Source organism: Momordica charantia, assembly GCF_013281855.1.
Source record: "Momordica charantia cultivar OHB3-1 chromosome 1 unlocalized genomic scaffold, Mcharantia_2.0 BLBB01000001.1, whole genome shotgun sequence".
NCBI lineage: Eukaryota > Viridiplantae > Streptophyta > Magnoliopsida > Cucurbitales > Cucurbitaceae > Momordica > Momordica charantia.
In genome coordinates, this window is record NW_028275157.1 from 17,326,242 (window position 1) to 17,465,742 (window position 139,501).

General features: G+C 33.8%; 15 protein-coding genes and 1 pseudogene across 18 annotated transcripts; 10 read left to right on the plus strand and 6 right to left on the minus strand.

Annotated features, from left to right (window-relative positions):
• Nucleotides 1-238: 238 nt before the first annotated feature.
• LOC111005748 (uncharacterized) lies at nucleotides 239-1,922 on the minus strand. Its single transcript, XM_022277369.2, has 3 exons — nucleotides 1,511-1,922; nucleotides 1,208-1,435; nucleotides 239-677 (listed from the first exon to the last, which is right to left on the minus strand). The coding sequence occupies exons 1-3, from the start codon at nucleotides 1,768-1,770 to the stop codon at nucleotides 494-496; spliced, it is 672 nt and encodes a 223-aa protein (XP_022133061.1). The 5' UTR covers nucleotides 1,771-1,922; the 3' UTR covers nucleotides 239-493.
• Nucleotides 1,923-12,752: 10,830 nt separating this feature from the next.
• LOC111005443 (spatacsin carboxy-terminus protein) lies at nucleotides 12,753-36,084 on the plus strand (the record flags this gene model as incomplete). Its single annotated transcript, XM_088124035.1, is given in 30 exon segments — nucleotides 12,753-12,792; nucleotides 12,795-12,827; nucleotides 12,830-13,128; nucleotides 13,130-13,243; nucleotides 13,245-13,400; nucleotides 13,402-13,547; nucleotides 13,549-13,707; nucleotides 13,709-13,928; nucleotides 13,930-14,145; nucleotides 14,147-14,209; nucleotides 14,211-14,268; nucleotides 15,006-15,039; nucleotides 16,301-16,516; nucleotides 16,518-16,593; nucleotides 17,895-18,294; nucleotides 18,707-18,834; nucleotides 19,350-19,517; nucleotides 20,417-20,614; nucleotides 21,907-22,467; nucleotides 22,567-22,626; nucleotides 22,722-23,050; nucleotides 23,283-23,718; nucleotides 23,952-24,419; nucleotides 29,103-29,219; nucleotides 29,328-29,449; nucleotides 29,536-30,268; nucleotides 30,447-30,701; nucleotides 30,938-31,120; nucleotides 33,970-34,311; nucleotides 34,850-36,084. Coding segments are annotated over 30 exon segments (7,080 nt in total), but the record flags the coding sequence as incomplete, so codon positions are not given.
• A 2,353-nt stretch (nucleotides 36,085-38,437) lies between these two features.
• Nucleotides 38,438-40,346, plus strand: LOC111005798 (glucan endo-1,3-beta-glucosidase 8). Its single transcript, XM_022277433.2, has one exon. The coding sequence runs from the start codon at nucleotides 38,539-38,541 to the stop codon at nucleotides 40,084-40,086; it is 1,548 nt and encodes a 515-aa protein (XP_022133125.2). The 5' UTR covers nucleotides 38,438-38,538; the 3' UTR covers nucleotides 40,087-40,346.
• Nucleotides 40,347-42,372: 2,026 nt separating this feature from the next.
• LOC111005499 (glucan endo-1,3-beta-glucosidase 8 pseudogene) lies at nucleotides 42,373-44,225 on the plus strand (annotated as a pseudogene).
• A 1,778-nt stretch (nucleotides 44,226-46,003) lies between these two features.
• LOC111005372 (glucan endo-1,3-beta-glucosidase 5-like) lies at nucleotides 46,004-47,527 on the plus strand. Its single transcript, XM_022276847.2, has 2 exons — nucleotides 46,004-47,293; nucleotides 47,370-47,527. The coding sequence occupies exons 1-2, from the start codon at nucleotides 46,071-46,073 to the stop codon at nucleotides 47,416-47,418; spliced, it is 1,272 nt and encodes a 423-aa protein (XP_022132539.1). The 5' UTR covers nucleotides 46,004-46,070; the 3' UTR covers nucleotides 47,419-47,527.
• A 1,236-nt stretch (nucleotides 47,528-48,763) lies between these two features.
• LOC111005370 (tRNA(His) guanylyltransferase 1) lies at nucleotides 48,764-56,926 on the plus strand. Of its 2 annotated transcripts, none has more exons than XM_022276843.2 (14): nucleotides 48,764-49,010; nucleotides 49,115-49,321; nucleotides 49,986-50,117; nucleotides 50,228-50,272; nucleotides 51,314-51,483; nucleotides 51,631-51,716; nucleotides 52,438-52,545; nucleotides 53,277-53,533; nucleotides 54,223-54,354; nucleotides 54,434-54,478; nucleotides 55,311-55,480; nucleotides 55,661-55,746; nucleotides 56,304-56,411; nucleotides 56,686-56,926. In XM_022276843.2, the coding sequence occupies exons 2-14, from the start codon at nucleotides 49,218-49,220 to the stop codon at nucleotides 56,812-56,814; spliced, it is 1,572 nt and encodes a 523-aa protein (XP_022132535.1). In that variant the 5' UTR covers nucleotides 48,764-49,010; nucleotides 49,115-49,217; the 3' UTR covers nucleotides 56,815-56,926. The 2 variants fall into 2 exon arrangements, with proteins under 2 accessions (XP_022132535.1, XP_022132536.1); XM_022276844.2 differs by having other exon boundaries at nucleotides 49,166-49,321.
• Nucleotides 56,927-58,278: 1,352 nt separating this feature from the next.
• On the minus strand, nucleotides 58,279-61,681 carry LOC111005371 (Tetratricopeptide repeat (TPR)-like superfamily protein). Its single transcript, XM_022276845.2, has 4 exons — nucleotides 60,993-61,681; nucleotides 60,223-60,369; nucleotides 59,633-59,713; nucleotides 58,279-59,073 (listed from the first exon to the last, which is right to left on the minus strand). The coding sequence occupies exons 1-4, from the start codon at nucleotides 61,677-61,679 to the stop codon at nucleotides 58,888-58,890; spliced, it is 1,101 nt and encodes a 366-aa protein (XP_022132537.2). The 5' UTR covers nucleotides 61,680-61,681; the 3' UTR covers nucleotides 58,279-58,887.
• Nucleotides 61,682-62,064: 383 nt separating this feature from the next.
• On the plus strand, nucleotides 62,065-74,514 carry LOC111005369 (RNA cytidine acetyltransferase 2). Its single transcript, XM_088122779.1, has 26 exons — nucleotides 62,065-62,342; nucleotides 62,540-62,631; nucleotides 63,272-63,443; nucleotides 63,581-63,703; nucleotides 64,396-64,569; nucleotides 65,670-65,780; nucleotides 65,876-66,009; nucleotides 66,099-66,192; nucleotides 66,497-66,595; nucleotides 66,806-66,942; nucleotides 67,303-67,400; nucleotides 68,184-68,307; nucleotides 68,442-68,529; nucleotides 68,646-68,745; nucleotides 68,821-68,873; nucleotides 69,571-69,747; nucleotides 69,827-69,864; nucleotides 71,042-71,132; nucleotides 71,677-71,856; nucleotides 71,947-72,055; nucleotides 72,130-72,199; nucleotides 72,271-72,418; nucleotides 72,902-73,030; nucleotides 73,240-73,365; nucleotides 73,516-73,581; nucleotides 73,965-74,514. Exons 1-26 carry the CDS (start codon nucleotides 62,238-62,240, stop codon nucleotides 74,217-74,219), a joined length of 3,093 nt encoding a protein of 1,030 aa, XP_087978905.1. The 5' UTR covers nucleotides 62,065-62,237; the 3' UTR covers nucleotides 74,220-74,514.
• Nucleotides 74,515-75,528: 1,014 nt separating this feature from the next.
• MGP1 (MALE GAMETOPHYTE DEFECTIVE 1) lies at nucleotides 75,529-79,756 on the minus strand. The gene is made up of 7 exons (XM_022276840.2): nucleotides 79,588-79,756; nucleotides 78,995-79,088; nucleotides 78,600-78,744; nucleotides 77,622-77,732; nucleotides 76,737-76,883; nucleotides 76,015-76,137; nucleotides 75,529-75,840 (listed from the first exon to the last, which is right to left on the minus strand). The coding sequence occupies exons 1-7, from the start codon at nucleotides 79,624-79,626 to the stop codon at nucleotides 75,777-75,779; spliced, it is 723 nt and encodes a 240-aa protein (XP_022132532.1). The 5' UTR covers nucleotides 79,627-79,756; the 3' UTR covers nucleotides 75,529-75,776.
• An 871-nt stretch (nucleotides 79,757-80,627) lies between these two features.
• Nucleotides 80,628-82,892, minus strand: CPISCA (chloroplast-localized ISCA-like protein). 2 transcript variants are annotated; one of them, XM_022276716.2, is made up of 3 exons: nucleotides 82,565-82,892; nucleotides 81,666-81,881; nucleotides 80,628-80,899 (listed from the first exon to the last, which is right to left on the minus strand). In XM_022276716.2, exons 1-3 carry the CDS (start codon nucleotides 82,719-82,721, stop codon nucleotides 80,757-80,759), a joined length of 516 nt encoding a protein of 171 aa, XP_022132408.1. In that variant the 5' UTR covers nucleotides 82,722-82,892; the 3' UTR covers nucleotides 80,628-80,756. The 2 variants fall into 2 exon arrangements, with proteins under 2 accessions (XP_022132408.1, XP_022132407.1); XM_022276715.2 differs by having other exon boundaries at nucleotides 81,666-81,884; nucleotides 82,565-82,890.
• Nucleotides 82,893-103,384: 20,492 nt separating this feature from the next.
• LOC111005535 (uncharacterized) lies at nucleotides 103,385-107,413 on the plus strand. Of its 2 annotated transcripts, none has more exons than XM_022277052.2 (10): nucleotides 103,385-103,939; nucleotides 104,062-104,105; nucleotides 104,231-104,352; nucleotides 104,429-104,544; nucleotides 104,618-105,427; nucleotides 105,553-105,801; nucleotides 105,889-106,049; nucleotides 106,179-106,418; nucleotides 106,506-106,655; nucleotides 106,890-107,413. In XM_022277052.2, the coding sequence occupies exons 1-10, from the start codon at nucleotides 103,663-103,665 to the stop codon at nucleotides 107,154-107,156; spliced, it is 2,436 nt and encodes an 811-aa protein (XP_022132744.1). In that variant the 5' UTR covers nucleotides 103,385-103,662; the 3' UTR covers nucleotides 107,157-107,413. The 2 variants fall into 2 exon arrangements, with proteins under 2 accessions (XP_022132744.1, XP_022132745.1); XM_022277053.2 differs by having other exon boundaries at nucleotides 103,395-103,939; nucleotides 106,194-106,418.
• A 315-nt stretch (nucleotides 107,414-107,728) lies between these two features.
• On the plus strand, nucleotides 107,729-109,258 carry LOC111005537 (thionin-like protein). The gene is made up of 2 exons (XM_022277054.2): nucleotides 107,729-107,888; nucleotides 108,719-109,258. The coding sequence occupies exon 2, from the start codon at nucleotides 108,745-108,747 to the stop codon at nucleotides 109,123-109,125; it is 381 nt and encodes a 126-aa protein (XP_022132746.1). The 5' UTR covers nucleotides 107,729-107,888; nucleotides 108,719-108,744; the 3' UTR covers nucleotides 109,126-109,258.
• A 670-nt stretch (nucleotides 109,259-109,928) lies between these two features.
• LOC111005870 (uncharacterized) lies at nucleotides 109,929-110,850 on the minus strand. Its single transcript, XM_022277528.2, has 2 exons — nucleotides 110,551-110,850; nucleotides 109,929-110,315 (listed from the first exon to the last, which is right to left on the minus strand). Exons 1-2 carry the CDS (start codon nucleotides 110,826-110,828, stop codon nucleotides 110,123-110,125), a joined length of 471 nt encoding a protein of 156 aa, XP_022133220.1. The 5' UTR covers nucleotides 110,829-110,850; the 3' UTR covers nucleotides 109,929-110,122.
• Nucleotides 110,851-113,496: 2,646 nt separating this feature from the next.
• On the plus strand, nucleotides 113,497-116,013 carry LOC111005888 (alkane hydroxylase MAH1-like). The gene is made up of 2 exons (XM_022277555.2): nucleotides 113,497-114,399; nucleotides 115,097-116,013. Exons 1-2 carry the CDS (start codon nucleotides 113,531-113,533, stop codon nucleotides 115,776-115,778), a joined length of 1,551 nt encoding a protein of 516 aa, XP_022133247.1. The 5' UTR covers nucleotides 113,497-113,530; the 3' UTR covers nucleotides 115,779-116,013.
• A 10,257-nt stretch (nucleotides 116,014-126,270) lies between these two features.
• Nucleotides 126,271-128,121, minus strand: LOC111005984 (alkane hydroxylase MAH1). The gene has a single exon (XM_022277715.2). The coding sequence runs from the start codon at nucleotides 127,934-127,936 to the stop codon at nucleotides 126,410-126,412; it is 1,527 nt and encodes a 508-aa protein (XP_022133407.2). The 5' UTR covers nucleotides 127,937-128,121; the 3' UTR covers nucleotides 126,271-126,409.
• An 8,289-nt stretch (nucleotides 128,122-136,410) lies between these two features.
• Nucleotides 136,411-138,247, plus strand: LOC111005299 (alkane hydroxylase MAH1). The gene has a single exon (XM_022276750.2). It carries the CDS (start codon nucleotides 136,462-136,464, stop codon nucleotides 137,995-137,997), a length of 1,536 nt encoding a protein of 511 aa, XP_022132442.1. The 5' UTR covers nucleotides 136,411-136,461; the 3' UTR covers nucleotides 137,998-138,247.
• The last annotated feature ends 1,254 nt before the right edge of the window (nucleotides 138,248-139,501 follow it).

The following is a 139,501-nucleotide window of genomic DNA, read 5'->3' on the forward strand; positions in this document are numbered from 1 at the left end:
CATTTCCAAGACTTATGACAAAGAAAAGGTCACATGAGAGTATCTAACACGTACCTTTAACTTTATTTGCAGTGGAAATTTTGTTGTTAGAGCGGTGCATTATATCCAATAGATCAAATGATAAACTTTATCAAATTTTGTGAGAAATTTGATGGTTTGGTTAGCAATGAACTTGAAAACGTGAGAGAGCATTCACCAAAACTTGCCATAAATTAGAGACCAAAATTTCAAAACAAAGTAGACCTAATTGTGCATGTAATAAACACCCTAATCTTAATTTTTTCAGTTGAACTTGGAGAAAAGGAGAAGTCACACAGATGATGCAGAGGCCCCACGCAACTCATTCCCAAACACGCCTACCCTTATTATCATAATTCCATTCCTTAACCCCAATAAACCTTCTTCATTAAAAAGCTTTACAAACCCAAATTATAAACTTCAAAACATAATATTACTAAGCTATATTATGTAAAACAATCAAGCATTATTAACTCTACCAGAAGATATTGCTGAGGTGGCCCGATGGTAGCTGCCCCATCGTCTCTTCCAAATTATCACGTGATGGTGAATGGGCATGTCGTCCTTCGTAGGTCGTTATCACCATTCTCGGATCTTCCGCTAATCTCTCGACCCTCTTCTTCACCCTACACTTATCTTCTGTGCACCGGTAGTAGCTCCTGCACATGCAAAAATTATTCAACCAGGTCACCACAATCCGACCATGAGTTTATTACAATAATACGTCATCGATGTATTCAAAACTCTATTAAAAATCAATAGATGGGATATCTACTTATATCTATTAAATATGATATTAAATAAATAACCAAATTGTGATTTGTAGGTAGCTTAGGTTTGAAGGGGAAAAAAAGCCCTAGAATTAAGGCTAGAGATGTGGACAATACACACAAACAAACCCTATTTGAATAGTGATCAAGAATAAACCCACAACTTATATAAATGTAATGCCATATTTATATGATGAAATTACAAACGTTTTTCTTTTTCTGGAAATGAAAAAAGAAAAAGAAACAGTACAGTAGTGTAGAAGAGGTAGCAAAGGAATATGCAATAATTATGTAGTGGTGTAGATATAATCTTTGAGAAAATAAAACAAGATCTGTGAGTTATTAAAAATCCCCCTCCATCCAATTAATAATGATCCATGCAATTAATTAAATTATATGAGTGAAAGAAAGAATGAAACCTGGGATGGAGGGTGTTCTTGACAACTTTCTGGCCGTACTTTCTCCATTTGTAACCGTCGTCAAGAACGTCGACGTCGCTCATGGTTTTGAAGCAGAATCTGGGCTCTCTCACTTTCTTCCTCCCTTTTATCCGCTTCATCTTCATCGCTCTGCAGCCGCCGCCGCCATCTCCACCGCCATTATTTTTCCCTCTCCCCACATCCACATCCACATCCCTATCCCTATCCCTGTCAAATTAAAACTAATTAATTAAATTAAGAGGAGGAGGAGGAGGAGGAGGTGGGGTTTGAGTTTGAGTTTACCAGAGAGAGGAGGGAGATGATGGGAGCGTGGTTGTGGAGGTGGCGGCGCCGGCGAAGGCAGAAGCTAAGTAATGGAGATGGTGTTGCTGGCGGGGGTTGAGAGAGAAGAGATCGAGGCCGGCTTCTTCAGCGGCGGCGGCGGAGTTTTGGGGGAGAGAGAAGAAACCCATTTGTGTAAGAGTAAGATCAGATGATTGATGTTGTTGGGGTTGGAATAGGCTCAGCAACTGATTCGCCATCTCCTCCGAAGCCGATCCCATTCATCACACCAACCAAAACCAAAACTCAATTGGAATTTGGATACCACTACCACGATGATCTCTCTCTCTCTAACTTTCAACTTTCCAGAGAATTTTGTGCAATCTCAACACCTAATAAATATACATTTATATACATATAACCCACCCCCACTCCACTCCATTTTTAATTGTCAAATTTTGAACGGTGATATATATTACGAAAACAATATTTGATTTAGGTAGATATATAGATATACTTAAATATATAATATTTTTAAGTTTTATGTGATTTGACCCAATACTTTATAGAATCTTTGAAATTCCAAGCCATTAGAGACTATTTTGACTTTTATTTATTTCTTTATTGTAGATAATTATTTCAAATATTAAGGACTATTTTATATATTTAATCTTTTTTCAATCTAAAATTAGGAGTTGAATTAGTTGAAACCCCATATGATAGTTTTTTTTTTCTTCAATGTGAGTAATTTTAGTTTATATGATGTCTACCGTCTTGGTTAAATGTATTTTAAAGATTTGATATTTTTTTAACTTTTTTTTTCTTTTTTCCTTAAAAAAACGTTTTTCTCTTAATTTTATATAGTTCTGAATGTTAGTCCAGCTTTCACACGTGATTGCTAAATATAAATCAATTAAATGAGTTTATATGAATCAATTAAATGACTATTTAGCCTCGAGGAACAGCAAGCATCCTTTTGATTAATTAAATAATCAATTAAATAATTTTTTTTCCTTGATTCCATTTCGAGAGAGTTTAATAACCACATCCGTTTGAGAGTTGTTGTAGAAATTAACCATTTTTCTTTTTAATAATGAATGAATGGTAGAAGACTAGACGTAAAAACATTATTATCGTCGAAACACAGAAAGTTAAAGTTAATTTTTGAGATAAAAAGCAGCAACTTTTTATCTACTATTTTGAAAATGACCATATATTTTCAAAATCATAACTGCATCTCAACCAATTTTACTTTCCCTTGTTTTTACCTTTTACCCCTATTATCTGTTACTGATCACACATATATACATGTATCATGTAGATTCTAATAGTTATTAGTCAGTTTAAGTTTATAACTAAGTTAGTTTTGTTCTTGTTTCAATAATTATTGACAATTTGAATTTTTATTTTTCCATTTCTTATAATTTATTTTCAAATTTTTTGTTTACACAACTTTTACTTTATAATTTTCAACTTTACAAGCTTACACAAACTTAAACTTCTAAATCTTAAATTTCACAAACCTAAATAGTTCATCTTTTAGAAAAGACAAGAAAGAGCCCTATAAGCCAAAATATGAAAAATGAGTACACAATAATAAATAATGGGAAAGAAAGAAAAAAAGTGGCAATGTGTTGGTACAAAAACCTATGATAAGGATGGGTATGGGGGTAATGAGATACATTGTATTATTTTTTTAGAAAATAAAAATTAAAAAGAATTAAAAAGAGATCAGAAGGCAATGATGGATGAATCTTATATGCAAATCTGTCTTCTCACTCTGTATCGGCGGTGAAGAAAAATGATTGTGGTTCATACAGAAAACACCACTCTATTTTCACCTTTTTGCCAGAGATAAATAAATAAATATATGTGTGTGGAATATTTCTTTTTTCTCTTATTATTGTTATTATTTTATAAGAAATTAATTCAGATGAATGAAATTATGAAAAGTGTGTGAACTTTTATTTTATTTTTAAAAATTTCTTTGGAAATTGGTTTTGATGATTTGCTTTGTCTGCTTCCAACCAACCCCACATCCAACCAGACCACCCAACTTCTAAATTGTTATTTCATATTTTCCAAACTCCCAACTTATAATTTTGCTATCATGTTCATCCCCTTTCTTCTCAGCATCATAATTATTCCAGTCCTTTATTTATGAAATAAAATTTTAAATATTGTTTTTTAGGTTAAAGAATAACCCTTTTAATCTTTGAAATGGTTTCATAAAAGCATCATTAACAAAAATCTAATATAAGTGTGTTTTTAATTAATTTTTTTATAACGTATGGGGTGGGATCGAAATCACAACCTCCTCTTTGTTATAGAAAGATATCAATTACCGTTGAGCTATGCTCACTTTGGCAAGTATGTCTTTAATTAGTTTACCCGTGGGTAAACTAAAAATTTTATGATAAAGAACAAAATAAATTTATATATCAAATTGGTAAGCTAAAACCTGAAAAACTAAATTATATAGTATATGAAAGTTGTAGATGATCGAGTAGATAAAAAAATAACCCGATATATACTGGTAGAAGTATTTTATAAAAAAAAGTTTACATACATGACGATGAGAGAAACTATAAAAAAAATATGGTAGGTATAGTAAGAGTTGAAAATGTCACAAACTATATAGGGCTAAATATCCTATGTAATATAGATGAATCTATAAATCTTACGGTTTATTAATTTTTTATGAATATATTAAAAGGTATACGAACGTAACAATTAACAAAAATTTGTCAAAAACATACAAAAATAAAATTAGTAATGGAATCTAATTTGTATACCAAGGTCCAATCCAATTCTAAAATTTTGTGATTTAAATCTATAAATATTCATAATTCTTAAGAAAATTTAACAATAAATCAAGATAAAATTTAAAATTACAAAGGAAATAAAATTTTATATTCCTGCTAAAGCCAATATAATTTGGCGGTGATTGACATATATCTCCAATCAAGGGGCTGTAAGTTTGAACTCCACCGCATGTTGTATTAAAAAATAATAAAAAAATCTATATTCCTTCATTGGTTGTCCCTTAATTGAAAGGATCTAACTTTTTATTACATATATTTTATGAAGTAATAATGTATACTACAACTACGACAACATATTTATGTTGAAAACTATAATATTCTATATTAATTATATGGTAATTATACTTTCATGCATTTTGGTAACAAATTTCATCTAAGCTCAGTTGGAGAATGATTCATTTATATTTATTATAATATTCACATTTCGTCATCTATACCTCATATGCCACTCATGGATGATCATATACCTAATTACATATAATGTTAGTTCAAGCATCAAATTTAAAAAGAGTGTGATTAATCAATTGATGGTAGGGAAACCATATGATAAATTTAAATCATTGAGAGATTAATAACAAAGTTTATTGAAAACATGCATAAAAATAACAACAACAACAATAATTTCACTTTTTTTACAAAAATTAACAAAGCTATAGAGAAAAGTCCATGGGAACAAATCATAGTTGAAGTTTGGGGCCACACTCTAATCGTAGAAAATTCAACTCTAGGTTAAAAGGCTTTTATGAAAATATTTTTTTTTCCAAGAAAATTATGTAAAAAAAAAAATTTATAGTAGTTATATCTTATTTTGACAATGTAGACCTTTATTCCATAGTTATGATATATTAGTTTTTACATTAATAATTTATTTTCCGTGTGTGATGATTTTTTACGTCTATTTACATGTTGTTTGCCTAATATAATATAATTTCCTTAAAATAATTATTTAATTTAATTTTAATATCCTTTTTTAGAAGGGGACTTGAGGAATGGGGGCAAAAATAGATAGGGTTTGTCCACCAAGAAAGAAGACGTTGATGGTGGGTAGTGAAAAAAGAAAAAAGAGTAATGATTAAGAGATAAACAGGGAGAAATATAATAATGCAAATTTTATTTTTTAGCTTAAAAAATTGTAATCTTAAATTGTAATATGTGTGAAAACTAAATATTATAATGGTGCTCACCTCCTTTCCTTTTTTATAAATAATTTGGCTCATCAAAAACTTTATATAACTTCAACCTCAATGGAGAATATTGTGTAGTACAACGCACCTATACATATATATTTTTTTACAACACATGGTAAGGAAATTCGAACTTGGTCATAGGACAGTTGCTAATTACTGCTGAGTGGCATGAGCTAAGTTTGTATCACGATTTTTGTTATTAAATTTTGAATGTTTTTTTACCTCCTTTATTTACTGCTATTATTTTAACACCTTTTTTTACCAGAATGCAATCCACTTTTTCCAATTTTCTCACTCATTTTCCCACATTCTTTACCTTTTGCACTTTTTAAGATACGATATTTTCTTTTCTTCTGAAAAAGATAAAAACACAAAACACTAATTAATATGAATTAGGGTTTCAGTAGCTCATTATTGCTTGCGTCATGCCGACGTATCTATGGCGTCATAATAACAACCCACTTTTATGATCTAATTTCCAAAATAATATTTTAATATAAATTCAAATAAGTTTTTGAAATTACAAAATTGGTCTCTCTTTTTCTGGGCCCTGGTCCAGTGGCCAGAATCCTCAGAAGCAGATGGCTAGGGCATGGTGGGGTGGCAAACACACATCATTTCATTTTTGTCTCTGTGCATAGGTTGCCATAATGCCCACCTCTATTTTCCAATATATATCTTTTCTAATATATTTTTTTTCATTTATTATTATTTTTACAGTTTTCATTATTTTTTTAATAACTTAATTCAACGATTAAGACATCTTACTCGTTCTGGAAAGGTCGGAGATTTATTGTACCAAAACAAATGTTGTGTTCTTTAGATTTAAATTTAAATCGATTTTCTTTAATTTAATAACTTATTTTGATGATAAGTTTTGTAACATTTAAATTTATTTGCTAATTAAGAATTCTCATGTCTTTATAAATATTTATGAAATCCTAGCCAAATTCGAACACGCTTGATAAGTCGTGTCTAAATTTGTTGTTTTTTGTCTTCCTAATAAAAGAAACATATGATATGAACTTATTTTTCAACTTCAACTTATTTTTTGAGATGAAATGTTACATGATTCTATTTTGAACATAATATAGTAAAAAAAAAAGGAGATGTCATTTCGAAAAAGATTTTTGTTTTTCTAAAAATAAGTTGATTTTGAATAAATTGCAAAAATAACAAAAAAGAATATCTATTTTTTATGTATGGGTTAACTTCAAAATTTTATAAAGATATAAATTGAGACCAATCAAAAATCATTCTGCCGATATTTAAAAAAAAAAATAAAAAGTAATGATATTTTTATAAATACATATTTATTTCATGTCGTTTAATATAAATCTTCTTGGTCTTTTTAAGTCCAATTTTGAAAACAAAAAGATAGTTTTTTAATTATTTTAAATATTTTTAAAACTATATAACAAAACATAAAAAAAACTTCTTTGAAAATTTAAAAGTGAAAAGGAAAGTTTTATCAAACAAATTTTGAAAGAATTACTTTACATTTAAAAAAAAAAAGAACATAAAATTTTCGGATATAAATTTAAGATGATTTTTCTTCCTGGACGTTTAGAAGAGCAATTTTCATATTTCAAGAACCATGAATTGGTAAAGAATCTGACATATGAAAGAAATATTGTAAGGAAATGAGTTCGAATTTATAAACATCTCTCTCGAAGGTAAAATTCCATAAATTTTTTAATTTTAATCTTTTATAATATAATAGTTTAGTGCCTTTAATTTAAAATTTGTGACGATTTAGTCTCCATCATAAAAAATTATTATTATGATTAAATAAAGTTTCTTATTTATATAAATCAATAATAAGAGATGAAATATGTTCATAAACTAAAAAACTAAATCTTTATTCAATGAAAAAGAACACATAATTAACACATAATTTGATATAAAGATTTCTTAACCGAAACCAACTTATTACAAATTTTAAATTATATAGTATTACATTATTATGCAGTGTATAGTTCAGACTAAATCGTCACGAAATTATTTTTTTTATTACATGTTTGGACAAAGCTAGTGTTGAACATTATACCCACCATCAAATAACGCCAAAAGAAAGGGAAAAAAAAAGAGTAATATTCATCTTCCAATGAGAAAACCAGAAGAGAGTTGCGAGTTGAGAGTTTGCAGAAGCATGCTATAACGGTGGGAATTTAAAATGTGGAAGGAAGGTGTGATGCCGATTAGATGGGGCTGGGCTTGCAGGGAATCACTCATTTCCTATGACTGAAATTCTATCATTACTCTCACGCTCACTCTCCTCTCTCTCTCTCTCTTCACGGAATATATATCCATATATCACTATGAGGCATCATTATTCAAATATATATATTACATTAGGATAAGTTATGGGTTAAGTTTTTGTGTTGTTTAGGCAGTTTTAAGAGTTTTAATTTAGTTATTATTTATTAACTTTTTATATTCGTGAGTGTTCGGATTAGCTTTTTTAACACTCGTGGTGTTTGAATATGTTTTCTCTACAAAATTTTATTTGTCTTGGCTCGTTTGGATCAATGAACCAATTTATGGTGATTTTTTTGTTATTATTATAATTTAGTTAAATCGTTTGTGTGTGTCATTAGATGTTGTTGTAGTGTCAATTTAAGGATTCAAGAATAACTTAGTGTATTAAGACAATTTTAATTATCATCTCATGAAGTTGGTGTTTCGATTTCGTACCTTTGCAAGAGTTGAACACGGCAAAAAAAGGACTTGCCATAGTGAAATGCATTACATGTTTTCTATTAGGACGTTTAATATTTGGTACGAAATAGAAGAATCTTGCAAATTTTCCAAATACGTACAAAATGGATAATGGGCCATTTTGTAAAGTAATTTTAATTGAAAAAAATATATTGAAACTTTTAGAATCCTAAAGATTATAAATTGGAATTAAGGCTATGATAATTATAGCACGAAGTTTAAGCTTGAAATTTGAAACAAATATATAATTTAACCCTAAGTTTAATGGGTAAGTCATCACTAATAATTTATTTTTCAACAAGTTATAAATATTTTTAGTCTAATAAATGGAGATCATAGTGAAAATTTTAACATAAATGTCTTTAATTGTTAAACAATTTTCATGTTAGCAATTATATAATGAGTCCATTCACCAATTAAGAGTTGATACCAAGTATTATTCTAATGTTCACTCAAGCTCTTTTTAGAAAAATTGATCCAAATTAATAATTCTAGTAAACATTTTTAAGGATTTTCCAACTTTTGTCCCCAGTTGAAAAATAATTTATTGACTAATTGAATTATTATGTTCATGTCAGTCAGTAATAAAAACCGTTGAAGATGTGGGGAGGGAAAGTATTATCCATCGTATAAATGCCATGTTTGAGGACAAAATTTAAGTTTAAACCAAAAGTTTCAAAAAACGATGTAAAAAATATTAATGTTAATTATATATATGATCAGAATATCATTATCTATACTATATACTGTATAAAGTGATTATAAGGATAAATTTTCTCTTCTTATTTTGTCCTTTTAATTTCAACATTTCCATTATTCTTTTTATGGTAATTTGGTCGTTTAAATCTTTCTTTCCTCCCTTCAAACAAATTACTCTTTCTCCCTCCCTCTCTATAATCGCTTCTCCCTATGCTTGCACGCTCATGATTTTTCATCTTTCATCTTACTCTTCAATTTTGTGTTTGCTTTCTATGATAATTTTTATTCTTCTTTTATTGCCATAATATTTTTTTACAAATAATTTATTACCACAATATTATATATTGAATTCGTACTATTATTTGTAATTATATTATATTATACATTAAAAAGTATAGGTTATTATTTAATTCTCTTTAGAGTTAAAAGAAATAAGCCACTTTATTTCTATTGAATGATAATATTGTAAACTTTAAAAACGCTATTTATTTTACTTTAAATTATAACTACAAGATTTCACGTGCATAGCACGTATTTTTTATTATTATTCTTAAAAATTCCAATTTATCAAGATAATGAATACAACAATCGTCCCTCTCAAATAAAAATTTATCTAAAAACCATCTATTTAAAAGGTAATTTAGTCTAAATTTTAAATTATTTATCTATTATATTTATGATACACGTGTTTTAAACTACCTTGTAATTTATATACGTGGATGACCTCATTTGGCCATGGGTCCAATAATCGCCATCATGTATAGTAACTTTTGAAAAAGAAAAAAATTTCACTCTTACATTTTCATTGCCTAATTATTAGTTCACATGCCAAAGTTCTTCATTAACTAATTAAATATATTATATATAACTTTACTAATTACTTTCATTTATATATTTTGCTATATGAATATGTCTATCTATATCAACCTTTCTAAATTTGGTAAATAATTTGTAGATTTTGACATCAACCACCTTAGAAATTGTAACCGATTCAAGTAGGATATTGTTAGATTTTAGTATTTATTTGTTTTTTATTATTTTTATTTTTTTGAAAATAGTATTTATTTTTTTAGTACAACTGATATTTAGTATTTTATTAATTATCGTATAAAAAATGTATAAAAAATGGCCTAAGTTGATATTGAAGTGTGGTCATACGAGAGATCTATAAAATCTACTTTATGAACTCAACTATAGAACTAAATTTAACTTTTTAAGTTAGTGGATCTCCATAATCGAGACTCGAGATTTGGACTGAACAACATTGACCCGTAAGAAATTCAAACTGAAAGTTTCAAAGATAGATGGTACTTCAAAGTTTCGAGCATTTGTTATTGCCTCTCATAGAACGAAAGCTTTATATGAATATAATTTTACAAATTGAGATGCTATTTATTTTAGGATTTCACGTCGAAAAAGAAATTAGTACAAAATATGGAGTGGGATTCGAATTTGGGCATAAAAATAGTTGTCGGTTATTTGATCGGAAGTGTTGACTTTGTAAAATGGGAGATTTTTGGCTTTTTGGCACCAATCAGGATTAAAAGGGTTATATGAAAATAATGAAGATGAAGATTTGTTTATATGTGCATAAAAAATGCCCACATAATATGAAGTTTAAAGTCTCTGTCATTATTACTAATGTCTGCCATTACAAGTTATAATTATTCAGTTTAAAATTTTCTAACAAGGTAATGATTATAATTAAAATATAATGATTTGTTTGGGCATCTGGAAAAACATGCTACACCTTGTTTTCCTGTGAGTCTGTGACAAAGTTCCCCATCCAACTATTTTTGGATGCTTTTTGTATTAATTATTATGCTGCAACACTTGATTAAGCATTATTATATCAAATTATAAATCTTTTTATCGGCTAGACTATCATACTATTCTCTGATTGTTATCTAAAATTTTGGAGGTTGGATTTTAAACATTAAGTTTAATTATTTGTAGATAATTTGTTAGAGATCCAATGCAACGTATTATTTTGTTTGTTTAATTGATTAGAGGTTTGTATTGGTAAATATTTAATTAAAGCTATAACTAGTAAGTAAAGTTTGATCTCAAGTTTTAAAATGAGTTTAAATTTTAAGTTGAGAGGGTAAAATAAAATATTTCCAATTTTAGATATCGAAATAAAATAAGTAGCATCAAAGTTTATGAATCAAAATAAATTTTAAATAACTTGCTAAATAAAAATGCAAGTTATAGAAATTAAATTTTATAAGATTTGAGTTATAATAGAGAGTAAAGCTAATTAAGAATATGAAAATTTTGAATCTTTTAAAATATTACGTTATAAGTATGAATGTGATAATTCAAATCTACCTGCTCTAAAAATATATCTTTTGAGTTTATCCACCGGATATATACCATTTGAGTTCAAGGAGTACTTGTGCGATTTTCGAAAATCATATGTAACAAGATATTTTGTTCTTAGTTTGTTTTTAAAAATGTATTATTATTAATTTGAAAATACATACACATGAAGCAAATTATATAAAAAAAAATATTGAAATATATATAGAACAATTAAGTCGTTGTATACAAATAGGTTAAAAAAAATTTTAATAATCTATAAATAATTACTTGTTTCAAAAAAATATACGAGTTATACTTGATTGAAATAAGAGGTTTTTTTTAATACAACAATACGTGAAGTTTCTTTAATTTGATTTTGCTTTTGTTTTATGTTTTGTGTTCCAGTTGTAAAAGAAAACGTGAAGGTAAGAATTCGAATACATAATTTTTTAGTTAAAAATATATAACTTAATCAATTCAACTATGATTTAAGTGAACCATATGATTTAAGTTAGCCATATAAAAGGTTCTTTTAAACCTAGCTTCTACAAATTTTAGTAAAGTTGCTATATATGTTTGCGTTTATCAAGTACATTTTCTTTAGAAAAAGAAAAGTTATATTTACAAATTATATTGTAACTATTTTATTTTATTGGGCCCAATAAGTGGTTAATTAAGCAAGGCCCAAAGACTTCCAAACGGGCCTGGACTTAATGGGAGAAGTCACTAGACCATTTCTTTTTCTTTTCCCCCTCTCCTTCCTTCCTTCTTGTTCTTCAAAATGAATGTGTAAAAATTTGGACCCACCCATGTTAAGAGTAATGACAACTTTACTAGAATTATAGCTCTAAATCCCGATATAATATTTATTGAGTAAAAAAATATTTTGAAAGAAATCCAGATCTAACTTTCTCAAATCTATTGGTGAAAAATCATGAAACTATAAAAAAAGATAAATATAGAGGAAAAATAAAGTTATTGTATAGATAATAGTGATATGGCTAAAATCTAGAGTCTAAAAGAATGATATCCTTCTACTTCATTCAAAAGTATTGCACTTTTTTATTATGTTTATGCCTCGTTTTTCTTGTTTTATAAAACCAAAGTGTTATTGCCTGTTACAATATTCAACCGTGAATATTATATATTTTGAGATATAAATTTATAAACGAAAATGTATGATATGTCTTACTAACAAATATATATATATAATTGTCAATTCAATAACAATATCTTATAAATAAAAGTTGGTTACATAAAGTGGATATTGATTCTAGTAGGTAATTAATTACATATGTTTATTTTATGCAGTAAACATTGTCCTTCTCATGATTATAGATAATTAAGTTTTTCATAGGATAAAACTGCGATATAAATATCAATTATTAACTATACTATATTTCATATAATTACCCCGATATAAATATCAAAACAAGTATATTTCAATAATATTAAGTATTCAATATTTGTCCGGTGTTCAAATTCCACCCTTCGCAGCCTCAACTTAACCTCCCAGAGTAATCAATATTTGATCATAACGATTCTCCTACTGGAAACAAATCTTCAAGGATAGCTGTAACGACTTCCTTGGTGATGTAACCTCACTTGGGGGCTTTGTCGAGACACCTATAAGAAGCACAAAGATTCTTCTTTTAAGGAAACTTTATTTGTATCCGGAGATCATGGTGTTACTGCTCAGGCTTTTTGCCAACCCAACAAAATTGATTCAGAGGCTAAAAATATGTTGCAACCTGAGTTTTGGAAAGGAGGGTGGGTGGAATGTGGACCTTATTCAACGTTAGTTCAAAATATGGAGGTCCTAGAACGTTCTGGTTCTTGTGAAACCTCTGAAAATGTTGACAGCAACCGGACAAATCAGAATGGAGAAATGTTGCGTAGTTCTTGCTAATGAGTGTGAGGATGATGCACTGTTGTTGGGCAAAAGTGCACCTAAGAGATATGTACAATCTTTTCTTGCTAAAGTTAAGACTATTGAATGTGAAGACGACATTTGGACTATTGTACCCAGAAATAAAATCAGTTCCTTACTTTAAAAAGGTGGTTTCAATTAACATATTTAATTATAATCTGCCGCCACCAAAATCCTTTGATTATTCTTATGTTGAACAAAGCTGGCATGAAATTATCCTTGGAACACCCAGTGATAAAAAGTCCTACTTCATCAGATACACATTTTCCATCTGATATTTTATCCAATGTACTTGGCATTGGCAGGAATAAATCATACAAATGTTTCAAAATGTTTTCTAGCAACTCGCATGTTTTAATTGGATTTCTTTTGAAGATAGTGGATTCAATATCTGGATACTTTAATTCTTGTTTCTAGTGTTGGCAATTTAGGAATTAATTGGGTTTCTTCTGTAAAATTTGATAAAAGTCATATTTCACCAGGAATGGAGTGGGCTGATTTCTGCTTTTCGAATGATTTTATTGTTTGTTTAAGTGACTCTGGTTTTATCTCGTAGACAGTGTAGTTTTTATGACAGAAGAAAGTTTAAAAGGTTGTTATCTGATTCTCATTCCTCACATTTTGCTGTGATTGATGCATCTGGTGTAACGTATATTGTTTCTGCGGTTGATCATGTGTTAGAGCACTGTCATGAATCTAAAAATCTTCTTCCACATTCTCACAATTTTGAACTTGGGAGGTCTCCAGTTAATTGGGAGGTTGGTGGTTATGACGTACATAGGTTGCCAGAGGAACTATTCAGAGTCATTGAGGGCTCATTCATGTAGGGTTTTTTCCATGAAAGATGAAGGTGTTTCACCTTGGGGTAATACTAGATCTAATGTGCTTCAGAATATTCAGGAATCAAAGGTTTGTACGAGGAATAGTTATAAGTGCTCTTGTTTAACTGCTTCTGCTTAGATTTTACAAGAGAAGTCCCAGGTTGGTGAAATTACAGTCTTCCACCATGCGAAAGATATTTCTTTCCACTAGGAAAATTAAGGAAGAGGATTGCTTTCTGTTTCTCTCCTATGGGACTTACAAGAAATAAGAACGTTACCAAACGAGTCATAAGTATCCATGGTCACCCTGATAAAAGTTGAAGCTTTGGATAGGGTTCGGCAGATCACTTGTGTCCTAAGAATGGTTAGAATAATGAAGAAATACACTCTTTACCTCGTAACAATATTTCATTTCATTGAATGAGAATGCTCTTCTTGATTTTCTTTGCACTCCTATCTGATGACGCTGTTTTTATTTTCCTGAAATGTCATTGTATTAACATCCATTAGCATAACCCTAATGGTCGTGAATCTAACAATATTTCTGAAAATGATTATAAGATACTGCATCATGCTCAGAATGTTTTCCACCCATCAGTTAGAAATGTAAAACCTCAACCTTAAGTTCTCTGGGCTTTGGGGCAAATTGCCCTTATGAAAGTAGAATATGATTAGATGTCGCAGGTTAAAATTTTAAGTCAAAATGTTCTACTATTATTAAAGTGCCCATATGAAAGATACCTCGAGACTGAAACTAATAGTTTTAAATGGAGGAGGCTGACATCCTATTATTTCAGTTTGTACGTGGATTAATGTGCACAAGCATGTGGTTGGTCCTTTTGGGTGGTCCGTTAGGTTTAGGAAGTCAAGTTGGCTTTTATTGAAGTATAACTTAGGTACTTAGCTACACTAGTCCTAAGGGACAACCCAGTTGGTAAAGGTTTATGGTCTCTTGGTCATATTGGTTTAAAGGTCTCAAGTTCGTACTTTTTTGTGAGTTTAATACCAAAAACCCTTGTTATTTTCCAGAACCGGACCTTAGAGTAGGCGCTGGTGCCTCTGGGTATAGGGACTCCTAGTTGTTGATAACTCTACAAAAGAAAGTTATTTGTATTTAAATTTCATATAAGATAGCCAAATATAGTCTCATATGCACCCCATATTCGTTGAGTTTGTGCTTAAAATAACATAGAAAGCAGATTCTTCCTTTATAATACTACAAGTGTAAATGATTTAATATTGAGCATTTTGCTGCAACTTTGATGATGCTACAACGTCGAGTCCAAAAAGAGGCAGAAAACGACAAGCTGACAGTGAAAAAGACTTCTCAACGGGAATTACCACAGTAACTAGAGGTTTCACCTAGAAGTGAGAGCTGGGTCCCACGGGGTTTGTTTTATTGCTCTAAAAACATTAGGAGGTATAAATGCCAACAAGAAAGAGAAGCTTCCACACACACAACACCGTTCACTTGTAATCACTCAACCCTTACTTCAAGAAAACCTCTTCAATTATTCGAAGAAGTCAAGAGGAGAAGAAGACTCAGAAACCCGTTGCTGAACAGAGACCAAGAACACTTGTTGGGAGCCGACCTTCAGGTCCTTCTCTTCATCTTTAACACTCTTTGTATTATTTTCATTCTTATATTTCTTTGACTCCCCTTATGGTATTGGTATTGCGTAGCTAACCACCTTGTGTAAGGGGAAGATGTAGTGAACTCCTTTCGAAGACTGTAACTTTGTTGTTCTTTATTAATGGTAGTGAATATTGATTTGAAGTTGTTTTATTAATCCATTTTCAATATGCATGATCACCATGTTGGAATAGCTCATTGTTAACTTCTGGGAAATTGTAATAGGGAGCGAAAAAACTTAATTTCAGGCTAGATTCTACTTGAGATAGAGTGTGACTACTTAAGGATAAGAACCACCTAGCACGGTTATAAACTGTCCGCATATGCTGTTAATGTTTGTCTAAGAATCCTAATAGCAGAAAATCTGGGAAGCCTGGAAAAGTTTCTTATGTGTTTGACCACTACTTCACTTCATTAATGCTATAGTATTGTTAGAGTGCGCCAGAAAGAGTTACGAAGCATCTTCCCCCTTGCACCCGTTTTAAGGATAAGTTATTTGTTTGTCCATGTTTAGTATTGTGGTGATTACTGAGTTTTGTTTACACGTTCTTTTCAATTTTTACATTGGCTTCTTTTATGTATTGGTTGGTTAAAAACTGTTTAGTTTAGTACATTGATTTCTTGGGTAATTATTTATTGTTGGTACTTAATCTCTGTGGATTCGAACTTTTATTACTTGCTGCGACGATAGTGTACACTTGCACACCAACAAAAGCACAATGGAGCTAGTACCTCTTCTTGCCCGTTTTGGCTTTATTACAAATAGACTTGTTGCTCCTGTGGATGATCACATCAGCAGTTCAGTTGGTCAAAGATCCTTAAACAAGAGTGGAGCATTATATGTTGATTCTATGCAAGCATTGTATATGATGTTGATTCTATGCAAGCATTGTATAAAGTTTTCATACATCACTGTACCTTTATCTGGACCATTATAAATTGGTTGTTGATAATAATTCAGTTCGTTCACCACTGGAAGCTGCGGTAAGTACCAACACATGCACTCAGTGCGACTTATTATTTCTATTTATCTTGATTATATTAAATAATAATCAGCCATCTTTCTTAATGTTGTTTCTTACGTATCTTAAGAAGCTTATATTAGTGAGTGAGTGTGTCGGTTTAAGGGGTCTTCTTCGGAATTATAAGTAGGGGAGGACCAGATAGACAAACGGGATTTATATTGATCTTGGCTCAAGCTAGGCAAGTTCAATATTACTTTATTGTATTTTTCATCTACTTCATTTTATATTTTTCCAAAAAGTTACTCACTGGGAAACACGATCACACATTTTTGGGCGAAGTATCTGTGTCCGACATGGATACACTCGAACACGCAAATCGGACACGGATGCGCTCGGATGTATCGGACAAGTATTTTGGCGTGTCTGATTTTATTTATTTTATTTTATTTTTTAAAATCAGATACGGGCTGGACGCAGCCTGGACATGAGAATGACAATTTTGTGGGTTTTCTGGGCCAAATAAAAAGGGCCCAATGCCCATTAGTAATTTAAAAAGAAAAACAAATAAATGACAAGAAATCTAACACCCACCCACGAAAACAAAACACGACACCCACTCCACGAGGCCGACGCCGCTGCACGCCTTCTTTGCCGCCGACGCCGACGCCGCCACCGACGCTCGCCCTTGCCGCCGACGCCGTCGCTCGCCCCTGCTGCCGCCGCCGATGCCGCCCCTGCCTCTGTTTTTATTTTTTTGCTTCTTAGGTAAACCCTAATAACCTAACCTTTTTTTTTTTCTTCTAACCCTCTCATATATTCAAAACAATTCTCTTTCACGTCCCTTGCTTCTTTTTTTCAACCCCAATTTTGAGTAAAATGATATATTTTTTTGTTCGTGCGTTGTGTTTCTGTCCACTCAGTCTTTGTTTATTTTCTTTTTCTTATTTTATAAATTTAATTATACATAATTGAAATAGTATAAATCTAGTATTGTGTTAAATTTACCTATATCCTAAAAAAATATATAAAAAAAATAAATGCATCTCCTAATTTTATCCGTGTCCGTGCTTCTTAGTTGATATCTGCTCACACAAAACTGGAATGTTGGCATTTGAACCGTTTTGGTGGGACAATCAGTTGTCTTATATTCTTGTACAACTTCTACACGCTATGTAATTTTTCCACAAAGCATTGAATTTATTTTACATTTATAGTTAGTTATGGATGGTGAGTATGTCTTTGATATTTCGTATTCATGCACTTCAAAAATTAGTTTATATGCTCATCTTTGCTCCCTGTTCTTGGGCTGTGTTGGTGTAGGGAGATTGTCAATGGGCAAGATGGTTACTTCTGTCCAGGATCAGGGGCTGTGAATATGATGCATCATTTTCTAATGCTCGCTCGGTAATGTCACTGAATTCTGTTCATGATCCTAACCTCAGTGTTCGGGATATTGATGGGATTATTTGTACTGTTGGTGACATTGCTGAAGGAGGAGGAGAAATGGCAGCCCTAGCAACTCTGATGTATGCACCTTCCCCAATACAAGATTGTTTGAGTAGCAGTGGTGTAAACCGACATAGTAGCTCATCAACCCAATGTACTCTCGAAAACCTCAGGCCACTCCTGCAACGATTCCCTACATTGTGTCGTGCCCTAGTTACGTCGGGGTTCCAGCAAGATACAACTTCCAATTTTTTGGGTCCAAAATTGAAGAATGGTTAGTTCTCTTTTACAAGTTATAGTATTAACGATCTTGTATCAAATTGGACGGTTTTTTTGTAATTATATTTTGGTGATTCATCTTTTTGTAATTTCATTCATCAATGAAATCATCATCTCTTAAGGGAAAAAAAAAAGAATGGTTAATTCCTCCTTTCTTTTAAACTTCTTATGCTGAAACTTTGTAATAAATTTTGGACTCTTCTCTCTCTCTCTCTCTACACACACAGACGATAAAAAATGTATATAAGAATTAGGGGGAATACTTTTCCAGGGATATGAGTAGGTTTTTTTTTTTTTTTTTTTTTTTTAAAGAAGTGTTCTTTGGAATTCCATTCTCTCATCACTCATCAGAATTTGTGGTGTAATTGCTTTTAATCAGTTTACAATTCATCGTTTCTGTATTGCAGCTTTATCAGAATATCTACATTGGCGTAATGGCATCTTTTTTTCTGCTGGACGTGATACTTCTCTTCTACATATGCTACCATGCTGGTTTCCCAAAGCAGTTAGGAGATTGATTCAGCTCTATGTCCAGGTGTCCTTTGTATCCTTCTTTCAACCCATGCATTTTGTTATCGTCCTGAATTAGATATTCATTGAATTAACTGACAGTAGAGTAGAAATGGATCCCTTTTTTAAATTATTACTGGAGACATGGAACAGGTGTACGTGGTGTAGGACCCGTTTTAATATTCTTATGTTGGTTGAAAACTCCTTTCTATCCAAACCATTCCTTTCTATCAACATTACCCACCCAAGTGAACCATAGAATATTCTTTTATTCAAAAATTAATCATTAGCCGTTTTTCATAGGGCTAGCTCCTCTCTTTATACACATAGGACTCGATACTCTTTGGAGAAACACAAACAGCTCAGTTAATATAACTGATCAACTAAATGGAAAATGTGGTTATAACAGATACGAGTAGAATTACAGTTTGGCTAGCATCCCACATCAGGGTTACCCTGAAAGTTTTAGGGATGTTACTTTTAAAAGTCAAGTGTTCGTATTTTTGTATATGCTTTATGTTTGTGCAAATTATATTGCAGGGTCCTCTTGGATGGCAATCATTCTCAGGTTTGCCAACGGGGCAGACATTATGGGAGAGGGATGTTTATTTTTCAATGAATGATGAACATTCCGAAATCAGTCCAATCTCTTGGGAAGCAACCGTACAGAAGCATATTGAAGATGAGCTGTATGATTCTTCTCTTAAGGTGTGTCCAGCTTTAGATGAGCTATATGATGCAAAGAGAAAAGGGGTCTTATTGAAGGAAACATGGATAATACCTTATGAAAGTGTTTCATTATCACCCCTAGCTATAGGATAAATTTTGAAATATATTGCGAAGCAAGTAGAATTCTAATTCACAACTGCACTGCATATTATGGTCGCCTTATCATATAGCCAGGGGAGATAAGGGAACACTTTAATAAGGGATTGTTTCCCGCTAACTATTTAAATTAGATGATTATCATTGGCTGTTTGTATACCATATATGTTCTGTTATCTGGCAGTTGGAAATTTTATCTGCTAAATGTATCGCATTAATGTGGTGTATTTACTATTTATCTATGTAAATGTATACATTACTAGTGATTGTAAAAGCTAAAGAGAGTCTGAGGGTAAAACATCTTCCTCAAATATTCCAAACATTTAACTATTATCAACAAACGATGAAACAGATCCAGATGCTTGATTTTCCATGTTTACACAAAGCATCTGTCTCTCTGATAGAGACACTCAAGTCTTTAAATTTGTGGATCATTATTAGTTATTAAAAAGCAATTGATGATATTAATAGATGCCAATCTCTTGATAAAACATTATATATTGCAGGTGCCGTGATGCTTTTACATTGTCCAAAGAAATAAAACTGCCTAGCTCAGGCGTCAAAATCATACTAAATGTCTTAGTTATCTTGACAGATCCTCAAGCTTGCTAATCTTGTTTATTGCTATTATCTTTTTTCTTTTACGTTTTACTATCACTAGTAATATATGTTGCTACATTGTCATGAAGAGTCTGTCACTATTTTATTTCTGTCATTATTGGTTGAAACATGTGTGCTTCTGTAAGCCGTACTCTCAGCTCAGCATTTCAATTGTCTTTTAGGAAACTGGACTTGGGCTTGAGCATAATTTGCATCGTGGACGTGCATTATCATCTTTTAATCATCTTCTTGCTGCTAGAGTTCAGAAACTAAAATCAGATATTCAGCCAGGTTCAGCAACTCGACAATCAAATATACAGTTGGATCTACAGACTCTTTTTGCTCCTCTAACACCAATGGAACAGTCACTTCTTTCTTCTGTAAGGATTTCTTTATTTATTATCATTTTCTTTATAGGTAATTAACATGGTAACAAAGGACTAAGAGGATAAATTAAATGTCAAAACTACAAAAAAAAAAAAAACATCGTGGAGGACATAAAGTAAACTGCAAAAGAAATGTCAAAATATAGAAATATAAAATTGTTGGATCAGAAAATAAGTGAAATATATTTAATGCTTTTCTAAGCGACTTGGACATCATCAAATTTTCCCTCGAGTATTTTCACATAACCTAACATATGAAAATTACACATTCCGAGAAAATTCTTCTCTTTCTAGGCATCCTTCCATTAAAAAGTATTCCAACTCAATTATTGGTAAAATTTATAAGACGTTACACACTAAAATGATAGTTTAAGCTGATATTTGTTAAAAGGAAACGAATGGTCACTGGTTCTCCACTCATTGAGAGGGAAGAGAGAACTAATTGGATTTTCTCTCTGTTCTGAAAGGCACTTCTACTCTACTCGAGTATTTTGGCTGTAGGAGGACTCTTCTGCAATTTGAGCACCCTGCGGACCAAGCCTTACTGAGGTCCATCATCATTGTTTTTAATAACGATCCAACATCACTTTTCTTATAAAATCATCTTTCTCTAATTTATTTGCTTGTCTTTTGCTTTTTTTTTTTTTTTTTTTTTTTTTTTGCCTTTCAATAACTGGCTGTATCCATGATTTATTTTTCTATTTTCTTTTGTTTTTTGGTAGCCCTCCCAAAAGTTCCCGTATTTCCAGAGTTATTCTAAAATGAAGGAAACATTTTCCCTGGGATAAAGGAAAGATCATAACTCATTCAATGTCCATAGAATTTTTTTGCTTGCTTTTGGTCTGTAGATGAACACTATCAAAACGTATGCTGGTTGAAATCATTGCTCCTAGGAGAGCAGAAGGATTTAACCAGCAGATTTTCAATCTCCTTGGGAAGTTGGCCTTAAATTATTGGGGCTTTCTCTAGGGGGTAGCCCTGGATCTATTCATTTTTGGACATTGATGGTTGCCAAAAATGCCAACAAGCTTACCCACCGCTGACAACTTCAGGATCCTTCTGTTAATCTAAAATTCCAATTTTCTTGTAATTATACTATTAATTATTTTCCTGAGAAAAGGTCGTTTTTAATTATTTAATTAGTTTCAAATCAGTATTATTATTTAGTCCATGCATTGTGCAATCTTGGATGAGTTTTTCTGGTTAACTTGTATTCTTCAATTAGTTATGAACAGTTTAACTTTTTTACTTGAGCGTGTAAAAATTTCTCCCAACTTGATTTTCAGATTATTCCACTTGCCATTACGCATTTTGAGAACTCTGTGTTAGTTGCTTCATGTGCTTTTCTCCTGGAGCTTTGTGGATTATCTGCCAGTATGCTCCGTGTAGATGTAGCAGCTTTAAGACGAATATATAGCTTTTACAATTCTGGGCAATCCTTTGAGAATTTCAGGCAACTTTCACCCAAGGGTTCTGCTTTTCATCCAGTACCCCTAGAATCTGATAAAATAGGGACTCTTGCTCAAGCTCTGGCCGATGAGTATCTACACCAGGAAAGTTCAAGTGTTACTAAGCCAAAGGGTTCTTCTAATTCAGCACCTCCTAAACGTTGTCCACAGGTGCTTTTGTTCGTCTTACAGAATTTGGAAGAGGTTAGCCTTTCCCAAGTGGTCAATGGAAATTCATGTGGATCATGGCTATTAAGTGGTAAAGGCGATGGGACTGAGCTGAGAAATAAACAAAAAGCTGCAAGCCATCACTGGAATTTTGTTACGGTCTTTTGTCGGATGCATAGACTTCCTCTAAGTTCAAAGTATCTTGCTTTGTTAGCAAGAGATAATGACTGGGTATTCCCCTTCGGTCTATTTTAATACTGAACTAATTTTCTCAACTGCAATGATTCACTTTCTGATTTTTTACCTCTTGGTGCTATTATTGTTTGAAAGGTTGGATTTTTAACTGAGGCTCACGTTGGCGGGTACCCTTTTGACACAGTTATCCAAGTAGTAAGTCCTGTACATTAATTAATTTGAGCAGTTACTTACCTAAATCTCTTATCCTTCTGTTACATATTTTCTTCCTTTTTTATTTGCTACTTTAGGCATCAAAAGAGTTCAGTGATCCACGTCTCAAAATCCATATATTAACTGTATTGAAGGCTGTACAGTCAAGGAAAAACCCTGGGTCTTCATCATACTCTGATACTGAAGAGAAAAAAGGTCAAACTTCCCTTTTAGATGGAAATATGTATACTCCAGTTGAACTTTTTACAATTTTAGCCGAATGTGAGAAGAAGAAAAACCCTGGAAAAGCTCTCTTGATAAAGGCAGAAGAGTTATCCTGGTCAATTTTGGCAATAATTGCTTCTTGCTTCCCAGACGTGTCTCCATTATCCTGTCTTACTGTTTGGCTAGAAATTACTGCAGCAAGGTGACATCAATTATTCCTTTTGAAAATGAAATGTATAGATAGTTATCTTCATACTTGGAAGTTGGAAGTAGACCTTTAATTCTAAGTATTTATTTCATTGATTTTATGCAAGTTTTATATTTATATCTATTCAGTTTTTCTTATCCTTCTCTCTTTATTGATTTTATCCATACAAAGTAGGATATTTGCAAATACCAAACCGAAGATCTGTCTGATTCTGTGTTATATACAGGGAAACTACATCCATTAAGGTAAATGATATTGCTTCCCAGATTGCAGAAAATGTTGGGGCAGCTGTAGAAGCTACCAATACCCTGTCAGCTGGGTGTAGATCACCTGCAATTCATTACTGCCGGAAAAATACCAAACGAAGGCGAACTGTGGATTCCATTTCTGAAGATCAATCAGTCAGAGTGATGTCTGATAATTTCAGTGCTTCAACAGGTCCATCGACTAATGTTTCAGGTGGCTTTATTGTTAAGGAAGAAGGAAAGATAGTTAAGGATCGCCAACGTATTTCTGTTTCATATGATTCAGATGAAGCACCATCAACTCTGTCCAAGATGGTTTCTGTGCTTTGTGAACAGCAATTATTCTTGCCTCTATTAAGGGCTTTTGAAATGTTCCTTCCTTCATGTTCCCTGCTACCGTTCATCCGTGCTCTTCAGGTTTTTGAGCTTATCCATAATCCAAGCTTTTCATCTCATATATCCCCACTCCTTTCTCTACTTGCTAAAGTTTTTAATTGGTTTCACTATTCCTTGGCCAATGTAGGTAAAATTTAAGAAATTGTTTAATCCTAATAGCAATGTGATTGATTGAATGTTTTTAATTTCAGTGGGATGGCTTTGAATTTACTTTTACCGAATTTTCTTCTGATGTAAAGTTCATTGTTCATTAGGCGTTTTCACAAATGCGTTTATCTGAAGCTTCAGCGCATTTAGGTTCTTTTTCTGTACGAGTTAAGGATGAAGCAAGCTACTCTCATTCAAATGTTGAAGGAGAAGAGAATACTGGGACATCGTGGACTGGATCTACTGCTGTTAAGGCTGCTAATGCGGTACTGTCTGTTTGTCCATCTCCATATGAAAGAAGATGCCTACTGAAACTTTTAGCTGCAACTGATTTTGGTGATGGAGGATTTGCTGCCACATATTACCGACGACTTTTTTGGAAAATAAATTTAGCAGAGCCTTCATTACGTATAGATGATGGCCTGCACCTTGGAAATCAGGCTCTAGATGATGCATCACTTTTAACTGCACTAGAAAATAATGGACATTGGGAGCAAGCACGCAATTGGGCAGAGCAACTGGAAGCTAGTGGGGGTTCTTGGAAATCTGCTAGCCATCATGTCACGGAAACTCAGGTATTTTTGCATAAAGTTCCTGGTTGACTTTTTGGCTTCTTAGTTGCAACTTATTCTTCTAACAGGTACTTTGTAAACAGATTATTTATAATTTCTATATATTTTGAATTTTTTTTTTAACAAGGTACGGACTTTTCATTGATGAAATGAAAAGGAACAAGAAATTGTTCAAAGATACAAACTTTCGAAAGAGTGAAAAAAGAATAAAAACAGCAAAATACAAATAAATAGCAAGAACTATGAAAAATAACAAATACAAAGGACTACGGTGGCCTAATAAAAACACCCCAATTATCGAAGATAGGGTAATAGTGAGAAAAAGAATTGGCAAGAGAAACCCAGTGAGAGGCCTTAACCTTAGCCGAAATGAGGCAATCAAACCAAGAGTGATGCTTTCACTCAATGATTCTCATATTCCTTTCACACCACAAATCTGAAAGAAAACCTTTGACGGCATTGACCCACAACAGCTGGGCCAAGTGAGTAAGAAATCCCACGAAGCAGTTGAATTAAGTTGTTTTCAGCCTTGAGATCGAGAACCCAATCAACATGGAATTGGCTGAAAAGATAAGACCATCCCTGAGTGGCGAAAGAGCAATGAAAAAATAAGTTATGTAAGTCATCCCCACTTGCTCTACATAAAATTCAAATAGAAGGCAGAAACGCAGCTGAAGGGAGCTTCTTTTGAAGAAGATCAGCTGTGTTAGGCTTCCCAAGCATAAGAATCCAAGAAAACACATTTACTTTCCTTGGACTCTTTGATTTCCATAAGGCCCAGGTGGTTCTAGGGACCAAAATCTGCAATCTGGCTTCATCCTAAAGCTGGACTATGAAAAAAGGCCTATGACAAGGTGGATTGGCTTTACCTTGACGCTATCCTTGAGCAGAAAGGGCTTCGGGCAAAAATGGAGGAGCTGGATCAAAGGATGTTTGACAACTGCCAATTTCTCAATTATGATCAACGGGCGGCCTCATGGAAAGATTCTTGTTAAGAGAGGCCTAAGACAAGGTGAACCTTTGTCCCCTTTCCTCTTCACTTTGATTGGCGATTCGTTTAGTAGAATGGTCCATTTTTGCTGTCAAAGGAAGTTCATCAAGGGGTTTGAGGTAGGCAGTAGAGAAGTGGAGATTTCCCACTTGCAATATGCAGAATCATCTTCTGCCCGAACCAAGAAGGTATGCTTTCAACTTGTTGGATGGTTATAAATATTTTCCTGCTTGGTTCCGGTCTTTCCCTAAACTTGAAGAAAACAGCCCTTATTGGCATAAATGTGGAGGAGGAGAGTTTAAGATCTGCTGCAACTGTTTATGGGTTCAAAGTGGAAGAGTTTCCTTCTTCCTATTTAGGCATCCCTTTGGGGGGCAATCACAAAAGACTCTTATTTTGGGAGACCGTGGTGGACAAGGTGAGAAAGAAGATAGAGAAATGGAGGAATCGAACCCTATCCAAGGGTGGTCATCTTACTTTGGCTCAATGATCACTAGTATTCCACTTTACTATTTTCCTATTCTTAAAGCTCCGGCGGGTGTTGTTAGGGATATAGAAAAGATTACAAGAAATTTCCTATGGAATGGTAATAGACAGAAGGGCACTTACAATCACTTGGTTAATTGGGGGAAAACGTCCCTCCCTATATAGTACGGGGGTCTTGGAATTGGAGGACTTCAACAAAAAAACAATAGTCTTCTTCTAAAGTGGTTGTGGAGGTTTTCATAGGAGACAAATGCTCTATGGAGGAGGGCGCCGGCATCTATGGTGAGTCCGCTCACGGGTGGTCTACTATTCCACCAAAAGGGAAAGCTCAAGGGAGACCGTGGTTTGATATTGCAAAAAACAGCACATTCTTTCACAGGTTTTTGAATTTCAAAGCTAAAAACGGGGAAAGAATTAGTTTTTGGAATGACAAATGGTTAGACGACAGCACCCTTCGAGATTCTTTCCCGCTCATTTTTATCCATGAAAAATAAGGCCTCAATTGCTGATTGTTGGAGGGAGGAGGAGCGAGATTGGGACTTAGGTCTCTGCAGAGGGCTCTTTGATTGGGAGATTGATAGCTGGTTGGACCTTATCCAAAGGTTGGAAGCCGTTCAGATAGGAGAAAGGGAAGATAAGGCTCTTTGGATGCTGGAAAAAAGCAAAATTTTACCACCAGATCAGCCTTTTTGAAATTAACAGAGTGCACTCCCTTGCTGAAGGTCTCCCTCACTGCTTCCATCTGGAAGTTCGAAATTCCAAAGAAAATTAAGGTTTTTCTTTGGTCAATGGCTTATAGAAGCTTAAATACTCACTAGATTATCCAAAAGAAAAACACAAGCTGGGCACTCTCCCCTTCGGTGTGTAGTTTTTGCCTTTGTGGGGAGGAGACCATTGACCACCTTTTCATTCATTGTACCATTGCAACAAGATGTTGGTCTTTTATTTTGGATTCTTTTGGCATTTCTCTATGCTTTCCTCAGCAGATTGATGGGTGGCTTCATGAATTGCTAATGGGCTGGTTTCTTCCCAAAAAAGCAAGGGTTATATGGAATTGCGCTACAAGGGCTCTTCTTTGGCATTTATGGGGAGAATGAAATCGTCATATTTTTTAAGACAAGAGGTCTACTTTTGAATTTTTTTGTAGATGTGTTCAGCACACTACTTCTCGGTGGTGCCTTAGCTATAGCAAATTTGTTTGTAATTACAATCTTTCCACTTTCTTACACAATTGGAAAGCTTTTGTATAGCTTCTCTGGGTTGGGTTGACTCTACCCCAGCCCTTAGGCTGTTCCTCTTTTGAGTTGTTCTAATATAAGGTTTCTTATCCAAAAAAAAAATCTGCAATCATCCATGGTAGAAATAGAAACTGAAGCTAATAATGACATAAGAGAAGCATACGCTTCTAGCTCCACATCTTTTAGGGACTGACGAATCTGTACATGCCACGAACCCATATTTTGATCCCAAAATTGAGAAACTGTACCGAGAGAGGAAGGGGAGATCTTGAAAATATTGGGAAAGCTAACCTTTAATGGACAATTGTTTATCCAGGTGGAGTGCCAAAAAGAAATCTTGCTGCCACAACCAAGCTTAAAAGAGGCATAGGACTCAACTTTCCTCCGACGCTTAGAAATGCTGCTCCATGGGACCCATTTACTAGAAACCAGCCTTGGGGAAGTAAACCAACTCAGAGAATCAGAGCCATGAATACTTTTCAAATTCCACCACAGACATCCAAAGAGAATGAGTTTCACAACCAGAACGCCATCCCCATTTAGCTAATAAATCACTGTTTCGACTTGAGAGACCACCAATACCTAGCCCACCATCTTCAAGAGACAGAGAAGTGGTTTTCACCAAATGTTTCAAAAGCCCTTTGGAATTTCCTTCCCAAAATAAATCCCGCATAGCTTTCTCAATCTGTTTTCAAACATCTACTGGCATTTGGAATAAGGACATGTAGTAGGTTGGGAGATTAGCCAAAACAGAATTGCATAAAGTCAAGTGACTGCCCCGGGAAAGATGAAAACGTTTCGATCGATCCAATTTTTTATATACCTTCTCTACAACCGGGTGCCAAAAATCATTGTGCAAAGGATTACACCTAAGGGCAAACCTAAGTACAAAATAGGGAAGGAATCCACCTTGCATTTCAATGTAGAAGCTATCTGCTAAACCCTAGAAATCAGAATATTAACTCCATACAATGCCGATTTGTCCCAATTCACGGCTAAACCTGAGAGCCATTCAAACGCTTCGATAGTTCGAATCAAGTTTAAGAGTATCACATCGTTATCCTTATTGAAGATTGGTGTATCATCGGCAAATTGAAGGTGAGAAAGATGAAGAGACTTTCTACCTACCAAGAACCCTTTAAAGGAACCACTAATATGAATGATGTCCAACAAACAGCTAAAAACATCACTAACTAGAAGAAAAAGAAAAGTCTCTTAATTTCTATATATTTTGATTAGAACACTATATATATGTAATCAGCCTACATGGAATTAATTGGGGTACCATTTTGTTTAAGTATTCCTAAGACTTTTTTTTAATTAACTAGAAACAACTTTTCATTGATATATGTGAAGGAAAAATATTCAAGAAACAAACCTTCAAATGGGTGAAAAAAGAAGAGATAGAACAAAAGTAACGTAGAATAAGCTCAACAAGAACAATACAAGCACAGAAAAGATAAAGAACGTTAAAACCCAAGAGGTAACACTGAAGAACTTTGAAAACTACATAGTACAAAGCTTGGAGAACCATAAGAACTTCAAAACCTACTTTATAGTGGGATTGGAAGAAGAAGACTCCACGAACTCTGCCTTGAACTTATCTAAAAGCTCTTTAAACAAAATTAACTGTTTAAGTTATTTTAAGCTGGAGAACTTCTTTGCAAAAACTGACAAGCTTCCTACCAAAAAGGCTCCAAGTGGGGAGGAGATGGTCATTACTTGAAGAATGCTTGAAGGATAAAACCGAATTCTTCTTTAGAAATTCTTGGAGGATACTCCATAAAGAACCAAGCAAAATAATAGAAACAGGCACTCTTGGAAGAATCTGCAAAAAGCCTCAGAGAAACTAAACCACAACTAGCCGAAGTATGAATAACATGGATTATCCTAAAAGGGGGTGAGGAAAAGGAAATAAAGATTTTGAGGTATTCAGATTACTGTTGAGTTAATGGTTCTCTCCTTGTTCAGGCCGAATCTATGGTAGCAGAATGGAAGGAATTTTTATGGGATGTTCAAGAAGAGAGAGTTGCATTGTGGGGTCACTGCCAGGCACTCTTCATCAGATATTCCTTTCCTGCTTTACAGGTAAGTTAAAGTTACAATGATATTTGATGTGGAACTGCTGCCTAATATTTGGATGAAAGAATTTTACCTGTGAATAATCTACTCATAATTGCTGTCTTATGTTTGTAGGCTGGATTATTTTTCCTTAAACATGCAGAAGCTGTGGAGAAAGATCTTCCAGCCAAGGAGCTTCATGAACTATTGTTACTTTCCTTACAATGGTTAAGTGGGATGTTTACCATGTCCAACCCGTAAGAGATGTATCTTAAATTTTACCTTGTGCCTCTTATTTTGCATTTAATATCATTGTCACTGACATGAGTGATCCAATCTTTAGAGTTTATCCATTGCATCTTCTACGAGAAATTGAGACCAAGGTTTGGCTGCTGGCAGTAGAGTCAGAAGCTGAGATGAAGAATGAACGGGACCTGAACATTAACAGTTCCAGCCGGGAATGTATATCTAGGAATAGCTCAAGTATTATTGACTCGACTGCAAGTATGATATCAAAAATGGATCAACATATTAGTACAATGAAGAATAAAAATATGGATAAACATGAGGTGAGAGAAAACAGCCAGACTCATCATAAAAGTCAAGTATTAGATGCTGGCTTTTCAACTGCAGAAGGGGGGAATTCGAAGGCGAAAATGAGAACCAAAGGTTCTGTGCTACTACGACGACCATTAGTGGACTTTGCAGACATGAACACTAACCCTGAAGATGGATGTATTCCTTCCACTTTTAAGAATGACTTGCAGTTGCAAGATGAGAACTTAAAAATGGACACTTCATTTTCCGGGTGGGAAGAAAGGGTTGGACCTGCAGAGGTGGATAGAGCTGTTCTTTCATTGCTAGAGTTTGGTCAAATTACGGCTGCCAAGCAGCTCCAACAAAAGCTGTCTCCCGGGCAAGTACTGTCAGAATTCCTTCTTGTGGATGCTGCTTTTAAGCTTGCAGCTATATCAACCCCTAATCGGGAAGTTTCCATGTCTTTGGTTGATGGGGATTTATGTTCAGTTATTCTTTCATATGGTATTCCAGTTGATCAATATCTTAATCCATTGCAGGTCTCTGTCAATCCTCTCTCCCCTTCTTTTTTATGTTAAGCTTAGTGGTGATTGTTAAAAGGAGAATGTCCTCCCCTTTTAACTATGTTCTTTCAGTTTTATGAATTTGTTACCATCCAATGGTAACTCATGTTTCTACTTTGCTTGATGTGTATGATCCGTGTCTTCACCTGCATAGGTTTTGGAGATTTTAGCAACAATTTTTGCTGAAGGTGGTGGACGTGGACTTTGTAGAAGAGTAATTGCAGTTGTAAAGGCTGCAAATGTCTTAGGACTTCCATTTTCAGAGGCATATAACAAACAGCCTATTGAACTATTACAGCTACTTTCTCTTAAAGCACAAGAATCATTTGAGGAAGCAAATTTCCTTGTGCAGACTCACTCTATGCCTGCTTCTAGTATTGCTCAAATTCTTGCAGATTCCTTTCTAAAGGTTATTTTCTATCGAGTGCCTAGATCTCTGGAACTGTGAATTTAGATTTCTCATTTCAGTTAAACTATCTCCGAAGTTTAATTATTGGACTTGTTTTGGATTCAGTCTCTATTTGACGGCTTGAATTTAAACATATTTTGTACGAATCTGGATAATTTTCCTTAGTTTGAATGAATCTGTGTGATAAGTATTACTACTTAATCTAAACTGACCTCTTATTATTTTGACAAAATCAGGGCTTGTTGGCTGCACATCGTGGAGGTTATATGGATTCCCAGAAAGATGAAGGACCTGCGCCTCTACTATGGAGATTCTCTGACTTCTTGAAGTGGTCAGAACTTTGTCCTTCTGAACCAGAGATTGGGCATGCATTGATGCGTTTAGTTATTACTGGACAAGAGATACCGCATGCCTGTGAGGTACTACTGTGTATGATATATTTTGTGCTACTATGTGGCCTAGGGTGCACATCATGGAAGAGAATAGGTCCTCTTAGTGCAAACAGAAAAAGGAAGAAAATATTGAAAATTATTTTTGGATAAATGGTATTGTTAGTTATTAGTATTGTTTGGGTAGACTTGTGAATTACAATCATTGATCTATTATTCTTTCCTTTCTAAAAAGAAACAATTTTTTTATTAATAAATAAAAAGAGAGCAAATTCTAAGGATACTAGCTCCCATGGGGAGCGAAGAAGAAAGAACCTGAAAAGATACAAAAGAAAAAACAAATATGGATACAACATCTGAAAACTTGATAAAAAACACTCCAATAAAGATTAAATCACTTTATTCAAAACAAAACTAACTTTAGAGGTTGTTCATCATACTCACTTCTGAGAGCAAAGCTTTGTATATATTTTTCATAATTGACTTGAATCTTCAATTTTCTTCTATTGAATTCTTCTAAACAGGCCACCCATTCTTTTTTAAGCATTTCCACCTCCAAACCCAAAAAAGCTAACCAATCATTGAGGACAATAATGTCATGAGAAATTTCAGATGGTGCATCGATCTTGAAATCATGAGTTGGAGATGAGGCTCCAATGGAATTTGCTGAGAAAGAGGGCTGGGTTGAGAGATCCCTTTAAATAACTAAGCAGGGAAGAACAACAGTCATCCAACCTCTTTTTTCAATGAGAATCCTCGGCTTCAACATGCTCCTTACATAAAGAAGATAATGAAAGAAAGACCACTTAATGCTTCCACCCATTGTTCTATTATTCTATTAGTGTATAGAATGTGCTATTGGTGATAAAAGATTTGGTCTTCTTAGTGTGATTCTGGTAATGTCGTTAAAGGAATAAACCTGTGGAAGTGATGGAAACTGGAATATTATTTGCTTTTTTTTTATGTCTTTAAACACAAAAGGAATGGTACAAATTTTAGTCAGTTCAGTGCGATATGGAAGTGTTATTCTTCCTCATTCCATCTCTAGCAAAATGTCCAGACGTTTCCATGTTTATCAAGATGGTTTAGGGATTGATGTTATGTGAGAGTCCTATTAGGGGTAGAGGGAATATTAGTTTGTTAGTATGAATGGGTAGTATGGTAATTAGTTTGCGTGAGTTGTTATAATTAAGGGTAGTAGGGAGAGGAGAAGGATATCTTGGAGAATAGTATTTTGGTGAAGGACTTGAAAGAGTTCCTGGGAGAGAGATAGCCCTCTCGAAAGGCTATCGATATTGTAATTACTCTTTTCAATTGCAATATAGTTGTGTTGTTAGGTTCTTGTATTTGGGATCCTAACAAATTGGTATTAGAGCAAGTTCGTCCTGGCCATGGATCTTTCATTCGAGACAGTTACGAGGATACAAAGAATATGAAGAAGCTAAGGAGGAGAGGAAGAAGGCAACATTGACCAGAGATGTTCGGAAAGGGGGATGAAGTAGAAATTAAAGACCGAAGAAATTCAAAGACCGGGCAAAGTGAATTGATGAATGTTGAGACGAAGGTCGAAATTCCGAAGAGAGGTCGACCATTGATGATTCCGTGGAAAAAATTGAAAGCTCGGCGGTGGAAGGAGTTCCAGTTCGAGAAGAGGGACGAAGGAGAAATTGGTGGGCAGAAAAGAAATATCAAGAGGATGGAGAGCACGAGGTCAAAGTCGCAGGGTGGCTGGCTGGTGAAAAAGCAGCCGATGAAGAAACGTGGAACGAAGAAGCGGTAGTGGAAAGGGTGGTGACGGAGAGGAGGACTACATGAGGGAGGAGACAAGACTATGGCGAATACAGGGTCAAAGTTTCAAGGCGGCTGGCGAGGGAAGCAGTGGCGGACGAAGAAGTGGCCGAAGGGGTGGAGGCTGCGACGGAAAGGTGAAGTGCAGGGGAGAGGAGAGTTCATGAGGATGAAATTAGGGTTACCGTACAAGGAAGATTTTGGAAGAAAGAATCTATGTGGGCTGGAGCCAGGACTAAACAGATTAAAAAAGGGCCCAATCAACTGGAAAGGGGCAGCAGACTATTATGGATGATTGGGCCATGGGCTTGGGCAAAGGGAGTGCTGGTGTATTTTTTGGTTTGTAATGAGAATGGAAGAGCTGCTGTATTGGGCTGAGGATGTTGGTAGACCTTTCCTTGCTAGTGGAAATGGACGAGCTGCAGTATTGGGCAGGGGTTATTTTTTTTCTCTTTTGTTATTTTCGGTGTTTTTGGATGGGTAGTTAAAAAAAAAAGGTTAAATTTGTTTTTGTGTATGCACACCTTAGGGACAAGGTGTCTTTGAAGCGCGGAGTAATGTGAGAGTCCTATTAGGGGTATAGGGAATATTAGTTTGTTAGTATGAATGGATAGTATGATAATTAATATGGTAATTAGTTAGGATGAGTTGTTATAAATAAGAGTAGCAGGGAGAGGAGAAGGATATCTTGGAGAATAGTATTTTGGTGAAGAACTTGAGAGAGTTCCTGGGAGAGAGATAGCCCTCTCGAAAGGCTCTTATGAATTGCAATATAGTTGTCTTGTTAGGTTTTTGTATTTGGGATCCTAACATATTATTCTATTTAATGAGTTATCCAAGGAACAAAATGTGGAATTGAATTCTACCGATCTCTACCAGGATTTATTACTCATTTTTTCACGTAGTTGTTTTATTTTCTAATTATTTCTTTAATTAGATAAAAGAAAATACTAAATAATAGTACTATCTTATCCCATTTAGAAGGATGTCATCTTATAATTATCTACAACTCTTTCTGTTTCTATCACGACCTTCTTAAAAAATTTGTGCCTCAACCTTTTTTAACGTTTCATATAATGTTCTGTTTTTAGGTTGAGCTTTTAATTTTATCTCACCACTTCTACAAATCTTCGGCTTGCCTTGATGGGGTGGATGTTCTCGTGGCTCTTGCTGCCACAAGAGTTGAGGCTTATGTAGCTGAGGGTGATTTTCCATGTTTAGCTCGACTAATAACTGGAGTTGGAAACTTCCATGCCCTTAGCTATATTCTTGGCATTCTTATAGAGAATGGTCAACTAGAACTTCTTCTTCAAAAGTTCTCGGCTGCTGTAGATACAAGTTCAGGGAGTGCTGAGGCTGTCAGGGGATTTCGCATGGCTGTTCTTACATCCCTCAAGCATTTTAACTCCAATGATCTTGATGCATTGGCTAAGGTTTGTAGAAATGTTCATAATGTCCAATGTGTCATATTCCTGACAATATGATAAATTGATATCATGTCATTTTGATGAGATATTTCCTCATTTATTTTCGTCTCACTAGGCCAATCTGAGCCTTTTTTTGTTGTCCTCTTCATGTTTTATATTATGAAATTTCTAATCTATATTCCAATCACAAGTCTACTGGCATATTTTTATTAACTCCGGATGCTATATTTTTGTTTTATATCCCTTCTTCTGGATCTTAGTTATCTTTGTAATTTATTTGGATAGTTATCAGAAGTATCTCAAAATATTGGCATTTTTAAGATTTGGTGATGTCTTACAGATTAATATTTTAGATTAAATGACCATTCTTTTCTTTTTATCCTCCATTCTCTTCTAAGATAGATTTGACCACTATACTAATTTTATTCTCACCAAATGTTAGGCCGTGGAAATTTTCTGGTGTGCTTGGCGGATGTATACTTAGATGTAGGTCAGCCTATGATGTTGCTAGTGTTTAATTTGGTGGTTTACATCTTCTTTACAGGTCTACAGCCATTTTGACATGAAACATGAAACGGCTGCTCTTTTGGAGTCGCAGGCAGAGCAGTCTTGTGAGATGTGGTTCCGCCGTTATGATAAGGACCAGAATGAAGACCTTTTAGATGCAATGCATTACTACATTAAAGCTGCTGAAGTTCATTCTTCCATTGATGCTGGAAACAAAACCCGCAGATCCTGTGCTCAGGCTTCTCTAGTGTCCCTTCAAATTAGGATGCCCGACTTTAAGTGGCTCTTGCAGACGGAAACTAATGCCAGAAGAGCCCTTGTCGAGCAATCAAGATTCCAAGAGGCACTAATTGTTGCTGAAGCTTATGATCTCGACCAGCCGAGCGAGTGGGCTCTAGTCATTTGGAATCAGATGTTTAAACCAGAGATTCTAGAAGAATTTGTGGCTGAATTTGTTTGTGTTTTTCCACTCCATCCTTCAATGTTAAACGACATTGCAAGATTTTATAGGTCCAAAGTCGCTGCCCGTGGGGACCAGTCCCAATTCTCCGTCTGGCTAACTGGGGGAGGGTTGCCTGCAGAGTGGGCAAAATATTTGGGAAGATCATTTAGATGCTTGTTGAAAAGGACTCGGGATTTGAGGCTCTGTTTGCAACTAGCTCAAGTTGCCACTGGTTTCATGGATGTTATTAATGCTTGCACAAAAGCGCTTGATAAGGTACCCGAGAATGCCGGGCCTCTTGTGCTCAGAAAAGGGCATGGAGGTACATATCTTCCGCTGATGTGAACCGAAAGATCGTCGCAACATCGTGTTCAGTTTTGTTGATGCCTGGAGAGGACACTAATGGTGTCGATGACAATGGCGATAACATTGTATTCTGTGAATAATTACGCCATGGAACTTCACTGCCCTGTCCTACCCTGGTTCATTTGTTGATGGGAGTGGGTGAAGAGATGGCAGAAGGATGTGCAGATGGTAAAAAATGCAAACCAGTTCATTTATTATAAGATTTCTGTTACCTTTTTTGTAGCTTCACTTCACATCTCACAAGCCAGGTCTTTTGAAGCAACAATCATATTAAGTGCAGGGTTGGATGCTAGAAGAAGCCTATTGTATATCAGTTTTGTGAGATCTTTTTTCCATTTTGGTTATTGATTTCTTTTTTCTTTTTTTTCCTTTCACATTACCTTGATTTGTATAATATTTATATACTATTGCAAATTGATTTTTTACAATGGGAATGTATATGTCTGATCGGTATCTTTTAAAAATGCTCGGTTTCTCTAAATATTATGCCATCACCCAAGGGGTTTGAAAGTCCTCTTGCGGTTATATATTTATATATATATATATTTTTTTTAGTTCAACAAACTGATATCAAGGAGGCAAGGGATGCTTGTTATTGCAAAGCCCCAATTTCTGCTTTTCATTTCAAACATGATTATTAACATGCGGTAGCGTAATCCATTCAATTTCAGTTTTAAGTTTGGAAACTATACTTACCGAATGGATAGAATATATAACTGTCAAGCCAACATAATTAGCGGTAGTTGTGAGTTCAAAACTCCTCTCCACAGATTGTATTAAAAAAAAAAATATATATATATATATATATATATATACTTAAAAATAAAAGGTATAGAATTAATTTATATCTTTGTATTTTTATATTTTTTGATGTTTTCAGCTTTTGAATTTGAAACTTTAAATAAATAAGGTAGAATTATATTAAAATATATAATATAATTTTAAAAAATATATTATTTCATATTATAAATTCATTTCATTTTTGTTAAAATTAAAACAGATAAAATATAATATATTATAAATTATAAAACATTATAAAATAATAATTACTGGTGTATTCAGTTGAGATTGACCGCTTAAAGCTTCTTCTCAAGATCTTTGTAAGCTTCTCAAGTTTTTCCTTGGCCTTGAATTAGCACGATCTTCTACTAGTATTACTATTTCCTAGCGACATTATACATTACACTGCTTGAGGATGTTGGTCTTTTAGCATTCAAACCGACCTTGTTCCTATGGACCCAATGTTGAAACTTCAACTTTCTAATACAAATTTGCTTACTGATGCCACTGTTTACAAAAGGTTAATTGGCAAGCTTCTTTATTTGACTATTTCCTAGCCCGACATCACCTTTGTGGTCCACAAACTCAGTTAGTTTGTTTCCAAACCTTCTAAAGGTTCATTTGGCTGTTGCTTATCATTTGTTGTACGCTATCTAAAAAATGAGCCGGGTCAAGGAATTTTTCTTCCTGCTTCTTCTACTTTTCAGTTGCGTGCCTTTGTGGACTCTAACTGGGCATCTCGTCTTGATTTAAGAAAGTCTACCACTGGTTTCTATGTATTTTTAGGTGATACTTTAGTTTCGCGGAAAATCAAAAAGCAGTAAACTATTGCTAGATCATCAGTTGAGGCAAAGTATCGTGCATTGGCAATGGCTTCTTGTGAGTTAGTTTGGCTTTCTCACCTCTTATCATATTTACAGATTGTTTTTTCTACATCAGCTCTTTTGTTTTGCGATAATGAAGTTGTTGTTCACATTGCCTCCAATCCCATTTTTCATGAACGAACTAAGCATATAGAATTGAAATGTCATTTTGCTCGTGACAAGATTTTGGAGGGTTTTATTAAGCTCTTGCCTATACGTTCCCAACTACAGTTGACAGATTTCTTCACCAAAAGCACTCCCTGTTACAATGTTTTTCTCTTTACTATCCAAAATGGGAGTTTTAGACATTTACTACTCATCTTGAGGGGAGTATTAAACTAATTATGTATTAGTTGGAGAGTTAAAGTTAGTTTGATAACAAACTGTAATAAAATATTTGAGAGATCAATACATCATCATAATATTTTTACTCTCGATTACTTGTGATATATAAATCAAAAAAATCATTAAAAAAACATTTAATGGGTAAATAAAAATTTTACACATTTTAGGTAAGTTGAAGAAAATTTTATTATTAATATTATGTTTAAATCAGTAATATTTTATTAATATTTTAAATTATAGTCCAATGAAATATCGGTCCATATTCCTAATTATGTTAAATGTAGAACAAAATTACTTAATTATACTTAGCCTCATTTTATCAAATAGTGATTGAACTATTGATTTTTAAGATGATAATAAATATTGCATATTGAATAAAAGCGCTATGTTTGAATTTGACAAGATTATCTCTCATTCTCATTTATTATCACTTCACTCATGCAACGTCTTTTCAACATCGCAACCAATAATCGAACCAAATTAAAGATTTGAATACATCCTCACAACTAAAAAAAATAAAAAACAAGAAACAAAACACCCCACACCCACGTGTGCACAAAGAATATTTCCAAAAAATCACTAAACTTGGCATTGCAAGAGCTGAGCTAGACAAATATAGATATAGAAGAAGCTCCAAAAGACAAGTTCTTTTGAATGCTGAGAGAGAGAGATGACTAAACTTAGTTAAACAAGAACGAAGTTCGAGTTCTTCTTTTCCCCTAAAACAAAGGGAACACTGAGCTGTTGAATGACCCTTTCAACATTTCCACTGCAAAAATCTCAATCCCATCCACATTTATTTCACACCTTACGCCTATATATACAATCACCAATTCATCAACTAATTCATCACACCCCAACCCAATACTTCTCTGATCTCTCTCTCTCTCTTCTACACCCACAAAACTTATACCATAATAAAACTTGCCTATGGCCGGAGGCATGTTTGTCCCCGCCGCGTGGGCCGCCGTGATCACCGTCGCCGCGGTGGCCGCTGGCGTTTCTGCGGGAGGCACACTCGGAGTGAACTGGGGAACGCAAGCGTCGCACCCATTGGACGCGAACACCGTGGTGAAGATGTTGAAGGATAATGGAATAAAAAGAGTGAAGCTTTTCGATTTGGATTCCGTGGCTAATCTATCTGCCTTGGCCGGTACCGGAATTAAGACCATCGTCGGCGTCCCGAATTATCTCCTTCAGACATTTGCAACCGACTACAACCTTGTCAAAGATTGGGTTAAGCAAAATATTTCTGCTTACATGGGTGACGGCGGCGTTGATATCATATACATCGCCGTCGGAAACGAACCATTCTTGGGTGCTTACAAAGGAATGTACACCAACACCACATTCCCGGCCATGCAGAACGTACAGAAAGCTCTGGAAGCCGCCGGCCATAGCGACAAAATCAAAGTCACAACACCCTTAAACGGCGACGTTTACCAATCCTTTTCCAACCTCCCTTCCGACGGCAGGTTCCGAACCGACATCTACGACCCCATGAAGCAAATAGTCCAATTCCTCGACAAAAACAAATCCCCATTCATGATCAACATCTACCCTTTCATCAACCTCTATCAAAACCCCGGCTTTCCATTCAATTATGCCTTCTTCGACAACGACGGAAAGGTCAAAGACAGCGTCATCGACGACAAGGGCACCATTTACTACAACGTCTTGGACGCGCATTACGACACGCTGACGTATTCGCTGAAGGAAATGGGCGTTAACGACATGAAAATCATCATCGGAGAAGTGGGGTGGCCGACGGACGGGAACATATTTGCGAACGTGACGTTGGCGAAAAGATTCTACAACGGGCTGTTCAAGAGAATGGCGTCCAACAAAGGGACTCCAATGAGGCCGAAGGAGAATTACGAGGTGTATATGTTCAGCCTTTTGGACGAGAACATCAAGAGCATTGACCCGGGGAATTTCGAGCGCCATTGGGGGATTTTCCGATACGACGGGACCCCCAAGTTCGCGATGGACTTTTCCGGGAACGGGGCGGATAAGATGCCGGTGGGGGCGAAGGGGGTGGAGTATATGAAGAATCAGTGGTGTGTGATTGCGGATAATGTGACTGAATTGGGTGCGAGCATACAAAAAGATGTGTCGTGGGCGTGCGAGCATTCGGAATGCACCAGCTTGGGGTACGGGTGCTCGTGCAACAACTTGGGCGTGCGAGGGAATGTTTCGTATGTTTTCAATATGTATTATCAGATGCAGGATCAGAATCCGGCGGCGTGCGGCTTCGGAGGGGCGGCCAAGATTGTGACCAAGAATGCAACCGTAGGGGACTGCTTGTTTCCGATACAGATTACGGGGTCCAGCGGCAGCACCACCGCAAGTTCCAGCCCGGGCGGGAGCCCAAGCGGGAGCCCGGGCGGCTCCGGCAAGAGCGCCGGGGAGAGCTTGAGGATGAGGGCGGCGGTGGCGCTGGTCGGGCTTGTGGTGTTCAGCCTGTTTGCATTTTAGTGTGAACAATAATGGGGGTTTACACTTATTTATTTATTTTTTGCATGTGTTTTGTTTTGTTTTCGTGTTTCAGATCAGTTGAGATTTGGTTTAGGACAATTTTGAAGGAGGTATTTGCCTCTTGATTTTTTTTTTCTTTCTTTTTTCTTTTTGGTATTTGTCAGGAAAGACAAAATTTTTGTAGCTTTAACTTCACAGTTCTATTGAAAGAGGAATAAATTTCTTTTCAGTATGCAACAAACAATTCTATTGATGAAAGTTCGAGTTGAAGGAAATTGAAATTAGAGACCAAATTCATAATTTTCGTACTTGAAACGATGTTCCACTACATGTTGATCGATAATTCAAAGAAATTATTTCTCAAAAGATTTTTTTGGAGCCGGAATAAATTATTTCTCAAAATCTAGTAAATAAGTTTTTGATCCGAGAAGCTTTTTTTTAGTAAAAGAAGAGAAGCATGTCTTAATTTCCGGGTAGAAGAGGAAGAGATAGATATCTTAATTCTTAATTTGTTGAGTTAGTGGGCGCCATTGGTCGGAAGAGATAGATATCTTAATTCTTAATTTGTTGAGTTATATATGCTCAAGTTGGCAATACAAATCAATCTAATCGAATTAAACTTATTTACACTTTTAGGTATTCTTAGTTTGAAAAATCAATGAATGAGAATCAAAATTTTCATTTCATTATATTTGATATTGTTTACTAAATAGTAAGAATAAAAACAATTCATGAGACGACTCACCTCGAACTTTGTAATCACTATGCTCAAAATGATGTAAAATCTCATTGATCTCTCCAACCTCATAAATCTCATTTTCATTATTCCTTATCACGTAATCCTCCACCTTTATAATTTTTACTTTTTCTCTCTTATCTATTAGTGACACCATTACTTTTAAATTAATTGTTTTATATTTTTATTATTTTTTATTTATACTAATAATATTTTATTCTGATAATAAAACATTTTATTAGTTGATTGTGATTTATTATACAATATTATAAATTTTTATTTAATTTTTAATTAGTTAATTTTACTTTTGTTATTGTTAATTAATAGTAATACATTTTTTTTAAATGAAATTCATTATTATTAAATATTATAACAATAAAGTTTAATAATATTTTTATTTTAAATGATGGTTGTTCTAATAAAGAGATTGTATTGTTTGATGTTGTTTTATTTTATTTTAATTATTTATTATTTGTTAATATTAAATAAAACTGTTATAATAAAAAATATTTAAATAGTAATAAAATAAAATAAAATTTTATTATTAATTAAATTAGAAAAAGATGATCACAATAATATATTTGCAATTAGCTATAAATAAGAAAGAGGTATACTAGTAATATTGTAATATGTTTGATTCCTATTTCGACTATCTAGACAATTTTAGTAAACAACATCAAAAAATTTCTAATTCAAATTCTAGAAAATTTATAATAAACAATATAAAAAAGAAATAATATTCATTCTAATTCCTCGTCATTTCGATCATTACAACTAGTGAGTGGGACGTTAGTTGGCAAATGGCCCTTCTGGCGCCCAATTGGCAACCAGCCTTAGTATCATCGACAAATCTCTCTCGTTTCTCTTATCTTAATTTATTGAAATGTACAATTGGTTGACAAGTCTTTTAAGTAAATTACATCTTCATCCATCAAGATATATATAATGTATTGTTAGAGATATCTAATATTAATAATTAAATATATCATAATTGGTTAGCTTAAGCTTTTGGATTCAGGGGTGGTTTATTCATATTTAAGATGATATAAAATTATACTAAGAAAAGATGGTACAAGTAGTAGGAGATCATGTATTATTTACTCCTCATTTATTTATATATATATATATATATATATATATATATGACTTAATTTACCATAATAATGCATAAGCTATAATTGATTTTTGAGAAATTTCACTTCAAAGCACAAAAAAAGTTAAAAGGAAAGAATCAAAGAGTAGTTCAATACTTTGCTTTCCAAAAATGGTTAGCGTGGTAATTGGACGAATAGGACAAATATAGAAATAGAAAAGCTCCGAAATACAAGTTCTCTTTTGCATATGCATGGCTAAAGAGAAAGAGAGATGGCTAATTTTTTATTATTTTTATTTTTGGTTAAACAACAACCAAGTTCATGTTCTTGGTTTTCCCCTAAAACAAAGGGGGAATTGAGTTTGCTTGACCCTTTGCAGCTTAATTCCAGTAGGAAATCTGAATCTCTCAACCTAAATCCATAGCTGGGCCTATATATATACACACACATATAATCACTGATTAATAAATTGTAATCCAATACCGTACCTAAAAGAGGCTCTCTTTACAATTTTTATATTAATTAACCAACCGATTTAAAATGTAACCAGCTCATGGCCGGAGGCATGTTCTTCCATGCCGTGTGGGCCGTCGCGATCGCCGTGGCAGCGGTGGCAGCCGGCGTTTCTGCGGAAGGCACACTCGGAGTGAACTGGGGAACGGTAGCGACGAACCCATTGGACGGGAGCATCGTGGTGCAGTTGCTGAAGGATAATGGAATAAAAAGAGTGAAGCTTTTCGATTTGGATTCCGCGGCTAATCTATCTGTCTTGGCTGGTACCGGAATTAAGACCATCGTCGGCATCCGTAATGAGCTCCTTGAGACATTTGCAACCGATTACAACCTTGTCAAAGATTGGGTTAAGCAAAATATTTCCACTTACATGGGTGAAGGGGGTGTTGATATAATATACATCGCCGTAGGAAACGAACCATTCTTGGGGAATTACCAAGGGAAGTACGTCAATACCACATTCCCGGCCATGCAAAATGTACAAAAGGCTCTGGAAGCTGCCGGACATAGCGACAAAATCAAAGTCACAACGCCATTGAACGGCGACATTTACGAAACCCCAACTAACCTCCCTTCCGACGGCAGGTTCCGAAGCAACATTTACGAGCCCGTGAAGCAAATAGTCCAATTCCTCGACCAACACAAATCTCCATTCATGGTCAACATCTACCCTTTCATCAACCTCTATCAAAACCCTGGCTTTCCATTCAATTACGCCTTCTTCGACAACGACGGCAAGCTCGACAAGAACAGCTTCGTCAACGACAAGGGCACCATTTACTACAACATGTTGGACGCACATTACGACACGCTGACGTGGTCGCTCAAGGACGTGGGCGTAACCGACATGAAAATCATCATCGGAGAAGTGGGGTGGCCGACGGACGGGAACATATATGCGAACACGACGGTAGCGAAGAGATTCTACAGCGGGCTGTTAAAGAGAATGGCGTCCAACAAAGGGACTCCAATGAGGCCGAATGAGGATTATGAGGTGTATATGTTTGGCCTTTTGGACGAGAACAACAAGAGCGTTGACCCGGGGAATTTCGAGCGCCATTGGGGGATTTTCCGGTACGACGGGACCCCCAAGTTCGCGATGGACCTTTCCTTGCAGGGGGTGGAGAAGATGCCGGTGGCGGCGAAAGGGGTTCGGTATATGAAGGATCAGTGGTGTGTTATTGCGGATAATGTGACTGATTTGGGAGCGAGTAATATACAAAAAGATGTGTCGTGGGCGTGCCAGAATTCGGATTGCACGAGCATGGGTTATGGGTGCTCCTGCAACAACTTGGGTGCGCGAGGGAATGTTTCGTATGTTTTCAACATGTATTATCAGACGCAGAATCAGAATCCGGAGGCGTGCGATTTTGGAGGGGCGGCCAAGATTGTGACCAAGAATGCAACAGTAGGGGACTGCTTGTTTCAGATACAGATTATGAGGGCTGCGAGTGAGAGCCCGAGCCCGAGTAGAAAGGCTGGCGGAAGCCCGAGCGACAGCGCTGGAGAAAGGTTGAGGATCGGGGCGGCGTCCGCGGTGGTTGGGCTTATCTTCACCCTATTTGCATGTCTGTGGGGACACGATTTGCACTTTTTTGTTTAATTTATTTATTTTTGTGTCGCATTTCAGATTTGGTTTAGGACAATTTTGAAGGAATAATACTTACCCGGATTCTTTCGGTGGATCATTAATAAAAAAAATTTGATATATTTTTAGTTTTATAAAAGTTGTAATAAACGTCTTCTTTTCTATTTTTCTTTTTGAGAGTTATCTACAAGATTATAAATTATTTGATATTTTTTATTTTTTTCCCTCTCTATGTATATAGTGTATATTTCTTTCTAATTGAGAAGAATTCTTTATTATTCGAGTATTTTATAAAAGTCTACACATGGATAAACTTTTATACTATACTAATCAAATTTACAAAAATAAGTTTGATCTGTATACTTAAATAATTAATTTATAATTCGATACAAATATTGTATAAATTATAAACAATTATTATTAAATAATTTTATGTTTTCTTTTTATAGAATATATATATATACATAACATGATTTTCTATTTTTGAGAATCGTTGCAACTATAAAAATTGTTTTAATATTTGTTTTATTGCAACTTGGTTTTAAACTTTTAGAAGAACAAAACAATCCAAGATAAAAAAAAAAAGCGTATAATAATAATAATAATAATAAAATCTTGCATTTTAACTTTTTAGTTTTTATTTTTTTCAAAATCGAATATTTGCCCAATTGTAAACTATTTATGTAAAGGGGCTACGAGAGGAGAGATTTTCTCCCCATTGCACCTTTTTTTTTTCATTCACTTTCTTTAATTGTTTTTCTTAAATATTTTATATCTAAATAAATATCTCTATTTTAAAAATATTTAAAACTATAGAGTGTAGATTTATTTTATTTTATTTTTACTAAAATTTGTTTATATGGCTCCCTTTTGTATTTTAATTTTCTAAAATTGAAAAATTATTTTTCTCTTAAGCCATTTGTTACGGACTTCTTTCCAATTATAACTAAAATATTGCATTCAAATAAATGTAAGTATCTACTACAACTTTTTTTTACTTTTTATTTTGTAATGAGTTGAATAAGCCTTTTATTAAAAAAAAAAAAGTCATCGTCAATTGTAACGGAGTAAATAAATTATAATTTCCAATTTCCAATCAAATCATTTATAAACATTTTTCTTGTAGGAACAAAAAATTTAATTATTGTAACAAAAAAATGCGTTAAAAAATATAATTGAATTTGTATAGCTTTAACTATATATTAGTAGAACAATATTTTATCAATATGAACATAGCTCGACAATAACTAAGATGTTCTTTTCCCCTCTAGGTCGAAGGTTCAATCTCCTATATTCCCAAATTATTGTACTAAGAAAACAATAATTTCGATCAAAATATCTACCTTTTACTGACCACTATTGGGGAGAGTCACGCACACATGGATAAAATTATACTAGGCAATTTCAACAATATAATATTTAGGCATCAACTTTCTATTACTCGTCTTCCTAAAAACTTTTCATTAACTACCCTTCAAAATTTGATAGCTATTGATTTAAAAAAGAACAATAAAAAATATCTCTTCTCTCCCCTTTTATTCATTTATCTCTATAAAAAAACATAATCATGATTAGTAGCAGATACTTCGGAATCGGGCACATAAATATTACTGTTTTCTAAAAATGACTATAATAACATATGACAAATACTTTTCTTTTAAGATTTTTTTAAGTATAAGGTGTGTGCGAATGAGAATTTGAACCAACCACTTTTGATTTAGATATATGACTTACCTGTTTAATTTCATGGTAATTTGATTTGTTTTCTTCCGTAAAGAACAGACAAATATATCTCATTCTACGCTCCAACCAATTAAGTTCAACTTCTTCCCCGAAACAAAGAGGAACCGACCAAATTTCTTGAACCTTCAACTCCGACCAGAAATCTGAATCCATCAAAACTAAACACATAACTAATTCTCTCTCAACCATCCACTAATTAACCAACTCGATTCAGCACAGAGCCTATATAAACCATGCTTCCATCTATTGAGCCCCGCAGCTGCATTGATCTAAAACGTAAACCTCAATTGCCTTACACACACATCTCACCATGGTTGGAGCCATGTTCCTCCCCGCCATGTGGGCCGCCGTGATCGCCGCCGCAACGCTGCTCGCCTGCGTCGGCGCAGAAGGCGAAATCGGCGTGAACTGGGGAACAATTGCATCGCACCCATTGGAGGCAAGCGTGGTGGTCAAAATGCTGAAGGATAACGGAATAAAGAAAGTGAAGCTCTTCGATTTGGACTCGGTGGCTCATCTATCAGCCTTGTCTGGCACCGGCATCGAGACCATCGTCGGCGTCCCTAATTATCGCCTTCAGAAATTTGCAACTAACTACGACTACGTCAAAGATTGGGTTAAACAAAATATTTCTGCTTACTTGCATGAAGGGGGTGTTGATATCAAATACATCGCCGTCGGAAACGAGCCATTCTTGGCGGCTTACAAAGGAGATTACGTCAACATCACATTCCCGGCCATGCAAAACGTGCAGAAAGCCTTGGATGCGGCTGGCCATGGCGACAAAGTCAAAGTCACTACACCGCTAAACGGCGACGTTTACCAATCCTTCTCCAACCTACCTTCCGACGGCAAGTTCCGCGCCGACATTTACGATTCCATGAAGCAAATAGTTAAATTTCTCGACGAACACAAATCGCCTTTCATGGTCAACATCTACCCTTTCATCAATCTCTATCAAAATCCCGGCTTTCCGTTCAATTACGCCTTCCTTGACAACGACGGCAAGGTCAAAGACAGCGTCGTCGACGACAAGGGCACCATTTACTACAACGTCTTGGACGCACATTACGACACGCTGACGTGGTCGCTGAAGGACATGGGCGTAAACGACATGAAAATCATCATCGGAGAAGTCGGGTGGCCAACGGACGGGAATATATACGCGAACGTGACGTTGGCGAAGAGATTCTACAACGGGCTGTTCAAGAGAGTGGCGTCCAACAAAGGGACACCAATGAGACCGAATGAGAAATACGAAATTTACCTATTTAGTTTTCTGGACGAGGACGTCAAAAGTGTTGACCCGGGGAATTTTGAGCGGCATTGGGGGATTTTCCGATATGACGGGACCCCCAAGTTCGCGATGGACTTTTCCGGAGAGGGTGTGGAGAAGATGCCGGTGGCGGCGAAGGGGGTGGAGTATATGGAGCGTAAGTGGTGCGTTGTTGCAGATAATGTGACTGATTTGGGTGGAGATATACAAAAAGATGTGTCGTGGGCGTGCGAGCATTCGGATTGCACGAGCTTGGGGTATGGGTGTTCATGCAACAAATTGGATGCGCGAGGGAACGTTTCGTATGTTTTTAATATGTATTATCAAATGCAGAGCCAGAACCCGGAGGCGTGTGGTTTCGGAGGTGCAGCGGAGATTGTGACGACGAATACAACGGTTGGGGACTGCTTGTTTCCGATAATGATTAAGAGCGAGGGCGACGCCAGTGCGGGCCCAAGCGGGAGCCCCGGCGCGAGCCCGAGCGACACGAGCAAGAGTGCTAGCGAGAGGTTGAGGATCGCTGTAGCGGCAGCGCTGGTTGGGCTCGTGCTGTCGAGCCTACTTGCATTCTAGTGTCAACAATCTTGTTTATTTATTTATACACATTATCGTCGTATTTATGGATAATTTTCTGACTAATACGCTAAATTACTAATCAAAATGTAGAGGTTGACCTATTGGAAAATTGAAAGAAAAAAAAAAGATGAAATCTATAATTACGTTTATGAATTGATTTTTATTTTTTTTAGTACAACATGTGGGAATGAAATTTCGGACTCACAATCTATTAATTGGATATATTTACACATTACGCTGAGCTATACTCATTTTGGCACGAATTAGTTATTTCTTATATATTGGTTGTTTGAAAATAAAAATGGAATAAAAACGATAAAAAGATACGGTGCAAAATAAAAAATGAAAAATAAAAATAAAAAATAAAAATTTAGAGAACTATAATAAATGATTTTTTTTAGTATAATGGGTGAGAATAGATAATTCAAACTTATGATTTCTTTCAATCTTATATACAGTTGCTACTGTTGAGTTCATGTTGGCATAACAAATGAATTAAAAGATAAAATAAGTAGTCAAATGAGATAAAGTTTTTTTCTCTATAGTCTTATAGTGTGTGTAATATATATTATTTATTATTTTTAGATATATATATTATACTTGTGATTACCCAAAGTATGAAAGCAACTTGGGTATCCCTCAAATTAATTAAGCATAAATTTACCTCGTTCATCTCCAATAAATAAATGAAATAAAATAAAAGTATTGAATTTCTATAGCTTTTTCTAGTTGCCTCTAAGTCGCTCATTCGTGCTGCATCGTTTCCATAGCCACGGTCACGACCACAACCGTCACCACCACCATGTGGCCACACGAGAGAAGGGCGTCAAGAGATATTTTGGCTCGTGGAAAATACTCGGGAGTTCCATTTTCCACTATCACCAAGCATTAAATATTTGACAACTTATCATTTTATTAAAATATTTTTGACTTTTTATTAAAATACTTTTTTTTTATATTTTTCATTATTAAATGTGAGATATTTAATTGCGGCAAAAACATGATTCATTAAGGGAGTTAAACCATTTTCCTTTGGCTCGTCTTTCGACTTTCCGAATCGAAAGAACCGTTCGGTTCGATTGATTAAGAAAATCGAACCGAATCCAATGGATTTGTCCCCGTAGTTGTCGAATTTCCCTTTGGCGCTCAATTGGAAATCATCCATAAGTACCGCGCAATTCTATTATCCCTTCGTTCTTTCATTCAAATCTGTAGTTGGTTCACAATCATTTGTTTCCTTCTCAGAACCTCCATTCCCACAATAAATTATCTTCTGTTTTCACGGTGATCCTCTGTCGGTGAATATGTATGAAGATAACTTCGTGCACGTTTGAATCTGCGGGAAACCTAAATTTACTACCTCCTCAAATCTACGGAGCGTGGTTGTCGTGGATATTGGTTTGATTCTCACTCTCTTTCACTGATTGTCTCTGAAAATTTAATGTGTTGAAGTTTTCAGAAGTCTAGTTCCCTCATTTCTTCTGCTTCTTCTTTTTACTCAGCTAGTTTTGTTGGAACCTGTCTGCCAACAACTTTTTGATTGTTTGGTTCAGAAAAAACAAAGTATTCATTCTGTGCTCAAGCTCTGGTTTTGGTGGTGTTCAAATGGCAAATAGTAAATATGAGTACGTAAAGCTGTTCGAAGTTGATGATGAGGTGATGCTGCCCAATCTGATCGTCGTTCGAGTTTATGGTCTTGATTTTCGAAGGTTTTCTCACCTAGTAACTTTATATTGCATAATTAAACATTTAAGATATTATACTAGTGATTGAAGTATGAGAGCATTGAATTTGTATGGTTTTAGTTGGGTGAGAGATTCATGTGGAGGTAAGTAATCCTTTGACCAGTTGAGCTAATACTCATGTCAGCTTTTGAGGCTTCTCTTAGTCACCTAAGTCGTTCATGATAGCATTTTCTTTGTGTCTGCATCAACCTTATCCTTGAAAGGGTTGACAACTTCACCGTAAGATGATAAGCTTCTTGATTGCCTCGGGTGAGAGGCACATAAATTACATCTAGTGAAGTAAGGCACATAAATCATAATGCAGAAAAACATAATATATTTTAAAATAGAATAGAAGATAGGTATACGGGATTACAGATGATGAAATATATGATTGGGCATTAACATGTTGGCATCTGATAAAATTACTTTAATGGCATATATTTTCAAGAAAAAAATGAATGAAAAAGGAACATATCGATTAGAATTTAGCTTTGATTAGCAGTAGGGGATAAACTGTCCTGTAAACATCCCAAGAGACTGCCATAACCTTAAGTTAATGGATTCCTATGCATATATAAATGATTAGTGCCTTTATGTTTATTGTCTATTGCAATATTGCTCATAATCGTTTTCCCTTCATTCCCAGGTTCTCTGAAGTTCATGGGTTTGTGAAGCCAAATGACGAAAATGCTGTGAAGCTGATGAATCATTGTGCAATGGCCATAATGGAAATGTTTTCAGATGTAGTATTTGCATATGGGTTTAATGATGAGTACAGGTGATCCGTTAGTCATTTATTATGTCATCTCCACTCTTTTAGCTATTTATCAGAAAATTTATTGTTTCTTTTGACATTATACCAATCATTGATGTATTCATGTGTAACAGTTTTATCTTTAAGAGGACAACCAAGTTCTATCAAAGGCGTGCCAGGTTTCTCCACTGATTTATGGTCTTCTGTTTTGATTTTTGATTTTTCCTTTTTTTTTTCTTTTACAACCTTCATTTTGAACTCAACGTACATGTGATGTAAAGAAAAATCCTGTTATCCTCCATTGTTGGGCATCGTGGATTCGTGCACGAGGATTGATTTTTGCATGCAATTATAATGGGTGTTTTTTTTATCCTTTACTTTCTTTTTTGGGTCTGATCCCATACTTTTGATTGTTCTAAGATTTGAGAATTAGATTTGTTTCTAATTAAGCTCTAGGAATCTGGGACAATGAAGATTTTTCTTATGAGGAGTTGAATGATAGAATGTTATATGGTAATAAATATATAGCATTGAGATTCTTTCTCTCGGGGTATTAAGACCATTGGTAAAAGAGTTATCAAGAGAAACAATTTGGTAGTCACTCCTTCCAAGAGTATTATAATTGAGCATCTTATCAAAGAACAACCCTAAAATTTCTTACAAAAAAGTCCCCCAACAAGAACCGATTGCAATGAAAAATAATTTCTAAATAACATAACAAGAAGCTGCATGACGTCTTACAATCTTTAATCTTTCTTCCTAATGAGCTTCTTATCCTACAAAAATAAGTTGATTCCTTTATGTCTTTGGACCCCAAAAAATACCCTAAACCCTAAACCACAATAATCCACAATAATTTTGCATTCATTTTCATCCCATGACCACAAAGCATCATAAAGACATTGTTCTTTGCTACCAAGGAAAAGAACGTAGCTATTATTGGATGATATTTATTTACTTGTTATTTCACACTGGTATCAGTTTTAATTTATGAGCTGTCATTGCTTTCTCAAATCAAAGCTTGGAAATATGAGTTTCCGTTCCATATTCTAAATTTTGGTAAGAAAATTGTTTTATTTTTCTAAATTGAAAAAAAAATGTTTCTTATCATTTACCAAAATAATTTCGGTTCCTTATAATAACTATATTCCTTTTCATTTATTAATTTTCTTATTTTGTCAAAATTTATGTTGATATCCTTATAAATTGGCCTCATGCAGCAAATTATATTCGCTCATTGTATCTTCCTTCACCTCTGTATATATAACAAAATGGCAAGAATTCTTTCCTCAGAAGAACTTGAGATACCCACCATCATTTCGTGCACATGTAGTATGTTGTGCTACTACGGTAGTTCTTCAAGCATATCTTGCATGGAGACAACAATTCTGTAAGTGGTTGCATTTTGGTGTGAAACACACAATATTCCTTCTTAAAGATGCAGGACCTATTGTAAGATCTTCAAATGGATTCCTCTTTGTTTGGGTTGGCAAGTAAAATGTGCATATTTAAACCTTGCAAATTCACATTTTTTTAGGTCATACTAATAACTTGGACAATACATGCTTTTGGAAGCTGGTTGAATGTGGGAAGACAGACAAGGAAGCTTATGATTTTCTAAAGGTGCTAAATTGTAGTTCTTGTATTTGTGTGCATTTGTTCATTTTTTAATGTTTGGTTTTCTAGTATGAAAAATTGTCCCTCCCCCACCCCCACTCTCTCTCTCTCTCGTATAAGCATTAAAACAAGAATGGTTCGTTTCTCCCCCTCCCCATTTCTCTCTCCTAAAAAACCTTGCATGGAACTTCGAAGGAACTGTTGGCTTTTAATTATTCTTACAAGAATGGTTTTTGACTTGAAAGGAACCAATCACAGCAAGACAAAGTTAAGGATGACGAGTTCAAAGTAGAAGTTAATGGAAAATATAGAGTAGTAGAGCTAGGATAAATGGACTTTACTTTGGTAGAGATATTCCTTCATTTCATTGGAAATCAGAATGTGACTTTGAATTAAGTGAATAATTGCTTCAAATATTTGATCGACAGGAATAGATTGTACTTTCCCTTATTGACAAATTTTTGGTTTCTCAGATGTTTGGCTGAGTAAATTACTTTGGACCATTTACCTATACATTTAGAAGCTTTATGTCCTGTATTTCTAAATGTTATGGATTGGTTCTAGATTCAATATTGAGCACCCTCTTCGTCTCCCTTCTAGTTTGATGTCTCTCCGGCATTTTGTGCACAGTTATCTGAATTGTTTCCGAGTCAAGTATGCCAAGATTTATTTCCTTCCTGAAAGATTCGACTTACCCAGACTTACTGTTTATTTGCAAATTTTGCAGGTTACAGAGAAGAAAGAGAAGCATGAGCTGCTTTTTCAAAAGTTCAATATCAACTATGCAAATCTTAATGTAATGTTTCGTCAAGGATCCTGCATTTTCAAGACAAAGGTTCTGCTCTAGAAGAAAATGTTGATTGATTATTAAATTGATTTTTATTTTACTTGCCTATAGATTTTGCTTTATTGGAGATTGAAGTTCTAGACAAACAACATCAAACTATTTCGTTAGTTGTATGAAAGGAATTGAGAAGATTACTGAATATGCACTTGTATTTCTTCTTCTTCTTCTTTTTTTTTTCTTTTCGAGAATCTGTTTGCACCCTCATAATACGTCTAGAACTAGGATCATAAATGGTCATTGAGAAAATCACTGGGCATATGTGTTTCAGTATTTTTCCCAAAGAATCTGTTACCACCCTCATGGTGTGTACTGCGTTACTAGAAGTGGGATCATAAAATGAGTGAAATAAGGATTGTGCCGGCATTATCTTTGGCAATAACAGATATTCAGGAAAAAAAATGTAGGATAAGAAGCAATAAAATATATTTAATAACATAAACCTCTAATATATCTAATGTTATGCAATAGCTTGAACAATTTGGACACATACTTTATAGAATTGCAAGTTCATTCTACACTGTCTTTTTATTTTTTATTTTTAACATGCAATGTCATTTTAAAATTTTTATTTGAAAATTGAACATAATTTTCCAAGTTATTTTTAGCTAGAGAGTTGCTTGGTGGGCTGTGATTCTGCGAAGAGAATTATTTTCTTCTCATTGTCATGTTACAGGGTTCTCCTAACCGGTCTTTCTAAGAAGAAATTCTACTTTATTTAGGTTGAAGAGATAGTGAAGTACGATGAAGATGGCAATCCTGTTAAGAGATTACGGAAAAAGGCAACAGTAATTCATTCACCAAATATTACTGGACGAAGATTTTGGAATGAACATCCCATTCTCTTAAAGGAGCTTGGTGCTTTCACAAATGACATTGACAAAATAAATCCAGATTATGTTAGGTCCTTCCAAGTTGAGAACAAACTAATGCCATCTACATGGATTGTTATAAGAATAGATGGCTGTCATTTTCACAGGTAAGTTCATCAGATCCTCCAAGGTTCCTCTTTTCCCCTTTGAAATACACACTCTTTGCGGTTTATCTGCAGTTGAAGTTGAAACCTATATGATCCTAGTGGATTCATTCTTCTAATTGAATTACCTCTACAACCTGACCTCTCAACAAACTAGGATATTTTGTGAAGAGGATTGTTTTCGTACTACATATTTGTATTAACATCAAATTATATAGTGTGATCTTTTTGGAATTCATCTTGGAGCTTGCATAAACTTAAATTATATTTATGCTTTTGTAGATAAAATATTTTAGCTTGCAGCTAACATTTCTCAATGATGCTTTATCCTAGTTACAAGAACATATTTAATGTCCCATCGTAGTTTAATGAATGGGTTCATTCACTTTTATATGACTTGTAACCTTATAACTCATCGTCTTAGGCTTGGTAGATTCCAATCTTCAGGTAATTGAGAAACAATTTGGAAGAATACACGGTTAATTTCTTAATTGTTGGGGTCATACTTTGTTAAGGTGTTCTAAGCTTTAACATAAAAAGTGTTAATAATAGCGGATGGTAATTGTTTTCCACTTTATGAATAATGATAAATGAGAACACGTAGTATTGGGTATATGATACATTTTTTAATGGCTTGTTTATTGGAAATTTAAATATGATACTTAAGTGGCTTGGCTATATGGTTTTGGTAGATTTTCCGAAGTTCATGAGTTTGAAAAGCCAAATGATGAGCGAGCTTTGAACCTTATGAATTCATGTGCAGTGGCTGTAATGGAAGAACTTCCTGACTTGGTCTTCTCCTATGGTGTTAGTGATGAGTACAGGTATTTTTTCTATTTCGATTTTTATTTCAAAATTTCATTTTCCACATTTGTAGTCATGTTATAGGTTTATAATTTGCAGCTTTGTCTTGAAGAAGGATTCACAAATTTATGGACGCAGAGCTAGGTTTGTCCTGTTTTCTATTACATTTCTTCTACCTTTTTATGCTGCACTTTTATCCAGTCGGTAAAAATTTGAAGTTTCAGATGGCAGACTATAAGAAATATTTTTACCTTATCTATTCATGACAGGTTATCATTACTGTATGAGAATGGTTCCATATTGGTTTTATCAGGATGATGACCATTCATCTCGTTGTTTATTTGTTAAAGTTAAATGATTTCCTCAAACATAGGAAGTGTATCTAACAAAAAATGTGATAAAATTTATGACAGTGTATTGTCCTAATTGAAAATTGTGGGATATGTTTTTGGTAGAAAAAATCCCAACTCTTTATATGGGAAGAATTCTTTTTATATTGGTATCTAGTAAGTTTCTTTACCGTGATCTCTGTCCATTTTTGAGAGACTCTACCGTAACCGTGGAAGATGATGTTGGTTTGACATTATGGGAATGTGACCACATGTCTAGATTCTAAATTCTAAAAAAAATATATATATAGTTTCAATGCATAACTTGTGCTCTCTCTATCTATTGCCGTTTTTTTCACTCTCTCAGTCTCTGTTTACAGTTTTGAACTCGTAGTTTTCCTCCTTTTTGTCCTATGATACTATGTCCTTGTTTTGGTTAGAACTAAACCAGAGTTTTTAATGATAGAAGTAGAGAGTTTAGGATAGAGAGGTCTCGGTTTTTTATAACATATTGATTTTGGTTTAATTTTATGCTTCTTATTCTTTCTGTTCTGAGTTTTCTTGCATTTATACGAGTTATATGAGAAACATTTTAGTGAAATGGTGTGTCATTTATTAATGGATCACTTGAACAACCATCCTTGCAGTGAAATAGTGTCCATTATTGTATCATTATTCTCTTCCCTTTATGTAATGAAATGGAGAGAATTCTTCCCACATAAAGAGTTGAAGTACCCTCCTTCTTTTGATGGACGTGCTGTTTGCTATCCGTCACGTGAGATCCTTCTGGACTATCTAGCATGGAGGCAAGTTGATTGTGAGTACTATCTTATCAATATCAACCTAATCCTGACTTTTCAGGGAGTTCTTTACCTTGCAAGAATATTTATCATACGTTATTTTCTAATTCTCAGTGCTATATGTAAATTCAATTTATCTCCATAAAGTTTCCAATTAACTGGATGCCAATATGCTGGTTGTCCCTTTGAATTCACAGGTCACATAAATAATCAGTATAATACGTGTTTCTGGGAGCTTGTTAAGTCTGGAAAAAGTAAAAGTGAAGCTCAAGCCTATCTCAAGGTGCTAATTTGGTTCTTACTATTTTCTCTTTTTGGCTACTAATGTCCAGTGGAAACTATAGTGCCCATTTGGAATATCATGTGATTATGTGATACTAACTTATTTATTCTCAATTATTAATTTCTCGAACTCTGATCATAATGCAATATTGATATGGATTTTTAATGCTTCTTATGATGCAACACCTGACTTAGTTAACAGAAAATATGGAGTATGCAAGTGCCCCATATACTAATCATTTGGTACACCTAAATATGTTGAACATGAAGAATAGAAGAAATTTATGACCATTTTGAGCCGGTCGACTAATTTGCTCATTAATACAATGACTCAAAACATGAAAAGGACGGGTATCATTCAAACAAAACTGTTTCTTTCACCAAGGCCCAAGGGTTCTAGAGTAACTTGCTTATCATAATTCATAGGATTCTTCATTTAGCTCGCTATAATCATAATTCACAATTCATAGGATTCCCCTCGTTAGCTGATGGGCATTTGTCAGCTTTCTCAAGAGCTTTTGACATCACTCAATCTGTCTTTTAAATTTTATCTTATAGGGTACTCAAGCACAGGAGAAGGATCGCTTGCTTAACTTACAATTCAATATTTCTTATAATGAGTTACCACTCATGTTTCGCCAAGGCTCTTCTGGTTTCTGGGACAAGGTAGTTTTTTTTTTTCAATTTTTTTCTCCTTAATAATTATCTTCTTTGTTTATTCCACATCTAGTATACATATTTGCTACATAATGGTAGCTAAAAAAATCTTCACATTCTCTCTGGACCTAGTTTATGTATTGTCATATATTTATGAATATAATACTTTAGGGTCCCTGGTCAGTCATGTTCTAAAACTTGAGAGTTCTTTATAATGATCTCATATGATCAGTCATTTTTATATGATTCCAATCAAGGTGATTTTTTTTTTTTTTTTGAGCAGGAAGACGGTGCAGCGGTGAATGAAAATGCAGATGTTTTGGGAATTTCTAAGAGAAAAATTGTTGTTGTGCATTCTAATATAATTGAGCCAAATTTCTGGGAAGATCATCCATGGATATTGGATACTTGACTGAGATGCATTGCTTATTTAATTAATATCCTCTCTCTCTCTCTCTAGAGATTGTATAGAAATTTCGGTTCGTTTCTTATGTTTTAAAATACTGGTGAAGTTTCTGGTTTTATTGGCCTGATAAGATGAATCTGCAATAGGCTTTACTGATGCCACTTAAGATACTAGAAAGTTAGACAATATGTAGCTGAACATCAACTAATTTCTTTGAATTCACTCCACGGAAGCACAAAAATAAAGCCAATGGAGGATGGAAAGGTGCAGAACCGTTGAACTACATGATACTTAGCATATATAAACACCGTGACCACGTCCCTCATTTGTGAACAAAAATGTCATGAAAGAATTATACAAGAGTGATATTGGTCCGGCTCGTCTAGTCTCTTGCGTCGAAAATCTCGACTTTGATACAAAAAAAAAAAAGGAAAAAAAGAAAAAGCAGATATGAGACGAACCAAGTTCACGTCTTGTTTACTTGTCCAGAATTGGCTCTTTCAAGAGTGTGTTGCCATACTAAAAAAACATCGAAAAACTCCTCTCTATCTACAGGTGTGAGATTGTACAATCTAATACATGTCTCATTTGGTAGTGTTCTGGTCTTAGATTTTAAAATTTGACTTAGATATTGAAAAGGTATTTTAAGAAAGGTTATGAAATAAATAAATAGTTAAATTAAACTGATTTTTTATTTTTTATTTAGTACAACAGGAGATAGAGGATTGAACTCACAATCTCATGGTTGGAGGTTTATGCCAATTACTACTGAGCTATGCTTGCTTTAGCAAACTAAACTGAATTTTAAAACATTGTTAATTGAACATATATTCTTACACTTAGGTTCGTTAAATCACAATGAGTGATATGGACATTCTCTTTAAGGAGTGATATGGACATTCTCTTTAATCATTCGTATATCTTTGAAAAGGTAGGATTCCACCTCTTATAGAGAAGTCTTGGGAAGTGTAGTCCTAATCTGATGACCATATTTGATGTCAGTGGGTTTAGCCAAGTGCATCCCCCATTCCCAGATCCGCGTTGAGTTGGTCTACCTTTTGGATCAACAACGGGTAACTTTGTCCATACAACCTCATCCCAACTATCTTCTCCTAACTTCACTTATGTCGGCTTCCGAGAAGGAATGGATTACCTCTTGTTATGCAGTGAGAGATTTGAGTCGCCGTTAAACCTAAGATTAGAAAGTTTGAGTTTATGTACCTTATAATGGCACAGAAAATTGGCTATAAGAGTTTTATACTTAGTTTTTGGAATCATAGTTTTGTAAAAGTTAGTTTATAGTATAAAAAGTAAGTTTCATAAACGTGAGTTTAGGTGACCCATGAGATCAACAGACCTACAATCTAAAATAAGAAAACCTACATATTAAACACAAGCTTGACTTCTTAATCCTGAGTTGGATAAATCTAGCCTATGAGCCGAATACATCTCGTTAACGAACAAATAGTATCAAGTAAGGAACATGACATTGGCAAGAACTCATTGCAGACAAATAATAGACCGTTCCAAGAAAGCTGGTGTTAGGTTCCATCAATTGAACATGCAACTCCCAGACTCAGTATATCCATAACTTTGAGGAAAGAAAAACAGAGAGAGAAAGAATAAAGCATACAATCAGGTCTGTTTACTCTGATATTTCTGAATTACATAAAATTCAAATTAAATCACTATTAGCCTATTACTATATTCAAGCAACAATACCTCCACCGAGCTCTATCTTCTTTGTTCATTGTCATCAACAGCCCTGTATCGTCTCCATTTCAAGTCTGTCTCCATTCTGATATTGCTGATACATTATGAGTTAAGGAGACTCAAAGTAACCGCTCCACTGCACTCTGTTTTCTTTGTTTGTTATCATAAAACAGCCAATTCCCTTACAATGTGATTCTACATGGATGAACACCCTCAACAAGTTTTACACAAAGACCATTGAAGTGTGCGCCTGACATGAGCCCAAGCACACTTCAGAGTTATAATAGGATCAGAAGCATTGGTGTTCGTGTGGTCGCATTCAGAACACTCCTGAAACTAATAATCAGAGTCCTTTTCTTCTTTGCTTCACTTCTTGTATGAAAATTCAGCAGCAAACTCCTTCTCGAACTGTTCCCGTGATGCAGTTGTAGCTGACAACACGATATCGTCGATAAATTCCTTCTGAGGAAATTCATCAGGCACAACAGCCCGATACATCTCAAACTGCTCTGCAGCTTCTCTTTTTTTGTCTAGCAGACTGTATATGATTCCCTGCAAGAAACGCAGTTGGTTATATATTCTTCATCTCAGTATTTCGTCCTCTCCCCCAAACATGTCTCTTCACAGTTCAACATTCAGGAACTCTATTCAAAGACAATTGTCCTCTTCAATAAGCTAGCAATTACATTTTTCTGAAAATTCGATGTGCTGATGCTTGGCTAAATCGTAGATAAGGGTCAGAACCTCATCCCATACCTACTTTTCTTTTCCTCTTATTGTTCCCACTCATCAATTCTCTGTTTAAATTATTTTATTGACTTGAACCCATACCATACATAATCAATGTGCCAAGTACAAACAACCATATCCTTGGTGTAGAATCTGTAGATTGTTCAATTGGTTGAAATGAATGCCATTAGCCTCAAAATATACTTACTAATTGTTGACAAAGGATATATCAGTTATTAACGAAGTAAAAGTAGAGTTTCCTCCATATTTATGTGATCAAATAAGTAGCCTAGCAAGCTTGGGCATTAAACAAGTAGAGTGGAGAAGGATTAATCCAAAATTATAATAAATGAGATCGATAGTCTGTAAAATATGTTAGAACCTGGCAAAGATAAGGCCGAAAATCTCGTGGGTTCTCATCAACAAGATCTTGAAACTTCTTCAAGCCCTCTTCCAGTTCCCCCTGAAAGACATAGCTACCTTGTTGGACAAGAATCCATTGTGCAAGAATCAAGACGATAACTTTAGTACAAAAAAAACTCTACGATTATATATATTGGGAAGGAGATAGAGATGGAGAGTGAACTCTATCTAGTGGCTATTTAACAAACCATATCTAAATCACCATTGCCATCTCCACATTTCTACAAAAACCATATCTCTCTGGCCATAATTCAAAGCAACCAATCTTGATCACCATAGTCGGTTGGATAAGTTTTTAATACCAGACATCCAAACATTGCACCCTTTTAAGTAGATGTATTCAGTTTAAGAAGCAGGAGAACCCCACAGGTTGAATGAGAAAAGAAAGATATAAGTAGCAAGATTCATAGAACATAGAGAGAAAAGAAAAACATGAACTCGACCAAAAAGAAGTTGGCTCAAAATTCATAGAACATAGAAAACTAAGTAGCAAGCATTCTGGTTATCAGTCAAAATTTTTTTGAGAAAGCACAATGAATTACAAGTAACCTTCACAACATGCATTTGAGCAATTAGTATTCCAATGCTCCTCTGCTCAGTTACTTTTTTCTCGTCACGAGCAATATCCAGAGCCTTATTGAGCATATCAAAGACAGATTGACCTTCCTTGTTCTTATGCATCACTAATGCCAGACCCTGAAGAAAGTGCAAATTGGAAGAACTCAAATTATGCATTGACATAACTTAGTTCTACAGGTAGAAAGCTAGAAGGCACGATTCTCACATATGAAATCAGGATATTGAAGTTTTTATTTCTTATCAACATATCAATTAATATCTTCCCATGAGGGCTAAAAAACATTATAAGGCAATATCTTATATCAGTTCTAGTCTGAATGTTATATATGAGACTGAAGAATATCAACTGGCCTTCACTATTACAATGTATTCAGAAATTTTGGTGACCTTGATGTATTTTAAGTTGAATATAACTAAGGGCAAAAAATTATTAACTATTTTCACAGAAGTCATTTTCTAGCAGTTCTTGCTCAAAAACTTATGTCTAATTTCTACTTTCAAGTTCAATAATAAGAATCCATCTCGGACTCGGACTTGTTCTTCCCCATCCTCAGTCAGTTCAGTAAACGAATTGGCCAATAAAATCTCCAAGGCAAACATCAGACTTGCTAATCTACTGATAACATCATATTTTAATCAATTACAGTAAAATTTCCAGCTCCCAAATAATTAAATATGAAAACTGCTAATCTAGTGACAGAAATCCGCTATCCTCTCACACGATCAATCTAGAATCTTACATGCAAAGCTCTAACCAAAAGAGGTTTCTTCTCCAAAATTTCCATGAACAATCTTTTTGCTGTGTCCAGCTGCCCCATTGTCTCATAACAAAGAGCCATCAAAAGCCTCCATTCGACTTCCTCTGGCTCAAGATCAATCAGCCTCTGAACGTACTTAATGGCCTCCTTTGTCTTTCCACTCCTCATCTTCCCATACAAAACAGCTTTCAGAGTGTCAATATTTCTTGGCTCATGCTCCAAAATCCTCTCTCTCATCTCCTCTTCACTATCCTCACTTAGAGTATCAGTTTTCTCATCCAATGTTGGGCTTTTGCTGCTTCTCTGAGCAGGCAATGCCATGGCATATCTAACATTGAAACAACCCATGAAGATAAATGACCCAATAAGTAAAGCCACGAACTTCTCAAGGAAATATTTGGACAAATTTCTCTGGGATGGGGAAGAACGGCATGAATCGGACTCGGAGAGCTTGGAGACGGGAGGATTGAGAGTGGGGAAATGGAAAAATTTCGCAACTGCGTTGTAATTCTTCCGAAGACCGATGAACCGAGAGTTGGGCGATTTCCGGACATTGTAGCTGGAGACTTTGGGTCCGGGAAGTATAATTTGAGAACAGACCAAGAATGCAGAAGTTGAAGTTGAACCCATTTCTGCAGACCCGTGGAACCCAAGGAAGGATTTAATCATATGCTTAAATTATGGAGATTTTTATTTTTATTTTTTTTATGGCGAAATTTCACTCATTAAATTCTTTTCACAAAATTTGTATTTGGAAAATATATATATATTTTTTATTTTATGTCTAACTTAAATTATTTTTTGAAGTTTTAAATTTTCTTAAATATTTAAAATACATATTTATTTTACATAATAATCTCTACAGGGTTAAATTAAAAATTTAACCTCTAAATTTTCAAATTATACCTTAATTATTCTTAAAATTTTAATTTTAAATCTAATAATTCTTGATTTTTAAGATGTAGTTATACTTTTAATTTTATATCTAATAAATCTTAGTTTCTAAACAAAATTATTATTATTATTTTGAAAGGATATTATTGTTGCCCTCCCAAGTTTCAGACAAAAACCTAAAGAAAGAAACTGCGCGCACGAGGCACGGCCTCTCTTGAAATGGCTAGTAAAACCTTCGAACTTAAACCTTCGAAAAACCCTTTGCTGCCTCAGAAAGCACAGAGCAGAAAACAACCAGAAGAACCTTAGCAACAGAGTTCGAGAGACCAAAGAATGAGGAAGAAAGTAGACGAGCGTATCAGGACTCTCATTGAAAATGGTGTCAAATCCAGGCACCGCTCCATGTTTGTCATCATCGGCGACAAGTCCCGGGATCAGGTACTCTACTCCCTTTCTTTTTTTTTTTTGTGCACGTATGTGTCCATTGGATTTTTTGTATTAAATTCCACACGAGAGATTACATAGGAATGCCAATGCCTTGTAGATTCGAGCCCTCAACTTTCATATAAGAGAAATGATAGCTTATGTTGGTTGTTTTTTTTTGTTTTTTTTTTTTTTTTATCGACTTCTTACAGATAGTAAATCTCCACTACATGTTAAGTAAAGCGACGATCAAATCTAGGCCAAATGTGCTCTGGTGCTATAAAGATAAACTTGAACTCAGCAGGTTAGTTCTCGAATGGTGGAACTTTTGAACTTTTTGGCTTTCGATTGTTTCAAGTAACTCCATGGACTAAAGGGTTTATCCTACATCGACTAATTGGGGTGGCGAGTTGCTGTTCTTTAGTAGACATTGTTTGGTTCATTGGATATTACCGATGTAATTTTTCATTTTATCAATGAAAAGTGTTTCTTGGTTCTAAAGAGATCCATTAGGTAAATGGTAACCATATATCTGTATTATGCACGCTTTATTTTTGGCTTGTTTATATCGGGGATTTAAACAGGTCTTTTTTATAGTTGATCAACTTGACATGATATTTTGACGATTGGCAAGCGTATATGATGGTACTCAAATTTGGTTGTGTAATTTATATGCTTATGCTCAAGGTATTGTGATCATCTTTCCAGGAGTTAAAACCTTATATTGATTCTTTAAAGAATTAACTAATCATTTATAGATTTATTTAAATTGTTTTTTTTGTTTTTTTTTTTTGTTATTGTTTTCAAATTAACATCAATCCTCATTTTGACATTGAAAATGGTTCTGATGCTTAGAGCTGTACTTTGTTCGTGTTATCATTATTAACTTGAAATTTTCAGATAAACATGTGTTTGATATTTGATTGGTCTATTATCTGAGACAGTCATAGAAAAAAACGTGCAAAGCAAGTAAAAAAGTTGATGCAGAGGGGGCTTTTGGATCCCGAAAAGGTTGATCCTTTTTCTCTTTTTCTTGAAACTGGAGGAATAACGTACTGTTTGTACAAAGATTCAGAAAGGATACTTGGTAATACATTTGGAATGTGCATACTCCAGGTAGGTGATCACCCACTCCATACTTTTTCTTTTTCTTTTTTCTTTTTTTATTTTTTATTTTGTAGCTTTTCTCATGGTTAATTTTGGCTGTATTTAATCACATTTATCTTTTTGTAACCATCATTTTCTGATATTAGGATTTTGAGGCTTTGACCCCCAATCTCCTTGCAAGAACTATAGAAACAGTGGAAGGTGGTGGGTTAATAATCTTGCTGCTGCGTTCCCTATCCTCATTGACCAGTCTTTACACAATGGTCATGGTATGCAGTTTATGTATTTCTATGAATGTTTTTATTAGCGAAAGCATATGAATTCATTCATTTGGAGAAACGTGTTCTATTAAAGGTCATAAATTACACAGAAGGGTCTGTAGTAAATCTAGCAAACATTCTTTAGAAATTTGAATCCAATCAATATGTGTAGTTGACTCCACTATACTCTAACCGATCCTTTTTCTCATTTATGTTGACCATTTTTTTTTGTTTTGTTAATAGTATTATCCGATATGGAGACAATAAATCTAAATTGTCTCAATCCTTGCATATAAATTCCAATATTTGATTGGTCTAAATTCATGTAATTTATTATTATTACTATTTTTTCCAGTTGTGGATTGGAATGGTATCGTGTTTGTGCCTCATGGGTAATAGCTTTCCAATCTTCATACGATGGTTTCTTTTTCTTTGAAACCCTGTAGACTGTTTTTAGTAGAGAGTTATATCCATTCAACAATAGTATGTCTTTAAGATTTTGCATGCACTTTGCTTCTGATATTGGTGTCTTTTTTATGTGTCGAAGTTTGGTCTTACTCTTTGAGTAGAATGTTAATTATTAGTTTATGATATAAATGTTGGCAATTATAAGCATGTTAGACTGTGATATAGTTGTCATCATACCCTACGTTGTGCTTCCTTTATTATTTTAAAAAGAGCTCATAGATGGTTGATTGCAGGATGTTCATGAAAGGTATCGAACTGAATCGCATTTGGAAGCAGCTGGTCGCTTTAATGAACGCTTTTTATTGTCACTTGCATCATGCAAAGCATGCGTTTTAATGGATGATGAGATGAATATACTACCAATTTCTTCCCATATAAGGTCAATTACTCCAGTTCCAGTGAAAGAGGTACATTTTTGTATCTGTAATTTGCAATGTAGTGTGAAAAAAATTGATGTCGTTGATGAAAATCTTTGCCAAAGATGACATTACCTGGATATGGTGTTAATTTATCGTTCAATTATGATAGATGTTCTAATGAGTTAGAAAGGCTAGCAAAGGACTAATAAGTATCTACTTGGTCATACATATTGTCCCTCCATTCAAATTTGGCCATTGCTTCTACGCATTTTTCATGCTCTTGAATGCCCTTCTAATTTAATATTTAAAGGAGCCTTAATGATTGGGAGACTCAAAACAGTAGCAATAGAGGGAGACAGGAGTTAATAATGATAGAGATCTTGGGTAAAATTGAGTAACGAGAAGCTGCATGAATTTTGAGAGGAAAAGAGGAAACACGTGGAATTGTTGAAAATGATGTTATAAAGCTAGGGATAGAGGTTCTTGAAATTGATTTGCTTATTGCCTTTGGTCCTTATTCTTATGAAGGCATTCAATTTATGAAGCTCATTTTCTGAGAGTAGCTTGAATATATATATATATATATATATATCATTTTAAATTTCAGAATTATAATATTAATGTGAAAACCTATAAAAAAAAATTGTGCATGTATGAAATTACAGGTAAAACCATGATTTTGTATTACAAGAAATTATAACTTGAGTAATTTTTCCAAACAATACTGTTCATTGAATTACTAGAGAATGAGGACAATTGGTGCGTATCATGAGGTTTAATACCCAGTTTTGCTAAGATGCAAGTGCATACCGACCAAAAATATGTTTTGTATGAGAAAATCAGTTTTGAAAAGAGCACTTCAGAGCCATGACCTAAGATGATTGTTTAAAACATGCAATTAGTGAAGAGAGGACAGATGCATAGAATGTAAACATGAGAAGAGCTCTCACCTTAATTTTTTCGATCTTGCACAGTTGCATGTTTCATCATCATTTGGTTTTTTGCTTCAATCAGTCATCATTCCCTCTAAATTTATACACTTCCTATATTTGTTGAGGTTGCTCTTGTTCCTTTCCCTCTGAAGCTTTAGTTCACTTTTTCGTCCTTGTAATTCTTATTTTCTCACTATATTTTCCCTCTATACAAAGGACTCAGAGGGGCTTTCTGAAGGGGAATGGGACCTTAAGAATCTGAAAGAACAGCTAAGTGATGAGTTCCCTGTTGGTCCTCTTATAAAGAAATGCTGTACACTGGACCAGGTTTAGATTTTCTCTGCTAAAGTTTATGTCTATAATTCTGTCTGTATCTCTCATCCATGACTTACAGTGCGAGTGTCCTTGTTTGTATTTTATAGGGAAAGGCTGTTGTTACATTTCTGGATGCAATTTTGGACAAGACACTTCGAAGTACAGTTGCATTGCTTGCTGCTCGTGGTCGAGGCAAATCAGCTGCTTTAGGATTAGCAATTTCTGGGGCTGTTGCTGCTGGGTAGCTTCTTTTTTTAAAAATCTATTTTCCAGAATGCACTTTTAAATCTAAAATTATTTCATATTTTGACCAGAGTATTTATCTTGAAGGTATTCCAATATTTTTGTTACTGCACCCAGCCCTGAGAATTTGAAAACATTGTTCGATTTTGTTTGCAAGGGTCTCAATTCACTTGAATATAAGGTACAAGTGTTTTCTGTTTTGATTGTTATGTGGTTTATGCTTCTTGTTATGTAATTGCTAGATAGTCTCTCTTTTTTAATGACATTTCATATCTTGGTTGAGTTCATGCTCATTAGCATCAGGCTGTCATATTTCTTGGGCTAATGGCAATATCTAAAATTTGTCACATTGTTTTTCAGTTAAGACCTTATTTGGAAATTTATATTCTGATCCCTGTGATGTTTAAGGGAATACTGGTTATCTTACTTATTTGGATTTGTGTTACTGGTTATCTTAAGCAAGTGGAGATTACCCATGTTTACAGGAACATATAGACTTCGATGTGGTGAAGAGTAACAACCCTGAATTCAAGAAAGCAACGGTGCGCATTAATATCTACAAACAACACAGACAAACAATTCAGGTTGGTTGATTCTCTGACCTTTTCTTTTGTTCTTTTGCATATAGAACATCTTTATCCCATTGCTTAACGCAAGCTTGTGTAATCTAGGTAACAGGAAATAATGAATAACCTATCTTGTTTCTTACTGAAACAGCATCATAGGCTCTGATGGTAGATTTATATACGGAAAATATTTATCGCTTTCCTTTTTATATTCTCTTTGTTGTGCAGTATATACAGCCACAGGAGCATGAAAAGCTTTCTCAGGTTGAGTTGTTGGTTGTTGACGAAGCAGCAGCCATACCGTTGCCAGTTGTTAAATCGTTACTTGGTCCCTACCTGGTTTTCCTTTCATCTACTGTGAACGGGTATTACTTTGTTTCTTTTTAATTGTGAGTTCATTTTTAATTTACTTAGGCCCTTGTTGTTTTGTTATTTAGCTTTTATAAGCATTTTTAAAATTTTGGTCAAATTTTGAAAACCAAAAAATTTAGTTTTCAAAAACTTGTTTTTGCTTTGAATTCAAATATGTTTCGAAGTGAAGTGAATAACTTATTAATTAAATTGTATAAAAATAAACATAATTTTTAAAAACAAAATGATTATCAACCGGCACCTTAGTTAATTTTCATTTTAACATGTTACAAGCGCCTAGTTTTCTTTGATCTTGGTGTGATTAGTAAAAAGAACCTATAATACCTTTCTTCTTTCTTTGGCTGCACCTAAAGGTATGAGGGTACTGGTCGATCATTGTCATTAAAGCTTTTGCAACAGTTGGAGGAGCAAAGTCAGGTGTCTAATAAGAGTGTGGAAGGCTCTCTTTCGGGTAATTTAAAACTATACTCGTAGTTCTACATGCAAACTTGATGGATATGTTTGGTCAATTTGGTCATTTATTTCCTTGGTGTTGAATACTGTCTTCCAAGTTCCTTGGAAATCCCCCCCCCCCCCCCCCCCCCCCCCCTCCTTTTTTGGGTGTGAACGACGTCTGTCATTAGCACCCGAGGATTGAGCATGGGCTTCTGGCAGACCAGGGATAAAAGCTTCATTTTCACACCATGTGAAAGTAAACCCTCCCAATGGAAGCTTTTTGGGTTGTGTATTTCTATGGCTTTTGAGGAGTTACCAATATAATAAAATGATATAGGCTGATAGGGGTATTCTTTGAAACATCAATTATGGCCTTTGAAGTGATTCAGATTGTTTCTCATCAGTTGTAGGACTGTAACTAGCCTTCTTTTTATACTATTTACCCTTCAGCTCCTCCCCCTTCTTTATTTTGGATAGGTACATTCATTTGGAGGCTTATCAAAGTTCTTTCTGTTACTTAGAACTAATGATGAGATGAAATGTTGCTAGTCCTTGGAGTTGATGAAAATTTTTAATGGCTTTCTATCTTCACTTGAGCATGTAGGCTGTAGATATGACTTCATGATTTTCTTGGTTAATTATCATTTTAGAGACTGAGTTTCTTGAGGTATTTGACTAGACACAATGATTCAGGACAAATATGTTTTGCTTTAACCAGGCTGTTCTTTATGTGGTAGACAAGCTCTTTGTTCCAATTTTGGCTTATTTGCTAACATCTTTCATGCAAATATGAATGTAGGTCGTTTATTCAAAAAGATAGAACTCAATGAATCTATTAGATATGCTTCTGGGGATACCATTGAGTTATGGCTTCATGCGTTGCTTTGTTTGGATGTGACCAATTCAATCCCGCCCATTAACAGGTTATATATCTTTTAAATGTATTGGTATAAATGGAGAATGGAAGAAAAACAAAATCAGGTTTAAATTTCTATCATCGTTTCCTTCAGATAGTAAAAACACAAATTAATTGGTTTTTTTTTTTTTTTTTGAATAGATTACCTCCACCAAATGAGTGTGACCTCTACTATGTAAATCGAGACACACTCTTTTCCTATCACAAAGATAGTGAGCTGTTTTTGCAGGTAATTTGATGTTGTATAGTAAGATTGATCAATATTTCGTGGTTGGATGTTAGTTGGAGACTTGGAATTAATATTATACGGTGCCTACATATTTTCTTATACTCTGATATTTGCAGCGAATGATGGCGCTTTATGTTGCTTCTCACTACAAGAACTCTCCCAACGACTTGCAACTTATGGCAGATGCCCCAGCACACCATTTGTTTGTTTTGCTTGGTATGTGAATGTCTTGCATTGTTGTATATTGACCTGCTCGCGACCATCTGGTTTTTACTGACAGTGCAAATGCAGGCCCTGTTGATGAAACCAGTAATCAACTTCCAGATATTTTGTGCGTCATTCAGGTTGATATCTACCTGACCACGATCCTTGTGTGAATATATTGTAAAGCTACTGGATAAGTGCACCCCCAATTTATTCTCAGATATTTATTTTTATTTTTGTCAGAATGGAACGGAAATCCATGAGTATGATGAATAATATTAGAACGGTTTATTATAGGCGGTTCTCCTTTTGCCGGGCTTGATTTTGTATACCCTTGTATATTCTTTCATTTCTTCTCGGTGAAAACGTGGTTTCTTATTAAAATATATATATATATATATATATATATATATATATATATATATTAGAACGGTTTTAGAGTACAAGAAGTCCCCTAAGAAGATAGCAAATGTTGCAAAAGTCTACCATATGGCAGATGGCACTCAAATGGTTGCCCTTTTTGTTAACGAATTTTGAAGTGAACTTAGATGCTTGTTGCAAAAGTCTAGATAGTCATTCTAGAGTTGGGATTCCTGCCAGCCGTGTTCTAGAATCTGTGGTAAACCCGACTCTTTTTAAATGGAATCAAATTAGAATTTGAGAAATTGTAGATGTAATAGACCCACCTCCCTGTCTCGTAGTTGATGTTAGCTTTTGTTCCCCCCAAATGGATTTTGGTTGTCTGAAATTTATGCACGCCTGTATCAGATATCTAAAATTTTGACATTATTCCTATGCTTATAATTTCAAAATTATTTTCATTTCTCCTTCGTTTAGGTTTCCCTTGAAGGACAAATCTCACGTAAATCTGCAATGAAAAGCTTGAGCGCTGGTCACCAACCCTTCGGGGACCAGATACCATGGAAATTTTGTGAACAGTTTCGGGAAGCAAATTTTCCCAGTCTTTCTGGTGCTCGAATAGTTCGAATTGCAACCCATCCGAGTGCCATGAGGGTAATGCACTGTCTATGCTTTACAAGTGTCCTCATCCAAGTTGTGTAAGCTTTATAATCTTGCAATTTTATTGTTGTAGCTTGGATATGGATCACAAGCAGTAGAACTTTTGACCAGGTATGCAAGTTTTATTTTACAATCTTGATCCGTTTAACAATCAGAAGTTTGGAATAAACTTGAATATTTCTTTTTCTGGATTCTAGAACTGTCCGAGAAGGAAAAAGAAAGAAAATTTGAAGATCCAGAATCCATGCCTATATCTAGATTAAGTTTTTTTAATTGGAAACAAATTTCATTGATAGAAAGGCCCAAGCCAACAAAAGCCAACTGGTTATCATCAAAAAGATCGAATAGTTTTTATCTTATTTGAGAGAGAAGCCGATGAAGAGCCTACAAAAGTGAGTAGGTGTTGAACTTGTTCACTAGAAAAATCTACACCGTTGAAAATTCGTTTGGTTTGCTCCAACCTCATCCCAAAAAATGTAACCCACAGATCATATTCTTGTCTTAAAACTTCTGATCACGTAGTACTTAGAAGATGAAATGTTTCAAGCTATTCGACTAAATAAAGCTGAAACCATAAAAGATTAAGCGCTTCCACCATAACCATCAAGTAAGCTGGCACTCTGAGAACAAAGAACGCACATGTTGGACGATAGATAAACCCGACTTTGTGTGAAGCTTAGATCTTTAAATTGTCTGACACATCTGTGGTGGGAACCTCTTTCAAGATGAGCAACTGAAAAAGGGAGCTGACAGAAAAAGTGAAGTGTGGCTCCAACGTTTAGAAAGGGAAATATGGACAGCATCCAGCCTGCTGCTTAAAAACCACCCACGCATAAACTACTTTGGCTAAAAATCTTCTTCTAAACTGCAACTCCAAATCATGTCACTTGGTTTGATGCTTGGGAGGATGATTATATTATTCACTTCCTTGAAAAGTTTGTTTCTTATCTAAGAAAAGGAAGTATTTAATGCATAATCATTAAGAGGACATATTGCTTCACTTCTTATTTGAGACATTATTATTGAATCATGTCGCTTGGACAGTTGAAGCCTCTTCCAGTAATTTTGTAAGTTTTTTGCTAGGCTTTATCTTGCAGACTCTTTTGGTTGCTCCTCTAGAGTAATCAACTAAGTAAAATCCAATTACGAACGGCATGGTAAACTCTAATGAAATTACCAAACTACCCCATAGTTCACTACATCAAGAAGGCACCACTAACTTTTAAAGGGTCCGCACTCATTTTCCCCATTTTATATTACTTAAACCTTTCTATGCACTGTGTACCAGATACTTTGAAGGTCAGTTTGCTCCTATTACTGAAGTCGAAATTTCAGATGAGGACGTTGAGCATGTCAGGGTTACTGAAGCTGCAGAGAAGGTCGAATAATTATAAATATTCTCTTCTTGAAGCATATTAATTAAAAATGGAAAGTTAAGAGTTGTTTGCTCTTTGTGTTTGCCACCATTTAACTTTATGCAATCTTTATATATTTAATTATTCATATATAATTACATGAAAAGAGCCAGAAGGGACTTAATACAAAAGAAGGGGAGATGAGATATCCCAAAGATTACAGAAACATATGGGAACATTGTTACTGTCATTGTTGACCTTTGCCTCATTTCTTAGAACTTCTAGCCTATCTAAATCCATATATTCTTTTACCATCTAATATACTTTCTTCATTTCTTTTAAAGAATAATTATAAATTTGAGTCTAATTTCAATTTATTTATCAAGTGTTTTTTGTTTCTGAAAAAATAAAGAAATATTACAAATTGCTAAAATACTGATGTATTTTCACCAGTTAGTTTCGTTATGGGCGGTGAAATCCAGCAGTTTTCTGCACAACAGTATTCGTATGTTTTTACGTTTATCTAGACTATTACAATTTTAGCCTCACCTAGATATCGTGCATGCAGGTTTCATTATTGAAAGAAAATGTAAAGCCTAGAACTAATCTTCCTCCCCTGCTGGTATCTCTTCGTGAACGACGACCTGAGAAGCTTCATTATATTGGTGTATCCTTTGGACTCACTTTAGATCTTTTTCGCTTTTGGAGGAGGCATAAATTTGCCCCATTCTACATTGGCCAGATTCCAGTTGAGTTGCACTCTAGATTTTACGTTGATGAAAAGTATACTCTTTAGGTAGTGTCTGATACTTTCCTTTTCTCTATTTCATGAATTAAGAGTACTGTGACGGGTGAGCATACATGCATGGTCTTGAAGCCTTTGAACAATGATGAAATTGAAGCTAACGAATCTGCTCAGTGGGGCTTTTTTGGTCCGTTTTACCAAGGTGAGTTTAGACATTTTAGAAATGCTATTTCCGGTGCTATTTGTGATATTTGATTCTATGTTTATGATCCACAGATTTCAGGTTAAGGTTCATTAGACTCTTGGGTTTTAGTTTTCGTGGAATGGAATATAAGCTAGCAATGAGGTCAGTATATTTAGTTACCTACTATATGCATTTTTATTCTTCAATTGATAACTCAATTTGAAATCCACCAGTGTCTTGGATCCAAAAATCAACTTCTCGGAACTAGATCCTTCCGAGGATACCATAGAAGAATTTTTAAATGCAATCAGATTTCTCATATCAGCCCATGATATGAAGCGATTGGAAGCCTATGCAGACAATCTTGCTGATTTCCACTTGGTAAGATTGTCATACCCCATCTCTCTCCTGTATGTATGTGTTCCACCAATGTAGAAACAGATTCCATACTTCCATACTCATGTTACCAGTAAGGGTTAAGTGCACCTTTTTTTTCTTCTGGGAATGATCCACTCTAGTTTATTGAGACTGTAGTTCATACTCTAGCATCATCATGCTAGTTTGATTATAAAAATAGATTAGTGCGCTTATGTTCCAGTTCAGTAACAGTTTGGAGTTGTACTTTGAAAATTTAAACCAATTTTATGTAATTAACATACCTATTTGGAAATAAAAAGTTGATTTTTCATATTCTTCTCATTCTCTCCCACCTTCACTCTCTACCAATGTTAGTTTCTGTATCAACCTATTAAACATTTATCATAGTGTTGAAAGGTCATGAGATTTTTTGTTTGCAAACTAATTTATGCATACTAAACCATAACATGACAAAGCAATTAATATTCTTTTTCTGTTGATTTACAGATACTAGATATTGTTCCATTACTTGCACAATTATATTTCATGGAGAAACTTCCAGTTACTTTGTCGTACGCACAGACATCTGTGTTGCTCTGTAGTGGACTGCAGTCACGGGATGTTACTTCTATTGAGGTTCGATCTAGGATTGTTTCAAATCTATTTTGACCATAAAATTCATCAATCTGTCTAAATGTTTCAAATAGGCAGCCTTATTTTTGTGTAAAATGTGTCATGTGGAATTTATTTACCCGCCCCCCACCCTTTTTTTTTTTCTTTTTTTTGGGGGGGGGGGGAGGTGGATTCTTGTTAAGTATCAATTTTGGAAGCTGTTAATTGTACAGGGACAAATGAAGTTGGAGAGGCAACAGATACTGTCACTTTTTATTAAAGTCATGAAAAAGTTCCACAAGTATCTTTATGGAATTGCGTCAAAGGAGATAGAATCGACCATGCCACGTATGAGAGAGGTAAAGTTTTAGTATCTCTGGGAATTAATTCCTGGCTGTGACTTCCTATGGAAATAAAAGATTTATGTAAATTTGAAACTATCAAGGTCTTAAGTTTTTTAGTAGAATAATGGTATATCTAGTGCTACAATTACTTGACTCTACGTGCAGATTCCAATGGAACCCCATGAAATCACTGTGGATGATGATCTCCATGAAGCTGCAAAACAAGTTGAGGTATGATTCATTCCTTTTTTACCGCACACTTAGGTCCCATTTGATAACTATTTTGTCTTTTGGTTTTCACTTTTTAAAAGTTAAGGTAAAAACACTATTTCCACAAACACAGTTTTGTTACTACCTTTTTCTTTTTGTTTTCAAAATTTAAGCCCTTTTTTAAAAGAAACAGTATTAAAAAAAATCTTAAATCTTAGAAGTTGACTAAGAATTCAATTGTATTTTTAAGAAAGGTGAAAAATAGTAAAAAAAATTCTAATAAAAAAAAAACAAAAACAAAAACAAAAAGTGAAAAAATCAGAAAACAAAATACAAACTCGTTACCAAAACGTGCCTTATTCCCTTATTTTCTAAACCAAGTCTTTGGTGGAACTGATTTGCAGGAAAAAATGAAAATGAATAATGAGGGATTGTTAGATGTTGGGATGCTGCAACAATATGCCATTGTGGACGGAGAAGTTGATCTTGCCGGTGCTTTGCAAAGTGGTGGTGGAAAAATTCCCTCAGGCGGAGTTGTAAGTGTAAAATCCAATAAAACCAAGGCCGAGAAGCAAGGGAAGAGGAAAGAAAAAGATCACAGCAGTAAGAAGCGAAGTAAAGATGATGGTTTCAAATCAAATAAAAAGAAGAAGGTTTAACCAATAATCACTCTTAAACCTAACCAAAAAAACTAGGGTTCGGACCATTTTGTCCTTCCCTTTGGAAAGTTAAACCAGCAGTTAGCTCTACAGAATTGGGTTAAAAATGACAAGAGATGAGGGTAGGCTATCAAGTAATGGTTAAGTAGCCTTAGATATATTGTTTCTTTATTGTTTAGGTTGAAATTACAGTTCTTACCATTATATATCATCCTTTTTGCCCTTTAGGATGTTGGCCCTTATTTTATGTAGGCTATGATATCATAAACTATTATTTATAGGGGTTTTTTTCCAATTATTATCCATTCCTTGGTTTGGTGCAAAAATATTCGATTTTAAGAAGATAACGAATATCACTTTTAAATGCCTTAATCAATTAACCATTTGTTGAATGTTGAAAAAGTGTGATTGAGGCTTCTCTGGATGCTCAAATGTGAAAGGAAGAAACCTTATCATGTTTCAGACATGGGAATTTCCGTGACTCATTCTATCCAAAAAAAAAAAAAAAAAAAAGCAAGGATTGCGACAAAATAAAGTTCTCATTATTGTCAAATCAATACTTGTTGTTACGTATTAACCTTGATTGTTTTTCTTGTCTTCTCTTGGCATGATCTAACCGTATATAAGATTTGAAACGTTGGACTATGATTCAGTTAAATCTTAAATTTTAAAGTTTTTATTTTACTAATATTATACTTGAGTTTTCAATACGTACGTTCTCTTGAAAAAATAGTAAGGTTGAAGCTTTACTTGTGTAGCTATGCTAAAATACTTCATGCTTGCTTTTTAAAATTCTCAAACCCAAACCCAATAAAGTTGGCTCAAAGGTGTATTATATTCCTAATAACCATTAAATTACAATATCAAAGAGCTTGGTTCATGTATAATCTCAATCCAAAATAGATGGTGAACCTTTCAAATTTCTCCCATAATTCTTTTGGGATCAATGAAGAAATGACCAATCTCATTCAAATCTTTCTCATATAGTACCTAATCATTTGTAGTCAATCGCTAAGAAGTATGGCAACTAATCATTTTCTAATGAATCAATCTAATGATGAGGGTTAAAGCTCATTTAAAATATTTCAAAATGTGAGCTTATTACTCTACTCCAATTTAATGGAAGTAATAATATAATATAACTTTTGGAAGAGTATCATAGTCCTTAAGAGACTTAGTTAGCCTCGTAGTAGACACCCACTTAAAAATTACAATCCTGCAAACTTATTGGCATAGAACTAAACATGTGTTTTATGGGATTAGTCGAGACGCTCATAATCTAATATAACAGAAACTTATTGGAATCTGGTAGCAGGACAGAATGAAAATTTCTTGAAAATATCCATCCAGTTATCACCTGGCAAAGCAACATAGTAGGATGAATTACAAAAAAAGGGAGTTGGGATCAAACATCAGACAATGATGCACTCCCAATATCATAGGTGCTTTTCTTATTAAAGCTAAAGAGATGGATTCCCGGTGTTCAAAACAACCAAATAACTTCAGTTGATAAAGATTTTGCTCAACCACAAAACAAATGAAAAATGATTTGAAAATCTACAGGAAGTTTCTCACGTCTAAAGACTTCGTATCCACCATTTCCTCGTCTTTAAACTCCTCACTGAAAACAAAGAGGGAAAGTTGCATAAGTTTCAAAAAGAAGGCAGCACAAAAATATAAATTAGTTAACGTCATACTTAAAAGGGTAACACAGAATTATCTGCTGGACAAAGCTATCTCAATCCAGACTAAGTTTTTTGCAATATAATAATTATCAAGACAACAAACTACATACCGCTTCTTTTGAGTTTCCATTGCCTCAAGAGCATCTTTCTTCAGCTCATCCAATTGTGCCTTGGAAATTTTAAGTTCCAACTGCTCCTCGTACTTGGGCAGATCTTCCCTCCGAATGCCAAGCCTGATCCACAAATATCAAACCAAAGCCGTCAATACTGTATATCATATGCCTAAAGAAGGATTTTTTAACTGTATGTAGGATTTACCATCTTGAACCTCCGTCAGAAATTTAGACTGGTAAAAGCTAGCATCTAAGTCAAATTAGAAAATAAATCTATAAGGTGGTACCCTTCTGCTTCACTGCCAGGCAGGAAGCAGCTTTCATGCCAAATAGACACACAGGCGCACAAATAATACAAATACAAATACAAATGAAAATCATTCTCCACTAGAACTTTGTATGACTTATATTTACTACATTCTTTAAATTCATCAATCAGTGTTAATCCACCTCCATATCGTATGATAATTTTCCATAATGTTCACAATTGTCAGGTAGTTTCCACGAAAACAGAAATAGAAGGATGATGAATATGTCATTTATCCAAAGTGGGAGCGTGAAAGCTACTATGGGATTCTACTTTCTAAAAAGATTTTTCTTTTCCTTGATGCCAATCTTGGAATATAGTCCATCGCATCATAATAACTGATCGTAAACCACTCAATTTTTTGGAATGGGGCCAAAATAAAAACAAATAATAGAAAAAGTTGGAATAATACTTCTGATTGATTTTGTCAAACTCAGCCATAAGAACAGACATTCCTTTCTTGTCATTCCTCAAGAGAGGTTTCTTCAATTCTTTCTCAACCTTTTCCAGTGCATCAAACATCAAAGCTTCTGCACCAAGCTCATCAGTAAGACCTCTCCTGGAAAGAAACAGAGTGTACAGTGTAACAATGAAATCATGAACTTAGATAAGACATCAGATCAACGTCACAAGTATCAAGCATATAGTATATATATGTGCAAATACCCCCCCCCCCCCCCAATATAATTCCATACTAGTAGGAATTATTATATTCATACCCAAACCATATAACAGACTTTTGGAATTGGTTGAAGAATATTTGAGATCGGATTAAAAATTATAAAGAGGAAAGGACAAAAAATCTGTAGAAGTTGGCAGGAGAACTGAGAAAAAAACTAAGGATTGCAAGCCAAGGTTCAAACTATAAGCTATATGAGTTCATATTCAGTAAAAATCAACCAAATCAACTACGTACATCAGTTATGTCATTTTAACAAAACAACCAAGTCAACTTAGATTTGGACAATAATATTAATATGTCATTATACAGAATCGAAAAGGATAAACTGGAGTCAGACCTCAATAAAATCTAATATGTAATCTGTTCTTGAATCAACTTAACTTAATATTTGATAAATTCAAGCTTGTGATTGATGAATTTTAGCTTTTACCCAAAATGTAGACGTACTGGAGCTTTTACTATTTCCTTTTGAGGTTTTCAAGCCTTTACTGATTGATACTGACCCATGTATTCATGATACCACAACTTTTAACATGCTAAGGAAAGGACAGAAGTGTAGACAATGGATTGCTAATGAGGACAAGGAATCCAAGCCCATGTGAAAGGGGAACATACTTAATCCTTATATCCTTCAACGTCAGCAAGTATGTTCTAGCATCAGGGATGTCTTGAGTTCGTGTCTGAATGGTGTATTTGATTCTCTGTGATTCTGAGAATAAATCTGCCCTGTAAAGAAGAAAAAAGAAGGGTTAAAATTACTAATACAGAATTCATGTGCATATATTTCTGTAATATAAATTGACTATCATGCATGTACTAATATGCACACATGACACATCTACTCATGCTATGTGATTAGGGGAAAAAAAATGAACTTTCATGAAGAAATATGAAAGATAACAGGCTGCCTCAAAAAAAGCAGCATGGACCACAAAAATAAATAAGAATCATATATGAATCGTTTCTGGTAGCTATTTTTCTAGAAGGTATATTGTACATGGAACAAAAAATAACATTAGTGATTCCCCCTTAATAGTTGAGGCCATGAAATACTAATTTTCTATAACTGATTAACCTCAACTCCATTTCAAGTTTATAGGCCACAAATAAAAGATACGGTCGCCATGTAGTGAGTCCTTCAAGAATATGTACGGTTACCATACCATTACTCTCCAGCAATGCTCCTCTAATTCATCTAGAACAAGATTGTTTCCAAAAAAACTTGCACCAAATGCAGAGTCTGAATTTCATTAAGCGAAGTGTATAGGGGGGGGACAAGTTACCCTCAAAAGTAGTAACTATAAATAGAAAATAGCAACTGCTAATATGTAAACAAGCGGTGAAAGAATATCTGGACAGAATTTTTATTTGACAGACCATAATCTTCATCCTTCATTAGCAAATTATTTTTGAGCTAGTCAGTAGAAATTGAGGCAGTGGCTTTCAATTACTATACTCAAAAGCATAAAATGACCCATCTACCTCTCTGCACCAGTTAATTGAGCAAAAAATGATAGGGAATCAACCCACAGGCCACAAGTAGCTGTAGAGGATTTAACTAGAGAATGTAGAAATCGATGCAAAAACACTCACTTCTCTCTTGCCAATTTCATGACCTTGGCGTATTGAGCTACTGCAGCAGGATCATCTGGATCAATTGTGATCTTCTCTTTCCGGAAGACATCAAGTGCTGTCTCGAATTTCTTTTTCACTTCCAAAAATATGTTCTTCAGCATTTCTTTGGCACCCATATGAAAAAACATTATTGATTAAATCACAGAAAATCTTAAATCAAATTGCATATAGAGAAGTTAATGCACCACTCAGCTAGCTTCATAGCTCTTATATACACATTTCTAATGCAATTCTCTACAAATTTATGTTTAATTCCTTAAAGACATAACTACGACTGTGTGATTCTGTGATAGAAATAAACACAACTTCATAGCTCTCTCCCTCTCTCTCTAATTGAGCGTGTTTTGCCTCACCATCTCCCTTCAGAGCAGGCCGAGCAGCCTCTTTTGCAAAGTGACGAACAGGAATAGCATGCCCCTGGTGTAAGATACTTTGACTGCCAAGCACCTGTAACAAGGGGCACATAAAAACCCACGTTAAGCAGCTGTTCATGATCATTACGCCTCTAAGCAAGATAAATTAACTATATGTATACTTCCCCTATAGACACTGAATTACCATTTCCAAACAACACGGCTAACATTTTAATCTTTATCAAAGTCACGCTAATAACAGAAAAATCAACCGCAAACCACATACTTTACGTCATCCAAAGGAACCCTAAAATCCCAGATCCTAAATAAACGGTTAAAGAATCCGATACCTTCAGAAAGTTGCAAATTACAAGAGCCGAGAAGAAAACATCGAATTGGGGGAAGGGAGGAAATGATAGACATTCAACCATTTGCAGGATCCGAAGGAATATTTCCATATAATAAGCTCCATTCCCGAATAATAAACACAACACTCATATATGTTAATCCTAAAATGTTCGTTCCAACAAGAAGAATCAGGGAAATTGAAAAATAGGGTAAACGGAGCCGATCCAGAACGGAAAACCGCTAACCTGCTTGGATTTGGACAATAGACGGGAAGATAAAGCCATGGCAGGAGCTCAGATTGCGCCTTTCTTGTGATGCTTCGTTGGGTCGTTTGAGGATTCGAAGTAAGATATAAGAGCCAAGAGGAGTGAGCCCTCGTTTGAGGAGGCGTCTATGCGAAGCGGAGGGGAAGCTCTGCAAGAAATGCTTCAGTGGAGCCTGCTCCTCATCACGCGGTCTACTTTAAATCACCACCGTTGGATTGTTTGACGTTCATTTTCTGATGTAAGGCTGTGATCTAGTGGAGACGAGTGCACCCTCGATCAACCTGCACCTCCTCCTTCTTTTCCATTTCCCGATTTGAAATTTGAAAATCGATTTTTTTATTGTTATAATCTTTTTCACTTAATTTTAAAAATTTTTAAATTGATTATTTAAACTAATAATAACAAAATTATAAATAGTGGCATTGCTAGTAACTCAACTGATTAAGATATATATCATTGACTAAAGTTGAAAATTTAAATCACAAGATTTATAGCCATGGTGTCAATTAAAAGATTATATGAGTTAAATTATGAAAACAGATAGTCTTAATATTGTTAATTTGGTTTGTATAATTCAAAGTTAGTGTTGTTAAGAAGATAAATTATATTCTAGAACCGAAAATTCTCTAATTCAATATCTAAGGTATGTTTTTTACTTCTTACCAACACATAAAATCTTTAATCAAATTTCAAAAAGAAAAACAAGTTTTTCGGTTTTTAAATTTTGACTTGTTTTCTGAAAACGTTTTTAAATGGTAACCAATAAGTAGAAGTAATACATTTTTTTTATATATCCATAAGTATACAGACCAACTTGTATTATTCTCATGGAACGATTACCTGACGATAATGTTACTTTGATTGTCACAATGAGATAGTGTTTATAAGCTAAATTTAAAAAACAGAAAATAAAAAATATAAGTGTTATCCAAGCCTAAGATATAAAAAGTTAAGCAAGAAGAGTCGACTTTCCCCCTCTGTAACGGTTAACAGCAAGTATCACCAACACAACAACAAAATATTTGTAAAGTATATCAATATTAGAATCAATGGTCGAACAAACTAAGAGTCTTTTACACATTCTAAGTTTTTTTAAACATAAGACTATCAAGTTTCTATTGAGTCATTCATATATACAGATGATGATCCTACATATCTGCAGCAAATGATTTTCCACAACCACAAGTTTGTGTAGCATTTGGGTTCTTGAAAGAGAAGCCACCACCAATAAGTGCGTCGCTATAGTCCAATTGCATTCCAAACAAGAAGAGCAGGCTCTTGGGATCACATACTACAGAACAAGGAGAGGAGAAGTTTTGTATCAGAAGCTCGAGAATAGAGCAAACGATAAAAGTGAACTAAAATCTGTCGTAAAGGATATAACGTAAAGAGCATAGTGGAAAACGAAATAGATAAAGAGATACTTTCATAGTCCACTAAGAGATGCCCACATTCCTCTATCTATAGAGTAGAGAAATATTATCAAGGAATTGAAACAACATGCAAGTATATGTTGAATGATATACATTAAAGAAAAATATTTTGACAAAAGTTGAACAACCTGCATATCAGTAGCATAAAGAAGTTGTTGACGTCTAATTATTAAAGTCATTGCAACGTCCAACAGACAAATAATGATCTATAGAGTAAAATTATTCTTTCAATAGTCCTTCAAATCTATGACAAATGGCTCGAGAAATACCCATCAATATCTGAATGTATATAAAAGAGTAAGCTTGTCTGATCCTAAGAAAAATTGGAAACTTGCAATTTATTCCAGGGGAAAGAAAGTATTGATTCCCAAAATATGCAAAACTAGATTTAGATACTCCACATTTTCTGTAAGAGATAAAAGCATTGAAGAAATTCCCCAAACACACACAACAAATAAAAATAATAAAGGTTAAAATTTCCCACTTTATATGTTGTGGCCAATTAGAAAATAAACCATCAAATTGTCATCAACAGATATAATGAGTTCAAGCAGGATTTCTTCAAACAGTTGTTGAAAACCTCACAGAAGTCCAGAGTGAAAAAAGTGAAGGTAGAACTCTTACCAATCACAAAACCATTATATTCTATAATTGAGTCATCGGGTCTAGCATTTGCCCTGTTCTCAAACTCCATCGTGTAGGACATACCAGAGCATCCACCTTGTCTGACACCAATTCTTAAGCACAAATCTTCATTGCGATCAGATCTCATTTTATTCAAGTGGTTCAATGCATTATCTGTTAGTGAGATAGCCGGTGCTATACCCTCTGATGTTGGTGCTGCTGTTTAGTCAGAAGTTACAAATTAAGAAGATGGAAAGGTAAACCTTGATTATAAAACATAAGATACTCATCACATTTCACAAGCAGAGACCTTTAGGTAATCTTTTGATCTACAATAACAATAAGCCCCAAAGGATAAATGTCATAAAGAAAACCACAAGTAATATTGCCTCCGAAGGCATCTAAAAAGAATAAACAATCAATGCTACCAAACGCTCGATCACGATAAATAATGAACTTCTTCGCCCCCACATGAAGATCAATTCATCCCAATCATTTAGGCATTGGTACCAAGACGTAAATTTATGGTTTGTATATCACCAACAGGATTTCAAATTAGAACTCACAAATAGGTCATCAATTCAAGTAACGGAAATTCATTTTCCATGTAACTAAAGAAGAAAATCCCCAATATTTTGTTACTTAATTTCAATATAAAACTTTGACCAGTTAGAAATTTCAGTTCCAAGCAACTCATACCTGAATCTAGGCTTAATTAATCAACAATAATTCGAATAATGAGATTGTTTACAAATTCCTAATTCGAATCCAATCCAAAAGACGAGAAATTCCTGACCTATTTACACCTAAATAATCCAATAACAAACTACGGTGTTACAGTGAATTATATGTCCAGGAATCAAGGCGGAAAAGATAGGGGAAAATAAAAATAGGCGTACCAGGGACTGAAACCGATCGAACTGATAAGGATTTCCTGCGGCTGAATTTCGTAAGTGAATATCGGAAGGAAATTGAACTTTGAGTTGCAGAGCTTTCGGGAAGGGCACGCAGGTGAAGAACAGAGGGGAATTTCATGGTAGCCGAAGAGAACGCCATCGGAGAAAGCCGGTTGTGCTGCCGCGTTTATTCCGGTGAACGGCAAATTGCAACCGGTAAATATGCGACCGCCGCTTGCGACTAGTCGGAAACTTTGTGATCGAGCGGCTAGAGTTAAGATCTAGTTATTCGGATTTTTTATTCATTTTATTCTGTCTTTTTTCTTTCTTCTCTGCAAAACATGTTTTTTTTTATTTTATTTGAGGCGTAGAATTTTTTTCTTTCTTTTTTTTTTTTTGGTTATTGTTTATTTGTTTATTTATTTATTATTATTATTATTATTTTGTAGAGGTTCAATTTCTTCTTTTTAAGTGAAATTAAAAATATAAATTTCATGAACTTCTGTTTTTTTTTCTTGAGACCAAAAAATTTTATGAATTTTTTTAGTACATCTATAATACAGATAGATTGTGATTTGAATTTCTAATCTCGCAAAAAGTTTCATCTTAATTAGGTGCTAATACTGACATAAATTTTATGAATTAAATATGCCATTGATTATATTGCTCGCTCAAAAACATTTGTTGCACCTAAAAATTTTTTTAAAAAAAATCAATTTCCTTCATAGATTAAAAATTGGGGCAATAGCAAGGTAAAAATATTTTGTAAAATTAGCAAAAATAGCAACAACATTTAGTTTTTTCAAACATGAAAAAAAAACTAAGTTCCAATTTTGAAATGACAATTTCATTCAAATTATATACACTTGTAAAGTATTTGTAATATATCTATTGATATACATCTGATATATTACTGATATAAGTGTGTGATATATTTCAATATGTATGTGATATACATATGATCTAATATGAGTGTATGTGCAATATACATTTAATATACTACTGATATAAGTGTTTGATATACTACTACTGATATAAGTATACGGTATATTACTGTTATAAGTGAAAGTTTTTACTATATTTGAAAATTTTTAATACAGGTGATATATTTTGAAATACATAAGGGATTAAATGTACAACCTATTCGTTGAAAATATATGTCAATTATGCTCGCTTTGGACAAAATATATATTTGTTATAATATTAAAGTTGAGCATAATTTAACTTATTAAATAATTAAATACAAAATTGAAAATTGATGAACTTATTAAATACAAAACTGTGAGTTTTAGAAATTATTAAATACTCTCTAAACTTTAAAGTTTAAAAATTTATTAGTTACAAAATGGATTGGTTAAATTTATAATTTAACTAATATTAAAACAGAATTCTTATGTTTTTTTAGTACAATTCTTATGCCTTTATAATTAAATCAGTACTATTATCCTAATTATTAAATGAAAATTTGTGGGAATGAGCAAAGTATTTTACTCGATGAATTATGCTAATTAGCTAGAGATATAATTTTTAATTGATTGTACTTCTATCTTTTAGTAAAATCTCCTATTTCAGCCATAAAAAACAATAGTTTTTCCATATTATTTAGTCTTTCAAGAAACTTAAAAATCCTTTCATATTTCTTGAAATATAAGAACATAATCCAATATATATTTCCTACACTTTAACCAAATTTAGTTGAAAGATATTAGCCAATTGTTCTCCAAACTCCGAAAAAAATGTTCCAACAACAGTTGCAAATTTCTCAAAATTTATCGATTTCTCCGAAAGCTTTCTCGCAAGTCCTCGCAATCTTATAAAATTCATTGGATTTGAAAAACAACACGAGTTCATATAATATTTAAGATTCTCATTTAATAAAGGAAAATATTTGATTCTGAATCTATATATATATATATATGCATTTTTTTCCGTTAATTATCAAATATGTAATGATGAAGATGGAGGAGTCACGTATTAACTATTAATAAAATGAAAATAAGTTGACGAATTTCACACGAATTTCAGGAATATTCTACTCTTCTATATGTTTTTTTTTAACCAACTATACAATATGTTTAACTCATATTAAGTTAAAAAATATATCTATGTGTAGTTACCACACCACTTAGCACCTATGATTAAATTTTTGATGAGTACAATGAGAGAAATGCAGAAAGATAAATAATTTGTATATATTGTTAAAAAATTTTAAATTGTCAATTTTTTTTGGTTGTCAGCATTTAGATAGATAACATTAATAAACCCTTACAACTAAAAAGGCATTTCATAACTTAACCAATGATGACGAATTTTTGTTTTTTATTTTTTTTCTCTTTAAACTTCAATTTATTATTTTTCATAAATTCGGTTAATAATATTCAAACTTGATAGCATTGTGCTCGAAAAGAGGGGTCCAGAAAAAAAGGATGATTAAAGGGACAGAAAATTTGTAGTTCATTTCACCTGTCCACTTTATTCGAGTCTTCTTTCAGTCATTTCATTCACATATATCCATTTGTGCTCCTAACTTTTTATATTTTCATTCAACATTTTTGGCTCAATTCTTACGAATTTTGTTTAAAAATATTTTAAAATTCGGCTCCGAGTTTCATATATATTATGAAAAACATAGATATTATAAAAAAAAAATTATATATATATATAGTCACATCCTTTTTGCTTTCTTCCCCTTGTTTATTTGTGAAAGCTAGGCTTCCTGGTGGTATGAAAGAAAGATTCACACAAGAAAAGTGATCACAACAATCTCCCTCGGTGGGTTTTAGTGGGCATAGGTTGTAGTTCCTTTTCCAGAAGAGAATTCATCATCCGATTCAAGATCCAGACCTGTGCGCAAATCCTACCCGTTTTCATATGGGCCAAATGGAAAAAGTAGACTTCTGGATGCCCGCTTAGAGGGAGAGTTGGATGGGCACACACCGTCAGCTATATGGAAATGGAGCAAATGGAACCTCCTCTGACCCTGACGGAACGGAGGTGTGAGCTTACAGGGCTAGGGCTCATCCGTGTAAGAATTAGGAATTCCTCTTCCAACTCGTCCCGGAATGGGCGTTATGGCAAAGAACAAGAAGAAAACAAAAGGAGAAATTTGTCCAATAGTAACAAATGGTGCCTCCACAGGTTGACATCCGATCCAACCTAGTAGTAAGCAATCCGCCAAAAGCAACCAAAATAGTCCTTGGTGAATAGGGCGAAAACTTGAACTACGCACATACATACTTTTAAAAAAAGGTAAAGCCAACAGACATATAAAAACTGGTGCTATTGCGGCTACACCTCCCAATTATGAAACCCCTTCTCTCCCACTTTTCTCTCTCACTTCACACCTTGGAACGCACCGTTCTTATAGAGAGAGAGGTCAAGCTGTCCAACTCTTGTTTGCAGACCGATTGGCTTATCTCGAAACCTGTTCCGGGGGAGACATTGAGTCTGCATGAGAAAGATGGGAGACTCCCCTGTACCTCTTTATGGGAATGTATGAGTCAGTGACAATGGTAAACATGAAGTTTCTTCGGCAACGGTTTTTTCCAAGCAAAATGCTTGAGGGGACGAGCTGCGACAAGGACTGGACCTGGAACCATACGAAGGGGGGGTGTATAGGTCTCGATCACGTGGTTGGGGTATCGATTTGGAGCTACTGCATATGCGACTGGGTCACCCAGGTATAGAAGCTATGTATGGATCGACAGTGTATGGATCACTGGCTAAGGCTGGCTTAGATGGGTGGGCAGAGCCAGGTGCTCTTATTTTACGACGGTAGGGAGGGAAGGAGCCTAAATCGGCCCCCTTCAGAGGAAGCAAGGGTCAAGAGAAGTCAGCTCGGTTTATGAGCCCCTTTCCGATTCCCTCACCCAATCTCATGAGAAGCAAGCCCAGAGGGCCCTGCCTTAACCTGTCCCCAGACAGCCAGCCCTCACCAGGCTGCTGGCATTGCTAAATGCTCCGCCACGAAGCAAGCTCTCCTCCCAAACTCTTTTTTATCAAACTCCTTTCTCGTTCCCTTGTACAGCCCTTACCAGGCTGTTTTCATTATGTGTTCTTTGCAGTGTCTAGCAGGATCTAGATTTGTAACAAATATTCTACTTTGCTTATGCAAGTTGTTATGTACCAAAACCAAAGAATATTGTCGATGGGATGCAAAAAAAGATGATCTTACTTCGCTCATGCACCGTCTTTTAACCCCCTCCGAAGTCGAGCATACATACGACGATCTTCATGCGTGAATAGCCGGGAGGAAAGAAAGGGCGGTAGATGATAATGAAAAAGGTGCCACGCCCAAAGCACCAAGACTGCTTATTCCGCTAAAACAGTAAAGAGACAAGACCTCTTATGCCGGAAAAGTAAGAAAGTCAAGTAGCAAAAGAAATGACCTAGACTAGACCTCTTCTACCGCATCAAGAGGAAATCCCGATCCCGCATTTGAGAAAGTTTAGCTATGCCCACAGCTCTTTCAAAGGAAAGCAGTCTTCTCAAGAGGCTTTGTTGATTTACTTCGTGATGAGTATGTTGAAAAAGATCGAAGCCGCGGTATTTATTTCACTCAAGATTGGGCGGAGAGTTGTATGCTGCGTTCGGGAAGGATGAATCGCTCCCGAAAAGGAATCTATTGATTCTCTCCCAATTGGTTGGACCGTAGGTGCGATGCTCCAAAAGAGATTGTTAGCAAGCAGCACTACTACTAATTCACCTCCGTGTGTATTGCGTCTTTGCTTCAATCCGGGTCAACGAAGTCAACTTCCTTTCCTGCCGCCGAAGGGTGAGTTTTCCCCAATTCACACACGCTCGTTATTCTCATTTCGTCTTCGTGCCCATCTTTTTAGGACAGGACAAAGATTTTGCGCCGAGAAGGTTTTTAGAACTTTTGTAAAGCCTTTCTGCCCATTATTTATCTTCATTCTAAGTAAGCAGGTCGAAAGCAGTTGAGGTGATAGCAATAATAAGCGGGGAAGCTGAAGCAAGAGGTTCTTTTTCACTCCTAAATGAAAGCTAAACTAAACGACTGGATTCTCACTAATGTTTGCGTTACTCAAGCCGACATTCTCGCTTCCGCTTCGTCCACCACTGCTCGCGCGGGTGCTTCCCTCTAAGGCGAGCCTAACAAGAGAAGTACAGGCCAATGGAAGTACTTACTTAGCCTACCGAGCCTATCAATAAAGGGGAGGCGGGCAGAGAGCCGTGAGCCCGCTTAGCTCAGAGGTTAGAGCATCGCATTTGTATGTCAACAAGCGAAGGGTCGAAACTGGTATCAAATTCCACAGCGATGAATGAATCTTCCCCATCTAAGGCCATTTTTTACAGACAGACGAACCGGTTCGATAATCAATATTCCCCTTTTCATTAATTCTGTAAGAGTTAAATCCTTCTGCGCATGTGTTAAGCATATAGCTAGCATTCCTTCTGAGCCAGGATCAAACTCTTCTTTTGAGTATGATTGGGCCCCGCTGTGGTAGAACCTGGTGAACCGGGCGTACTACTTCCCAACCTTCTGTGAACCTTGCTTCTCTTATGATTTTTGCTATTTTATTTTTCTTAGAAAAGTGATTGATATCAAAGAGAGAGCTAACGAACGCTAGAATTGGGATATCGAGAAAGAGGGTAGACCGTAGAGGGTTCAACAAAGAAAAGTTCCTTCCTCACTACGCTTCGCTTGACTTGAGTTGGCTGCATAACCTGGACTCTCATACCAGATGATAACAATCTTTAGCTGAAAGAAAGAACAAATTTCTAGGAATGTGCAGAGCTGAGACCTGCTGTTGTAGCCGTAGCGATATAAACAAGAATACTCATCCGAGCCGCAGGAACATGTACATACAGAATACGAGAATTTCCACCTTGTTGAAGATCTAGTGGTGCTACCCGAAGACTTAAATGAATAGCCATCGCTGTGACACCCTTCCTTATACACTAATAAAGGAGAAAGGCCATGGGTCATGTCCAACTCTCTCGTTTTTATCTCGATAATAGTTTCTTCTATCTACTGAATTCAAAAGGCGACCCGCCGCGCCGGGGCCCCGAAAGCCTTTGTTTTAGTATTGAGTAGTACTAAAATAGCTAAGTTGACAAAGGTGAACAGCCCCCTCTTCTTTATAGTCGTAAAGGGCCTCTCAGAAAAGTAAGGAAGGAGGCATTCGAAAGGCCGACCACTATATCATAGGCCTTCCGGTGGGAAGGCTAGGGGTTATAGTCGACGTTGATTCATCATTTTTAACGTCTCTAATTCAAAACCCGCCCCTCATGCAGCATATGAGCGGATCTTCACTAAAAGCCGGCTCTATTGGCGGATGGATAAGGCCCCTCACTCTGACATGAGAACAAAGAAAGCTCCTATTAATGCGCTTCGCCCGCCTGACTGGAGAGGGCGGGAGGTTTGAATGAGTGACTTCCCGTTTTTCAGTCAGTAAAGTAGACTGACAGAAAGAAGAGAGGTTTAAGCACTTTCGATTCGGTAATAGCCAATAAGACAGTTTGCTCTTATCGTACGTACCGCTTGTGCGTTCTCTCTCTTGCCTGTGTGTACGTACTTTAAGCAGCCTTTCCGTAGATAAGTTAGAGGCCCGTGATCTACGGCCACCCTCAGGGGTAGTGTTTTCACTCTCGGGCGGGGAGAGGGTGGTCGGGTTGCTTCCAAGCTCAAACCATTGGAAACAGAATTGCTACTTTCTTCTTGTTATTGAGAGAGTGGTATTCTCCACCCCTGTCAGGGCTGGAGCTTGATTCCCACTCCCAGTAGTCTTTCTTCAGTAATTCGCTTGGAAAGTAGTCTTTCGTAAGCAGGAGCGTACCCCGGCTTCGCCCGAAGCATGCTACGGAATGAGCCTTGTCTACGAAGCAAGTTCAGTCAGCGCATAAATCGTCCGCGAGTGTAGTTGACGGGCTTGGAAAGGTTTCCTTTATCAATTCCAGAAGTGGAGGAGCTGTTATCTATGTAATTGAAGAAGCTGTAGAAGAGCACCACCACGGTTCATGTCCTTTCTCCTATTCTTTCTTTGTCACTTCTTGGAAATCACGAAGAGGATTCCCGGACTGGACTGAGCGGGAGGGGAGCTGCAGTCGGTATTGGAAACGTGTTCAGTTCGGATAGGATTATCTCCCGGTCCAATAGAGACTATTTTTCCTTTCAAATTGAGACTATCAAAACAAAAAGTGAAAACGTGTCGTCGCTCACAGTCCAAGAAAGGTAGTCCTTTCATTGGCTAACGGGATTACGCAACATGGTCTCGACCGATCCACTTTTTAGGAGTTGGTTTTGGCTTGCCTCTTTCTATGTTATTAGTAAAGCGCTAACGAGCAAGAAAACTACGAGACCAGCCCGAATCCAGCCAGGTTCTATTTCTCATGTCCCCTTCCCAACAATTGTACCTTGTCTTGGGGCGTCTTTGGCTTTACGAGAGAAAGCCCGCTGGAGAAAAAAGTCTTTCTCTTCCGGATGACGCGGTCAGAAGATTCGGAGGGTGAGCAGCCACCCTTGTTGTGACCTGACCACTTTCATGCTTCGAATGAGAAGTTGCGCTTTCGATCTTGTTCTCAGCTCCGGGTCTGGTCCTTTAGGCGATCGAAGAAGGGGCCAGGCTCCCGGTGGAGCAGGATAGAGTGTCCGACCATTGTTATTCTTTACTTTCTTAAGGGGCAGAGGAGTCCCACAGCAAGCCCTGGTTCAGGGTAATAGAGTGTCTGATTCATAGGGATACGCAAAAGTATTCTTAGTACCAAAATGGGGAATAGTAACAAAAGGGCGCATCATTTTTGTTACATTACTAAAAATTTGATATGTTGTTTTTTTCCAAAAAAAAGAGGACCTTTCATTATTATTCAGGTTTCGACCAAAGTATGGTTGGGGTTCCGCAGTTGAGGATGAGGATTTGGGGGAAAAATATTAACTGAATTCGGGTTCCATTTTGACTAATCCAATCAAAAATTGAGAGTCAAGTCAAGGGGGAACGCCATACCTACATAGAAGAACCGCTGTTCGTTGACTTTCTAAGGTCTAACCTTTCGCTCCCCTACTGAAAAGGAGCAAAGCAGCTTCGCACCACTGATAGACTACTTAAGATTCAATTCAAAAGGTCCTACTTAGTTTCGTAAGCCTGCTATGACATTATGCGTGTGTAGATCCTTGACAACACAGAGGAAGTCGGAGTAAAGATGGCGCATAGCTTTGGCGATCATCACAAAGTTGTCCAACCCCCTGATGGATGCTGCAGGGTAAACAGGTTAATATAGATCTGCTATCTCGAGCCCTGTAACCTGGCTATGCGCAACATTCTATTGACTTGATATGATATATTTCAAGATTATTAATACATCCTCAAAAGAGGAAAAGCTCCCTAACCTTAATAATAAAAGAAGGGCTAAAGTAAGACCCTTAAGAGAAATTAGATTTCTCTTGTTATTTTTTATAAAATTCCCAGAGCCTCCGGTAGCACAGCCGAGACAGCGATGGGTTTTCTGCCCCTGCGGGGATGGAGCGGGCTCACCATTATTTCATTTCATTCTATTTATGGGTTCGAGCTCTCGAGTTTTGATGAGTCTCAGAAAAAAAACCGATTAAAGATGCGGGTACATTAGAGATTCGAAGGTCTCCGTTTTCCATTTTATAGCGTTTATGTTGTAGGTCAACTCGAGATAGCAAGAATATGACCATTCGTTGCAGTCGTAGGCGAAGGAGACAAGGGCGAGGCACCGAACATGTTCTATCCTCAACCTCCATCCGTCATGTGGAATCTCAATCCGCTTTTCCTATTCACTAGTACACTGCGCGCTAAAACAAAACGGGAAGCCCCTTTCTTATTATTAGGTTGATTGGTTTGGAACCCTATACAAGGGGCTGCTTGCAGCTCGCCCCTATTTCTAAGGGGGCTTATGCACTCTACTCGTATTTCCGGCAATTGCAATGGCTTCTTTATCTCTTCATGTTGCTTTGGAAGAAGCGATCTGTTACCGAGCCATATTATTGGGAATAACGAAAGCATCTCTAAATACTCATTTTTTCATATCCGAAGCAAGTTTTCAAGAAAGCGTATTATGGGGGACCGTCAAGCACATCCGGCAAGGATCAAGGGGGATCTCGTTGTTGCATAGCTCAGGTCGTAGCAACTGAATGGGCACACGTTCAGGGCCGATCCATTGTCAACCAGAACCATTGGCACCCTTTTCCCTGTAGTGATCACTTTAATGTGTAAGGCTTTGTTATGTATGGTTCATTCCTGCCTTCGGCGTTGCGTACTGGGTGAAGCTTAGTCCTTCGGACCTTTCAATCTCGCAACTTTAGGAATTTCCACCTTGTTGAAGATCTAGTGGTGCTACCCGAAGACTTAAATGAATAGCCATCGCTGTTAAGAACTAGCTAGGACCAAATTCTCACATGTCTCTTTCGTTATTACAACCTTCTTTTTTGATGTCAAAGACCAGAAGCTATGCGCCATCTCGTACAGAAAAGGTACTGGTTACATCAAACTTCAAGGTTGATTGGCACACTCTTGAGATCAGAAAGAATAATACATTTGTGAAGATAGGAATTAACCAGGAGAACAAAAGCGGAAGTCTCACGTACGGTTCCCTGAGAAGGAATAAAAATGTTCATCAAGCTAGTGTCTTAATTTTCCATTTTAATTTATCATATTTCCTACGATAACATTGTAGGGTTTTTCTTTTTCTTTTTAATAATGTTAACTTTGATTTACTTTTATTTCACTATCATACTTTTTCTTTTTCATAGAGCTTATCTATAATACGAAAAATATATGGATTTTATTTTATAACACGAGATCAAAGTTATTGGTGCATGACTTCCTTTTAAGTCTCAGTGCCGTTTTTGTTTTGTTTTTTTTTTTGACATTAATTCTTATATTTCCTTAATTCATGAAGCAAGTTGAAATTGAGTACTTATTAATCATGACGTAATAGGTCATTTTTAATTATAATAATTTACGTTTGACTAATAAAAATCTTCTAATTCTTAATTAGAATTTAAAAAAGTAATCCATTTTCACCATAAAAGACGTCATTGAAAAATCTAATTAAAATGGTCTTATTTTTTTTCCCTATAAATCAACTGAAATCCTAAAATATAATCATTGTCCAAAAACACTTCAAAACCTGCTACCCACTTCACTTGTGAATTTTTTTAATAATATAATTTAATTGGTTAAGATACTAGTAAATCTGACCCACCTAACCCAAAACAATTATGAATTTGTTTGGATTAATCTTCAGTAGATTAGTATATTTAATTTAAGTGAAAACTATACGAATTACTTCTCAAGTACAAAATAAACTTCTCTTGAAAACGTCAAAGGGGTATTTTTTTTTCCTAAACAGTATATATATATATATAAGATAACACGACTATAATTTTTTTCTCTGATATTTGTGGGTGTTCGGGCCAAATTGAATGAGAAGGCTATAATTAAAAACAAAAGGTAGCTATATTACATTCTCATGTTACAAATATAAGAAAGTAGATATGATTAGTTAAATATATTTTAAGATATCTCTATCATGGAAAAGTAGGGCATGATCTCAACAATAGGCCTAGGCACATAAGATTTACATGTTATAATTAATTAATTAAATTATGCAACAATAACATATTGTATTAAGCTACAATAGTTCTTTTTTTAGTCCATTTATTTTCTTAAATGTGAAACAAACTCTTAAAAAATCTTGAAATGAGACAATTGGCTTGATCTACCTAATAATTAATTTATACTTATTAGATAATCTAAAAATTGATTGGTACACCTCTATTGTTTATTATGGTTGTGATAATTAGTGCAATATAATCTTTGCACTAAAAAAACAAGATTAATTCAATCTTTTAAAACCATTCTTATTTTTGTTTAACGTTTTTTTTTTTTTGGATATTGGGACGAGTTTTGCTAATGTCAACCAACAAAAATTATTGTAAAGAAAATAATAATAAAAATACTAAGTTGTTTCTTAAAATCTAATATTAAATAATTTGGCAAGTGGGTGCATGTATTTTTTTTCCTTAAAACGGTATGTGTTTTTAGGTTGCTTCATATCATATAGTTATTGAATCATATATGTTTCCTCGAGATAGCACCGAGAGAGTCTTGAACTTTATGATATCACTTGCTGTGAGGTATTGGATTCAATACTTATGTTGGTCACAGTGTTGTTCAGTTCAAAAAAAGAGCCACACGACATCGATTTCATATATCATGTATAATTTAGTCCAAAAAATCAAATATAGTATGCTATAAATATAAAGTATTATATGGGTTGTTAAATTATTTTATTAATAAAATTCACTGTCAAAACGTCATCTATATTAAAAGCACGTTGCAATAGACTAATTTCTAAAAATTAAATATCATTAGTTAACAGGAATGAGAGTGCGTCAATTTAAGCAAAAAAAGGGAAGAAGTTTATAAGATGAACTAAAAATTTCTCTCGTGATTGCGTGTTTACTAAAATTAACCAAACACAGAGAAAAATCAAAGTTGTGATTCCTCTTGGTAGGACGGAAGGAAATTCCCATTCAAATGGTGGGTTCCACCACTTTTTTTCTTAATCTAATTTTTTTCTCTCTCTATTGAATAGGTTTATTTATTAACTCGATTAGTATATTTACATTATTATTATTTTTATATCAGTGAACGTCCGGATCAGTTTACGTGCACCTCGAATAATCTTATAGAAAACTGTCTGATCCTACAACATTTGGTGCCGGAGAAACTAATTCATAAGGTTGATGGCCACATGAGATTTGAGCTCATTCCTTTTTAATTAATCCTAGTTCCTTTGGACCAATGAACCACTCATGATGGTTAGTATATTTATATTATAAAATGTGGGCACGACTTGAAATCAATATATTATATAATCCTTAAATAATATAAACAATATATATTATATAAACATTTTTTTAATACAACATGTGAAGGTTCAGGTTCAAATTCACGATATTTTAGTTTGATTCAGGTGCATTAATTTGTTGAATTATGTTCAAATTTGCTATTATAAAATAATTAAATCTATGATATAAATCTATTAGACAGGAGTAAACCAATGAAAAACTCAAGTTATTGTAATTTATTTTTCTTTAAACAATAAATCCAAAAAAGAAAGAAGGAAACAAGAATTTGAAGGCGGATGGGTCCAGCTCCAAACCCGAAGTGGCATCACATAGATGACGTCACAGTACGTCGTAAGATGCTGCCACGTGTGAAGGGGAAGAACCTTCCTGGTAGGCAGCAAGAAAGGAAGGTGAGTAGGAAACAGCCACCATTGAAAATGAACGAAATAAGATTAATTAACGTTTTTTCCCTAAAATGACTTTATAAAGCAAAGAAAATTCAACAAAGCAACTCCCTTCCACTGGCTCCCTCCCCATTTGCCCATTTTTCTTCTCTCCTAAGCGCCATGAACTCCCCTCAAAACCCTAGTTGCCTCAATCACCATCACTTTCAGGACTCCTCCTCCTCATTCATGGATTTCTTCGATTTCTCGGGTTACCCGCCACCCGATTTCATTGTCGAAGAAGCCGAAACGATGACGTTGCCGGAGGCGAGAATCGGCAGGCGGAGCATACCCATGACGACGGAAGCAACTTTCACAGACAATAATACCATGCAAGTGAAATTAAAAATTATAGCTTTATCTTGCATATAGTTAATAATTTTAATAAACCCCATGCATGTATTTATACATATATATCATATTGTTAAAGTTTTCATAATTAATATATATTTGTGTGTGTTTTTGCAGAGAGGAGTGGTGCGAGACGAAGGGTGTGAAGAGAAAAAAAGAGGGAGGAGGTGGGTGCAGCAATAGGGTTGCATTTAGAACCAAGTCGGAGCTGGAGATTTTGGATGATGGCTTCAAGTGGAGAAAGTATGGCAAGAAATCTGTCAAGGATAGCCCTAATCCAAGGTAAATAATACACATCCTAGTTAAGTTAGTTAAAGACATTTATTTTTACTAAAATATCAAAACTTTAAATCATAAGTATGTTGAGTTAAAAAAAAAATTACATATTTCTAGGAAGAGAGAGATGCGGCTAGATACACTTGAATTAAGAACGTGTGGTAAAGGTTTATATAGTGGTGGAAAGTTGAATGTGTCATGAAGATGATGATTGGAGTGTGGTAAAGGTTTATATAGTGGTGGAAAGTTGAATGTGTCATGAAGATGATGATTGGAGGGAGAAGTGGAAACTCCAATATTTATTTATGATATTATTCTATTAATTATAGTCTTCTTTTATATCACTTCACTTACCTTTAAGACCAAACTAATATGCTTTACTTTTTGTTCTTGTTTTACTTGTATGGATAATGTGGAGTTTAATGTATGGATAATAACAACTTAAAAGATATATGATAGTAATTTAATTAAGTTTTGCCACCATGCCTAAATTAAATAAAATATGATGTAAAATCTTAAAAACTACTCTAAAAAAATATCCATCTTTTATTTCGTTGTGTATGTGTTATAATTCCTAGAAACATAACTATGTGGAAAGTGAAAACGGTACATTTGAAAGAGAAAACTTTGGTTCATATATATTTCAAGATATAAGTGTAGAGTAGTATAAGAAGATTAAAAATTATATCTTAAGAATGCAATGATTTGAACTATATGGTAGTGTCGATCCGTTTAATATGTATATATATATATGGTGTTGTAAATGATAAATATTTGTGAAGTTTATTGATGATTTTGATTTTGGATGTAATGTGCAATTGTTAGGAATTACTACAAATGCTCAAGTGGAGGTTGTGGAGTGAAGAAGAGAGTAGAGAGAGACAGGGATGATTCAAGCTATGTTATTACAACATATGAAGGAGTTCACAACCATGAGAGCCCTTTCTTGGTTTATTGCAATGATCCAACATTTCACCCTCATGCCACTTGGCCTTCCACTTTCCACCGCTCTTCTCCGCCCTACTCTTCTACTACTACCCTTTGACTTTCTCTCTTCTACATACTATTTTGGAAAATGCTCTGGTCTTAAATAGTGAGAACCTATCTGATTTGTACTAACCACTATTGAAATTTGACAGCTAATTTTAAAAAAGTTAATTACTTTTATATTTCTCTCGTAGTTGTCAAATATTTAGTGGTGGTGAACACAAGATAGGTTCTCTCACCGGTCATGACTTAAATATTTTTCCTTTTTCCTTTCGTCTTATCCCTTCACACGTACATCTCTCTCGTTTTCTTTTACATGTTCCCTCCCTCCTTTTTTTTTGTTACTTTTTTATTTGGAGAGGGAAGAACTTGGATAATGATTGGTTGTTTTTCCTTTAATTATGTAATTAAAGTTGTATAATTTTATAACAGACTCAAATATTAATAATTACAATCGTGTTTAAATCAGCTGCTTTAGGCTTTGATTTGAAGTTAAAAAGTATAATGGAGATGTGGGCTACCAATAAAAATATTGTGTGAATTGCTTAATTTTTATGGTTGAATTTTTTACTACTCTCTTTTTTCTTTTCCTTCATTTATTAATCGAGTGATGTAATTGAGTTATTATGCATAATAACTCAATTATCAAGACTTGGGGTGTTTAAAAGTGAAAATCATGTATCTTTGGAGCCATATGTGAAGTGATATCCTATGATAGGGCTGACATTTAGCTCAACTTCACATATATATTAAATAAAGAGATATCATGATTAAAGAAATTAAACCAATGAGATCATGCCAAAGCTTAATATATTATATTAAAAAAAGAAAAATAAAATAACTTTTCTTGTACAGGAACTCGGAAGGGGCAAATTCAATTCTCAAATCAATATATAGATTTGCTTGCTATTGCTATATGATTCTGTTTGGAAAGTAGGATATAGATATATGCAATTATATGCATGTTTTCCCAAAAACTATTTTTTGTGCAAATATATTATATATGGTCTTCAGTTTTCATGGAGCATATTTGTTTGAATACCGGCAAACGACTTGTCGTTTTGGGGGCATTGAGGAGTTTGTCGTACTGTTTTTTAACATCTTGATCTCCAGTTTGTGGTGATAATTTGAGATCTGAAACTGGTGACCAGGATGAATAATTGCAATTATTATTGCTGCTGATGCTGTTTTCAGCTGGTTTCTTACTTGCATTCTTGTTTTTCACCACTCTGTAATATTTCTTCTCCATATTCTCCATTCTCCCTTGTGCTGCCCGTCAACCCATTAAAAAGGAAGAGAAAAAAAGGAGTTAGAAAATCAGTCTTCATCTTAGTAAAAAAAAACCAAAGATGATGGGAGGTAGAAATTGGGATCAAGAGGAGTTTCCAATATCGAAGTTTTAAGTTTAAAATTTTTAATTAGAGTATGATTTAATTAATGCCATTTGATACATGTTGTACAGTTAAAAATATTCACGCTATTGTTTATAAAATATTAATTATTTAAAAATATTATCTCAAAGAGTAGAGTCAACAGCCATATACATGAAAGATATTCTGAATTCAGAAAAAAAAAAAAGCAAAAAAACATAATTGAAGTTCTTGACCCCACCTTCGTTCCCACTTTGACTTCTCTTGCAAAGAAATTTAACCATCCTGATAGCAGCCATCTCTTAACTACTTGTTAACGTGCTCGAAAATTATTATTTTTTCTTTAAATTAAGCTTCCAAACATTATTTTTATTATGGGTATGTTTTTTTTTTTAATACAACATGTGGGGTGAGGGATCGAACTCATAACCTCATAATTGGTGGTATATATCAATTATTGTTAAACTATGCTCGTTTTGTTATTATGGGTATGTTTTATGTTATCTTTTTTTTAAATTATTTTTAAATTTTAAATCTAATTTGTAAAATTAAAGGGAAAATTAATAAGTTTTCAAATACTGTTTTTTCGTTTTTGAAATATTTTAAAACTTCACCCGTATTTTTAAGAATTATGAGATAAAACATGCATACTGAACAAATTATGAGACCAAAAACAAAATCCATATCAAAGGTCTTTCAAAGAAGACCATTGGTCATTCCTTTATTCTTCTGCTCCACGTTTAAACTTCTAAATTGCAAATATTTTAACCAAACTTTTCCCCAAAGTCCACAGGCTATCACTTTTATTTTATGTTATATAAGCTATTTTCATTCACACATAAGAATATAAAAAGGCAATAGGACAAAGAAAACAATGTAAACTGACCTGTAATTTTTTCTTGGCCGACAAGACAGAAGACAGAAAAAAGTATGCAAAAAAATTAGGGTTATGGAACTGTTGCAATGCCTCTCTATGTTATATAGAGGCGAGAAATTAGGAAAAGGTTCCAAGTAGAGTGGAATATGGTGAGAGTTTTTTTTTTAGAAAGAATATTCAAAAAGGAAATTTACTCAAGTTTATTTATTTATTTTTATTTACTGATATGGTAACTTTGGGCTGGCAGTATATTAGGCAAAGAGTTGATAGCAAATAAAATACTTTTTTTTTTCCATTTTTACTTTTTACTTTTGGGTTCTTTGCTTTCCCTTTACTTGTTTTTTTTTTCCTTCTAAATCCATGAGTAATTAAATTTACAGGAAGTAATGGAGAGCTTCTTTCGTGTGTTCAACTTGAACACTGTTTTCACTTTTTAGAAAGTCTATATCGATAATTGGAGAGAATTTGAAAATTTGTTTTAGAAATGAAGTATATTTATCAATAATCTCATTATTAAGTAATAATACGTTATAGAAATGTTTATAAAACTAACGTTATTAAATAAATGAGCTTTTGAAAATGTGGTATGATATGGATTTTTCTTTTTTACTGTAATGTGTGAGGGAATAGCTTCGAGACCTCTTAATTAAAAATAAGTACTTAAATATAATGTTTTACTTTAAAAAATTTGGCATTGTAAGGATTTACAAGTATTACAATATGTTTAAACATTTATAAAATTGTAATCAAGTTTTTAAAAGTTTAAATAAAGGTACGGCTTTTAAGGGATTCATGTTTTATTTTTGAAAATTTGTCATGGTTGAAACTTAAAAGGCACAGGTGTCGAAACATTTATAACATTTTAATCAAGTTTTAATATTAATTAAAAGTAGTTTTAAAACCCCGACTTTTATTTTTATTTTTTAAAATCTAACATGGTAATAATTTAAAAGGTACAACACATATCTAACTGCTGCATATATTTAGATTGAGGTAAGATAAGTATTGTATTTTTACACGAAGTTTAAGCTTAATCATTATTCCAAGAATAACTTGTGATAAAAGGATTTTTTGGACGACTGAAAAGACGTTTCAAAATTCAGACATTTGCCTTAAAAGTTGTTTCACAACCAATTTCCCACAAAATGTCCTGAAAATTTTCAGTTTTAGATTTGTAGAATCTTTTTTTGTCACCATATTACTTTCTTTCTTTATTTCAACAATCCACAAATATATCGTGTTTATTTTTATTCATACTTTTCATATGTATGTTTTTTCAATTCACCAAAACATTCTTCTATTTATCAAATATTTTACATTTTAAAATTATATTGTTTAATTATTATCCATTTAATTAATATTCTTTCCATATATATTCTAATTATCTTCTCCCTTCATTATTTTTTTTCCGTGTTTTCTTTCGATAGGATGATAAACATGTATTCCACTAAAATAATTATTTTTCATATTTTAATTATCTTCTTTCCTTTATTATTTTTTTCGACGTTTTTTTTCAATAATATGATAAACATATATTCCTCCAAAAGGTTACCTAATATGTATTTTTTATTGGTATATATTAAACTATTACCAAAGAAATTAAAGTTATATGATATACACTTTTAGTCTCAGTGTTATATTTGGTTATTTACTAAAATCTCCTTTTTAGTAAATGTGTTTTCTTTTATCTAACGTACAATACGATAAAAGATATAATTGTTAGAAGGATGGATTGTTAGTGTGGACCATTTGAAAGATATAATTGGCGGAGTTGTATAATACATGTGTTTTCTTTTATCTAACGTACAATACGATAAATAATATACTTACCCAATATGTTATATAATATACTTACATTTTAATAGTATATATTAAAATATTAGGTTATATATAATATATATACCTTGAAGTATACTGCATATGCTCAAAATATGCTCCATATTAACTTCATATCTTAACGTATACCCAATAATTAAAGAAACATATACCAACGTATACTCGATGTAACTAAAAATATACCCATGATAGACTTATTCTTTTTGAGAAAAAAGAAACTCTATGTTTAGTCGCCCCATTTGGTGTTCCTAGCCGTCGAAGAACCTCCACCCACCGTCGACGACGTCTGACGACTGCAACATCCCACCTTCGTCGACCTCCAATCGTGGCCACGATCGCAACATCCCCATTTGACGTGCAAATCATTCGTCCGACGACCCTCCCCCTATAGCTGCCAACGACCCTTCCATCGCCATGGAGAATGACTGCAACATCCCACCTTCGACGACCTCTGATCCGTGACATCCCCCTTTGATGTGCAAATCGTTCATCCATAATGATGACCCTCCCTCGGCAGCCGCCAACGACCCTCGCCCACCGTCCTGGAGAAGCTACGCCGCCAGTTCCCATGAGTCTCTGCTCGTCGCATGCATCATCGTGGAGAACGGGTTGCTGTTGTCTTGTGCTTCTGTCGTGGGTCGCCAATGCTTACTCTCGCCGAACGAGGGATCGAGGAAGGGGGCGGCGATTAGTCTTAGTGAGAAAGAAAGAGATTAGGGTTTGGTGGAGTGAAGGAGGGAAAGAGAAAAAGGGGTATGTCAGTTTTGAGAGAGAAAAAGATTATAGTTTCTTAAATGTTGGATAAAAATCATACATAGGAGGTCGACTAAAATTTTGTTATTTCATTTTTTTTTTTTTTGTAAATTTTGTATTTGTTTATTAAAAATATATGAGTATAGGTAATTTGGTAATTTTTACATGGATTAGAATCTCTATTATGACAAATCTATAACATTTAAGTCATTAATTACTTAATTAAATTCTTTAAAGAGCCTATTTAGGAAAACCGTAGTCCTACACATGGTTAAATGACACTGGTTAACATTTAGGTCGATCCCTTTCAGATTGAATTGAGGCTCAGCAAAAACGAAGGTCGGGCTCACTAATTTGGGTCGGCCATGGGCTTGACAAGATACTAGCTAGATATGTGACATATATTGATGGTGCCGCCCTAACATTGGAGTGCAGAGAATTTGGTGGCTAACGGGACACCTAAAAGTGATGGTCAGCCCTATAAGTAAATGTCATCCTCCCCCGCCAATTATTGTAATATATTTTTTCAAAAGATTTTAGGACGTATTTGAGAGTAATTGTAGAATTAGGGTATGTTTGGCCTTTGGGAGTGATTTTAGCTTAATCAAACTCACTTTTATCATTGTTAAAATCACTCACAAGCACACATTTATTAGAAAAAAGACGAGCATTACCTATTCAGTTCAAGGTGATGTTCTTTCAAGTAATAAAAAATTCTTAATGGTTGTAATTCGTAAAAACTGACAAGGGCAAAATAGTCCATCAAAAAACATTCAGTTAAATATATATTTTAGTTCTCGTGTTTTTCAATTTAATTCTTATTGTTTAAAAAGTTTAGGATTTTAGTATTTTCATTTATACAATATTTTTTAAGAGGAGCTTGCATGACATAAAATTAAGTCACATTTCTGATCTCCTCTTAATTTATAAGCTGACAAATACTTGTATATTTTATCTTCTAAACGTCTTAACTTAATCATTCCTCATCTAAGTTTATACTTACTTGTTAAATATTACTAAGTATTATGTCATGTAAACTTATCGTGAGTCAATTTTATTATATTTACTCATTAAAAGATATAATTGAAAAGTATAATAATATAAAGAACTAAAATTGGAACTTTTTTAATAATAAATTTAAAACATCCAAACATCAAAGTTTAAACAAATATTTAGCCAAAATTCTACAAACTTTCTGGTATACAATAAAAAATTATATCAGTTTATATAAAATAAGAATTTAAAAAAATATAAATTATTATTATTATTATTGAATATAACAAGTGAGATAGAGATTTGAACTAGTGATCTTTTGGTCAAGTGCCTTAATTAATTGAACTAAGTTTAGTGTGCAAAATATATGAGTGGAAAAAAAACATGTTTATTAAACTTTTGTTTTTTTAGTACAACATATGGGGAGGTATCGAACTCTCGCCTTCTTGATTGGAGATATATATCTACATTTTTTTAATCTAATTAAATAGAATTGGATTAGATAATTCTAATCTTTATAGATAAAGTAGTAACTTTGTTAGAAAGGATATTTTCTTCCACGATGTATCATGGCTATTTATTTTCTAAGGTTTAACCATTTTAGCTCCATGGTTAATGTACCTATCTCTGACTAGAAGGTCATGAGTTCGAACCCTTGCCTCATACCAATTTTATTCGAATTTATGATCTCGTTGTCAAAGACAAATGCCAATGATCTAAACTATTCATGATCTCGTTCGCAAATGTCAATTATTACTAAACTAAACTAATGATATATTATTTATTGTTAATAACAAAAATATTTTTTTAAAAAGGAAAAAAAGTCGCTACGGCAATTCAATTCAAGAACAGCAGAAGGAATCCCACAAGAAAAACAACATAAAGATCAAATATTTAAAAATCAAAGAGTAGGTGATGATGTGAGAGGCAGCCAAAAGAATAATATGCTGCGGGTCAGAAACTAGAATAAATGTTGACTTCAACCAGTCTAATTAGGCGTACCCATTCAATAATATTTTTCTTTTTATTAATTTTGATTGCAGCAGCAATTCCCATTTCTAGATCGATGGGCAGTTTGTTGTCTCTATCCCAGATTGGTAAACAACAGTTTGTTTAAAACAAGTTGTTGAAATTAAAGTTTCAATTAAGCAATGTGATCCCGTGCCGCCTTGTCTCTCTATAATCCTCCGTGGGATTATAAATTTCACTACTTAGCTCGTTTAAAATCAATCCCTTCATCTGATTTTTCTACGAGAAAAAGAAGGGGCCAAGAAATTTCTATGGGGTTTGATTAATATTTGCGAAGCTGTCTGCTGCTGGGTGTACTTTTTTCTCTATGGGTATTTGTCAAATTGGAGAAAATTGAGCTTCGGAAAATGGTGAGTGCCCGCTGTGGACCGTGGAATTTGCTTTTAAACCATCAGGGAAGAAGGCATGCAAATGGGAATCGCGAGAGAGAGACTGAAGAAGAGGCAAGCATGATCGATGAAGAAAGCAGGGATAAATCAGCTTGGAGATTGGACAAGAAGCGGCGGCCGGCGTTCTCTGGGATAATTGTCGACGGCGGTGGCCCAGGGTGGCTCGACGGCGACAGTGTAGAGTCTGCAAAATGGAGACCCTATTTGGTAGCCATCCATGTCTGCGAAGATTCAGGTGTTGTTTTATTTTCTACTGCTGCATGCAGAGCTACTATTCGACTTAATGCCTATGATAAAGCTTCTGAATGAAAAGTAAAACTGAGGTTCTGATTTTCTGATTTCTATCATATTCTCCAGAAAATGGTTCAAAGTTCAGCAAAAGCTTTCCTGTGATGGAAATGGTGAGTGAAAAGTGCAGCCTCTGATCATTCTGTAATTAGTCAGTTTGTTTACAGGAACACAGTAGAATCATATGATTTATGACTTTTTATGGGTAGTTGATTTATTGAGGTGTTTTGGGTTTCAGAATGATTCGAGGGGTTCAAATTCAAGGGAATCTTTTGCTAAGAAATTGATCAAGAGACTAGCTAAGCAAAGAGCTATGCCTACGGCAGTAACATTAGAATTCGACCCGACCGGTCCCCTTGGGTAGGTTAAGCTACGAATATCTACCTAGAAAGTTGGTTTGGGCTTTGTCTAACTTAACATTGGAATTGTCACTCAGGAATTGGGTTTCACTTGCCAAATGCTATGCCAATCAACTCCCTGCAGCTAGTATTGTGCTTGCTGTTCACAAGGGAAAGACTATCTTCAAAAGGCAGTCAGTTGATCAGTTTAGAGGTTTGAATTGCATCTTGAAGATTATTTATTTCAAACTGTTTATATGTTTGCTGATGCACATAAAAATTTTCAGGTTTTCAATTAGACTTGAGGCCTGAGTTCTATTTCAGTGAAGTTAATACTACCTCCAGAGATGCAAAGGCATTGAAGGAAGATAGTGAGTTCCTTGTTGAAACGAACTCGATAAATGGAAATATGAACAGTCAGAATAAGAAAGCTCTTCTGGGTTCGATTTCTGTTATCCGAAGACAGATTCCAGAATCAAATGTCGGTTGGCCACTTCGACGGAGAAGTTCTCACGGAGGTCAAGAGGTTTTGAGAAAAGGAGCTAGAAATGTGTCTGTGGTTCAATGGGTAATGAGCCTGCCTAATAGATCAGCTGTAAAGTTACCAAAAGAGCAGAGTGATATGGCTTTTGAAAGACCAGAAATTTCTTTAAAAAATGAACTTGAGGGGATTGAAGGAACCAGTCCTCTGGTGATTCAGATCTTGGGAGATGAGGCTGGAGACAGTCATGAAAATCCAAAAGACAGTGAAATTGGTAATGAAGTCAAGCAAAATGTAAAAATGGCCCTTTCAGTCTCTTTTATTGTAAAAGAATTGCAACAAGAAACAGAGTCATTTCAAGAAACAGAATCAGAGACGAGCCTGTCTAACCAAACAACTGACACAAATTTGGAGTCCCAGATTGGTTGGGTTTCAAATAATTCAGAAGAGCAAGTAGAAAGGGTAATGTTTAATCATTCCAAAGAAATGAATATTGAGAATAACGCTCTCGGAATTGTGTCCAACCAGCTGGAGCTTCCTATCAAGATGAATCAATCAGGTAGCAAGTGGTTCACCTATGCAGAGCTAGAGATAGCAACTTCCAATTTCTCCGCAGGTTGGCTATTTTGATCTTGGAGACATATATTTCATATAATACATGGGCTTTATTTCAATCACCAAACTATTCTGATTAAAATGGTAAAGTACCATTCCTGAACATTGTATTTAATAATTAAACAGAAAATCTAATTGGAGAAGGAGGTTGTAGCACTGTATACAGAGGATGTCTTTCCGATGGCAGTTTCATTGTAGTAAAAGTTTTGAAGTCGTACAAGGGAGCTCGGGACGACTTTTTGTTGGAAATAAACACCGTCTCCTCAATCAACCATAAACATATCACGCCTCTTATTGGTGTGTGCATGGAAAATGAATGTCTTATGTCGGTATACGAATACTTTCCTGAAGGCAGTTTGGAGGAACGTTTGCACGGTAATTTCCTATGACTTCCATGGTTGTTTCTTTTCTTTGAAATTGCATTGCACTTATTGTAATTGTGTGGATGATTCTTTGAGGTAGTTCATAGTGGAAGAGGTAAATTTCAATGGGAAATGAGGTTTAAAGTAGCCGTTGCTGTTGCGGAGGCATTAAATTACCTTCACAACGAATGTTCTCCGCCTGTTATTCATAGAGATGTTAAATCTTCAAACATTCTTCTCTCTGACAAGCTCCAACCCCAGGTGATACTTCTAACATATCGTACCATGTGTATGCATCGTCCCAACAAATAGATCTAAGGCTATTTGAATGACATTATGTTTCTTGGAAGTAATGTGGAAAGTTGCCAGAAATTTCTATAACCGTAGCAGTTCTCTCTGTTGCAGCTATCAGATTTTGGGCTTGCTATGTGGGGGCCAACAGATTTATCATATGTAATAAACACTGATGTGGTAGGGACGTTTGGATATATCGCTCCAGAGTATCTCATGCATGGAAGGGTCAGTGACAAAATTGACGTTTATGCCTTCGGTATTGTCCTTCTCGAACTTCTGTCAGGCAGACGTCCCATCGATTTCAGTGTTAAAAGACAAGGAAGCTTAGTCCTGTGGGTAAGTTTTCTCGATATGTTCTGTACTTAACTTTTATCATGCTACTTTTTTCCATTGTTCATAACCATCTTAAAATGCTACTCACAGGCTAAGGAAGTGTTAAACAGTGGGGATCCTAAGGAATTAATGGATCCAAGCTTGGATATAGACTTCAATGATGTTCAGGTTCAAAGAATGGTTTCAGCAGCCACCCTATGCATTGATCCTTCGCCTCGGCTACGTCCGAATGTGAGCAAGGTAATAAAATCAGAGCTTTCCATTCGTTATTTCTGGTTGGTGAAATAAGAGTTTATATATGTTCCTATCCTGCAGTGTTTCAAATTGTTACCACTTGCAACAAGTTCCAATTTTGTTTAGAAATTTGGGGGATGCGGCTCCACAAATTCTTATTTTCATTATCACGTTGTTACGTCATTAGATCAATTGAGTTTGAACTAATTATATACATGTGTTTGTGCTATCATGCTCCAGATACTGAAGCTATTAAAAGGAGAGGCATACATCGATGACATTGTAAATTTCCGTGGTTCGGAGGAGCTACACGACATCGATAATATTTTTCCAAAGTTTGTTAGCAAACCCAGTCTGAGTTTTGCACTCCGTGACATAGACTATGACTGTACATCGTCGAATAATACACATACAACATCGAATAATACACATACAACATCAAATACTGCTGCGAAAAAAACCCGTCGTCTGAAGTTAAAGGACTACTTGAAAGAAGAGCAAGAATAACTTGGAAGAGGCTATATAATGAGGCAGATAAAGGCAAGCTTTCGACCACGAATCAATGGGGGAAAAGGAAAGGAAAAGCAATGTAGATGCCGCTGCTGCATGAGCCAGATTTTTTAGCAGGTCAAAAATGCAGTTGAGTTGAAATACAAACACCTCTTTGTCCATAGCATTATGTAAATAAAAATAAAAATAAACAAATGATCAATGTGTATAGCCAAATATTTGGCCACGAGTCAAAATTTTGTTCATTTTTTTAATCCTCTTTTTCAGGGTTGGTTGGGAAGCTTTTTCGACACAAAAATACATTCTTGTACGCAAACTTGTGCATAGCTCGTCGATTAATACATAAATTATGTACCAAAAGGTAAAACAAATAAATAAATAATCGCAACTTGTGATCAATCTTATAAAAAGAAAGATTTATTTTTAGTTCTTTAAGCAATAACCTATATTAAACATAAAGTTGGAAATTTATAGACCAATTATTTGATCATTGACACAATTTTAAAAGTTAATAAAATTTATAATTTAACATTTATTTTATTTGGAAAAAAAAAGAAAAAATTGACCAAAAAAAAAAAAAAAAGAACTCGTCTTCAAGAAGGTCGCTTTGGGCTTTGGTCATTTCTGAACATTACAACTCAAAAAGCTCCCATATGTTTGCCGCTCTTTTCATCTAACAGGTGCCATCATCGCTCACTCTCCATTTTACCATTTCTTCTTCAACTCCAGGTGATTTCTCTCTTTACCCTCTTCGTATCTCATTAATTAGTTTTTCTTACATAATCTTCGAGTTGTATACATACAATTAGCCGAATCAGTTAAAGAAAATTCGGTCTTTATCTTGAATTTCGAATTCTAGGGTTTGGTTTAGTATCTAATTCGAAGATTCTGCAACGATGTCTGCAATGGTGTATGTATAGGTTAACTGGGTTTTTTTTATTCCCACCCTCCCCGCTTTCTCTCTTTCTTGTTTTCTAATGTTTAAATTCCTCGTCCATGCATGGGAAATGTCAAAGTTTTCTTGTTTTAATTGTTGTTTGATTACTAAATCACTGGATGCGTTCGTGCGAGTGAAACTACAACCCGGGTATCTCAGGATTTCAAATTGTTATTTGATTGCTAAATGGCCATACATTTGCTTTTTCCAGACTCGTATGAAACAGCGAGAATGACGTTCTCGTTTCTCTTTATCTTAACTTACTGGTAGCATTTTTGTTTCTCTCGATTTAGCATCTGCTTTGTAGTTTATTGTCAGGATATCTTACGTTCTCTGTCTTAAATTTGATCTGAGAACTATAAAATTTTCAATATTCTTTGGAACTGCAAGCTGTTCCCTGTCTTGGTTTATCTTTCCCACGTAGAGAACTAGAGAACCATGTACTTTTATTGTTTTTAATTCGTTAACCAAACCGAGTACAGAAACTTTCATGGTTATAGATGAGTTCGTCAGAATATGGGTAGGATTATCTTATATCATATAATTATAGCCATAAATTGATGGTTGAATGAGTGATCGACCAACACTCTGTTTCCCTCGTATTATTTTTCTGTTGGTGCAGCATTAAGTTAAGGGCGAAGAGCGCTGATGGTGGAAGTATGGTGGTCGATATTGGGGGCAGCTATTCCAGCAGTAGTTGCAGGGCAAGCATACAGAATGAGGAGAAGGCATTCTGAGGAGCAGAAAATAAAGACTGCTAGGGGAAGGGAGAAGAATCCAGATGACATTTTTGTTTGTGAGAGGGTCTGCACATCAAAGAGAATGTTGAAAAAGGTGGGCTCTTTCTCGAAAGACCCGATTCCCGATACTTGCGTGACTGTCTGTGGAGTATCTGAGCTCGATGCCTGCACAGATGCCTGTGCTCGCACCGTTTGTGTGAACCAGCATCAAGTACCAAACTGGAATGACGTTTGTCTTAGGAGATGCCAGAGCGAATGTCTCAGGCTTTCTGCTTCGCGTTCATCTTAGTGAAATGATATGATGCCTAAATGATGCAGTTTTTCCATTCATACGATGTATTGCATTTTGGGTTGTGAACATTGGCTAGGGAACTTTTGGCTTTCTGGAGATGAAATGAAAATGTTTTTCTCAATTTACACAAGTTTCTTTGTTAGATAATTTTGCTTATTATCTCCTCCCAACCCCCAGATTTCCAATTTTCAGCATTTTGTCTAATTACACAATAAATACTGGACCTATCATTGGTTTCTAAAGACATGCCTTAACCACCTTGAGTCTCCCTCCTCTCTGAGCTAATGCATTCACCATTGGATTTTTCTATGTCCAAAGATAGAGTCTAGATATATTCCTCGAGTACTTTTGTAAAAGTATACTTATTTTACACTTAAAAGATTAAAGATTAACCATTATGGGTTGAGTTCAAACTATAATGGCACTTACCTATAATTTAATATCATACGAGTTACCTTAACAAACAAATGTAGTAAGATAAAAATTAAATATCTCAATATTTTTTAGTACAACAAATAAGGGGTATGGTGATTTACTAATTTGAACCTTCAACTTTTAAGATAAGGAGTAGATGTCATTTAGTGTTGAATTATGTCCAGATTTCGGTGTAAATATACTTTATTTGTGCATCGAGCGCTCCTTTAATTTAAGCCCTTTGTCCAACTCCTAAATACCAAAATCTTAAAGTTTGGATGTGATACGAGCAACATAACATTTCAAGCAAGAAACGGAGAATTTTTCTCTTTACCATTCGCTTTCTTGGTCTCAAGAATGCAAGTTTTACCTTTTTCTCGTCTCTCTGGTTGTTACTATTAGATTGCAATTTGAAACCTGTTATTATTTTCTGGTTTAGCTCCATCAACTTGACTCATAACTTAGAAGTAGTAAATGAATGAATGGATGAAAGGGAATTGATAATGTATGGAAAAATCTAACATAAAAGAAGAAAAATAGATGGAAAATCTTAAAAAGGTGGAACACATCTGGTGATTGATCAAAGTTCATCATGAGAAGGTTGGTCCTTATCCTTATCTGCGAGGTTCTCTTTCACCTTGTGGACTGCTTCCGCTGCTGATTTTGCAGATTCCTCAACTGCCTCTTTGCTTGCTTCAAAGCTCTTCTCCACTGCTTCTTTCATTTCATCCACCACACCCATGCTGCCTTTTCTTTCATCTCTACTCCTAAAACTGCAATCACAACGCAAAATATATACCACCCCCATCAAATATCATCATCAATCTTATACCACTTCAATTTTGTCTGTCTACATTGAGTTTTGCTCTTCAAATAAATGGACAATGGACAACTAAAATGATTTCTAAAATGAGTTTTATGCAAAAACTAAAATTTGGAAACTAAAAGAGAATGATGGAGAAAGTTTAATGAGCAGAAGAAAATGAAGTGTGAAGATTGGTTAATTACTCTAAATTAGGAGGAAAAAACTGCAACTGCATCTGGTGCATGAGACTTTTCATCTTTCCCCAGGAAGTCTGATGGGATTTCTTCCATACAGCAACAGTTTCCTGAATGAAGTTCCCAAAAGAGGGCCTCTCCGGAGCCGTATTGGCAGATTCCTCTGCAAAAAACGAAGCAACATGAAGCATCAAAATGAAGAACAAAAGAAGCAATCTGCATCCAGTTTTTGGCTTGTAAATTTCCATGGCCATCTCCCAAAAAGGGATCTCATTCAAACCCGCCATGCCTTTGTAGTCTAGTTTTGCCACTTACAGTTTGTTGGCTTGAAATTTGGACAGACAGTTTCCATTTGCTTCCTTACCTTTAGGCTCTACTTTTGAACACTTCTCCAAACCTCATGTGGTTTAAAATTTAACTGAAAATTGCAAATAATTTTATATAAAATCATAGACACTTGTAGTCTCACTTTTACCTTTTAAAATATACAACATTAATCTGTCAATTTTTAACTAATAAAATTTCATGTTTTGGTTGATATACCTTAACCCATCGATTTAGGTTTATGTTTTTGGTCTATAAAATCTCTACCTAATAATACCAATGTAATTAATGAATAAATGATAATGTAATATTTAAGAGTATGTCACGAATGTCAAACATCCACCATTCTATCCAACTAAGAAATCTTGCTAATCCTATCAAATAAAAGTCGGCATTTTCGTGTATATATATATATATATATATATATATATATATATATATATTATAATATGGTTTTCTATTTATTTTAATTTATAAATATAATTTAGAAAATAAAATAACATATTTTCCATAAAAATTATTTTCTTATAATAATCAAATTACAAACTAATAATATATGCAATTCTCGAAAAGAAAAAACTCTTCAATTAGATACAAATCTTTTTAGAAAATTCATAATGAACGAGACGATTAATCTCAATCTTAATTGGCTAACTTTTCAAATTTGTTTGTTTTTATGCATTTATTCACAATTAAATATTTTCAAATTTCATTAAATAAAACTCAACCATTAATATAACTCCCAGAAACTCTCAAGTCACCTTCTACTTCTATTTTTTTCTCACATTGATTTCTTATTTTTTCATTATTAAAATTAATCGAATCATATTTAAATCAATTATGCGGCCCAACAAATTAAAGTTCAAGTTTAACTTTATTTGGGCCAATGTCTCTGACCCGATAAGTGAAGCTTTCACATTGGGTTGGGCTTCTAGATTGTGCGCACACTTTTCTAATTAGAGCAATGAAATGTCCAGCTCTCGATAATGTGATGATAGTGTAAATGTTTCTTTTTGTTTCTTGAAACCATTTTTCCTTTCGAAAGGTATTCAGATTTTTATAATCTTTTTAAAATGCAAAAATAATGGCACACAGCAAGGTCACAAAGCGATTTCTTTTTTTTTTTTTAATTTTATTATTATATAATTTTATTCTATTTTTTTGCATGTTAATCAGAAAGTAGTCATTTAGCAGAAAATATTGGACGGTCAGAATCAACACAAAGAAAAGTCACAAAAATAGTATTTGAACATAAAATAATATTTAAACATACATTGAAAACTCACACATATTTAAACATAAATTTAAAAGTCACTTTTTCCTTTCTTTTATAGTGGAATTATTTTTTAAACTAATTTTTTTTTCCTTTTTTGTTTCTTCTAAATAATGGAAAAGGGGATGAGAAGGTATTTCTAGGTAATGTTTAAAAATTTAGATTTAAATTTTGAACATTTGACATTTTTAATAGATGATACGTTTGATTGAGTAAATTTAATTTATATATCGGATATCTAACACTCCCTTTACTTGTGAGTTTGGGAGTTCGAACAACCTCCGTTTTGATACTATGTTAAGGATGAATAAACCCCCGGCTTAAATTGATGGGTTGGATAAACTTAATTCATATATTGGATGATTGACCTAACAAGTTGACACCGTCCTTTCGTGGGATGCAAGCGGGAAAGAGACGGTGAGAAATGAGAATTAATTAATATGGAGTGGACGTGAGAGAGGTATGTATCGCCGGCGAGGATGGTTATGGATACAGAGAACCTGTCACCGTCACCGCCGGTAACACCACTTCTCCATACTCTCTTTTCCGCCATTGGGACGTTGCATTCAATTTTTACAGCCATTCCTCCAAACTAACACATATTGCATTCCCAACGACACTTGAGAATTAAATCTTTTTATAATAATAATAAAAAATAACCAATCTTGCATATATCTTAGATTCATGGATCAATTATTAAGTTTTGTCACTCATTTTATTAATTTACTTAAGTTATTTTCTTTATCAGTTAAATTATTGTAATTGGAAGATTTTTGATATTAAGAGATGACTGGTATTCTCATTCAACAATATTTTTCTGCCAGTGATGGGATATGCAATGCAAGTATGAACCTTTAAAATATAATTTATTTATTAATTTTGCTTGTATATATGCGTTGGTTCTTTAATTTTTCCCATGCTCATTTATGTCACAAAATTAATAGCCTAAATAAGTATTTTGACCTCTACTATCTTGTCAATTTTAGTCCATATATTATTTAAAATATTTCAACTCAATCCCTTATTCTTTTAACATTTTTCAATTATGTTGGGCTAAAAAAAATTTTTTTTTTTTAATTATACTCTTACTATCGACGAACATTAAAATTGACTGATAATAAGTTAAAGTCGCTAATATACCATGCCACGATACTTGACGGGTTAACACAATTTCAAAGAAGAGAAATCGGTGGATCACTCTTAAGAGACTAAAATTCTATTTTTTCTTTTATATAACCCTAATTTCTACCCTAAATACCAATCATAAATTTAAAAAAAAAATGTCCATTCAAAATTCCCCCCATTTTTGTATGTATATAACACACATTGCCACACTATCCCCAAAGGCAAAACTGTTGTACAGAGCATCAGAGCAAACAAAAAAACTCTCCAATGGCGTCCCTGGCCCTTGTCCCAATTCTCCTAGCCATCCCCTTCTTCATTTTCATCCTAATTTTCTCTCTCTCTCTCTTCTGGAACCCTCATGGGCTTCCATGGAACTGGCCCATTTTGGGCACCATCCCCACCGTGATCCGCCACATCCACCGCATCCACGACCGCATTACCGAAATCCTAATCCAAACCTCCTCCTCCACCTTCTCCTTCAAAGGCATCTGGTTCACCAACACCGACTTCATCATGACCGTCCATCCCCCCAACATCCACCACATCATGACCCTCCACTTCCACAACTACCCCAAAGGCCCCGACTTCCGCCACATCTTCGACATCCTTGGAGACGGCATCTTCAACTCCGACCACGACTCCTGGCGGGCCCAGCGGCGGACCGCCCAGGCCCTCATCGGCGACCGCCGCTTTCTCGACTTCATGGCCCGGGCCGCCACCGAAAAAGTGGCGAAGGGGCTCGTGGGGGTGCTGGATTTCGCCAGCCAAAAGGGGTCGGTGGTTGACTTGCAAGATCTGTTTTTGAGACTGGCGTTTGACTCCACGTGCATGATGGTTACTGGGTTTGATCTGAATAGTCTGTGCGTTGAGTTTCCGGAGATTGGGTTCTCGAAGGCGATGGATGAGGCTCAGGAGGTGATATTTGTGCGGCATTTGATGCCTAGATTCTTGTGGGAGTTGCAGAAGAAACTGCACATTGGAGAGGCCAAGAGGATGAACAAGGCTACGGAGGTTATAGATCACACCATTGCAAAGTTGTTGGCTATTAAAAGAGACCGGATTAAAGCAGCAGCTTCTCATCAGTTTAATCACGAATTTGATCATCAGCAGGATGACGCCGCGGATTTGATCACATGGTAAGTAGGAAATTCAAACTAATAACTTTATGTATGGTTACAGATAGTTGTTATTACTGCCAAGTTATGATTATATTTAGCTTTAATTAAAAATTTGTTTAATAACTATATAGATTTTGAATTATAATTATCCTTCAAAATTTAGAGGTTAAACTTATAGTGGGATAATTCTCGAATTTGCTCTTTAATATTTACCCTACAATTATTGTTTAAGTCGTTAAAGATGGGTTAACAAAAGTTGATATATTATTAAAGTGTTACTTTATTTAACATCTTTTATAATAATTTAATTACAAATATCGTAAAAATACCTACTTGACACATAAAACGAATAACATTGATATTTTGAATATCCATGCTCACAGTTCCGCCTATGTTTATAAAATAATAATATAATGACACATAACTCTCTATTAACAATTTTTTTTCTTAACGGAATATGACATAAATGAAAATGGTTAAAAATATAAAATAAATAGTTTAGAATCATTGGAAAAGAAATTGAGAATAACCTGTTTAATAACCCTTAGCAAATTTTGCCGGATTTAAATTCCGACCAAAATAGGTTCAAAAATTTCACTCTACACGTTATTGAACTAAGAAAATTACTTGAAGATTAAAAATTTCTTTTTTTTTCCTCTATTGACAGTGAACTAGTTTTTTTCTTTAATCTTTTTATTCATACTCTCAACGATAGGTACATGGTTAACAAACACGACGACAAGTTCTTGAGAGACACCATCTTAAACTTCATGATCGCGGGGCGAGATGCCTTGAGCATATGTCTCTCATGGTTTTTCTTCAGCCTCTCCCAAAACCCCAAAGTAGTAACAAAGATACGAGAAGAACTCAAAGCCATAATCCCACAACACAGCCAGTCCCCAAACCAACCCACAATCTTCGCCATAGAAGAGCTCGACAACCTCGTCTACCTTCACGCTGCTCTCTGCGAAACCCTCCGCCTCTACCCTCCGATCGCGTTTCAGCACAAATCTCCAGCAGAGGCCGACATGCTACCGAGTGGGCACCGCGTGAAACCGCACACTGTGATCCTCATCTCGATGTACGCATTGGGGAGAATTCGGTCCGTTTGGGGAGAGGATTGCGAAGAATTCAAACCGGAGCGATGGATATCAGAGAGAGGGACGGTGAAGAGAGAGGCGTCGTATAAGTTCTTCAGTTTCAACGCCGGGCCGAGGACTTGTCTGGGGAAAGGGGTGGCGTTTTCTCAGCTCAAGATTGTTTCAGCTGCCATTATTCATAACTACAACATTGAGGCAGTGAAAGAGAATAATGTGGTTACTCCGTCTGCCTCTGTCATGCTTCACATGAAGAATGGGTTCAAAGTTAGGGTTTCCAAGAGATGGTCTCATGAATGAACAAGGCTTTGCATTGCATGGGGAAATAATTAATAACAACGTTTGAGAATTAATTAATAACTATAAAAAAAAAATATATATATATATATAAACAAATATATATATATATATATATATATATATATATATATATATATTAATTACAATATGGGCATGTTAATTAGTATTTGAATATGCATGTATGGAATGGGAATAGGGTTTCATATGTATTCATATATAAAATTAAAGGTTGCAGTATGGAAATAATAGTTTGTAAAATGTCTGGGATTTGGACTTTTTTTTCTTGAGGTATATTTACCTCTGAAAGTTTGAAATTTTTACCCAAATAAAACAATACAATTCAAATAAACTCAAACTTAAATATAATATAAAAGAACTTAAAAAAATTATGATACGTTAAAAAAATTAAAAAAAAAAGTTGTGACATTTTTAGAAGGAAAATACTTACCTCCTCAACAAATTGCTCTTTGAAGGAGTAAACATATAAAGATCAAATATCATTTCATCAGAGAATTGATCAAAGATGGAGAGTATGCATCAAGCATTGCAAGACACAAGATCAAGTTGTAGATATATTTACAAAATCATTGAAAACAGACTTATTCTTGAAAATGAAGGAGAAGATTGGAGTTACGGAAGTCTAGCTTAAGGGAGGATGTTAGAGTTTAAGCTAGATTAATTCCCTATACACATACATGAATTCTTAGGTACATGAACTGTTAGATAAATGTAAGTTAATGTGTTGAGAGATACATGAAAATGTTATGTACATGTATATATCTCTATTTATTTTGTATCTTTTTAGATGTGTCTCTTGGATGTTATATAAAAGGATCACTTCCCTCATTTGTAAGCAAGAAAGAAAGAAGCAAATCGAACCATTTCAATCAAGAAAGAAAAGAGAACAATATTCTTATCTTGTGTGTGTTCTTTAGTTTCATAAGAGAACAAATTTCTTCTCTTCAAAGTTGGTGAGATTTAGAGTGATTTTTAGGGAAGGCTTATCAACCTTTCCAACAAATAATTGCGCTCCTCTTTTATGTTTTTTTAAGAAATTGTTTCCTTACTGGGAATCAAAATCATAATGAATCGGTATGAAAATCAATCAAAATTAAACCAATCAGAGTTAAAATAGAGTAAAAATGTTACTCTTTTGATATTGTTTACTAGAAGTTTTTTAGAATCGGAATTAGAAATCCGGTTTATTAAAATTGTCTAGAATATAATAGGAATCAAATATAATACATTATTTTGCAAATATTTTTTTAAGTTAAAAAATTAATACATTTTAAATTTTAATTACTATTTTATTGATAATAAATATTTTTTATTATAAAATTTTATTTAATATACAAATAATAAATAATGAAAATAAAATTACATCAATTAAAACAATTTTTTGGTAGAAGAACTAACGTTTAGTATAAAATAGTATTGTTCTAATATTTAATAATAATGGATTTTATTTGAAATAACAAAGTAAAATTAAATATAAATTTATAATAAAATTAAATAATTACCAAATGAAATATAAATTTATAATAAAATTACAACTAATAAACTAATAAAAGTTGTATACAATTTTACTAGGAAAAAAATTATTAGTAGTATAAATAAAAAAAATAAAAAAAGTGAAACAATTAATTAAAAAACTATTTTTTTTAAACCCCATGCTTGAATGAGAATAATGAGAATGATTGGAACCAAAGAGCTCAAATACAATTAATTAATTAAAAAACTATAAATCTAATTAATAGATGAGAAAGATCGTACAATAATTATAATAAAAGAGTAAGACCCATAGAATAATAAATGAGAAGGGAAGATGAGGTTGTAGGAGATGAAAATGATGTGATTACAATTTTTTAGGAGATAAGATTACAAATTTTGAGGTGGTTCTCACCACTTAATTTCATTCCTATAATTTAATAACCGGATAGTACGCCAGTGATGGAGTATAAATGATAATATTATTTTACTATTTACTATACATTTTCTCCAAATAAATGAATGGTTGTAATATATATATACCCATACCAATTTGTAATTATAATAGAGACCAAGGTAGCCCCACCCACATCTACAATACATATACAAAATTCCTAGAACATAATTGTTTATATATTAATTAAAAATTAGCTAAATTGAGGTGATAAATGAAACTCTAATTTATCTTTTTAGATATGAAAATTGGTCTTTGTACTTATAAAAAAGTGACCATTCTAGTGCGATTTGAATCCTCAAGCTTCAACCAACATTTTATTTTTTCAAATCATTCGATACCGGAAGTATTATTTTCAAAATTTTCCTTTAATGTTTTGATGGGTCGTCTAAGCTTTAGGGCAGTAAGAATATGTTGTAATTTTTCATTGGATGGCCTACATATATATGTATGTATCCCTTTCAAATTACTATCATAAATGCATAGGTTGTTGAAAGCACTTACAGATCATAATGGCACTATAAATGCATGCACCAATTAGGAGTGAGATGGGTTGAAAGCAATATTGGCATCTCAATTCTCAATACTGCATGCCAGTCCATTTGGAATTTCCCTTTGTATTATAATAACAAATTAGGGACAAGCTTGAAATAATTGGAAATCAAATATTTCTCTTTGAATTCATATGGAAATTAATAAATATGTCTTAAAAGTAACAACACAGGTAAGTTTTTGTTTTACTATTCAAAATGGAGGTAAGTAATTTCATTAATTAGTTTTAGCTTCTCCATCCTCGTCTTGTAAAAATTTTAATTACATATGTACTACTACTATCGATAGAGTTTAGATAGTGCCCTTACTTGTTATTAGTAAGATAGGCAATGTTTGCCTCTCCTAATGTTTAGTTATTAAACTATTTCTAGACAAAATTCCTTATCCACGAAATTATTATTTAGATTCGACCATATACACTTTGAAGTTAACTATTATTCACTGAATTTTCTAGCGGCAATTTGAAGATCCACCTGGCAGAATTGACGTGCCATCCCCTGTGAGCATAAATTATTTGCCAATTGTAATCTTCTCCTAATCAAAATCAAGCTAAACTCTAACACATAAGATGATGATCATATGTCTAAATTGTCATAAAAGTATAAAACTAACAGTAAAATTGTCACGCTTATTCTCTTCGGCCTTGGTCTAAGTGGCACCCTGCAATTAGTTCCATAATAAATGTATGGTTCGTGGAAACCAAACCGAGATAGGGGTGACACTACAATGCACCCAACAAGTGGGTGGTTGAATCTTGATGTGAACCTATGAGTTGTTTATATGCAGCCAAATTAATTAATTTGCCCTCTTTACGATCGAATGTTTAGAGTATAATTTGTTGGTGTTAGATTTTTTTCCCTTTTTCTAATGAATGCCGATGACACGTTATCCACTTGAACATAATTTAATAGATAAGATATTACCACTATTTCAAAGTTGGTGGTTGGATCTCATCTCTAAAACTGTTGAGCTGTAAAGGAAAACAAAGAAAAAAAAGAAAGAAAGAATAGAGTTGATAGAGTAATCTCTGAAAACGAGAGAGATCTCTTGAATTGATATTTATGGGTGTTTTAATTGGGGATATGGGCAAGTAGTGTGAAGTAGTTCTCAAGTGTACCATATGCAGTAATTGCTGTGTGATAGATGTTCTGCTTTTCTCATTTCTGGTGTGTGTCGGTTTCTCCAACGTAGAATTGACAAATTTGGGTTTGTGTAATTTGGACTGTGAGAAGTCAAAATTTATGTGGTACGCTCGTATTTAAGATTATAGAGAAGAAATATTGAGTCACAAAAAGGATTATTATTATTTTTATTTTTTGAATACAACATGTGAGTGTAGAGATCGAACTCACAATCTCTTGGAGATATATGTCAATTACGACCTATGCTCACTTTGTCAAATTACAAAAAGGATTATTTATCTAATTTATTTGTGTGGTTATATATATGTAACACCTAATTAAGAGATCAACTTAAAAAATGTGGATTCATATAGCTTAAATTTTTCTAGTTCACAAGATTATTAAATTTATAGTCTGAAATAAACAAACTTATATATAAAAAAAAGTACATATGGTCAGCTCCATCCATCATCCTATCTTTCATATATATTTGTTCTTTACCTTTTTACCTTATAACTTACCTACGTACATACATAGATATATAGATATAGATATATATATATAGATATAGATATATATATAGATGTCTCATTTAACCACTTTCAATCAACTGTCAACACGAAAATATCTCTAATAGGTAAGATATTTTACTTATTTTCTTGAAGTTCACCTTTACCTTTGTTGCATAAAGAAAAAAAAGAAAAAAAAAAACTCAATCTATCTATGAGTCAAGTCCTTGAATGTTCAATTAGGCAGAGATACATCAGAACGCTATACCTTTTTAAATATCTTAACCACTAAGTTCTGTTCAGATCGGTGTGACGATACCATATTTCTTGAATTCAGATTTTCACTCCCATAAAATCATAACTTGTTAAGGATTCACATTGAAAATATCCAAAGGACTTAACAAAGTTTATAAATATATAAGTTACTTTTTTTTTTTTCAACTAGTTTTAGGTATATTAAGATGGTATCATAGTAAAAAAAAATTGGTATGATATTATCATTCACATTTTAGTTTTGGAAGAGAATTAAAAGGGTAATATGGAAAGAATTTGAATGTGAAGCTGGTATTTGCTGGGAAGAGAGTTGAATTATACAAGGCCCATAGCCCACCACATTTGGGCTTCACTTAGGAAGTGTGCACTTTCTTTGGTTGGTCGAGCAAAAGTCAAACAATTACACAAAAAAACAATCTCTTTCATGTTAATTTTTATCCAATTGTTGGAGTATAATTCAGCTAGATTTTATCATGCTCTTTATTAAATAGTCTTATACTGTTTTATATGGTTTTATATGTCAGCTCCTCTATTATTATAGCCTCTAATAGTTGTTCTACAAGTTAGCACTCAACAATATTAATAGTAGAAAAAAAAAATAAACAATATTATAATATTAGGCTAGCCTCTGCACAATGTATCTTATTTTGCTCAATTATTTGATGTCTTCTTTATTCTCTATACTCTTGCTTACCAATTTTATTGATGATATTTTTCCTTTTAAATAAATTAAAAAAAATATTAACTCAAACAATACGTTCTAAAATTATCGGTTTTCTTTATTTAAAATAAAATAATTATCGACATTCTTCATATAAAAAATTGAAAAAATTGTCAACGTTCTCACAAGTCTTAGGAGTGTTACTAACTCTTTCGTTCCATTCCACAAATAAATTGGATGCACGATATTATTTGAGGGTGTGGTTTGGATATGAAGATCAGACGTCAAGTTCCTTTCTTTCTTTCTTTCTTTTTTTTCTTTCCCTTTTTGCCAAGTTTGTCTCTATAAAATGACATTTGAATTTATCAATCGTCTCTCCAATGCCTTTTTCCCTTGTAACTTCTTTCTATTATGTCTCTACCTCTCACTACTAATTAATATAATTTTTACTTGTCAATATAAATTTAGTTGAGCAATAATTGACATCAGACTTTGGCCAAGAATTCATGAGTTCAAATTTCCTACCTCACTTGTTGTATATATATATCATTCTCTCTAAAAAAATATACACATAGTTAAAGTTAATAAAATTTTTGTTAGGCTTTATTTTGAAAACTTCCACCTTTAATTTATGCTATTATTTTGACCAAGAGATCATGCCTTCGAATCCCTGCACGTCCACTTGTTGTACTAAAAAAATCTCCACCTTTATTCTAATATCATTTGTCCCTACGGGTATTTTGAAATTTTGAAAACTAATAATTTTTTTTTTTTTTTGAATTTGATGCTTAAGAATTCAAACGCGTGAAAGGTGTAAAACATACCAAAAGAAATTGCAATTAAGAAGCAAACAAATTAAAGCTTTTTAAAAACAAAAAACGAAATCGTCATTAAACAATGTCTTACTCATGAATTTAAACTCCTATGTATCATGATCTAGCACCTCATCATCAACCTCATATGAATCATCATCCATACAAATCGACCTAACGAATGGTGTCTCAACACGTTATCAAACTTGTTTTATATCTGGCTCAATAATACTACTTATCTGAGTGAGTTTCAATGTACCAAAAGTTTTCCAAGACAAGGAGAGACCGACCTTTTTTTAATGTGTCAAGTAGCTAGATAAGTCAAAAGGACAATGACTTTTACAAGTTTCTAGGACACACTGAATGAGATTGTCTAACACCCCTCTAAAAGCAAATAACAATCCACTTGCCCTTACACCAAAAACCTGTCCAGATTGGGAAGAAAAAACACACACATTGTCCCACAAATTGGACCATATTTAAAGCTAGCATTCACATTTCACATCAAGCTTATAAAACTAAGGAAACCCATTAACAGCATAATAATAATAATAACAATACTCCAAACTACAATATACTGACTATTACATCTCAAAATCTTATATGGAAAGAAATTCTCGATAGAAATAGAAGAAATAAGATATTTTAAGAAAAACACTCGTCATTTAGAAGTAAACTAAAAGAGTAAAAAGATTTTACGTGAGTTTCATATATAGTTCATGCATTAAGAATTATCAATGAATGAATAATTACATACAAAACCCAACCGATTCGATTTGTTATTTTTTTCCATCCACTTGATATTTTAAAAATGAAGGATTGAACTTAAACTATTATAAAATATCTTAGTTAAAATATGTTAAATGGTTTCTAAAGGTTCAAAAACCATAATCATTGTCCAGAAATATCATGGTCATTCCATCAAATTGTTTAAGCCCGTTTTACAAGTACTAATTTTTTATTTTTTAATCAACAAAAACTTGGTTTTAAAGAAGTATCTCAACCACTACCATGAAAATTAACAAAAAGAAAATGAAATTGATAAAATTATATGATAAAAGTATCTCAACAAATCAAAATTGGTTTCTAATTTCATACGAAGAGAACTTTCAATAAAATGCCAAACAAATTATACAAAATTCCTTATAGTTTGTTCTCTTCAAATTAGAATAGCTTCAATTTTATCTCCAATATTTTAAATTTTGAAAGATATTTTAACAAAATTAGTTAACGGAAGGTTCTTTCGGAACAAATTAAAAGATTATTAGGACGGAAATTAAGAATTTTTAAACATTTACAGGAAAAATTAAAACAACTCCCTATTAAATTATAAGTTCAATCTTTTTTTTTTTCTTTTCGGCAAGAAACGGTCTGTTGGTAATTCAAAATGTGGAACTTGAAAAAGATAACTTTCCTTTGGAGAGAACCACGAGTTAAGAAAAAATGAGAAAAATAGGGAAAATATTATTATTGACAGTAGGAAATTAGCTCCGATTGTTAGCTAAATAAGGTAACTCTCCAAATCTACCACGATTTGGTTGTCAAATAATCAGCATAATTGGTCGAATATTTAATACAATAGCAGCACCAATACATTGAAAGGAGTGGCATTCATCAATCAACTGTTACAATGAGTGCAAGAAAAGGATATAATTGGCACTTTATTATTTCATAAATAGGTTCTTAAACTTTTAATATATTGTGTCTATCAATATGTTCTTAAATTTTAAGAAGGTCTAATAAAACTCTAAATTTTCAATTTTGGGTTCAATAAGTGTCCTAAACTTTTAAAATGTATCTCATAAGTAAGGGGATTTGTTAGATTGAGAGCTTATAAACCCTGTTAAATATAAACATGAAAGCTTGTGAACTTTGTAGGTATTTTAGAAAAATTATGAATACAACATTAAAAATTTAAGGATCTTAAGAATTCAAGGATCAATACTTGTAATTTGAGCCAAACTGAATACATAATTTAGTCCAATAATAGATAGCAACGGTGGATCTAAAATTTTTGTTTGGAGCTTGAACAAAAAATTTACTTCAGACAATTAATCTCCATTATCCACTTCTTTAGATTTTGCAAAATTCAAATTAAAAAGTATAAAGAAGAAGAATCCAATCTTGAAATTTTGATTATTTATAGAGAAGGAAATATCAATACAATAATTTAATTATAAAAAAATATTAGCTATATATAATAACAATGTTTAAATTGAAGATAAAAACAAATTTTAAAATCGTCGGCAATAATTAGACCAAAGAGAAGATAGATGCGATCTATAAATTGAAAAAAAAATATTTTTTGTTCAAAAAATTAAGATGGTGACTATACTATTTTTCTTAGTACAATATGTGGGGGGAAGAATTGAACTCAGAACCTATTGGTTGGAAATATATGTCAATTATCACTGAGCATGGTTTGGTCTACGGTGAGTATATTCTATCTTAAATTAAAATGCTAAAAAAAACTTTTAGAAAATTAGGATTTGAATATCCCTGTGTCTTTTTTACCTTTTTTTTTTCTTTCTTTAAAGATTGACATATCTATATGTATAGTAAGTTTATGTATATTTTAAATGATTTTAAATATTTATACTTTTTATTTTTTAATATAATTTTATATGTTTTATTTAGTATATAATAAAAGGTGATACATAGTCAAATGAGAGTTCCAACCAAATTTTTAAATGTCGATGTCGATGGAAATATCGAGGTCTCAAATTCATGGAAATATCGATAAAATGTCGATGTCGATGGATATTTCTGTAAAAGTTATAGAAAATAAAAATATGTAAAAAATATTTATATTAACAAAATAAACATTTTCATGTTTCTAAATAAGTTAAAAAATAATTAATATCAATATTATGTATATATTAGTGACATTTTGTTGATATTTTCCATAATTTATCGATTTTTTATACTATGATGAAAATGTCGATTTATCCTTCGTGTCAATATCAAAACTATGAAAACATGGACATATTGGTAAACATGGTTCCAACTTCTTTGAACATACTTTTTGACTCGTCCCTAATAGATAAGAACAAAATTTTAAATGTTAATTTATCAATAAAATATTGAAATTATAATATTATGAAAATATTAATAAAATGTGAATATTGTATTGATAAATAGATTTTTTTAGAAATATTACATGACAAATGACGAAAATAAACAAATTGAATTACGAGATAGGATAGATACTAAACAGTGCATGCTTGTCTGGCAGTGTAACACAGACAGACGCAAACTTCCAATAATATCTAACCTAACCATTGGTTACAGAGTTTCCGCTGACAGCCCAATCACAATCAATGCAAAATACCAAATGGATTCACAGCACGCTGTATAATTGATTGCATGCATTGGACCGCCATCTTTGTCACATAACTTTTTTTTTTCTCTTTTTATTAAATTACAAATTTAGTGGTAGTTTTTTATTTTCTTTAAAAGTTTATTTACATCCCTACATTTTCAAGCTTGATTCTATCAAATCAAATGTACGTGGTTAACGTCATTAATATGGATGTGGCACATCCATTTCAAAAATTGGTAATGAGAAACGAGTCAAAAAATTCACTTTTGATGCATTTAGTACCTTTTATTTTGAATTATTTATTATTATTATTATTTTAGTATAGTACGTGGGGTAGGGTGATTCGAATTCACGACTTTCTGATCGAACATAGATGTCTTTAACTCACTGAACTATACTCAGGTTGATATATTTTGAAGGCATTTATATCGATAGTGTAAAATAAATATGTATTTTCAAATATAGAATTTTGTAAAAATAATTGAGATTTTTTGGTTGGTGGACGAAATTGGTATGCTGATTAGATTGCTCCATTGCACATCCCTAGCTCTTGCAAAGTTCTGGAAGAGGAAGTCGAGGTGGGGTGGCTATCTAGTAAAGGTTTATGCTTAATTCATTCTTTTTTTTAATAACAAAATAAGTTACTTCTCTACCACGCATCCCGAGGAAGATAAGGAACGGTAGAGATGTTTTAGTGCGGGATTCTTTCGCAGTCCCCCGATGGTTCACAATCCTCTGAGTTTTGCAATTTTTTCTTCTACCCCTTATTGTTTTCGTGCATTAATTAAGTTTAGGAATATATTTATAGTCAAAGAGAAACAATGAACCAAGATAGAAGGTGGGGAATTTCTATCGATCATCTCACATATGTGTCTGTATCGTTAGTGTTATTTCTTTAGCAAGAGGACAGGACGTGTTAAAGCAATAAATATCATGACACCCGTGTGTGGATAGTATGTTTAACACATAAGAACAATGTAATTGGAAACTGTTGTTATCAAACTCAATATAATATAAAATGCACAAAAAAAAGTCACACGGTAGCATTTGAAAAAAAAAATGAAAATTTTAAAAGTACATATTAATTCTATACCATAGTGTGAAATTTATCATCATTTTATTAGGTTAGACTTCCTATCCTCTCATATGTTATGTCATGCTAAATCAACATATATATATATAAATCAGAAAAATTAACCTACCACTTGGTCCATGTCCACATTTAAGTAATAATATTACTTCATTTACTTATTAGTATCAAAATTAAAAAATTACCCTTGTAAATTTTAAAAATTAAATGTGAATTAAAGCATAAATCGAATAGATAAAACACAAATTCCATCCTTGAAAGTACAATCTCCCACTTACTACATTTGGTTGAACTGCTAGGTTTATTTATAGATCATATGTTTAACTTTGTAATTGGACATGTTTGACACTCAAGACCATCTCTTTGTAATCTTCACCTTGAATCCATGCTTCATGTGAAGAATAATGGAAGGATTTGGGACAACCTTATGACCAATTTCTTGAATAATGTTGTAGTTGTGAATAATGGCAGCCGCAACCATTTTGATCTCAGTAAAAGCCACTTGTTTCCCCAAGCAAGTCCTTGGCCCTGCATTAAATGCCAAGAACTTGTAAGATGGCACATGTTTTATACTACCTTTCTCTGAAATCCATCTCTCTGGCTTGAACTCCTCACAATCTTTGCCCCACACTTCACTCATTCTCCCCAATGCATATAACGAAAACAGAATCTTAGTTGTAGGATCCACTTTATTACCCGATGGAAGAACATCGGCTTCCACAGGGACTTTGTGCTGAAATGGGACTGGGGGATAAAGTCTAAGTGTTTCACATAAAGCCCCATGAAAGTAAACTAGTTTGTTCAACTCTTCGATTGAAAATATCCTCCATTGATCATGATCTTCATTTTCTGGGATGATTGATTTGAGCTCCTCTCTTATCTTGGCTTCAACTGTTGGATTGTTTGAGAGACAGAAGAAAAACCAAGAGAGAGCTGAGCTGAGAGTGTCCCGACCGGCAATCATGAAATTCAAAACAGTGTCTCTCAAAAAATTTTCATTTTTCTCAAAATTACCATCTTGATATTCTTCGTCTATCATATATGATGTGATTAAATCAGCTCCTTGGGCTGCCTCTTCTTTTTGCAGGCTCTCTCTTTTCAAGGCTATCAATTCTGCGATGGTTTGGTCTATGATTTGGCGAGCTTGTTTCTGCCTCCTGGGCTGTCCAATTTGGAGTTTGTTTAGCAACTCCCACAAGGCTTTAGGAAAAAAGTGGCGAAGAAAAATAATTTCCTCCACGTCATCCATGGCCTTGGAGAAAGGAACTTGCGGGAAATCAAGAGACAAACTGTTGAGGTCGAAGCCAGTGACCAACATACAAGTTGAATCAAACGAGAATCTCTGAAACAAATCTTGCAAATCCAACACCGAGCCATTTTCACAAACACTTTCAAGCACCGAAACCACCCCTTCCTTCACCTTCTTCATCGTGTTTTTCTCCAAGAATCGAAGAAACTCGTCGCGATGAACCAAGGAATGAGCAATCTTGCGTTGGTATTTCCATGAATCAGAGTCGGCATTGAAAATCCCATCTCCCAAAACGTCAAAAATGTAGTTGAAATCGGGGCCTTTCGGGTATCGTTGGAAATTGGCGCTCAATATATGGTGGATGTTGGAAGGGTCGGCAGTGAGCAAGAAGTCGATATTGGCAAACCAAATGGCTTTGAAGAAGAAAGTGGAAGAAGATTGGTGTAAGATTTCAGTAACACGATCGTGAATACGGTGGAGATTGGAGAAAATAGTGGGAATCATTCCCAAAATCGGCCAATTCCAAGGGATCCCATGGGGGTTCCAGTTGAGAGAAATAAAGAAAATTAGGATGAAAATTAAGGGTAAGGAGGGGAGAAGGATGGAGAGAATGGAGATGGGCGCCATAATTGAATTGAATTGAAGCTCTGCAAATGTAAAAAAAATGGTTCCTTTTAGATTTTAGTTGAGGAGGTGAGGAATATTATATTGACTTATTGAGTGAGTTTGGTTTGCTAATCGATGAGATTTGAGTGAACAAACACTGTCGTTTTTATCTTTTTTTGGGGGCTGGAGCCACTGACCTGTTCCATCACTGGTTTTCGGTTTTTGAGAAATATAAGTAGTTTGATAACTATATTTGTTTTTAGTTTCAAAGTATCCAATTTTTTCATGATGCATCGATCAAAATATTGAAAATAATAGAATTAGGTTTTTTGTTTTTTATTTTCTATTTTCGTTTTCAGTTTTTTCAAATACATGGATAAAATTATTTAATGCATAATAAAGGTTTTTTTTTAGATAATCATAATAAAAGATTAAAAAGTTATTATAAGATAAAATATTTAAATATCTAATTTAAAATTTTACTCTTTTAATTTAAAGTTTTTTAGAATAAGATGAAAGAAATGAGATTATCCATCATTTTATTTTCAATAAATAAATAAATAACGACTATCAATTCTGCTTCTACTTATTAAAAGAAAAAATAAATAAGAAACGAGAGTGGAAACAAAAAGATAAAAAAACGAAACCGTTATTAACCTTAACACAGCTAGCCTTTTAAATATTATCAACATTTGAGTTTGACGTGATTAAAATAATAAACATGAATAAAGATGTTTGAGATTTCAGTTAATTTTATTATATTATCTATAAAACAGATATATAATTCTTTAAATCAAGAAGTTTATGAATATTATTAAAATTAATAAAAGTGTTTTTTTAGTTTTTAAATAAATTGTAAATCTTATTATTGATATTTATATTTATATTCGTTACTTTTTTTTTTTTGAAAGATTTATATTCGTTACTAATTGATGATAATTTTTATATTTTATTTGATATCAATACAATATATAGAAAATATCAATTGACCGCCTTTCTTTGGGTTGTTATTTGAGTTTGAAATTGGAAAAGTTTAAAGAAATTGATCTTCAATTCTATTAACCATTTTTTAGGGTTGTTATAATACAAAAGAATGCAACTTTGATTTGAACTCTATTCTTATCTTTTAACTTTTAGTTTTTCAGATTATCGACTTAAATGCATCCTAAATATCTAAGTTGGATAGGGAGATTGATTCGACAATTAGGAATTATTATTTTATATGAGCTACTTATTTTAATACCAAACATCTAGCTTATCCTATGGTCTCTACCAAATTAAGGAACCCCACTATTTGTGTTACAAGTAAAAGAAAAAAAAGAGAATTATGAAAAAAAACCTACCTAATTCAATCACAAACTTTTCATAACATCAGCCAATCTAAACATAATTCAACTAGTTGAGGCAACCTATTTCCAACTAAAAGATCATGAGTTCAAATTTTCACCCATATATACTTGAGAAAAAAAAAACTTTTTATAATATCCTAAAAGCAAAAAAAATTTCATGACTTACATTTAGTTAGTAGGTTTTTTTCTTAACAAATTAGTTAACGTAAACCTACCATCAACGTATTTTTATTTATGTACTCGATAATATATATATACACATAGTAATGTAGAAGTTGGGATTTGAACTCAAAACCTTTTTATCGAAGATATATATGTACCTTAACCAGTTGAACTGTGTTCAGATTAGTTTCGACCATTATATGTTTCTGCATAGGCAAGTATTTGAATTCATGTACAAATAAATTAATTGGGGCTTCTAAATCAATTTAATTTTTTATTAAATAATTAAAATATAGTAGTATAGTACAATAATCTTCTTATGTAAAGTTGAAAGAGTAATTAAACAAAACAATTTAAAATTTAACAGCTCAGACAAAATAACTATAAAATTCATAGACCAAATATAATTTTCAGTCATTATTTTGTTCTTGTAGTGCTAATTAAATGTATTAACTCATCTATTGTCAAAATTACCACATTTTTCTTATTTAGTTAACATGAATAAGCTAATACACAATTAACCATAGTAGCACCACATCTTATAAGTTGCTAATATATTAACATAGCTAGGAAGTTACATTGTATGTCAAAATGTTCCTTCATACATTTGTTATGTGATTTTTTTCTCTTAAAAAAACAATAGGATGTGAGTTATCGCAGCAAGCCTCGAAAGTAAGGATAAAAAAATTATGTATCTTGACAAATCTAACAAATGTAAATAGTAAATTTGAGGAGTTTTCCTAAAATTTTGAGTCCGGATGGAGGAGTTGAAATTTTGAGTTTATCGAAATCAAATTTATAAATTTAAATATAATTCAATTAATTAAAATATTAGTGATTTTTTACGCACGAATATAATTCATTCAACTACTTAAAATATTAGTAACTTTTTTTTTTTTTTGTGGAAAACTTGAAACTTGACTTCTATCTTATTATTCGATTAATTTAAATTCAACATAGCTCAGCAAGTCGTCCCTACTAACAGAAGCGACGTCGGCAAAAGTGAATTGATTTATATGCATGTGCACTGGTCCATGAAGGTTTAATTGATAGGTGACATACAGTTTTAATTGATTATTTGACTTTTTGGAATGAAAAGTTTCTTTAAGGTTTCCAAGATTTTTATATACATTCATTTAATAGTATTATTTTGAGTAAAACCATCTACTGATTTCATGAAAAGACGAAAAAAACTGTTGTCTCTCACTGGAATAAATAATATATAATTGAGATTATAATCATAATACCTTTAAATATTTTTAAAAAGAAAATAAAAAAATAAGAACCAAATTTTTTTTCCCTGAAATTCATATACAACTTTAGGATTATTTGTTAATAAATAAGGGAAAAAATTTAACTAATGGTTGCCAAAATACATATATCTATTCATAATTGACTAAAATGAGAAATTAAAAATCGAAAAATATTTTAAGGATATAGTGGTCCATGACAGCTTTTAAATAGTAATAATCCAACTTTTTAGGCGGGGTTGAAAAATCTTCTCTGTTTTAAAAGCAAAAAAAAATTGCTATAATGGAAAGTGAAAATAAAATTTAATCTGATGAGTTATTTGATTGTTATAATATTATTAATTTAAAAATTATTGTGAACCTAAACGTAATTCAAATCGATTAAAGATGCAGATAGATTTTTGGTTCAAGTTTATATCCATGCATGTTGGTACTAAAAAGTTTAAAAATCGTTCTATGTTAAATTATTTGGTTAGTCGAAAATAATTTTTTTTTTGTTAATTTTATTATTATTTATTTTAATAAAGATTACAAATTAAAAAAATAACGAAGAGAGAGTGAGACCACATGTTATATTAAAAAATCCTTCTTAAACGGGATAATTTTTCATTAAATCTCGAACTGTCCTGTTCCCACCCAACTTTTTCCCATTAATTTTCCCTAACTGTTCACCTAACATTTTTTTTTTTCTAATTCCAAGCTTATTTCTTGAACTTTCATATTATATTTCTGAATTTCTAGTTTTATGTCAATTAAGTTTTATAAATTTTTTAAAAATATCTAATAGTCTTTAAATTTTCAATAATTATATCATTTTTTTGTTTTATAATTTTAAAAACTAAACTTATTTGTTCACGATTTCTTTAGTTTGATTCAACTCTTCTTAAAACACATTTGAAATCATAAATAGCTAAATTTAAAAAATATATATATAAAAATAGAAACTACTTTTTTTAGTTTTTAATTTTTTGTTAAGATTTTGGAGTTGTTTTCCAAAAGTAGATAGAAAAACAAATAATTACAAAGTAGTATTTACAATCTTAATTTTCAGAGATAGAAAACAAAAAACAAAAAGATTATTGGTTAGAATAACTGAATAGATCATTGAGATATTTGTCACTTTTTAAAAAATTAATGGAACTATTAAATACAAATTTGAAATTTTAGAATTTATTAAATACAAAATTCAAAATTTTCGGATATATCAATGACCTATTAAATACAAAACTGAAAATCAAATTTATTAGACACTTCAAAGTTAGTCTAAAAACTTACTTACAAGTTTAGGAACTAGATAGGTAATTTATTTATTTATTATTATTAGTATTTTTTATTTATATTAATCGTTAAAATAACTATATAAAAATCACTTCTACATTAAACTCAAATATTAATCGTTCAAAATCACTTTTAATTATATAGAAATAACTTTAGAAAAATGTAATTAAATGTTAAAATAACTATATAAAAATCACTTCTATAAAATTAATTATCATTAAATTTCTTTTACTAAAATCATTTCTTATAAACTCATCCTCAAATAGGCTCTAAAAGAGGCTAGAAGATATTTAAACTAATTTTGTGAGGGTTCATACAAAAAAAGTGTTTTAACCTGAAAACATTTTCTTCAAAATTCAGATGAAACTCACCCATAATAAAACAAAATATGTGATGCTAGTTTAATTTAATTTAATTTATTTATCAAATAATCTTGAAACGAATGGAGATTCCTATATTATCAAACGTAGAAAATTGAGAGTTTTTTCTCAATCGGTTGGATTGTCGATCTTTTTAATATATAAGGCATCCTCCGAATAATTCAAATCGAAGCAATTGAATATTTGACTTGGATCGGACCTATATGACACATGTTTTATCAACAGAAATACTCTAACATTCTACCTTTGTCGTATACTCTATGCACGAGACATCGATATCATATGAATTGGAATATGATTCACGTTCGACAATTTCATGAAAATGAATTGGTTAGACCTCGTGAGATTCAAAGTTTCACGGGAAACGATGTCAGACAAGCGTCCGACATCATTTCGAGTGTTATTGTAACTTTTGATGTCGGGCGGGTATCAATGACGGGCCTAGCCCGCCATTATAGGTGATTGTCATTGTCTCCTACAATGACGGTCACTTATGATGTCGGTTTTCTAGTGTTATTCTAGTCTACAATGTCGGTCATCAAATATCCGTCATTAGATGTCTGTCATTATATGTTCGTTATTAAAAACTCATTCTCAATGGCGGGCAATGCCCGTCATTGTTTGGTTATTAATTTAATAAAACAAAATGTTGGTTGCTCAGGTGGACTAACCAACAATCTTTCCTCATTTCTCAACCTATGCACAAATATTAATCATATATAAAAAAAAATTGCAAGTACTTACCCAAAACACATGCATACTTGTAAACAATAACCTTCTAATTTATACACAACTCGATAGACAATAAGGATTTAATACTCATTCATCAAACATGACTCAAACAACAAAAAAAGTCAAAATTTAAGCATGACCTCTACTAAAATCTTCTAAACAAAAAATGTCAAAATTTTGACACAACCTCTGCTAGAATATCCAACTATGCCTGAAATACATGACATATAACACATATTTAAGCATAATATACAAATGACCACCCGTCCCTCATCAAACTACATTCAGAAACATATCAAACAGTTTTATACATATAATATGATTTTTATATTAAAAAAAACAATCTTCTTACAATGTGTTACGAAAGTGACAAAATAAACCTAGTTAAAAGCTTCACGCCATTTGCTTTATGAAATCTACCCTACCTGGAAGAGCTGCAGAGTAGCCAAATTAAAAGAACCTGAAAATGAATCATAGTTTTTAAAATCAAAAGGCACTATAATCATAAAATGTGGCAACCTTACATTACAAAGAGCAGAGATCATATTTCAAAACACAAGGTCAAGCATAATCATATCGAACCTAAACTACCCCCAAGATAACATTGCAAAATCAAAGTTTGAATTAAGCATAAGAACAACTATAATGTAAGATCTAACTCATATATCAAAATAACAACTATAAACATAACTCACTTCCTAAAGATACTGAACAACATGAGCATAATTCCAAGTCCTAACAAGAAACAAATATCATAAATAATAACCTAACCAACGACCAGGTCAAAGCACCACCCCCCCACCCCCAATTTGCTAGGTCAAGCAAACAATCATAAATAATTTAACGAACGATGAAGGTCAAAACAATCATGATGCAAATTCTAAACCATTAGTCAATAACTCAATGATGCCTATATCACAAGACACAAACCCATGCATAACTCTAAAACTTCCATCATATTTTTTAGCTACGATATTAACAAATCAAAACTACCCCCTCAAATCGATTACCATAACTGTAAGGTAACCACACAATTACTTCATATGATAAGTATTAAGTATTAACTGGCTACTAACTGTAGGATAGCCACACAACTGCCTCTCTTATCATCAAAACTATATGCATGTTCAAATTACTATAGAATGAGGAGATTCATACCTATCCAAAAGATAGACATGTTCCTGAGCTTTGTTGACTCCTGAAATTTGCTAATATAGTCTTGAAGGATGTCTATCTCCCCATAAACTATCAATTGATGATATATTTCGAGCTAATTATGTAACTTGAACTTGAAAAAAAATATAAAAATAAGAAATGCATATGTGCCAGTAGATTAAGTTCAGAATTAGGCCATAGAAAAGAATGATAAAAGTTTTTCTAGTCTAGTCAACGTTGAGATGCGCATTCAATTGAAAAGTTGAAAATTTAAAAGCACACGCAAGCATTATGAAGCATCACAAGAGTATCCATTTGGAATAGCAATAATAAAAAAAAAATGCTACCTTTAAGTGAGTTGATTTTCTACTACATATATAAGAGAGTCTTCCATGGTACCAAGACCAAGTTGATATTGTTGGAAGATTATGATAAAACTTAATCAATTATTACCAAATCAAGTATAGTTCAGCGGTAATTGACATATGTGATCTCTAACCAAAAAGTTGTGAGTTCGATCCTCCAACCCACATGTTAATACTAAATCATGAAATAAATGATATTGCAACAATCTTTTAATCTCTCTCTCTCTTTTTTTGGGAAAATGATATTGCAACAATATCTTGAAGGTGAAGAAATCATAAAATTAAAGTATCCAAATATTGTATCAAAATTATAGGGCAGGGGAGTGACAAATTGGGCTCTCACCACCGTATCTAACTTATAGTATAATAGCCATAGGGGTCCCTCCATGGAATTTTGCGTGGCCAAGAGGGGAACCCTTGGGTTTGGACGTAGTGTAGCATTATAGAGAACGGCTAATTATTGTATTTCAAACAACTCTCTACCAACTGTCATTCATACTGATAATATATAAAATTTACATTGTTCCACACATCATTGCTATATGACAATATACACAAAAGATAAGATTCCCATTTTGATTTTTAGAAGGTTTAAATTTCATGTCGTTCTCAAAATTGGCAGGTTTTCCCTATCTTAATCTCTCAATTTTTAAAATATCTCTCCTCCTTCAGCTTTTTAAAATAATCATTTCAGCAGTGCACAACAAAAATCTTCTATGTGTTTCAAAATATCTCACTTATTTCTTAAATTTTTAAATATAGCAAAAAATTTCACTTATATCAATAGTATATCACACTTATATCATGCAATAGATACTCATATCAATGGTATATCACATATATATTGCAAGTATATCACATACTCATATCAATAGTATATCAAATATATATCATATACATATATTGACAGTTATATATATTACAGATGTGTATCATTTGGATACTCATATCAGTAGTAGATTGTCACAAGTATATCACATACTCATATTAGTAGTATATCATATACATATATCAGTAGACATATATATTATGGATGTGTATCATTTGGATAATGTGTCATTTTAAAATTGGACTTCCGTTTTTTTTAATTTTATATTTGAAATAAATTAAATCTACCTGTTATTTTACTAATTTTATTAAATGTTTTTTTTCTTTTTTTGGTTTTGACGTATTTCCAAACTGTCTCAATAAATAAACATTTTGAACAGAGATTTTAAATGCCCATGAGCCACAATAAAATCGGTCGAGAGGAGGAGCTGCTACTCACTGTGTATAAATATATCACACTAAAAAGCCATCCTAATTAGCTGGCAATAAAGTATTTTATTTAATGGATAATTACATATTGTAGTTCCCAACGTGGATTTATTGATAATATACTAATATCATGCATGACTAGTGGAGAATCGACATCTACTGATTACCAATCAGAGATGATTGATGAGAGATTTTTATTCCACCTTATCAATATTCATAGGTTAAATCTTAAAATCAATTATTCATAGGTTAAATCTTAAAATCAATTGACAATGAGAGGAAATTTTTATATAATTCTTAACATGCCCTCAAGATATGGTGCTTCTTTTAAATCATTTGTGAATCGATGGATGTTCGTTTGAACTTTTGAATTCCGATGTCATATCAATATTCATAAGTTTCCATTTCAAAACTAATGGACAATAACGAGAATAGTCATGTTTATTATAAACCATGATAAGGTCTGTTTTCTTTTTAATATGGGATGTCCCACGAATTGGGACTCTTTTGACTTATCAATCTTATCGAATCTCATTTTTGGATCGGCGACGAGAGTGACCCCCTACTCATATAATCTTTTTAACATTGCCTTGAGCAAATTTCAGTTGCAGAGCTCCAATGGTTGATTCCATAGCCTTTCCGGAAAATCTTTTTGCCTTGTTCAACTTCATACCCTTTCTTCTCATGATTTTCTTTCTAATTTTGAAGTGGAATTTCGATGGGTTTGTTCCTTGGAATTGGCCTCTTGTGGGGATGACGCCCACAGTGGCCTGCCATATCCACCGAGCTCACGATCGTATAACCGAAGTCTTGAACCAAACCGGCTGCAGCTTCCTTTTCAAAGGTATTTGGTTCACTGATCTCGACTTCTTGTTGACAGCCGACCCTTCAAATATTCACCACATTCTCAGTGCCAATTTCGAGCGATACCCAAAAGGCCCCGATTTCAAGTACATTTTTGACGTTTTGGGAGATGGGATTTTCAATTCCGACTCTGATTCGTGGAGGGAGCAGCGCAGAATCGCTCATTCATTGGTTCGCCATGACAAGTTTCTCCAATTCCTGGAGGAAACCACGATGAAGAAGGTAAAGGAAGGGGTGGTTTTGGTGCTTGAAAGTGTCTGTGAAGATGGATCGGTGTTGGATTTGCAAGATTTGTTTCAGAGATTCTCGTTTGATTCAACTTGTATGTTGGTCACTGGCTTCGACTTCAACAGTTTATCTATTGATTTCCCTCAAGTTCCTTTCTCCAAGGCCATGGATGACGTGGAGGAAGTGATTCTTCTTCGCCATTTCATCCCTAAAAGTTTGTGGGAATTGCAAAAGAAACTCCAAATTGGACAACCCAAGAAGCTGAAAGAAGCTTGGGAAATCATAGATCAAACCATCGCCAAATTGATAGCCTTGAAAAGAGAGAGCTTGCAAAAAGAAGAGCCAGCCCAAGGAGCTGATTTAATCACATCTTATATGGTAAACGAAGAAGATGGTTTTGAGAAAAATGAAAATTTTTTGAGAGACACTGTTTTAAATTTCATGATTGCCGGTCGGGACACTCTCAGCTCAGCTCTCTCTTGGTTTTTCTTCTGTCTCTCAAACAATCCAACAGTTGAAGCAAAGATAAGAGAGGAGCTCAAATCAATCATCCCAGAAAATGAAGATCATGATCAATGGAGGATATTTTCAATCGAAGAGTTGAACAAACTAGTTTACTTTCATGGGGCTTTATGTGAAACACTTAGACTTTATCCTCCAGTCCCATTTCAGCACAAAGTCACTGTGGAAGCCGATGTTCTTCCATCGGGTCATAAAGTGGATCCTACAACTAAGATTCTGTTTTCGTTATATGCATTGGGGAGAATGAGTGAAGTGTGGGGCAAAGATTGTGAGGAGTTCAAGCCAGAGAGATGGATTTCAGAGAAAGGGAGTATAAAACATGTGCCATCTTACAAGTTCTTGGCATTTAATGCAGGGCCAAGGACTTGCTTGGGGAAACAAGTGGCTTTTACTGAGATCAAAATGGTTGCGGCTGCCATTATTCACAACTACAACATTATTCAAGAAATTGGTCATAAGGTTGTCCCAAATCCTTCCATTATTCTTCACATGAAGCATGGATTCAAAGTGAAGATCACAAAGAGATGGAGCTGTGGTTAAAAGGGTAAGGAGGAAGATTTTCTAATTTGTTAGGCTCAAATTACATAACCAAATAATGAAAACAATAAATATGGTGTGTTGTAATGTTGTGATATAATTACTTTCTTTCTTTTCTGTTTCCCCCCTTAAGTTATTGGCTACTTAATGTAAATGTTGCAATAATGCCAACCCACTTGACTAGTAAGTAGTAAGTCAACGTGCTGGGTAAAGGTTTAGTTTTTATAAATTCCATCGTCTTTACTTTTGAGAATGTGATTTTTATTAATTTTTATTAATGTTTTCATTTTTATTTAAGTTTGTTTATTTGAGAAGGTTATTTTAATAATCTCATGAACTCCATAAACTTAAACTACATGTCACACTTTTTCAACTCTTAATTAGGCATTACACATAAACTCAAATAAGTTACCGGAATCTTTTTATGTAACTTAGTAATTTTATCCAATAATCTAAATACATACAACATGTATCTCCAAATTACACAAATCCAAATTTGTCAATTTCTACGTTAGAGAAACTTTTCTCTGACACATACTAAAACTGGAAGCCGTGCAACTATGAAAAAATTTAAATTTTATAGTACCATACTCTCTTTGTTCACATTATAATTTTACACTTATAAATAATTTTTTACGGTTGATAGGCCACATTTAATTTTAATACGATTTTTGTAACGAACAGTTTAACGTATAAAGTTTTCAGACTCTGGTGGGATACTTACGTAACAAATAATTTAACAGATAAAGTATCCAAACTCTTGTGATACAATTGTCGCACTTACTATATATGGCAAAGTTGAGAACAATTAGACACTTTCCTATATTCGAATCCCACCACTTAAAAGGACCCATTAATATTCATAGAAAAGACCTCTTCTTTCTCTTTTTCTTTTATTTTTATAGCTTAACAATTTTGAGGTGGAATCAAATCATCAACTTTATATTTTGATCATTGAACTAGGTTCGAATTGAATTTTTCTCTTTTTACTCTAAATTATTTCACTTCACATCAACATTCATGAAAAACTCAAGCTAAGAATGAACGAAGATAATTAATACTACAAATATTTGATAGTAAAGAGAGTCAATAAAAAATGGAGTTTTTCAAAAATTTGGCTTTCCATGACACTTCCCACAATGCGTTTTTAGGGAGAAGACTCAAAGATTTACGTATTCTCCTTTATTTATGATGATTTTTAAATATCACGATAAGAAAAAAAAAGTTTGTGATTTCAATTGGTAACATGAAGAGATTGTTCATTTTTTTTTTATTTAAAAGAAAAAGATTTCTTTTTTTGCGTGTATTTGAAGCCCACTATGTGGTAGCCTATGGGCCTCGTAATTGAACCCTCTTTTCAGCAAATACGAGCTTCTGCTGCATATTCAAATTCTTTCCATATTAATTATTACGCTTTTAATTTTCTTCCAAAACTAAAATGTGAGTGATACTATACCATAAGTTATCTCTATTTTCTTTGACAAATTACTCCACATGTAGAACTTAA

Excerpts from the sequence above, each read along its gene's own strand:
- LOC111005748 (XM_022277369.2), bottom strand. The coding sequence starts at position 1,770 with ATGGGATCGGCTTCGGAGGAGATGGCGAATCAGTTGCTGAGCCTATTC. Across the intron at positions 1,436-1,510 it reads TCATCTCCCTCCTCTCTCTG|GGATAGGGATAGGGATGTGG; the intron begins GTAAACTCAAAC and ends TTAATTTGACAG. Across the intron at positions 678-1,207 it reads AAGAACACCCTCCATCCCAG|GAGCTACTACCGGTGCACAG; the intron begins GTTTCATTCTTT and ends TTGCATGTGCAG.
- LOC111005798 (XM_022277433.2), top strand. The coding sequence starts at position 38,539 with ATGGCCGGAGGCATGTTTGTCCCCGCCGCGTGGGCCGCCGTGATCACC.
- LOC111005372 (XM_022276847.2), top strand. The coding sequence starts at position 46,071 with ATGGTTGGAGCCATGTTCCTCCCCGCCATGTGGGCCGCCGTGATCGCC. Across the intron at positions 47,294-47,369 it reads TCGGATTGCACGAGCTTGGG|AGCCAGAACCCGGAGGCGTG; the intron begins GTATGGGTGTTC and ends TATCAAATGCAG.
- LOC111005370 (XM_022276843.2), top strand. The coding sequence starts at position 49,218 with ATGGCAAATAGTAAATATGAGTACGTAAAGCTGTTCGAAGTTGATGAT. Across the intron at positions 54,479-55,310 it reads ATTTATGGACGCAGAGCTAG|TGAAATAGTGTCCATTATTG; the intron begins GTTTGTCCTGTT and ends CCATCCTTGCAG. Across the intron at positions 55,481-55,660 it reads AGCATGGAGGCAAGTTGATT|GTCACATAAATAATCAGTAT; the intron begins GTGAGTACTATC and ends TTGAATTCACAG.
- LOC111005371 (XM_022276845.2), bottom strand. The coding sequence starts at position 61,679 with ATGATTAAATCCTTCCTTGGGTTCCACGGGTCTGCAGAAATGGGTTCA. Across the intron at positions 60,370-60,992 it reads TTTTGGTTAGAGCTTTGCAT|GGTCTGGCATTAGTGATGCA; the intron begins GTAAGATTCTAG and ends CACTTTCTTCAG. Across the intron at positions 59,714-60,222 it reads CTCAAATGCATGTTGTGAAG|GGGGAACTGGAAGAGGGCTT; the intron begins GTTACTTGTAAT and ends TATGTCTTTCAG.
- LOC111005369 (XM_088122779.1), top strand. The coding sequence starts at position 62,238 with ATGAGGAAGAAAGTAGACGAGCGTATCAGGACTCTCATTGAAAATGGT. Across the intron at positions 63,444-63,580 it reads TTGGAATGTGCATACTCCAG|GATTTTGAGGCTTTGACCCC; the intron begins GTAGGTGATCAC and ends TTCTGATATTAG. Across the intron at positions 65,781-65,875 it reads AATGCTGTACACTGGACCAG|GGAAAGGCTGTTGTTACATT; the intron begins GTTTAGATTTTC and ends TGTATTTTATAG.
- MGP1 (XM_022276840.2), bottom strand. The coding sequence starts at position 79,626 with ATGGCTTTATCTTCCCGTCTATTGTCCAAATCCAAGCAG. Across the intron at positions 79,089-79,587 it reads TATTGTCCAAATCCAAGCAG|GTGCTTGGCAGTCAAAGTAT; the intron begins GTTAGCGGTTTT and ends CCCTTGTTACAG. Across the intron at positions 77,733-78,599 it reads ATGAAATTGGCAAGAGAGAA|GGCAGATTTATTCTCAGAAT; the intron begins GTGAGTGTTTTT and ends TCTTCTTTACAG.
- CPISCA (XM_022276715.2), bottom strand. The coding sequence starts at position 82,721 with ATGGCGTTCTCTTCGGCTACCATGAAATTCCCCTCTGTTCTTCACCTG. Across the intron at positions 81,885-82,564 it reads TCGATCGGTTTCAGTCCCTG|CAGCACCAACATCAGAGGGT; the intron begins GTACGCCTATTT and ends CTGACTAAACAG. Across the intron at positions 80,900-81,665 it reads ATATAATGGTTTTGTGATTG|TATGTGATCCCAAGAGCCTG; the intron begins GTAAGAGTTCTA and ends CTTGTTCTGTAG.
- LOC111005535 (XM_022277052.2), top strand. The coding sequence starts at position 103,663 with ATGGTGAGTGCCCGCTGTGGACCGTGGAATTTGCTTTTAAACCATCAG. Across the intron at positions 105,802-105,888 it reads TTTGGAGGAACGTTTGCACG|TTCATAGTGGAAGAGGTAAA; the intron begins GTAATTTCCTAT and ends TCTTTGAGGTAG. Across the intron at positions 106,656-106,889 it reads TACGTCCGAATGTGAGCAAG|ATACTGAAGCTATTAAAAGG; the intron begins GTAATAAAATCA and ends ATCATGCTCCAG.
- LOC111005537 (XM_022277054.2), top strand. The coding sequence starts at position 108,745 with ATGGTGGAAGTATGGTGGTCGATATTGGGGGCAGCTATTCCAGCAGTA.
- LOC111005870 (XM_022277528.2), bottom strand. The coding sequence starts at position 110,828 with ATGGCGGGTTTGAATGAGATCCCTTTTTGGGAGATGGCCATGGAAATT. Across the intron at positions 110,316-110,550 it reads TTTTTTCCTCCTAATTTAGA|TTTTAGGAGTAGAGATGAAA; the intron begins GTAATTAACCAA and ends TTGTGATTGCAG.
- LOC111005888 (XM_022277555.2), top strand. The coding sequence starts at position 113,531 with ATGGCGTCCCTGGCCCTTGTCCCAATTCTCCTAGCCATCCCCTTCTTC. Across the intron at positions 114,400-115,096 it reads GCCGCGGATTTGATCACATG|GTACATGGTTAACAAACACG; the intron begins GTAAGTAGGAAA and ends TCTCAACGATAG.
- LOC111005984 (XM_022277715.2), bottom strand. The coding sequence starts at position 127,936 with ATGGCGCCCATCTCCATTCTCTCCATCCTTCTCCCCTCCTTACCCTTA.
- LOC111005299 (XM_022276750.2), top strand. The coding sequence starts at position 136,462 with ATGGTTGATTCCATAGCCTTTCCGGAAAATCTTTTTGCCTTGTTCAAC.